The sequence below is a fragment of the Ascaphus truei genome, chromosome 3 (genome assembly GCF_040206685.1).
Source record: "Ascaphus truei isolate aAscTru1 chromosome 3, aAscTru1.hap1, whole genome shotgun sequence".
NCBI lineage: Eukaryota > Metazoa > Chordata > Amphibia > Anura > Ascaphidae > Ascaphus > Ascaphus truei.
Window position 1 is genome coordinate 323,275,423 of NC_134485.1, and position 144,179 is coordinate 323,419,601.

The following is a 144,179-nucleotide window of genomic DNA, read 5'->3' on the forward strand; positions in this document are numbered from 1 at the left end:
AATATGCATGTTATCCCCCGATTTACATGCACCATGCCATGCACTGGTGTTTACAGTGAAAACACTTTTGTCTTGAACTCTGCATATGGAACGCAGTGGACCTTCCCTTACTGAGAAGAGACCTCCGGTATATAAGTATATCTACTATTTTTTCATTGCTGGTGTGCAACATTTATTGTTGTTGTTAGGTTTACACTGAAAAGCCATGTTTTGTGTGCAGTGCCCCATCGCCTCAAAATATGTCATTGTATAATGATGGTGGACATCTCCATACACTATGTAATATGGTGAGAGACGGGGTAGCAAGCAGTTAACAAACTTACTGATGCACTAACTTCCATTTACTACTCGCCTTCTACTGAGTGGAAAACACATGGAAAAGCCGGTCTATTGTGAATCAATATTCACTGGTATTAAAATCGGGAAACAATAACTGGATTGAAATATTTTGATGACATGGAGTCAGGTTGGCAATGCTGTCTTCTTTAAACATTCTCTAAACAGGGTCACCAAACCTCCGGGCCAGCCCCTACTGAATACATAATAGCATTTAGAGCGGCCTGGCCATATGCGTTGTAGGGTTGCCAACTAAACCAAGGTCATTAGACAGGTTGTTGTAGCCAAGGTTCTGTTCTGAGTCTCTTTTTCTCCATAGAAAAAAAATAGGATAAACATCCCAGAATGCTTTGAGAAAAGGCAAAACAAAGAACTGAGTCAACCAGGTGAGACTTGTCCAAGGTGGCAACTCTAGATCTAATGCGGGCTCCTGGAATTAACTGGAGGCCATATTTTTATATCCCTGGTTTCCAGCTACTGTACTTCAGAGCTGTGCTACCAATAATAAGTATCATTTGTATTAAATAATACCACACAAGTCTATGCTTGGTCTCCTTAATCAATATACATGTAAATATAACTAGAGTAGACATAATTGCACATTAAATATGACATGAACCCACATCTCACTATTGTAACTGCCCATCCCTGCCCTCCGATCCACAATCCTACCCACTGCCAGGGTCCTTCCTTAATATCAGGGTTTTCTCTATTGCATGTTGACTGTCCATTTTGGCAACACATATTGGAGCTGCATTAATCAATCATGCAGCATCTTCTCTATCAGGCTTATCATGCTTATAGCCCATTTGTTGTCAGGGTCCCCCACCACGTTGCTGTGCAGCTTTCTCTTACCTGTGCACCCAGGTGGATACTGCAGGGGGACGGTGGGAAGTCACAGATATAACTATATAGTGTCTCCGCTATTTTCTTCTGTGGCATGAGCACAAAGTACTGTAAAGTGGTACTCAACAGTTTCCTATTGCACTGGATGAGAATTACAAAGGCAAAGATAAAGCTATTACACTAATCATACTAACGTTATTTTTAGAATGAAATTGCAATCAATAACTACCGCTGAGAAGGCAAATGTAGACAAAGGTATAATATAAGAATTTGTTTAGATACATTCACACACCTCTAATATGTTGGTGGTATGGGAAGTTCTGATTTTATTATGGCCGAACCGAATAAGGCCGCGGTGGTCCCCAGTGGCCGTGGCTGCGATGGTGTGTGTGGCGCACACAAGGCGTGGCCCTCTGTGGGGCCGGCCCCAGTAGCTGCCTGCGCGCCCACGGGCGATGTGCGACCGCCTTTGCCAAAAGACAAGATTTTAGTCTTTTGGCGTGGTGGCCGAGCACAGGTCACATCACAGTGGCGGTTTAACCAATGAGGGCAAACCAGCCACGTGATAGCATGGCCGCGCCCCCGCCTCACCGTCGCGAGTTCCCAGTAGGCCACCTGGTTGCGCTGATGCCGGGAACGAGCGCCGCCAGGCACCCCGTCGCATGCGCGGCACGCATACTGGGGCATTAGCCTAAGATTGATAATCGCTGCTTTACAGGGCTTGGAAATACTACATTTTAAATGCAATATTCCTGGATACTTCACTGGCCCTGGAACACTGAGTAAGTGGCAGGCCTGTGCCCTGGAACACTGAGTAAGTGGCAGGCCTGTGCCCTGGCACACTGAGTAAGTTGCAGGCCTGTGCCCTGGAACACTGAGTAAGTGGCAGGCCTGTGCACTGGCACACTGAGTAAGTTGCAGGCCTGTGCCCTGGCACACTGAGTAAGTTGCAGGCCTGTGCACTGGCACACTGAGTAAGTGGCAGGCCTGGCCCCTGGCACACTGAGTAAGTGGCAGGCTTGGCCCCTGGCACACTGAGTACGTTGCAGGCCTGTGCCCTGGCACACTGAGTAAGTGGCAGGCCTGTGCACTGGCACACTGAGTAAGTGGCAGGCCTGGCCCCTGGCACACTGAGTAAGTGGCAGGCCTGGCCCCTGGCACACTGAGTAAGTGGCAGGCTTGGCCCCTGGCACACTGAGTAAGTGGCAGGCCTGTGCCCTGGCACACTGAGTAAGTTGCAAGCCTGTGCCCTGGCACACTGAGTAAGTTGCAGGCCTGTGCCCTGGCACACTGAGTAAGTTGCAGGCCTGTGCACTGGCACACTGAGTAAGTGGCAGGCCTGGCCCCTGGCACACTGAGTAAGTGGCAGGCTTGGCCCCTGGCACACTGAGTACGTTGCAGGCCTGTGCCCTGGCACACTGAGTAAGTGGCAGGCCTGTGCACTGGCACACTGAGTAAGTGGCAGGCCTGGCCCCTGGCACACTGAGTAAGTGGCAGGCCTGGCCCCTGGCACACTGAGTAAGTGGCAGGCTTGGCCCCTGGCACACTGAGTAAGTGGCAGGCCTGTGCCCTGGCACACTGAGTAAGTTGCAGGCCTGTGCCCTTGCACAAGGAGTAAGTTGCAGGCCTGTGCCCTGGCACACTGAGTAAGTTGCAGGCCTGTGCCCTGGAACACTGAGTAAGTTGCAGGCCTGTGCCCTGGCACACTGAGTAAGTTGCAGGCCTGTGCCCTGGCACACTGAATAAGTTGCAGGCCTGTGCCCTGGCACACTGAGTAAGTTGCAGGCCTGTGCCCTGGCACACTGAGTAAGTTGCAGGCCTGTGCCCTGGCACACTGAGTAAGTGGCAGGCCTGTGCCCTGGAACACTGAGTAAGTTGCAGGCCTGTGCCCTGGCACACTGAGTAAGTTGCAGGCCTGTGCCCTGGCACACTGAGTACGTTGCAGGCCTGTGCCCTGGCACACTGAGTAAGTTGCAGGCCTGTGCCCTGGCACACTGAGTAAGTTGCAGGCCTGTGCCCTGGCACACTGAGTAAGTTGCAGGCCTGTGCCCTGGCACACTAAGTTGCAGGCCTGGCCCCTGGCACACTGAGTAAGTGGCAGGCCTGGCCCCTGGCACACTGAGTAAGTGGCAGGCCTGTGCCCTGGCACACTGTCTAAGTTGCAGGCCTGTGCCCTGGCACACTGAGTAAGTTGCAGGCCTATGCCTTGGCACACTGAGTAAGTTGCAGCCCTGGCCCCTGGCACACTGAGTAAGTTGCAGGCCTGTGCCCTGGCACACTGAGTAAGTTGCAGGCCTGTGCCCTGGCACACTGAGTAAGTTGCAGGCCTGTGCCCTGGCACACTGAGTAAGTTGCAGGCCTATGCCCTGGCAGACTGAGTAAGTTGCAGGCCTATGCCCTGGCACACTGAGTAAGTTGCAGGCCTGTGCCCTGGCATACTGAGTAAGTGGCAGGCCTGGCCCCTGGCACACTGAGTAAGTTGCAGGCCTGTGCCCTGGCACACTGAGTAAGTTGCAGGCCTGTGCCCTGGCACACTGAGTAAGTTGAGGCCTGTGCCCTGGCACACTGAGTAAGTTGCAGGCCTGTGCCCTGGCACACTGAGTAAGTGTCAGGCCTGGCCCCTGGCACACTGAGTAAGTGGCAGGCCTGGCCCCTGGCACACTGAGTAAGTTGCAGGCCTGTCCCCTGGCACACTGAGTAAGTACATTGCAAGTCTGCCTGGCCCCAGGCACACTGAGTAAGTACATTGCAAGTCTGCCTGGCCCCTGGAACACAGAGTAAGTACATTGCAAGTCTGCCTGGCCCCTGGCACACTGAGTAAGTACATTGCAAGTCTGCCTGGCCCCTGGCACACTGAGTAAGTACATTGCAAGTCTGCCTGGCCCCTGGCACACTGAGTAAGTACATTGCAAGTCTGCCTGGCCCCTGGCACACTGAGTAAGTACATTGCAAGTCTGCCTGGCCCCTGGAACACAGAGTAAGTACATTGCAAGTCTGCCTGGCCCCTGGCACACTGAGTAAGTACATTGCAAGTCTGCCTGGCCCCTGGCACACTGAGTAAGTACATTGCAAGTCTGCCTGGCCCCTGGCACACTGAGTAAGTACATTGCAAGTCTGCCTGGCCCCTGGCACACTGAGTAAGTACATTGCAAGTCTGTCTGGCCCCTGGCACACTGAGTAAGTACATTGCAAGTCTGCCTGGCAGACTAAAAAAAACAACCTCAAACTTCCACGAAAAAATTATTTCAGTAAAGCCACTAATAATTTGATAAGCAGAACCACGCTGCGCCAGGGGGCCCTAATATACAATAAATCTGGGGCGTTTTACAAGTCCCTGCAGTGGTCCAATCTCCTCCGTGCCCTCAGCTATTTCATAGTCTATTTACAATTAGCGCCTCCCTGCCTTACCTGGGCAGGTAACCGGAGAGACAAATAAAAGGACCAATCACTCCAGACGCAGCCCAGATCAAAGGTCACACCTGCATGTAATCCCCTGCCCTTGTCCCAGAGATTAAAACTCCTACTGCCAGCCAATGCTGGAGTGGTCTGGTGGTTAAAGGGCTGAAAGAGGAAGACACGGTTACACTCCAAGAGGGCTTATTTATCAAAGTCTCCCCGAGCCAAACTTACGCAACAGGCAGCACCACGTTCATCACAGAATCAAGTCACATCGTAGGAAATAGGACTGTGTATTGGGATAAATCTGATGCTGTTTTATTGTCCACAGTACAGATTGTGTTTTTTACTGGGGAGACTTTTAAATAGCCCTGTCACTCCCCCCCCCCTTTGTGTCAGTTCTCTATGACTCAGCCAATCAGTTTCAGCTCAGTTATTGATATATAAAGGCTCAAGTGGGCAACATCCTTAACAAAATCTATGGGGTCATTAGTGTTCGGATGAGGGAAGTTACATAGTTACATAGTTACATAGTTTCATAGTTACATAGTAGATGAGGTTGAAAGGAGACATGTCCATCGAGTTCAACCTATGCTAACTTTAGACAGATACTTATCCTATATTTGTACTTACAGTATATTGATCCAGGGGAAGGCAAACAGAAACATCATCCAATGATATCTCATAAGGGGAAAAATACATTCCTTCCTGATGCCAAATATTGGCAACCAGATTACTCCCCGGATCAGTTTACTTATTTGGTATATCCCTGCATACCTTTCCTTTCTAAACAGATGTCCAACCTTTTCTTAAAGCTATCTATTGTTTCTGCCATCACAGTCTCCAGGGCAGTGAGTGAGTCCCATATAAAACTGGGGCACAACTAATGCAAAAAAAAGAGCAGCAGATAACATTGATCAATGCTACTTTTTCCTTTTGATATATCCGCAGTGTTATGCACTAATTGTGCAACTGGGTGACTTGGCCAAACTACCTTTGTGCACGAGATGTGATAAACCTGCTTTACACTTAAACATAGTACACTGCTAAATGGGCCGCTTACTAACAAGTAGAGACGTGCAAACTGCGCGCGCTCTTACGTGAACTGTGCAAATTTCATTTATATTTCGATTCGGCGAAAATTGTTTCCTTCAATACAAACGTTTGACACAAGTTCGTTTAGGCGCTAAAAGCCAGCGTCTTGTTTTGTGAGATTAATTTCCATTACCTTCCCTTTCAAAACTCGCTCAGTCGTAAAAAGAAAAACCAATGTTAACAGCCGCGAGGAGCCAATTTTACCACCTTCAAAAATAGCGAGTTTTGAACACTTTGGGCCGTTTCGCTGGAACGTTTGTCTGCTGCTATAGCTCCTCCCTCACACCACCTAGATACTCCCTATAATAACTTACTCTTATTGCCCCGTGTAACCAGTCTCACTGATTCCCCTTGATGCTGTTTCTCAATCTTGTTTCAAGGATCCCCAAGTGATAGATGTCAGAGAATGGCGCCATGTCTCAGCATGGTTTATGCAATCTTTGTATTATTAACACAGAAAGGGAGAACGTTTCCCACATAATCTTTGTATCATCCCACTTCTACCACTGGATACTTTGTTATGGGGATACAGAACAAAATAAGATTGGTAACCACTGATTTGTTTACTTCAAATGTATAATTTCTCCAAAGCAAATGTCCTTAGTGCTTATGGTCTGAAATATATTAATATATATTGAAATACATTCAAATGACCCTTTAAAGAGATTAAATTGTGAGTTTTAAGTGTCCAGTATTTGCACCCTACTTTATTGTGGTCACAATCCTTACCACATGTAATTACGCTTTAGATAAGGGCCTACTTATCAGCGTCTCCCAGCCAACACTGGGGTAAAAGAACTGCACATAAACTCCATTAGAATTATAAAAGCAAAACAATGCAATTGATTGCACCAGTTTGGAGATTTTGATAAATAGACCCTTATTGGCTATGGGACATATTTCCGCACACGAAGCACACATTTTATATTATCAAATATTGTGCATCATTCCACATAAACTATAAATATACCTTCATACTTTTTTAAGCCAGTAAATGGTGAAAAAGGGACACACAGTGACACCGGATTTAATAAGCCCTGTTATATTATATACGTCACGTAACTCTTCCTATTGCCCACATCGCTGGCTGACCTTGATATCTTGATATATAATATTATATATATATATTCCTTTAAACGGCATCAGGTTTCTCAACGAATAATGTCCCATAGGATACAATGGGATTTTTTTTGCTTTGATAAATATGGTGTAGTTTTTTTAGCTTCATTTTTGACCCAGTTTTGCAGGTAGACTTTGATGCATGCCCCCATAATCTGACCTGAAAATTTATGGAAATCATAGTAAATCGCTCTCGGTAAAATGGCAGCACAGTTTCAAAAGATTTTCTAGCCGGACACATTTAAGTTATGGTATGTAAAAATAAAAATGGCGAATAAAAAACCCCACTGTGAAAAGTATGTCAAAGATAGAATACCTGCCAAATTCACCCCATTCCCACAGGATTCTGGGTAGTAACACAGAATTCTGCTGAACTCTTGTATTGGTGCCACTTAAGCGTATGTACATGATCCCCTGTGCTCTATTGTTCTCGCGTGTACACTGACAACAGCACTATTTAAAACAATATAGTATCATTAACTACCCTCTAATAATGTAGGAATCCTCCCTGCCCCCAACTACCTACAGAGTAGAATTCACCTGGGACTCTGCAGACAGCAGAGTGAGGCAGAGGAGATCAAGGTGTGTACACAGAACGAGAGAGAGAGGGCAGGCGGACGGGGGGGTGGACACTGTTTTCAGAAGGGGGTAGCGCTTTGTGAGTTCAAGGAGTGCTGTGGGGTCAGCGAGAGTTTATCACCCATAAAAAGAAGGGGGGGAAAAAAGAACACTTCAAAATCCTTGAAATAACTGTCATTCCAGCGCGCTGAGAACAATGCAACACGGGACCTTGAAAAAAGGAGGGACGTGAGCCAGAGGAGGAAGATGGGGAGAGGTTACGTGCGACGCCAGCGTCAGATGACCACATGGGACCATAGGGAACGTCCCTGTCAGGACGGACACATGGGGACATTCCGTATGAAGGGAAGGTCCCACGCAGGACCAAACTGAACTCATTTATTTATAAATGTTTTACCAGGAAGTAATACTTGGAGAGTTACCTCTCGTTTTCAAGCATGTCCTGGGCACCGAGTTATAACAATACATGGATACATTAAATGAACAGGGTTACCGGTATACAGTCAATTCACAGACATTTTATGGACAGATAGAGTTGGAAAATTGGGTACAGGGGATAAAAGGGCTGGTGCGATTCAAATTGAAATAGAGAAGCTTTAACATCACCAAACATCAGCGAACGGCAGCAAACGGCTCACACCCTTTAGCTGCCCTTCGGCAGAGATATGTTTAATGAGTTTCATTTTGAAGAGCAAATAAAAGGGGGGTGCAAAAATCTAAATGGGGGCGGGGGAGGGGGGAGGAGGCTACAACTAAGTACAACCAATGTAATAGTAACCGTTTTACAAAGAGAGTTTGCGTGTGACCCAGAATCTACCCAACAAACGTCTATGAAAGTCATCATACTGCTGGGCATCACGGTGAACGGGGTCCGTAAGCATCAGCCACCAAGATTAAACATCACTGTCTAGTTTTTTTCCCTCTGGACCCCACATGAAACTACGTCTTTAAAGGTAAAGTGCCACTTTGCAGCATATATTGGAGTCGCTAAAGCCAAGAGTTCTATGATCAACCACCTCCAGTTTATATTATTAAATGGGACTGAACCTTTAACCCCATTGGAGCCAATCGGCATGAAAAAAACGTCAAGACCACGCGATAACAAGAGAGAGGACGGGATGTTTTTGTCACACGTAGAAGCTTCAATGAGCAGTAGGTGGCACCCTTTTTTATATGATATACAGCAGAGCCCCGCTTCTCGGCGCTCTGCTTTTTGGCGCTCCACCAATACGGCGGTGCCGAGAAGGGGGCCGCCATGTCGCAGCTGTATATATGCTCTGTATTACAAAGCATAAACATTTAAAGCCCTCTTAAAGTCCTTTGCTTTCCCTTTTACCCTGTTGACACCAAATCCTGCCGCAGTTTTGCTGGGAGGATCACAGAAAACCTTTATCCTACTTGAACCAAGTGCGTGGAGGTGCAGTGAGAGGGGTTTTTGGGATCTGTATAGAGTGAATGGGCGCAATGAGAAGGAGCCTTCACAGGTTTAGGTGCTGCAGTGATATATTCTTTCCCACACGGAAACCCTGGGATCCTTCCTGACAAGGTTACTGATCTAAAACAAATGTTTTTGCTGGGTTATCAGACGCGCTATTAGAGAGGGTTGGGGTTCCTTACAATGCATCTGATCTCAGGCTCGCTATTAGAGAGGGTTGGGATTCCTTACAATGCATCAGATCTCAGACGCGCTATTAGAGAGGGTTGGGGTTCCTTACAATGCGTCTGATCTCAGACGCGCTAGTAGAGAGGGTTGGGATTCCTTACAATGCATCAGATCTCAGACACGCTATTAGAGAGGGTTGGGGTTCCTTACAATGCATCTGATCTCAGACATGCTATTAGAGAGGGTTGGGGTTCCTTACAATGCATCTGATCTCAGACGCGCTATTAGAGAGGGTTGGGGTTCCTTACAATGCATCTGATCTCAGACGCGCTATTAGAGAGGGTTGGGGTTCCTTACAATGCATCTGATCTCAGACATGCTATTAGAGAGGGTTGGGGTTCCTTACAATGCATCTGATCTCAGACGCGCTATTAGAGAGGGTTGGGGTTCCTTTACACTGCATTTGATCTCAGGCGCGCTATTAGAGAGGGTTGGGGGTTCCTTACACTGCATTTGATCTCAGGTGCGCTATTAGAGAAGGTTGGGGTTCCTTACAATGCATCTGATCTCACATGTGCTATTAGAGAGGGTTGGGGTTCCTTACAATGCATCTGATCACAGACATGCTATTAGAGAGGGTTGGGGTTCCTTACAATGCATCTGATCTCAGACGCGCTATTAAAAAGGGTTGGGGTTGCGCAGAATGTCACAATATAATGATAGGGTTCCTTAACCATAAAAAGGTTGAAAACCCCTGAATTAGACAGTGCATCATTGGCTCTATGTGTGCAGCAATGGGTCCGTATAGGAATCAGTGGGGCATAAAGAGGAGCAATTATGGAGCAAAATAATCGCACGATACATATGAAAGGAAAAAAATCCTGTTGATTTCAATGTGATATTTTTCTTTGATATATATATAGAGAGAGAGAGAGAACTGGTTTTCCCCAGAATTGCACACATTTTGCCTTGATACATACTGCATGCGCCCCAGTGTGTGTTAGTAAATTTGTACAGTGTGGTTAAGAGGATCAGGTGCTGGAATTACGGGTGAGCAGCTATAAATAGCAGATGTGTCTGACACTATGGGGCCTATGCAGAGAGCAGCGCTATTTCGAAATTCGCCATTTTTTGGAGAAAATCGCGCAGAAAGCAGCAGAAAATGGCGAGTTCCGAAAAACGCGCCAATTTTTCTTTTCTATTTGTAAAACTCGCCTCGCGGCTGGCGAGAACCTCAATCTCGCCAGTTTTAAAAATATCCGTATGCAGAGAGGCGCGAACGGCATCTAGCGGCTGTTCGCGCCAATAAAATGGCGCGATTGTCTCCGTTTTGCCTCGCCAGAAAAAACTGCCGCTCGCGGCCATTGCAAAGGGAAAAAAAAAGGCGCGAATTTGTTTTAACACATTTCTGAAGCGCGCATCTCGCCAATTTAAACTCGCCACACGCATCCATGTTAAACATAGCAGAATTCGCACTTCTCTGCATATGGAGATTAAAACTCTCCAAAAAAGCTACTTTTTAATAAATTCGCCAATTTTAAAATTCGCTGCTCTCTGCATAGGCCCCTATGTATAATTTCTACGCATTGCTCCGCTCAATTATTGTGGTCTTTGAATAAAATGCGTTTGTGTCTCAATCTGAAACACATCAAACTATCAAATATGTTAGAAAATATTTTACGACCTCGATTTCTTCCACCTTATTGCAGATCCTGTATATGTTTCTAAAGTGAAATAACTAGTGACTGTATAGTGGGAAAAATAAGATCTGTGTTTCTAAAAGTAAATGTAGCTGATGGAGATCCTGTGGGTCCTGGAGAAATGTAGATTTATTGTGGGTTGTGATCACTTTTATTGGATCAACACGACAGTTCTTCATATGTGGGATAATAGCTTTTTAAACCTCTCAAGTCTTCTCTTCATATGCATGACGGACACATCTGGGAGGTTCCCTAAGCTGGCATTCCCCCAAGCTGTCCTATATCCGTGTTACTGTCCCCCTGCGCATGCGTAACCTCTTACATCTCCCGAATGGTGCATCGGATAATAATAAATAAATAAAACAGCGTTGGGCCATGAGATTTCTTAAAGTAAGATGCAAATAAAAATGACAATGAGCCCTGCTGCTTTCAGCTGTTTTTTCCTCTATGGATATTGGCCAGGGTCATCGGCAGCTTTTTAGCCCAAAACTAGAGTCTCCACGGGGCCCCGGGTTGTTGAGCGGGAGGGAGGTGTCTGCTCCTCCCCCTGTTCGCGGTCCTGTTAGTCTCTCCCCTCTCTCTCCCTCCCCCCTCTCTCTCCCTCCCCCATCTCTCTCTTTCCCCCCTCTCTCTCCCTCTCCCTTCCATCTCACTCACACTCACTCTCCCTCTGCCCCCCTCTCTCTCTCTCTTTCTCTCTCCTCCCTTCTAATTCTTTCACCCTTCTCTCACTCTACACCATCTCTCTCGCACTCCTCCCTTTCTTACTCTCCCCACTCTCTCACGTCCCCCCCCCCACTCTTTCCTCTCATTCTCCCCCCTCCTCAATCTCTACCTTCCACATCACTCTTTCCCATCTGTCTCACTCTTCTCCTATTTTTCACTTTCCACCCCCTCTCCCCTCCTGTCTCAAACACTCCCCCTGACTCTTTCCTCTTAGTCTTTCCCCATCTCTCACCCTTCCCCATGTTACTCTTTCCCCCTCTCTCACTTTCCCCCTTTCTCCCTATTCCCCGCTCTATCACTCGTTCCCCCTCTTATCTCTTTCCAGCTCCTCTTTCTCTTTTCTCCCTCCTCTCTCACTATTTTTTCCATCTCTCACTCTTCCCGTTTCTCACTTTCCACCCCCTCTCCCCTCCTCCTCTCACACACTCCCCCCTTACTCTTCCCCCCTCTCATCCTTCCTCTTTCACTCTTCCCCCTCTCAATCTCCCCCCTCTCATTCATTCCCCCTCTCACTCTTCCCCTTCTCTCCCTGTTCCCCCCTCTATAACCCCCTCTATCACTGTTTCCCCCTCTCACCATTCTCTCTCTTTATCCCTCCTCTCTCACTGTTTCCCCCCTCACTTCTTCCTCCCCCCCTCTCTCTCGCTTCCCAGCAACTCAATCTCCTCCCTCTCTCACTCTTCCCCATCCTATTTTCCCCCTCACTCTTTCCCCCGCTCACTCTTACCTCCATCTCATTCTATCCCCCTCTCTCCCCCCACTATCTCCCTCCCTGCCCCCCCTCTCCCATCCCTCGAATTCTCTCTCGCTCTTACCTCCCCCTCTCACTCTTCCCTTTCTCTCCCCCTCCAATTCTCCACGTTCCACCTCTCTCACTCTTCCCACCCCTTCCCCTACTCTCCGTTTACCCCTAAGTGCCCTCCTCTCCCCCTCTACCTCTCTCACTCTTTCCACCCCTCCCACTTCTCTCCCTCTACCCCTAAGTGCCCTCCTCTCCTCTCCCCTTCTACCTTCTAACTCTTCCCACCCCTCCCTCTCTCTCACTTGTTCCCCTCTCTCACTCTTCCCCCCTCCTCTCTTTTCCGCTCTTCTCTCTCCCTTCCTCTCTCATTTCCCCCTCTCTCTAACTGGTTTCCCCTCCCTTCTTCCGCCCCCTCTCTCACTGTTTCCCCCCTCACTTCTTCCTCCCCCTCTCTCACTCACTTTCCTGCACCTCTTTCACTGTTTCCCCTCTCTCTCACTCTTTCCCCCAACCTCTCTTCCCCCTCACTCTTTCTCCCTTTCCCCTCTTATTGCCCCCTCTAATTCTACCCCCCCTCATTCTCACCCCTCTCTCACTCTTCCCATCCCCTCTACCTCTTGCCTCCCCCTCTCTTACTCTCCCCCCACTCTCGCTCCCCCCTCACGCTGTCCCCCTCGTCTCTCTATACCCGTCTCACTCTGCCCTCCTCCCTTTCTCTCTCTTTCCCCCCTCTTCACACTGTTCCCCCCTCCTCTCACTTCTTCTTACCCCTCTCTCACTCGCTCCCCCTCCTCTCTCACTCTTCCCCATCCCATCTCACTCTCCCTCCCCTCTCTCTCACTCTTCCCTCTCTCTCTGTTCTCACTCTTTCCCTCTCCTCCCTTTCTTTCCCCCCTCTTCACACTGTTCCCCCCTCTTCTCACTTCTTCTTCCCCCTCTCACTAGCTTCCCCGCCACTCTCACTCTCCCCCCCCTTTCTCACTCTTCTCCATCCCATCTCACTCTTTCCCCCCTCTCTCCCACTCCTCTCTCTCCCACTCTGTTCCCCTTCTCTCTCCCCCCTACCCCCCCCCCCCTCCGTCGGCAGGCCTGACATAGGTGGATGTGGGATAGCACTAGGGCAGTAGATCCTAATCTTTTTCCACTGGGCATCCACCAAAGCAGTTGTTTTGCCCTTGAAACCGAATTTCTCCAATATCTGACAGTCGTGCCCACCCCCCAAAAAGCATTCACTTGAAAGAATAAGGATTTTTAATTTACTGGAGTATATTAATTGAGTTATCAATGTCACTCTATCTTCTCTCTGCACCCTCCTTGTTCTTCACCCCTCTCTGTGCCTCCCAGTGTGTGTCCCTCCTGTCACTCTGAAGGCCCCTTGGACCATCCACCTGTACTAGGCTTACACAGTACCACTACTTTTCCTAGATTTCACACCCAGAGTACCGCATTGTTTATTTATTTACAAACTCACGGTTCTGCCTTCTTTTTACAGATAAAAGGGGTTATTTTAGGAAGTCTTCCTCTATTCCCTTTTCTAAATGTTTCTAAAATAAAGTCCATGCCTTAACATTGAATAAATGTATATATATTACATCTAATCAGGCACAGTACCACTAGTTTTTGTTCAATCCACTTTGAGCATGGTTTACGAAGAACTGTTCCTGGTCTGCATGTACCTTTAACCCCTTTGCTCCCAGAGCAGCCAGCCACACATTGCAGTGCAGTCCAATGGAAGAGCTTCTGCTAAGACAAAGGCATTAATTTTTCACATGGGTGCAGGTTACTGCCTTACACAAGGAGTGTAATACCCTAATACCTCATACCCTGAGCGGATTTCCTGGTCACGGTGAGGCTGGGGATTACACACGCAACCCAGCGCCACTCACTAGTGACGTGACTCACACATTCCCGAGAGGATCACGGAAAACCTTGATCCTATTTAAACCGGGTGCTCGGAGGTACAGTGAAAAAAAATAGGGGGGGGGGGGCACGAAGGGTGCAAAGGATGTGGAGGGTGGAGGGCAAAGTTATTTACAGAGAAGAGCGGGAGTGGCAATGCCTTCTGGTTCTGTTTTTGCTGTGCCCTGGTTTTTCCCCTAGACCTGTGTTTCTCAACATTGTTGCCTCTGACTTACCTGATGGGAAACACATTGTGATGTGTACTGTTGATCTACTACCTTTATGAACAGTGCCATTGTGCTAGCACCATTGTTTTACATGCTGCGTCCATAGGACTGCAGCCGTGCTGAGGCGCGCGGAGGCTGAGGGAAAGCGGGTGCTTTCCCTGGCCTTGGTCCGCGCGCCGTCCGGGGGGGGGGGGCTGGTTCGCCCTCATTGGGCGAACCGCTCACGTGACCGGCCCTGCGCTCCCTTGAGCGCTTGAATTTAAAATGTTGCTAAGACTTACACTTCCACACGCTTGCGGAAGCGTGCGCGAGCCCCTGCTAAAGCCGCTCTCATTGCGGCTGCAGGGGCTCACTGCCAAGCAGCAGCGCGCCTCAGCATGGGTCAGCGCATAAGCGCTGACCATGCCCGAGACCTAATGCAGTGTGCTGCATACTGGTCAACTCTCCCTCTTTCAAGAACCAGAGTCTTCCACAAACCGAGGTCAAAAACCATAACTTTCCACAGAGGTCAAGAACCATAGCCTTTCACAAACTGGGTTCTAGAACGATAGCCTTTCACAAACTGGGTTCTAGAACGATAGCCTTTCACAAACTGGGTTCTAGAACCATAGCCTTTCACAAACTGTGTTCTAGAACGATAGTCTTTCACAAACTGGGTTCTAGAACTATAGCCTTTCACAAACTGGGTTCTAGAACGATAGCATTTCACAAACTGGGTTCTAGAACCATAGCCTTTCACAAACTGGGTTCTAGAATGATAGCCTTTCACAAACTGGGTTCTAGAACCATAGCCTTTCACAAACTGGGTTCTAGAACCATAACCTTTCACAAACTGCGTTCAACAACCACAGCCTTCTACAAACCGGGGTCAAGAACCACAGCTTTCCAGAAACCAAGGTCTAGAACCACAGCCTTCCATAAACCAGCATCAAGAACCACAACCCTTCACAAACCATGGTCAAGAACCACAACTTTCCACAAACTTATAGTCCTGCCCAAAACAGTCTTTATTTTAATTATTTATATGTCATTGTTATAGTACTTTGTTGGAGCGCAGGAGGTACGCAACTCTGCTCATAGAATTGTAAAGTCACAATCAAATCTTGTCCAGGAATCTTAAATCTAATGTTTACCGAAGTCAATGTAAAATTGTAATGATGATGTATGTATTGTATGTCTACGTATTCATTTTGGCGGTACAAATGCTCAGAGGCACTTCCAATCTGGTGTTTCTGCAAGTCAATGCATCACCACACTTTACACCAATTTTCCCTAGTGTGTGTAAGCTTGTGATTTAGGGACTGTAAAAAAGAAGATGAGTTTGTGATGAGTTACAATAAATGACACACACATTATAATGGAATGTATCAAATTCTAGGTCTGTTTTTTTATTTTCCTTTGCGTCAAATCTCTGTCAAGTCGGAGGTGACATAAACCGCAATGGGTAAATATCTGCGTCATTTGTTAAAAATAAATAAAATAAAAATAAACGTAATTAACAGACCACATATATTTAGCACAACTACAAGCGATAATCAGTACAAGGAGTTTGAGTATCACAGACGCTCGGTTGCAGAATTGGTGCAAAAAAAACAAAAAAACAACAGGTCTAGTTTTATGGAAGAATAATAAAATCCCAAAGCTTTCTATAGGTTTTTTTTTCATTGCTAAACCTGTAACTGTTTTTGCATGACTTTTTGTAACAGGAAATAGCATAAACTATGCAAAAAACAAACAATAAAAGTTTGTAATGCAACTATAAAGTTTTCATTTCTTAATGTGACAAATAAAGAATAAAAACAATATGGGTAATATATAAATATATATATATAAAATATATATATATATATATATATATATATATATATATATATATATATATATATATATATATATATATAAAATATATATTATTTAATATATATATATATATATATATATATATATATATATATATATATATATATAATCAGTCTCCCAGCTGCAAAATTTGTGCAATAAAAATGTCAGGGGGGATTATTTTCTTTGCTAAAACCGGGCTTCAGTTAGGTTCACTTTTGCACATGGGAAATGTTTAAATAGCCCCCAAAATGTTCATGTGACACAAATATGTCAAATGCCATTTTATTGCAGCTTGTCGGCACAGTTCAGTGGTTATTTATGAATGTTACAAAGCAGTGCAAATGTCATACATCAGCCCATGTGCAGTGTGGGAGGGATACAAGGGAGTACAACTGCCTCAGTCAAAGGGGGTGAAGTGGTTCAGCTGTGTGTAAAAGGGACGTGACTGGAATAGTTGAAGGTGTGCGGTACGACAGTGTGAGGTACAGTACAGTGCTCCGTGGTGTGCTGGGCCCCTCACTGCATGCGTTGCAGTGGAGAGGCGGGCATTATAGGTATAGAAGAAGGTGCTGCAAGTAGGAACCAGGCGACTTGGCAGAGCTCACTGGGGCGTGCTGGGATGCTGTATGGATGTACTAAAATGTGTGTGTTGGGTCAGTACTGAAATATTAGGGCAGGGCTCTCCGACTCGTTCTCAATTCAGGCCGCATTCGAAAAAAATGTACGTGTAGGCAGGGCGAGAGTATTGTAATGTGGTTTTATAATGTAAATTGCAATATTTATATAAAAATACCCCTTGTGAGCACATTCACATGTTAGGTCTGCAATCCTGCCTTTCCCATTATCTATTAGCATACAGTGCTTCCACTGCATCCAGGGATTCTGGGTACTGACATGCAAATGAGCTCTCACAGTGTGTCGCTTTTTGCTTCTTATTAGAGACGGGTGAATTTTTGTTGGTGAATTTGGGTCCGCAGCGGATCGGTCGGTTCCGTCGGTCTGTGGATCAGTCAGAAAAGGCGATTCGCGGCTCGTGGATTTTTAATTATTATTACCAATGCCCTCCGTGGATTCTGCAAGCCGTGGGCGATTGGTAGAATCCAATCCGCGGTTTCAACAATCCGTTGGCGGACTGGATTACTGAATCCACGGATTCTACTAATCCGTCCACGGGTTGTATCCACTAGTGGATTTTGATGAATGCGTTTGCGGATTTAACACCACAAAATGGATTTTGGGGGTAACGTTATCGAAAATCCAGGAAACGGATGTGGGCAAATTAGCCCATCTCTACTTCTTATCCATTTTAACAGGGAGCCATATAAGCATATGCCTGCCGTATTACACAGCTTTGTCAGCACAGCATGGGTTAAAGAAGTGCAGAGCTAGTAACCCTGCTCACAGACAGCTATTCCGACCTTTTGAGTCTCATCAGTTAATGGTTACTGATCTTGCAATGTGAAGCTAGAAGTGGTAACAAACCAGGTACACAAACCACGTTATGATGAATAAATAAGTGACAAAACCCCATCCACCGTGCATCAATAAAAATACCACTTGTGAGATTTAAATACTATTATACTACATTAAATGTGGAAACTATGTGAGCATGTTCCAAACATTTGCATCGTACAGTTTCATTACTGCAGCTGAAAAGTGAACATCAGTATAAAAAAATAGCTGCATTTTACTGCTTGAGCAACTGTCTTGAAGTTAATGGTTCAAGGGCCACTCATAAAAGTCTTTGTGAGTCACACGTGGCCTAGGGGCCACACGGTTAAGAGTCCTGTATATAGGGTGTGCTTTGTAGCAGATATAAGGGGCTTTGGCAAAGCGTACCTGTGTGCAGGACGCAGAGCTCTTAGAGCAGGGGTGGCCAAGTTCAGTTCTCAAGGGCCACCAACAGGTCAGGTCTTAAGAATATCCCTGCTTCAGCACAGGTCTGTGACAGAGCCACTGAATGAGCCACCTGTGCTGAAACAAGGATATCCTTAAGACCTGACCTGTTGGTGGCCCTTGAGGACTGGAGTTGGCCACCCTGTCTTAGGCCTCGGCTAGGCTCCCCGCTGGCGTGCTGAGGCGTGCTGAGGCTCAGGGAAAGCGGGTGCTTTCCCTGGCCTTGCGGTTGCTTGCCCTGCGTGCCATCAGGGGGCGGGCCAGGGGCGGGCCAGTGGCGTCACGGAGCTGGTTCGCCCTCATTGGGCAAACCGCTCACGTGACCGGCCCTGCATGCCGGCAAGTGGGGAAATTTAAAAATTCCCTAAGACCTACGCTTCTGCGCGCTTGCGGAAGCGTAGGCGAGCCCCTACTAAAGCCGCTCTAATTGCGGCTGTAGGGGCTCAGTGCTGAGTGGCAGCGCGCCTCCGCCAGCAAGCAGTAAGCATGGCCGAGGCCTTAGAAGAATAGCAGAGGGTGTCATAAGGAAAGACTGAGGTGTCATGTCAGCGGATGCATTTGGAAAATCAATTCTAGAGAAGCAGAAGCTGCAGCAGAGCAGAGTTGTGGTGCAGTGCGTGAGTGTGTGTGCAGTGCGTGAGTGTGTGTGCAGTGCGTGAGTGTGTGTGCAGTTCGTTCTAGAATACCATGGAGCTACCGCAGAGAAGCAATTTATGAGGTTATCCCCTCACTAACAAAAATGCTGTATTATACAGTATACCCTGATCCTTCTTTCCCATGTGATGAAAACATATCCGGCTTGTTTTGATTTGCATTGATGAACTAAAATAAATGACTGGGGGTTGCAGGATCACAGATAATGTGGCGCTATCTGCAGCTTATAATTGATTAAACGTTAAACATGAATGATCCTTACACTTTGGTGGGCATTGGATCGCAAGACGGCTGAATGAGCGGCTCAGTGAGTGAAGACAGCATCTCTGTTAACAATGACGCTGAGTTTGAATCAGGGGAACCTGATCCCGGTATCAGTGCCTTGTGACCTTGGGCAAATTACTTTATCTCCCTGTGCCTCAGGCACCAAAAATATAGTTTGTAAATTCAGGGACAGTGTCTGTAACAATCCTATATACCAGGGGTGCGCAACTGGGGAGGGCGCGAGATTCTCTGCGAGGGGCGCGGCGGTTAGGGAGGCCCCGCACTCTTCTTGAAGGCATTTAAATTAAATGTCGGGGGAGCGGCGAAGAACTCTGTAACTTCACTTACCGTGGCTTTTGGCGACACTGCGGGGTCACATGACGCCACGTTGCCATGGAAAAACGCCGGAGCCAAGGTAAGGAGGGAGGGAGGTGGGAGGAGAGCCGACAGGGGGGCGCAGGGGAAAAATATTGCGCACTACTGCTATATACCATGCTGCGTACCTCGCACTATACAGTAATTGTGAAGTGTTTGGAGCCCTATGGGAGAAAAGCGCTATATGAAATAAAAGTTATTATTATCACGATCTGATAGCATGTACGCACATTATGCTTTCTTGATCCATATATAAGAATACATTCCTAAAGTTAGGCTGTTGCAGGATCCCACTATAACATAATGTATGCGCAGTTCTTGTATAGATTAATGCTGCCTAATGTCTGGAGGCGCTAGGATCACAGGTGAGCAGAAAGCATGTACAATGCATTATTGATCAGTACAGATTGTTCTCGTGCATCTCCAGCAGTGCAACGGTTAAAGCAACATTCCACATACGTGACCCACCCTTTCAAAACAAACACGCTGCCAATCCCCTCTTCCATCTGTCTGAAGTCCTCTCCACTGGGAAAAAGGAACCCCAGATATGATTATTGGAGCCCTCCGATAATCACAGCACAGCCTTACATTCCCTGCAAGTTACAGCACAGGCTTTAAGTGTGGCTGTTATCAGGGGTTAGCAACTCCAGTCCTCAAGGACAACCAACAGGTCAGGTTTTCAGGATACCCCAGCTTCAGCACAGGTGGCGCAGTCAGTGGCTGAGTCATCGACTGCGCCACCTGTGCTGAAGCAGGGATGTCCTGAAAACTTGACCTGCTGGTGGCCCTAGAGGACAGGAGTCGCTGCCACCCCTGGGTTAGAGGAAAGGCGAGGTGGGCAACATAACCAGGTAAGGTGCTGTGTATTTCAATGACTTATATTAGGTAGCATTTTTCTCACTAGCAATTGGAGCTGGAATACTACCTGTAACATTATACTGAGTATCTCTATCAAAGAGAACAAATTGCTGCTGTATACCGCGCAGAACAATGCGTTGCAGTTCCCCCTGGCATTAAAAGGGTTAACAGAAGAATTAAAGAATACAAATGTAGCGCGCACACACACACACACACACACACACACACACACACACACACACACACACACACACACACACACACACACACACACACACACACACACACACACACACACACACACACACAATTCAATCTCTTCAAAATATATTTTAAAAAGATGCAGCCAGTTTCCTGCGGTACCAGGAATCTGTGCCCGACTTTCTGTTATACTTTAAGGTAAAAAATAAACGCAGCGGCAATCAAACTTTTAAACCGGGCCCCCGGGGGATGATGCTATCTGGCATTTTTTCCACCGTGCATTAATATTATTTTTCTCTAGTAAATGCTGTAGAAAAGTTTGAGAGCTTTTGCTTTTTGTTTTTCTTCCACTCTGGCGCGCGCGGGTCACAGGTGCAGGTTAGTGAGTTTCAGCAATCATTATTTGGCTACTATTGCATTTTAGCATTAGTTTCTTACCCTCCGCCTGTACATATTTAACAGATACAATACATTACATGTTTTGGGTCCTGTATGACCAGCTGTACCTATACAAGAAAGATTTATGTGTATGGTAAACTGCATAGGTTATGGGACTGCCATAGGAATGGCTGGGCGGTACCTCCATCCAGCACCAGCAGAGGAATTACACTTGTACCTATTTTCATGAGCAAAATGTTGGAGGATCAGTAACTGTTGGGCCCTTTGGGGTTGGTTTGGGGTTGGACATACCTCACTCATGAGACGATCCGCTGACGTGTTCTCCTCATCCTTGAATATGATGTCCGGGTTATAGTTGGGCACCAGCTCCCGGAACCTCTCGGACCCCCGTCGGATCTTGCCCTCCGTCTTGCCGCTGGCTCCCAGAGTTTTCTCCGGCACGTTGGGCACAAACTGCTTGTAACGGAGCGGGACCAACTTGCGCAGGTACCGGCGCCGGCCCACCGGACCCCGACCCGGACCACAGCACCGGACTGGGACCAGCAGGAGCCAGCAGCAGGCAGCCGCCATCAGAACCCGGGCTGCTGGCATCTCCCCTCTGGTCACTGTATCCCGAGCATCTCGGAGACGGCGGTGCTCCCGAAGACCAGGACTGCAAGTGGCTCCTGCGGAGAAATGGCTTCAACCTGCAGGCGATTGCTATCCAGGAATAGTTAGATTGCACAAGCGCAGGTTACCGCCCTGGGATTGTAAAATGTATGCGTGCAAGTGATTGTGCAATGATAGTAATAGGTTACAAGCCTGGGTGAGCCTCTCCTCAGGGTGGCTGCAGATACCTGTGCCAGGTGAGCGTGGCAGGATAACGTGGGATCTGGTCCTGGTGGAGCTGTCCCAGGATAGTGCTGGACCTGTGCAGGGAATGTGGATCTGTACAGAGATCGTGTGGATCTGCTGAAGGCGAAAGTGGGTTTCAGAAAGGATCAGTCCACCGGTGGGTTAGTTAAGAGTTGGTCTCACATGCACAGTAGTGCTGGTTCTGCCCAGGTTGCAGGTGGATCTTGGAATAGCAATAGCAGCGAGTCTGTCCTGGGTATACAAGGAGGTGCCTGCGCACTGCATGCAGTTGGATATGTCCGAGCAGGGGCAGGTGTTGCATCTATCTGGTCCTGCAGCAGGTACAGTGAGGGGTCCCGGGGATTTGCAGGGACAGTATCAATGAAATCACACAGGGGTATTGCAGGGAGGCTTCACTCTCTCAGTCAGAGTATGTCACGGCACATATGGGTGTCAGACAGGCATTTCCTGGGGTCACACAGGGGTGACCCATGCACGGAAGGTGGGACACAGTCATGCCCCATATATATATATATATATATATATATATGACCATAGGAGAATCGCAGGTTGCTGTCCTCTTACTTTTTTTTTTTATTCTTAATTGAACAAGAAATGTCCAGAGACACCTGTCATATCCAGCAGGGACCCCCTCCCCTCCTGTGCACCCCTCCCCTCCTGTGCACCCTCTGAATCCCGCTGCACCCTCTCCCCGGGGTCTCTCTGCTCCCTGCCCCACTCCTCTGCCCTTCTGCAGCGTTTTATAGCATCTCGCGGAGTCTCTCCCAGCCCCGGCTATCTGCCGCTCCCCGGCCATGGCCAGTCCTGATATAGGGACAGTGCGCGTCCCCGAGCCGCCACCCCCGGGCACGCCCCTCCTCTCCATACCTCCCGGAGTTCCTGTCCCTGGCTGCAAGGGCAGAGCGCGTTCCCGGACAGCTCCTCCCAAGGCGCGTGCACGCGTCCCCCCATCCCACAGTGGACGCAGTGACCAGCAAGTGACAAGGGACAACCATTGCAGGGAAGAGTTTCATGATCAACCCATTCACCAACCTCCCCCCCCCCCCCCTCCCACCCTATAATCAGCCATGTCATATCTGTTCCAAGGCTTCAGATAACATATTATTGTGTCATATTATCCTGTTGTTTTTAATTATTTATTTGAATCAGTATTTGACAAGTAAAAAATAAATACATGTGGAGATGTTCTACAAATACTGCATGGGATCGGAAAACACACACTGCCATAAACACAATGAATAATTAGATTGTAAGCTTCGCGGGCAGAGGTTGCTGGGGACTGAGAGAGCCTGGGAAATGATTGCAGAAGATATGTCACACAGTCATGGTGCAGCTGTGTTGGTGCTACTAACACCATAGCTCTTGATAGATGTTATAGTGTGCATAGGGCTTCTTAAATATAGATGTTATAGTGTATATAGGGCTTTTTAAATATCGGTGTTATAGTGTATATAGGGCTTTTTAAATATAAATGTTATAGTGTGTATATGGCTTCTTAAATATAGATGTTATAGTGTATATAGGGCTTTTTAAATATAGATGTTAGTGTATATAGGGCTTTTTAAATATAGATGTTATAGTGTATATAGGGCTTTTTAAATATAGATGTTATAGTGTATATAGGGCTTTTTAAATATAGATGTTAGTGTATATAGGGCTTTTTAAATATAGATGTTATAGTGTATATAGGGCTTTTTAAATATAGATGTTATAGTGTATATAGGGCTTTTTAAATATTGATGTTATAGTGTATATAGGGCTTTTTAAATATAGATGTTATAGTGTATATAGTGCTTTTTAAATATAGATGTTATAGTGTATATAGTGCTTTTTAAATATAGGTGTTATAGTGTATATAGGGCTTGTTAAATATAAATGTTATAGTGTGTATAGGTTAAATAAAAAAATATATATATATGTTATAGTGTGCGTATAGGGTTTTTTAAATATAGATGTTATTGTGTGTGTATATGTTGCATTTTTGTTAAATATAGATATTATAGTGTGTGTATACAGCTTTTTAAATCCACAGAGGTCTCATCCTCTGAGAGCTATATCGTTTCTCAGGAGAGCTGGAACAATGTTTCCGGGTGGAGATGCTGTACATTTATATATATATATATATATATATATATATATATATATATATTTCCGGGTGGAGATGCTGTACATTCAAAAAATATATATATATATATATATATATATATATATATATATATATATATATATATATACACACAAATATAGCTGTATGCTCATCTGCATGTCTTAGGCAGGTCTGCAACCCCGCCTTTCCCCATTATCACCCAGCATACAGCACTTCCACTGCAGCAAGGGATTCTGGGAAATGACATGCAAATGTCATATATATATATATCTATATAGATATATATATATATATAGATAGATATAGAGACAGTGGTCGACAAATCACCAAAAAATCTACTCGCCGAACAAAAAAATCTACTCGCCACCTAGTATCACACGTGTGCTGCTTGGGCCAATAGGAGCTCGCCACGATGTTAAATCCACTCGCCCGGGGCGAGCAAATGTATAGGTTTGTCGAACACTGTATATATATATAGAGATATATATACACATCCCCATAATGTAAAACCCACCCCCACTCCTACTTCTAGCCCCTATGGTGATTGATTGAAAGTTGTCACTGTCTTATTGTTATGGATATCAATCTTAATATGTATGACATATTTATATCAAATAATTAACAAACCCCCCCTTCCCATCATACGCTGAGCAGAATAACACATATAGAGTTAAACAATAAAATTTTCTACAAACAATTTATCAACATAATCGAAATTGGCTTTCTTTAAAGCAAAATGTCCCACAAATGTTTTTTTGTGGAAACCAGCCAAGGATTCTATTTTCTTAAGAAAAAGTACTTAAACAATTTGCTTATATACACAACGATTCAATAGTCTTGTTACAAAATAAATTTGATAAAGATAGTGAAAACACTCCAAATCATTTGGTTACTATGGAAACATTAAAGCTGCAGTTCAGTCAATAACCTGCATGTGTGTTTTTTTTAATAAATCAGTTCTGTAGTAAGAAAAAATACTTTTAGCATTTTCTGTTTTAAAAAAAACAACTTTGAAAGACCAATTTTCTTGTATTCTATTTTAACAGCCATTTGCTAAGGCACTGCCCCTTCATGTCCTGTCACAAGCTCTGGCACACCCCTTTGTCAGCCCTGCCCTCCCTCTAGCACATGTCAGTGCAGGAATGCTCATGAATATTCATGAGCTTCCACTGACGGACTGAAGCAGAATATAAACAGATCCCTTCACTAATTATGTCACCAAATTTTGCCTATCAATACATGGAGAACGAATTGACCTGCAGCTATACAGTTCTTTAGGTAATTAGAGATTGCACACATGAAACTATTGAAGTAAAAAAATTTAAAAAAAAAAAAAAAAAGACTGAACTGCAGCTTTAAAGATTTAAAATTTATTTTTTAATACTTATATTTGTACTGATTGATTAACATGTATGCCAATTATGTACATTGAACCTATGGAGGGTAATACTGTATTACATTGTAGCAGGAAAATGTTGTATGTATGTATATGTATGTATATGTATGTATATATGTATGTATATATGTATGTATATATGTATGTATGTATTTTTTTTTTTTTTCCTCACGAGAGGGTACACCCTCTCGCTCATCGGATCCCAGTCCACTTCAGTGGATAGGGAGCTTGCCCTTGGACTGTCCAACCGAAGTCAGACCCGCCCTCAGTGCCCAGTTTCCCTGGAGGTTTCAGGCCGAAAGCCTAGGTCTCCAGGGACATTGATGCCTTCCTCCGTTAGGATTCAGGACATCCGTCTCTTCCTCCCTCTGGCCCGAGGCACATCATATCCCCTCTTTCGAGGGTTGTGCGGGTGCAATGTGTATATATATATATATATATATATATATATATATATATATATATATATATATATATATATATATATATATATATATATATATATATATATATATATATATATATATATATATATATATATATATATATATATATATATATATATATATATATATATATATATATATATATATATATATATATATATATATACACACCACGACTATTAAGGTTATGGTGGGTAAAAAAAGTGACTAAAACCCTCCACAGTAAAGCATAAAGCAACTGTAAATATTCCTGTATATTCATTTGCATGTCTTACACAGGTCTGCAACCCTGTCTTTCACCATTATCACCCAGCAAACAGCACTTCCACTGCAGCAAGGGATTCTGGGAAATGACATGCAAATGAGCACACAGTGCCACTTTTTATCTCATGCTCACATTACATGAGCAACCCTTAGTCAATGCATGCTGCTTTAAACACAGCTTTTAAGCAAGGACTTGGGAGATGCAAAGTCAGATGTATATATATATATATAGATGTATATATATATGGGAGATGTATATATATATATTGAAGTACAATTACAATACAGGGGATACAATAATACAGATAGGGTAAGTACATCAAGACACAAATGTAACATTGGGAGATCGGAATCCCTGCCCCAAAGAGCTTAACATCTAACTTTTTTTATATAAAAAAGTATCAGGTAAAGATTCAACCTTTTAATAGCAGCAAGTTTTCAAGGCCACCAAAATCCCTTCTTCAGGAAGGTGTTATAATAGAGCCTTTACATATACTGTAGAAGCATTTGCCTGCAGAATGTACTTTAGAGCAGGGGCGTTCAACTTCAGTTCTCAACCGCCCCCCCCCCCCCCCCCCCCCAACAGGTCATGTTTTCCGGATATCCCAGCTTCACCGCAGGTGTTCCAATCAGTCTCTGCTTCAGCACAGGTGGCTCAATCAGTCCCTGCTTCAGCACAGGTGGCTCAATCAGAGGCTCAGTCTTTGACTGAGCCATGTGTGTTGAAGCTGGGATATCCTGAAAACCTGACCTGTTGGGGGGGGGGGGGGGGGGAGTTTGAGGACTGGCGTTGTGTACCCCTGCTTTAAATGACCAGAAAAAGTCCTGTTCTCGTCATATCGGTTAGCCATTAAATGTGTTATCTTTGCCCTACATTGTTTTTTTTTACGAGAAATAGTTTTTATTTTAATTTAACCTGGGAAACATGCCACACTTGTCACATGACTTTGGGCCTAGGACGGACGTCACCACTACCATTTTCATTTAATTTGCCTCTTCATTCAGATCTTATATGGAAATGTGACATTCTTCAGTTGTTTTCTATGCCAGAGAGACGCTGACATACTGATATAACGCAATACTGTATGTGTGAGGGTCTGTGTTGTGTACAACTCCCTTAGAGCCCAGCACTGTTCAAACCCAACTTAGGGAACCTCTAACTGTTACAGGGGTGTGCAAACTTTTCAGCCTGTGCCCCCCGTGCCTGCTCTTCCCCTCCCCACCCCCCTCCTTACCTTGTCTCTGGCGTCACGTGACCCCGCGGTGTCATTTGATGCCGCGTTATGGAAGACAAGGTAAGGGAAGTTGCAGAGGCCTCACACAATACCTTTGGGGAGAGCACGGGGCCTCTGTAACCGCCGCGCCCCCCTGGAAAGTCTTCGCACCCAGTTTGCGCACCCCTGCTCTAACACACGCAGAGCCTCCACTCTGCAGTGTGTGAATGGGCCTCACACAAGCGTGACATTTGCGTGAGACTTTACGTCTGAGCGTTGGGTGTCTGCCGAAGGTGGGGTCCGTGAAATTGGTGGGGTGGGGGGGCGGGGGTGGGGGGGGGGAGGGAGGAGAGAGGAGGGGTGATATTGGGGTCATGTGATGTTCTGGCGGGTTTTGTAACATTGTGGGTGAGGTTATGACGCATGGTCGCCGGATTTAGGACTCGGACGCAGGTAGGGTTGCCAGGAGGCTTCTCCAAAAATACTGGACATAATGGTGAAAGGTGCGATGTACACACACACACATACACTTCTCTCCTCTCCATGCCGTTTCCTTCTCTCCTTGACCCCACCCCCAGGCTCCGGACACCTCCATCCTGATTGGCTGCATTTCCCAGCAGCAGCAGCCAATCAGGATGGAGGAAGCTGCCCAGCCCCCTAGCAACTGTCCTGCTCGGGGAAATCCCACAGAAATCCCATGCCCCCCCGAGCCGGTCAGGTGACAGTGTCCAGCGAGGTAATATCGGACACATACATGTCCAGTATTACCTCTCATTTTTTACTGGACAGTGTCCAAATACAGGACAGTCCGGTTCAATACTGGACACCTGACAACCCTAGACTTTTTTTTTGTGCCAAAGTGTGCCAGTTGTCGCATCCAAAGACGCGCGTTTCTTGAATTAGGGCTAAAATTTTGCTCACGTTTGACAATTTCTTCCAAAGTTCGACTGGAGCTTCCGAACAAAATTCAAAGTCCCGTGAACCTGCCATTCATAGTATATGATGTACTATCGGTGTCAAGACTTTTGTATCTTTAAAACTGTATTAAAGATGTTAGGAATTAACAAATAAACATTTGAAAGACGGAAAAATAATGATCACGTGCATCAATACATGCTGTTTAATGGGACTGCGCTTTCATGTCATTTAGAAGCCAAAATGCAGAGACCCTTTGTTTGGACGTGTGGAGAGTTTGCATAATGACCACTGACCTACTTAGATATTCAATATCCTGCAAAGCTGTCTTCTCATTGTCAGGGAAACTTGCAACCCCTTTTCTCTTTATAACTTAATCACTTACACATACTGTCAAATGCAGCAGCAGCTTTAAAGCACATATCTATATAAATAATGTTTGTGGGGCTGCTAAATTATGGCTAGAATTGTGCATTTCTAAGAAACTCCCTATAACGCATCCCAAATTACTGCAACTTCTGAATCAATGCAGCGCTATCACCATATATAGCGCCTAATAAGTCGTTTTGAAGTTGTTGTATTTTTTATTCTATTACATTTGTTATTGTTTTTTTTTTGTTAAAAGTTGAATCTGGGTCTCCTTCCCTTTCTTCGTATTTGTCTAATCTCGCTCACCTGGCTGCCATGCGGGGTCCTGCCATGCCATGCGGGGTCCTGCCATTATATGCAGGGTCCTTGCCATGGCATACGGGGTCCTGCCATTATATGCAGGGTCCCTGCCATGCCATACGGGGTCCTGCCATGCCATACGGGGTCCTGCCATGCCATGCGGGGTCCCTGCCATGCGGGTTCCTGCCATTATATGCAGGGTCCCTGCCATGCCATACGGGGTCCTGCCATTATATGCAGGGTCCCTGCCATTCCATACGGGGTCCTGCCATTATATGCGGGGTCCCTGCCATGCGGGTTCCTGCCATTATATGCGGGGGTCCAACCATTATATGTAGGGGTCATGCCATTATATATGTGTGTTCCGCCATGCCGAGGGTCCTGCCGTTATATGCGGGGGTCCTGCCATGCCATCTGTGGGTTCTGCCATTATGTGTTGGTGTAAGTGTTTATGCCCATTTTCAAGTACTAGCTGATATACCCGGCGTTGCCCGGGATGTAAATCCGTAATAGGTATTATTATTTATAAATAGTTGAAAAGAAACATGGAAGAAAATGTAATACGATATTGTTGTTTAAAAATGGTTTATTGTAAACACACCACAGTACAATGTATATTTTGGTGACATAAGTGATGTAAAAATGTGAGGTGGGTGTGAGGCATCGGGTGGGTGTTCAGTACGGGTGGCAGGTGGGTAGTGGAGTGCTGGCTGTGGGTGGGAGTCCTGCTAGGGTGTGAGCGGGTGTGAGGCGGCGGGTGTCTGGTGAGTGCGTGCGGCGGCTGGTCAGGGATGTCGGTGCGTAGGGGTGTGAGTGTGGCGGGTGAGAGTGAGGCGGGAGGCGGTGGGTGGTGAGTGGGTGCGGCGTCTAGTCAGTGATGTCGATGCGTAGGGGCGGGAGGCGGCGGGTGTGTGCCGAGTGTGGCAGGTGGGTGAGAGGCGGCAGGTGTCTGTTGAGTGAGGGCAGCGGCTGTGGGGCGCAGGGGTGTGAGGTGGCGGGTGGCTGAAAGGCAGAGGCGGGAGGCGGCGAGAGTGCGGGCGGCGGGTGGGTGAAAGGCGGGAGGGCGGCGGGCGGCGAGTGGGTGAAAGGCAGAGGCGGGAGGGCGGGTGAAAGACAGAGGCGGGAGGTGGCGGGAGTACGGGCGGCGGGTGGGTGAAGGGCGGGAGGAGGGTGAAAGGCAGGGGCGGGAGGGGGGTGAAAGGCAGGGGCGGGGGGGAAGGCAGCGTGGGGGGAAGGCAGGGGCAGGGGGGAGAATTCAGGGGCGGGGGGGAGGCAGGGGCGGGGGGGAGGCAGGAGGCAAGGGGGGCTGTCACTGTGTGTCTGTCCCTGTGTGTCATTGTTTCTGTCCCTGTGTGTGTCAGTGTGTCTGTCCCTGTGTGTGTCACTGTGTGTGTCAGTGTGTCTGTCACTGTGTGTGTCGGGGGGGGGGGGGAGGGGGGTCAAAAACGGAGCTGGGGGAGGGGTCAAAAACGGAGCTGGGGGAGGGGTCAAAAACGGAGCTGGAGGGGGTCAAAAACGGAGCTGGGGGGGGGGTCAAAAACGGAGCTGGGGGAGGGTCAAAAACGGAGCTGGGGGGGGGTCAAAAACGGAGCTGGGGTGGGTCAAACACCCCCCCCCCTCCAGCAGTAGCAATTCCTCACCTCAGGCAGCAGCAGCAGCGTGGCCAGGGGTTGGGGACCCCTGGGTTAGGAGCCGTGGGGGGGCGAGCAATCCGGAGGGGTGAGACATATGTGTGTGTATATACTGTTAGACCACACCGGCCAATGAGAGGTGTGCGGGGGCGGGTGGGCCAAGGGAGCAATCTCATTGGCCTGAGGCGGAGTGACGGGCCAAAGGTCCAATGTGATTGCCCCTAGACACAGGGACATACAATGTTTTCAAAAAGATAAGATACAGTATATAACAGGGGCTTTGAAACGAAATTTAGCCAACACTACCATAAAGCTTCGAGTGCTCCTGATAGGCGGAACTGCAAAACTACATTTTTGGGCAGATATTTCGAAAGCTAATGATTGTGTTGTAAGTTAGTAAACAAGGCAACAAAGGTTTTACAAATATTCAATATGTTGTTCCATACTTGAGTGCTTTCACTTTATTGCAGATCCAGTATATGCTCCTAAGTGAGGCAACCGCTTAGTTGCCTTCAGTTGTCACGACTGCACGCACGCCGGAGCGTCTATCGGCGCGTGCACCAGTTTCAGCCGTGACCTGTGGTCTGTGGCTGCGCTTGGAGAGCAGAGCAGGAGATTCGACAGGGGGGGGGGGGGGCGGCGAGGCGGAGGCGCGGAAATGACGTCACGTGGCTGGTTCGCCCTCATTGGCTGAGCCGCCGCCGTGACGTTTCCCTTGCTCGGCCTCCACGCCGACTGGGGGGCCTGCCCCATAGAGGGCGGTGTCTTGTGTGCGTGCCGCAGCGGCCACTGGGGACAAGGGACAGCCAGGGCACTGCATGGTCTATCAGTTATACCCACGACAGGCCTGCAAACCCTGCTCGAGTTCTATTAACTCTCACCGGCTGCTGCAATATCTTTTCTTATCAGCAAACAAAGACAGATCTCAACATTACAGGCCCAAGAAGACAAAGGTGATTAGGGGGGTTTAGAGAGGGCCAGGTGATAGAATGTAGGGGGAGAGTTTAAAAGAATCTGAAGTGAGCAAACACATTTCCATTCAGTCAGAGACAGAGAGGCCGGGCTGAGAGATAACAGTTTGAATCAAGAGGTGTTGTAAAGGGGACCTTTTCTGTGTCCTGCTCCATGTCTCAGCTAGTGACACAGGATCGTCATGCAAGCTCCTAGCTTTCCAGAACAATGCTGCCTAAGGTCACCGCCCGAGCATTATATTCCCAGGGTCGCAGCTCATTCCTGATATTCCTCCACATATCTCGCTACTACAAGAGCGCATTATTCAGTGGCAGTGTTAGATTTTGGGGTATTTGTACAGGGATATTATTAGGGGTCTCACATCTCATTTTATTTTCCCAAACATTCCCAGACAAACTAGATTGTCATATAAAATGTTTAAATTGTTGCATTATCTCATCTTTCTCAAATGATTGTCGAACACCAACCAACATGCCCTGATTGACATGTTATTTACTTACTTTGTTGATCTAATTTTGCCCTTTCTAATACCGTTTTTTTTTTCTAAATCTGATGCTCAGTTTAAAAGATATAAACGTTTTCAAATATTAAGCGTCCGGGAAGTAAAAATGAAGCTCTCCTGGAGCCCAGTGCAGTGTAAAGGTTACCATGATTCACCTCAGGAGTCAGCGATTAATCATTATGTTATGATATGTAATACTAAAACAAAAACAGGACACGCTCAGGGGGCAAGATACTAACATTATAGGAGTTAAACTCATATAGGCTTCTGGGGGAGGGATTGCTGCTTCAAGCTGCCATTTTGTTCTCCATTCAATATGTGCATTAATATAATCTGCACACTGACAAGTGATTAGCTAAATTGCTGATCGATCCGTTCTCCTGTGATCTATTGGCAAAGATTCGGCTTGGGGGGTTCTTTAAATCACTGTCAGTGCTGCAGAAGATTACCCAAGATGCAAAGTTCTGTGTGGAAGATCATGTGACCAAGCAGGCAATAGATACAATTGGTGCACTGCTAGAGAGGGGAAAAGGGGTGTGCCAGAGCCTGTCTCAGAACAGGAAGGGGATGTGACTTTGTAAATAGTTGCTAGAGAAATAAAAATGCTTGTTAAATTAGAATACATTAAAAATGTCTTCAATTTTTTTTAAATGCTACAAGTATTTTCTCATAGTACAGAACTGATTTTAAAAAAAAACACACATGTAGGATATTGCTTGAACTGCAGTGTCACATAGGACCAAGTTGCACTATTGCATGTCAGTGGAGTGTCGTAGCATTATACTAACGCTCATGTCTTCCAATAAAATCAGATCCTTAAAAGTAATTCTAAATAATTTATAATGTTTTTTCTTGTATAGCCCTGACTGTGTATGGAGCGCGATACACAAGTCCCATAGCGCTTACAATCTATGTTTTGGTGCCTGAGGCACAGGGAGATAAATTGACTTTAGCCCAAGATCACAAGGAGCTAACTCCGGGATTTGAACCATGCTCCTGTGATCATTGTGTCACTGGTCCCAGAGTCAGCGCCTTTCCTCACTGAGCCACTCCTTCAAACGTTCATTAGTTTTCATTTACAGGAGGGAAGGAAAAAAGAGAAGGGAGGGGGTGATTATCAGTCGTGTTTGCTTCACCCCAAAGATTTAATCATATCTTCTACCAGCCAAAAGACCAGTTAGGCATCAGAATGGATCAAAAGATAAGGCAGAGACAGCAAAACCTGCCTTTATACACTTTACCGTCAATACTTACAGAAAAACATAGATTTAATGTATTAAATTGTTATTAACGTAAACAAAGGGATATGCTGCACACCAAATTTGGAAAATGAAATACATACAGTTTACCGGTGCTGCTGGTTCAAGGAGTACCTGTCAAAAATATTCCAAGGCAATACTCAGGAAAAAGGGAATCCAACGCTCTACTGATTTTGTATCAAACTCATTTATTGCACCACACTACAGAGTGGCGCAATAAATGAGTTTGATACAAAATCAGTAGAGCGTTGGATTCCCTTTTTCCTGAGTTAAATTGTTATTAAGCATCCCTTTCATATAACTCAATCTATGTGCTCATGTAGCCCAACCATGGTTTTGTATTGTCATTTGATGATCTTTGGTATAACAATGGATCATTATCAGACTGTAGATCTGATGTCACATGGCAGGGTTATATTAGCGAGCTTGGGACTGCAATTTGCGTTTACTTCTGTGTTCTAGAATGAATAGACTGTCTCCAAGGCGAGGCGTGCTGGCGTGTATGGAGACGTTATTCCATTTTTGGGATGGAGAGGCAACAGTGGTCAGACAGGGGCTGCAATCTATAGCAGAATCATCAGGAAGTTTAACCATTGTGCTGCCAGCAGGACCTGAAATGCAAAGGGGTTAAATAAATTCAACTCCCCTGTAATATCCCAAAGCTGCCACCATGATGTTGCAAACCGTACACAGCTTAATGATTTACTGAAGAGTAACAGATTGTGACAATTTAAGAACGTGACTTAAAAGGATTCCCTGATATTATTAATGTATTCTTATTAAACACAGAGCTTTTTCTCAGGGGGAAACGCAGTCCCTGTACCATTTTCATGGACCACGTGGTCAGTTTTGATGGCATTATTGTGATCTTTAAAAAAAACAAATGTGTATCTGTTTTATAAAACAACTACAATATAATAATTTTTACAAAAATAATAACAGATATTTATTCACATTTCAAAATCATAACATGGGAATATAATTGCGCACGTGCAAGAATAATCCACCATCCCATCCTCACGTCAGAGTTCCCCAGGCTTTTTTTCTAGAACAAAAAGCACTGATTATACATATAGCCCCGGTATCCCTCAGGGGATTGTCACATGCTGCAGCTTAGCCAATAGGGCGGCTGCAATTAGATAGATAGGAGTATAGCAGCTTTAGAGGCTGCAGTTTACATGTTGCTAGGCAACCAGTGAAGCTGTGGGATGATGACAGTTAAGACAGTTTTTGAAGAGTGTCAGTTGGAGCTGGGAGCTGGGTGAGTTAGGGTGTGTGTGCAGGGAGCAGTAGCCCCTGGCACTAGGCCTAGTTAACCTGAGAGGCCCCAGATAACTATTACCATTGCCCCAGTTTGTGGTTGCTTCAGGGACAGGCCCTACGTGAGAAGTTCTGCCCCTTTAGCTGTTTGGGTTGAGTTAAGGAGATACTCAGTGGCGCGCAGCCTGATTACTGGGTCTGGGCTCAGACTCCCCAGAGTTATATAGAGACTATCTTCTCGGAGGCCACACCAAGCAGTGACTGCGGCCTGCCAGCTGCAGACGGATCCCCGTCAAGGTACAGACGGTGCGGAGCCGCGGTGATATTATCCACGCTGGAAGTCACCCCACGCGTAGGAGGACGTCTCGTCGGATCAGGCGGATCCACTTCAGTGTAGAGCGGCTCCCGCGGGCTGGAGCCCCGGGCAGGTATCTATAGTAGTGCACCATCACGTCAAAGGATAGCGCTATCTCCAACACACGTGGGTGGGGTTTGGACATAAGGTACTCTGGGGAATACCTATGTTGATGGGTACACCCGGTGCACGTCCATGTGTATGGCTATATGCATCATTCTGTGTGGTACAGGGTACCGAAGTTATTAGTGCGTGTTTTATTATTGTGGCTCCTGTAAGAGGACCATCCCACCCAGGTGGGAACCCTTACAGGTGGAGGCGCTGTGTTCGAATCATCAGGTAACCCCAGGCTCCCAGTGGCGGAGGTTCAGGCCTTCTGTGAGCCTATCAGGTAACGAACCACACCCGGTAACACAAGTGTAGATTTCCCCACATGGTCCCCATCTGCGATAGGGGGGGGGGGGGGGAGAAAGGTGTTACATACATATTGCTGTATATTAAAGATTGTCCAGCACAACACATTATTCCTGCTCCCCAACAGTGTCCCCCTGTTGTAAAGTGACCTGCCCAAAAGCACCAGTTTCCCCCCCACTTGAAGGGCAGAACATTTACAACCACATCCCGGCTTCTTTGCCAATACGCATAAAAACAGCATGGCGCCCAACTGTCCAGAATGTGACACCATTAGGCACATTTTACATGGACCATTTATCAAAAGCCACATGGTGCAAAATACATCTTCTACATGTCATCTTTTGCTGCGGTGATTTCGCCTGCTTCAGCGCCTGTGCCCCAGCCTAGTGGGATCTATCAGACCTTCATATAACTGGATATATCAACCTTTGCGTCATTCCACCATCACTTTTTATTTCTTTGCACCTAAAACCTCAGCCACATGTGATGTGACGGAAACTCCTATGACTAACGCCACTTGATTAATAAGTCATTATATTGGCGTGCGTGTAAGCGTGCTTTTAAGGGGCTTGATAAATTGGCCTATTAGTATGTCATTACTTGTGTAATTACAGATAGCGTCCACACGGATGCTTGACCTATTTTCACATGCCTACAGCCCTCTGCCAGCCGGGACTGACCAATGGAGATGCAGAGGTCTTCACATTTTCCTCTGGTGGGATTTTCCTTAACCCTTTGAGCGCCAGAAAACAGCAACACCCGCGTGCCACTATTGCACCGGCTCTCAGCCACGTGATGGTTTGATACAGCCCCCACCGGGCGCAGCGAATGCGATCTCCTTCTAGAAAACGATCGTTTCTGGTATTACGTACCGGCTATGTATATCTTTATGTCTATAGCGCCATCCATGCACACAGCGCCTCACAGCAGTAACACACGATATAACACATAATGGGAACAAGCGCTTCAGCAGTAAGTAAACATTGGGAAAAGGCATCCCTGTCCCAAAGAGCTTGCAATCCAAGTAGCGCCACCTTTGTGCCGGCCCTTAGGACATTGATATACTCTGAAATGGTTCGTTTCACATTTTTGGCGAATAAAGTTACCATTATCATTAAAAAACGACGGTGGATTTTGGAAGCTTGGGACTTGTTGCCATAATCTGCAAAACATGAACTGGCTTTGGCTGAGCATAGCAATTTCCCCTAAGAATTAGGGACCTTTCCTTCTCTTGTAGGGAGATCAGTACACAAAACATAAAGGGCGTTGGCTCCCTCAGAATATGCACCCACAGGCTACACGGCTCCCCGTTTGAGTTGGTCACATGTTGCCAGGTTGCTGCAGAAGTGCCTGTGAAGGATCGTTGTGGAACTGGGATGGAAAACGGATGCACAAGTACAAATACATTATAAATTAGTGCTGTCATGAAACAGAAAAAAAGTGTGTGCTGTGCACGCGCATAGTAAGTGAAACTTCTTTGACTTTTGTCACAGAAATTGTATTTGTGTTTGTGATGTTTTAATTAAAAATCAAAATACAATTGCATTGACAAAACACAAATACATTTGGACTTAGAGCGTGCGTGCTCGGCACACATCCCCTGTATTTGCTATTTGCACTAAGCGTGAATTCCTCGTGTGTGTGTGCGTGTGACGTATGCGCACCCCCCCCCTGCACCTCACATACCCCCCCCTGCACCTCACATATCCCCCTGCTGCCTGCACCTCACATGCTGCCTGCACCTCACATATCCCCCTGCTGCCTGCACCTCACATATCCCCCTGCTGCCTGCACCTCACATATCCCCCTGCTGCCTGCACCTCACATATCCCCCTGCTGCCTGCACCTCACATATCCCCCTGCTGCCTGCACCTCACATATCCCCCTGCTGCCTGCACTTCACATATCCCCCTGCTGCCTGCACCTCACATATCCCCCTGCTGCCTGCACCTCACATATCCCACTGCTGCCTGCACCTCACATATCCCCCTGCACCTCACATATCCCCCTGCTGCCTGCACCTCACATATCCCCCTGCTGCCTGCACCTCACATATCCCCCTGCACCTCACATATCCGCCTGCACCTCACATACCCCCCTGCTGCCTGCACATCACATATCCCCCTGCACCTCACATACCCCCCTGCACCTCACATATCCCCTTGCTGCCTGCACCTCACATATCCCCCTGCTGCCTGCACCTCACATATCCCCCTGCACCTCACATATCCCCCTGCTGCCTGCACCTCACATATCCCCCTGCACCTCACATATCTCCCTGCTGCCTGCACCTCACATATCCCCCTGCTGCCTGCACCTCACATACCCCCCTGCTGCCTGCACCTCACATACCCCCCTGCACCTCACATATCCCCCTGCTGCCTGCACCTCACATATCCCCCTGCTGCCTGCACCTCACATATCCCCCTGCACCTCACATACCCCCCTGCTGCCTGCACCTCACATACCCCCCTGCACCTCACATATCCCCCTGCTGCCTGCACCTCACATATCCCCCTGCTGCCTGCACCTCACATATCTCCCTGCTGCCTGCACCTCACATATCCCCCTGCACCTCACATATCCCCCTGCTGCCTGTACCTCACATATCCCCCTGCACCTCACATATCCCCCTGCACCTCACATATCCCCCTGCTGCCTGCACCTCACATATCCCCCTGCTGCCTGCACCTCACATACCCCCCTGCTGCCTGCACCTCACATACCCCCCTGCACCTCACATATCCCCCTGCTGCCTGCACCTCACATATCCCCCTGCTGCCTGCACCTCACATATCCCCCTGCACCTCACATACCCCCCTGCTGCCTGCACCTCACATACCCCCCTGCTGCCTGCACCTCACATATCCCCCTGCTGCCTGCACCTCACATATCCCCCTGCACCTCACATATCCCCCTGCTGCCTGTACCTCACATATCCCCCTGCACCTCACATATCCCCCTGCACCTCACATATCCCCCTGCTGCCTGCACCTCACATATCCCCCTGCTGCCTGCACCTCACATACCCCCCTGCTGCCTGCACATCACATATCCCCCTGCACCTCACATACCCCCCTGCTGCCTGCACCTCACATATCCCCCTGCACCTCACATCACCCCCTACACCTCCCCTCACCCCCTGCACCTCACCTCACCCCCTACACCTCACCTCACCCCCTGCACCTCACCTCACCCCCTGCACCTCACCTCACCTCCTACACCTCCCCTCACCCCACCCCACATCACCCCCCTGCACCTCACCTCACCCCCTACACCTCCCCTCACCCCCTACAACTCCCCTCACCCCACCCCCTACACCTCCCCTCACCCCCTGCACCTCCCTCACCCCCTACACCTCCCCTCACCCCCCTGCACCTCACCCCCTACACCTCCCCTCACCTCAGATCATGGCGGCAGAGCAGTGTGGTAGGAGGAGGAGGGATGGGCACAGGTTGTGTTGCCCCGCAGTGCCGGGGATCAGGTCAGGGAGGACGGCGAGGAGGAGTCGTCATGCGTCTATCTGGTGGAGCTTTAGAGGTCAGAGGGAGGTCCCAATCGGGTTAGGAAAGGGGCGGGGTCCCAGTCAGGTTACGGGGGTGGTGTCCTGGGTCGGGCGGTCTCTGCTGTCCTAGCCGCACCGGCAGCTGCCTGTCATGCCTGTGCAGGTGCCAGCGGGTCGCTGTTTGTGGGTGGCGGGGTGCAGTGCGGCATGGCAGCGTGCGTGTCGGGGGGAACGGCACCGCTGCCAGCCGCTTCTGCGCATGTGTGGCGTCTGTCAGCGGCGCCATCACAACTGCGCATGCGCGGCATGGCAGCAGTTTTGCTCCATCAGAACTAGGTGCCACTAAAGAAGTTTCACTTCAAAAATACATGCATTTTGGATCACCAATGTGGGCCTGTACTCGGTGCGTATTACGGCTCAGATGCTGGGACATACTGTATGACAAACTAGCCCCGGCAGTCATTCTAACAGTATGTAGCCATGCCACATTTGGCTACTAGTCTGCCCTTGTCCTGGCAGTAAGCCCTGGTAAAAGCAGGCCCGCCAGTAGTCAACATGGGATTTCCCCCCTTCTGGGTGCTGCACTTGAGTGACAGCGGGGGTGGGGGGGGACTTCCTGTCTGGGCATGACCAATCATGAGCCAGACCTGGTGCGCTCCTCCTGACTGTACTTAAGGGTAGTACCGCCCTAATTCCGAGCCAGGTGGAACCCCTGGGATTGCTCCGTGGAACCCCATGTGGGAAACGCTGAGTTAGCACAATGTATTATTTTCACAGTATGGCTTTTAGAAATGACTAATTATTAAGAAGAAAAAAAAAGGATATTCAGGTATTAATTTTAATGCATTGCGTTAAATTGAATTTCAAACCACAAACTAAATGCGTCATATGTAGAAAGCCTACAATGTACATTTCATTAAGATTTGTACCATTTTGTAGCACTACAATTGACAGTTTATATGATCTTAGTACATATACTCCTGTGTTTGCTTTAATCTTTCCAGTTTTAATCAACGGCCTTAAACAGAACCATTTGAACACGATGAGCTTAATCGCCAGTCCTTATCCTACACTATGTATCCTCTGCTTATTAGGTTGGAGCAGCAATTTGTAAAAATCATAGAAATTTGCAATGGAACTCGCAAACTTCTGACTTAATTTGTCGATACTCTTAATGATCAACATCGGAGACTGACCTGAGATTAGCAAACAATTGCCAACCTCCAAGATCTATTAAATAACAAGGAGTGGCTCAGTGAGTAAAGACACTGACTGGCACTGAGAGTTTGAAGCAGGGGAGCCTGGTTCAATTCCCGGTGTCGGCTCCTTGTGACCTTGGGCAAGTCACTTTATCTCCCTGTGCCTCAAGCACCAAAAACATAGATTGTAAGCTCCACGGGGCAGGGACCTGTGCCTGCAAAATGTCTCCGTAAAGCGCTGCGTAAAACTAGCAGCGCTATACAAGAATATGCTATTATTATTATCATCAAGATGGAAATGTCAACTCTTCTGTATTTGGGAGGGGAGTGGAAGCACCCCAAATTTCTGGAATTCCAACAGGCCAATATGTAAGATTAAGGAGGAATTGCTAAACTGTGGATGAATTCAAGAAACAAGCTGTTGCTTTAAAACACATATTCCTCCAGAGAGGTTACAGCATTAACGTTTAGAAAAAATAAAATAAAAAGCTTACACACAAGTTCCAATAGAGAGTTGCTTTTGGCTGGCCTGGCTCGACCAGAACAGTCAAACATAATTATATATATCCGCACATATGTCAATAGGAGGTTTGAAATCAAGCTAATTTTACAAAAACATTGGAATATATTACTTGGTGAGCAAGATCTCAAGGAAGTCTTAGGGGACCAAGCCCTGTGATCACAAGCAGACCATCACGGAATGGTAGGCTGAGGCCCTGGTGTCGGTGCTGCACTCGCGCCTGCCAGGCTGGCCGCGCGTCCAGCTGTGATCCCCGGTCTGCGGTGAGCTGCAGGGGGAAAGACGGGGGAAGGGAAGGCGTGGCGGGGGGCGCAGCCCTGACATCACCCGGGAGGTTCGCCCTCATTGGCTGAACCACCAGGGGCGTGGCCAGCGCTCTGTCACAAGTCGTGAACACAGTTTTCCTGTCTTCAGACAAATCTGCTCGTGCAACGCGACGGCCAAGGCAGGTAGCGGGGCCATCCCCATTGAGGGGCGGTTCTTGTCCCTGCAGCGCGCTCTGTAGCAGGCACCGGGGACCTAGCCTAAGGGACGTTCTAGTACATAGTTACCATCAACGCAAAAAGTCTTGCAGCAGGACAACTGCCCGGACAATTGGATCCTATAGATCAGGAGTTGGCAACTCCAGTCCTCAAAGACCACTAACAAGTCAGGGTTTCAGGATATCCCTGCTTCACACAGGTGGCTCAGTCTTCAACTGCAGCACCTGTGCTGAAGCAGGAATATCCTAAAAACCTGACTTGTTAGGGGCCCTTGAGGACAGGAGTTGGCCACGCCTGCTATAGATGAAACACATGTAAGAGCATGTTGCTTTGTGGAACCAAGCTAAACTTTTTTTGGACACTAAGGATGTGTCAAAACACAATAAAACATTTCATTGACTGCAAGACCACGGGCGTCATCTATTCTCTCTCATTAGATGCAACTATGGACTGGGGGTGATACGTTCAGACAACTATAGCCAAGAGATAGCCATGTCCATTCCATAAAAGCAGAACTGGACACCCCTGTAGCACATCATATTAACACACATCACAATGGGGTCACAAACTACCCTAGATTCATTGCGATTAACTATATTGTCGAGGATATTGGACAAGGAAATCTTAACAAAAATCTCCTGCAAAGGGAGGGAAGCAGTTACATTTTGTATTAGATTATTAGCATTTTGCCACAAAGTAGGTAGTGGTTTTCTCTACATTTGTCAAGTTGCACTGGTCTCATACACCAATTACATGGCATAGACAAGAGGAAGTACGTTTTCACAGAAGGGGCGTGGAATTAATAGGACAGCTTCCCAGCAGAGGTGGTAGAGCCTGACGAATACGCACTGAACACTGCTTAGGATAGAGAGAGGCCTATCCCGGGTATGAAAGAATTAATCTAATAGGGTTTGGGGTGTCACCAAAGATTGCAAAACGGGCATACTGATGGACTGAACGTTCCCAATAAAATCATTTTTTTCTGGGCCAGAAACTGTAAATCGTACTTCTTTACACCCTTAGACATTGACATCTGTATTTTCTATCAAACTAAATGCATCCATAAGCGGTATCTTCACAAAGTGCAGCTGTAAGTGTATGAATGTTTGAATAGTGTATATCTGAGTAACCGTTTCTGTCAAACACCAATAATCTGGTTAGGTGCCTCTGGCACAGAATGGGGTTACATAGCTGAAAAACAAAAACACAAAGTCACATGTCCATAGAGTTTAACCTGTTCAATTTAGAAGACAGATATTTAGCCTATATTTGCATTTACAATACATCGATCCAGAGGAAGCAAACAAAAAACCCCAGTGAAATATCCTCCATTGCAGTCTCATAAGAGGGAAAAGAAATTCCTTTCCGATACCAATCAGATTAATCCCTGCATCAACATCCTGCCCATGTTTACTTATTTGGTATATCCATGTATACTTTTTATTTTAGCTATCTATTGTATCTGCCATCACAGTCTCCATGGGTAATGAATTATTTGTTACCTGCCCTTACATTAAAGCAGCGTTTCCCAAATGGTGGGTCGCGACCCGGCACCGGGCCACGGCACCAAAATTGCCGGGTCGCAGCTAGGCTGGCCGCGCGGTGTCTCCCGTCCCCCGTCCCCAAAATTGCCGGGTCGCAGCGAGGCTGGCCGTGCGGTGTCTCGAAACGCGTTGCTCTCATCACTAAGCAATTTTGATCTACCACAGCCACCGTCAAGGAGTGGATCAGAGAGGAGGCAGCACTATACCCGGACGCGGAGCAAGTTAGCTGCGTGCCACGAGATCCACGAGTCACATCCTACCGACGGGCGGTTTTCTTTTTTTCTATTTTCTGCATTTTTATTGTTTTTTTATAAAAAAATGGCGGCGATCCCCCCCGCATGCGCAGGGCAAACAGGGCCCGCTCCCTTCCTCCCCCCCCGCTCCCAACGTGCGACGGAGGAGGAAGTACCAGGTCCTCTGCGGCCCGCACGTTATGTGGGACGGAGGGGGAAGTACATGCTCCTACTGCGGCCCGCTTCCCCCCGCGGCCAGCTTCCAGCGCTCACCTCCCGTGGCACCCCCTTCCGAGCCCATCTCCCGTGCCCCCAAGCCCACCTCCCGTCCCGGGCAGCAGGGGATATCGGGGGCAGCAGGGGATATCGGGGGCAGCAGGGGAAAGCGTCCGGCGGCAAGGTAAGTCACCCCACCCAGTCACTGTCACCCAGTGACTCTCCCACCCAGTCACTGTCACCCACCCAGTCACTGTCAACTGTCATCCACCCACTGTCACCCACCCACCCAGTCACTGTCACCCACCCAAGTGTCCCTGGCCCCCTCCTCCCACCCAGTCCCTGGCCCTCTCCTCCCACCCACCCACATCCGTCATTGCCTGTAATTCACTGTTTGTGTCTGTGTACGTATAGGGGAGAGCGAGTGTGTGTGTATCTGTATCTGTGTGTGTGTATCTGTATCTGTGTGTGTATCAGTGTGTGTGTATCAGTATCAGTGTGTGTGTATCAGTATCAGTGTGTGTATCAGTATCAATGTGTGTGTGTGTATCAGTATCTGTATGTGTGTGTAAATCAGTGGCTGTGTGTGTGTATCAGTGTCTGTGTATTAGTGTCTGTGTGTGTGTGTGTGTAGCAGTGTCTGTGTGTGTGTGTGTGTGTGTGTGTGTGTGTGTGTGTGGCAGTGTCTGTGTGTGTGTCTGTGTAGCAGTGTCTCTGTGTGGCTGCGTGTGTGTCAGTGGCTGCGTGTGTGTCAGTGGCTGCATGTGTGTATCATTGCGTGTGTGTCAGTGGCTGCATGTCTGTCAGTGGCTGCGTGTGTGTGTATCAGTGGCTGTGTGTGTGTGTATCAGTGGCTGTGTGTGTGTGTGTGTGTGTGTGTGTGTGTGTGTGTGTATCAGTGGCTGTGTGCGTGTCTGTGCAGTCCCTATAGGCCAGTATAGGCGATAACATTTTTAGTGGGTTACGAAGGAGAAGTTCAAAAATAATCGGGTCACGGAAAAAAAAGTTTGGGAAACCCTGCTGTAAAGAACTCTTTCCTTTGTTGCGGGTGAAATCTCCTTTCCTCCAACCTTCGAGGATGACCCCGTGTCATTTGTACTGCCCTTGGGATGAATAGTTATTTTGCAAGTTCCTTGTGTTGACCCTGATTATCTTTCTATATAGTTATCATATCCCCTATTAGACGCCTCTTTTCTAATGTAAACAAATCTAATTTAGCTAGCCTCTCCTAAGCCAGATTTTCCATTTGTTTTATTAATTTTGGTGGCTCTTCTCTGCACTTTCTAGGTCCATAATGTCTTTTATTGAGTGGTGCCCAAAACTATACTCCATATTCAAGGTGTGGTCTTACTAATGATTTATACAGTGGCAGAATTATGCTCCCAATCCATAAATTCCCAGTTTCATGCAAGATAAGATTTTATTTGCCTTTGCAGCTACTGCCCGACATTGGGCACTAATGCGATACAAGCATTTCTGGCAGCTAAAGGGTTAAAATTCAACAGCTCTCGTGCAAAAGAGCTGCAAGCAGCCTAGATCTGTTTTAACGTCTGCTGTATCGTAGACCCGATTCCATTCCAGGGATAAAGACATACATTTATTTGATGCTAAAAATAGGACCTTGAATTGTGTGAACCACACCGAGACACCCTATAGATAAAACCTATTTATGAAAGGGGTGTAAAGATATTTCTTGTTGAATAATATTTTCTGTACGCAGCTCTGTGCATTGAATTTATGTCACTGCCCTGTAGCGCTTACAATTTAACTTTGGTGCCTGAGGCACAGGGAGAAAAAGTGACTTGCTCAGGGTCACAAGGTGAGCAGACACCGTTTCAAGCAGGTGAAACCGCCTCGAATCCCAGTATTCTTACCCCAAAGCTGCTCAGTAATGAAACGTATGTATGAATGTGATTCATACATAGCGCGTGTAAACATTGAAAGCCTCTACGCCGTCACAGGGGCCAGCAACATCCGCCTGGCAGCGAAAGGGTTAATCACGTGACCAGGGGCTTGTGATCAAATGCGGGTCCCAAACTTCAACCAATAGGAGTGGGAGAAATGGAACCTCCGCGCCGCACAGTCTGGGTTTTAGGTTAAGAAAGAAGAGACCATACACATTAAAAATGAGACAATAAGCATATAGGACATGGGATTTGAAGGGTAGCACCATGTCAATCGTCTTATCTTCAGTGACCACAGCGTAACCAATTGTGACCCAACGCAAAGTGCGCAGAGAGAGTGTGGGCACTGCTGCCTGCGCAGGGCACGTTTCCCAGCCGCCCCACTGGTCTCCTCAGAGCAGCCTGGACTATCCAGCCGGGATCTCTGGGAAAGGAACAGGAAACGTGAACAAACGACGGAGCCAGTCAGAGAGGGGAATGCGGCCGGCGAGCAGGAGTCACAGGAGCGAGGAACAAACGAGGCAGCCCTGCCAGGATACTTCCTCCCCATGAAGGGAGCGCGTGAAAAAAAAAGAATAATGCGTCTGAGAGCGAGGACAGTGGTCGTTCCCATTACACGATGTGTGCATGCAGCCAAGGGTGGAAATCAGACGAATACAGCAGCTGTGTTTTCTCACACTGCAAACGCCTGACATTTTGCAACATTAAAACACCCCTGCATCATTTTACTAGGATTTAAAAAAAAAAAAAAAATACAAAATAATCATATAACTTTGTCAAAAAACAAAGCACAGCAAGGGCCTGGCGTTCTGTAGTAATTAAACTAGCCTAAGAAATCGGATCCTAATTTTTAGCCTTGTGTAGAAATCCCCATCAAATTGCAAAACATTAACTTATCAAATATATGGTTAAAAGCTAATTGGAGCAAGACTCTGCAAACTATTCTAATCTTCAGCCTGCCCTGTAATCAGGTATCCCCACTTACCTATTGCAATGAATAGTGTGTGTGTGTGTGTAATGGTGTTATCTTTCACATCCATTGTACTTATCCTGGAGAATAAATTGGTGACTTATAAATAAATGATAGCACTACAGGGATGTTACTTCTTTCTAAACCTAATCAAGGACCGAATTCTCCGGCAAACTTCCATAGCGAATGCCTTATAAAAAGAGCTGGCCGAGTAGGGTCAATTTCTTTTCTCTCTTTCTTTCTTTATATACCCCCCACAGTGTACTCGGCGCTTCAACAGTAATGTATATAGGTTTAAGCAGGAGCTCAAATGCTTGGTCCCATAAATTCATCCATGTAGAGGTAACCACATAAGGGGAATATATTCAATTAAAGTATAGTTCTCAATCTTCACATGTTTTGGCTCAATAATTCTCTGGGGGTGTAGGGTGAGAGTATCATAACTTCTCTTCCTCCTTGGGATGGCCCATAATAAATGAGAGTACTCACTGTGTTCCCCTGTATATCCCCAAGCGTGTAATCGTGTCCAGAGATATCCAAAGTAGTTGTGTGGCGCACAGCAACAAAAGAACAGGTCATGTGGCAAATGAAAAATATTTATTAAAGCTGCATTTAAAAAAACGGTGGAGGGTACAACACTCCTACGCGTTTCGTGCTGTGAGGCACTTTATCAAGGAGTTAGTAACTCCTTGATGAAGTGCCTCAGCACGAAACGCGTAGGAGTGTTGTACCCTCCACCGTTTTTTTTATTGCAGCTTGAAAAATATTTATTAATTTGCCACATGACCTGCTCTTTGTTGCTGTGCGCCACACAACTACTTTTGATACTCAGCGCTTCACAAAGATAATACACTACAGGAAATCATAATAAAATAAGCGCAGCAAAGTCAGACAATCGGAAAGGAAATCCCTGCCCCGGAGAGCTTACAATCTAAGTGGTATGTTGGGAGACTTACAGAGACAGCAGGTGAGGGGATAATTAAATGGCAGTGCTTGGCTATAATGGTTGGTATGAGTGAGTGAGTGGGTGAGGGATAGAAGCCATGAGTGCAGGCTATTGGGATGCTTCTTTTGCGATGTGAGCTTTAAGGTTGGTCGGTATTAAATTATATAGGTTAACACCATTAGCAGGGAACGAGGTGGCAGGGAGGCATGGGCAAGACCAGGTGTGTATATGGCTGGGTCCAGAATTAGGATATCCCCAGCAGCGAGGAGGGGGAGAGGGGGAGAGGGAGAGAGGGAAAAATAGGCGAAGAGGATTTGTGGGGGGTGCTTTTTATTTAGGGGCGTAGAAGTTGTTGGGAAAGGTGTTTAAATAGTGGTGCAGTGTCTGGGCACGTGCATAGGTGGAGGGAAGGAGCAATGAAGAAATGTGAATAGGAGGGGAGTGGGGACGTTGGTGAGAACAGAAACGTTTACAAAGGAGTGAGAAAACAGCAAATAGGGGGGCATAATGAGAGGTAGGAGGAAGAGAGTTCCCAGTTATTGGAGGATAATAGTAGTATTTGTTGTTGAAAGAGAAGGTGTATAAATCAGGCCTGGCAGGGCAGTGTAGCACTGAATATTCAGCAGCAGCTTAGAAATCGAGTCTATAGATGCGTACAAATTATCAGAGCATTTAGAAAGTCAAGTTCTCACAGATGCAGAGTTGTTGTTGTTGTTGAAGTGCAGAGTCCTGTTCTTCCTGTATTCTTCACCTACAATTCTAACTCCAATATTAACTCCACAGACACTTCATATGTGACACGTATGATGTTACACAGCCATATGGCACAGCCAAGATAGACTCACTTAAATACTCTACATACATTCGCTTCACTAATAATTAAGCATTAATGGACCTGCGATTATTGAACCAACATCATCGCAGAAACGGAAAACCACAGAGAAACTAGCGTGCAAAAACGGCTACGTTTTGCAAGAAAAACACAAGAGTAACTTGGGGGAGAAACGGTATCTCCATCATATTTACATTTGACATTTTTTGGAAAAGTTAGCTTTTTTGAAACGACTTTTTTTTTTGTGAAAGTCCAAAATCCTCCCGTTTTCAAAACGTGCGCAGGTTTCCGTTATAACCCCCGCACCCTCCCAATGAAGGAAAAAACAACAGAATGTAAAAACAGGAGGAGCATTTAATTGTTATAAAAACAATATAGTGACATTTCCCCTCCCCCCCCCCCCCCCACATCTCACATAAAACATACAATAATCACATCAGCAGCAGCAAAAACAACAGGGTCCCCTCAAACCCCATCCACAATAATGACAGATCACTGCAGGGATTGTCCTGTCCTTTCTCTGCCGTGAGACGGCCTGTGATACGACCCACTTGGCAGCAGTACGTGAAACATTGGCCCCTTTTGCTGCTTTAGTGACTTGTAACGTTGCTGGAAGGTATTAGCCCTCCGAAGCTCTGCACGGAGACAATAAACCAGGGTCATTGGCGGCATTTCCAGCCACACATTGCAAAACCATTAAAGCAGCTGGGACAGTTTGGGCCTCATTCATTAAGCGGCAATCTTGCGCATAGCAGAGGCTACGGGGAAACTGGCATTCAACTCAATGCCAATAGGCCAGTATCGCAGCTTGATGAATAATGCCCGTAGTGTCATGTTTTATCAAGGACCCTAGTGGGATTAAGGTGGTGTATGGAGGCAACATGCTAGATGCTCCCCCACCCCTTATTCCTTCCAAATATTCCCCCTTTCTTCAAAATAATAGAACACAATCTCTCCACATTTGGGAATGGGCAGTGAAGGTTAATAAATAAACAAAATATATGAGGCACCTATCCCGCTCAGGGTCCATCAGGATGATGCTTGGTGATGAAGATGCACATACAGCCCAACAAGCCTATTCCACCCGAGACGTAGGACACGGTGCACTAGGTGCTGTTGGATAAGGGGGGTCGGTCTTCACATACTACTGCCATGTAGAGAGGTCTCATGGATCCCAGTGCCACCCACAATCAGCACACTATGGGGGAAGGGTCACAGTATGTGCAGGGAAAATCTGGAGAGACAAGCCAGTGTCCCAAGGGGAAGACACAGAGGGGACTGGAAGATTGCAGAAGGATTAGACAGGGGAGGTTGGTTAAGGAGGGGTAAAAAAATAAAATTAAAATAAATCTCACAGGTCATCCTAATTTTGTACATGAAGTAAAAATGATAAAATCATACCTGAGTTTAAATAGAGGAATCAGCTTCTAGATCATGTAACTAGGAAAATTACAAGTATTGCTATTGACTTGGTCATACCCAAAATCATGTACCAAGTAACCCAAGGACAACGGTCCCCCGAATCACTAGGGCTACTTGGATGATAAAAAAGGGTAGGCGTATGTGCAAATGAACAACTTTACTGCCCAGAAGGGTCAGCCAGCTAGAGATACTGCTTATATGCATGGGAGCCAAGAAGGTCAGTGCAACAAGGCTACTGAGCCAGTATCCACACATTAGCCTTATTTAATATACTGAGAAGCCACTTCCCTGTTCTGGGAGGACTTCAATGGAGTTGCTCTCTTCTCCAGAATTGGGAAGCAGCTTATTGAGTATGCGCTGAAGTATTCCTCGTGGTGGAGAGGGTTTTAGTCTCATTCTTTTAAACAGAACAGAATTATCCTCCAGCATGGGGAATATGGCTTCATATCATATTGAATAGGGACTTTAGAGACGAGTACTGCTGCTTCCATCCCAGAGGAGGCTGCACACAATATAATACACAGTGATGGGGCAGTGACTTAGCTTCTGTATTGGAAGTGTTCTCAATAAGGAACAGTTTGAAGTAGCCGATCTCATTGCATTACACACCTCTGCGCTACAACCGTTCAAATAACACTCGCGCGTGCAGAGTGAAAACATAGTGTCCACACTAGCACGGCTATTCAAGCCCCAGCGTCGCGTTTCACGCTTTCTATATTTTAACACATTCAAAATGCCAGAGAACTCCCTCTGCAACAGAGGTTTAAGGAGAAACGTAAAATCAAAGTAATAACTTAGAGGCAATGAAAATTGCCCAGACCAAACGCGATAAAAAAAACGTTATGTCCAGTTTAGAGATAAGCAGATAAAAGCAGCGGGAGCGGGATCCTCCCAGCAGACGCAGACAAAACATTACAATCGTGGATCGACAATCAATCCTACCCCCGTGTTTGTGACACAGCCCCTCCGCGGTCAGACACGTGTGCAGTGACAGACACACATACAGGACAGAGGGAAACACACACACACAAACGCACACACAAACGCACACACAAACACACACACAAACACACTTAATAGATGTATAAAAAAAAAATACAAATTAAAAAATGACAACTGTTCAAATCCCGTGGTGCTGCGGCCCCCTCCGTGAGGAGCACCGGAGTTTCAGTTCATGGGCTGCGATATGGTGGCTTGTTATTATTTTTGGCTCCTGCAGGGATCCCAATGTGATGAGAACAAAGGCCCTAAGGTTGGAGTGAGAAGTTCACGTAAACAAGCAGAGACACAGCGGAGGGAGCTTTACCCCGTGGGGGTTTCGCCAGAAAACCCTCTTTTAGATGGTGGTCTTTGTTGTCCGAGAGGAACCTGCAGCAGGGTCCACTGAACACCTTATAAAATTCCCAGCGATGTCATTCCAGACTTATTGTGGAACAAGGGGGGTCCCCAGCACACTCATCATCCGTTCCAGTGCACAGATCCATAAAGAACCACTAGGTCTTTGGAGCTTTGGCTTACTGCAGTCTTCTCATTCCTATCCCTCTCCTGTTTAGCAGCAGAAATGTTATTCCAGCAATGAGTTGGGGAAACACATTCCCCAGCTGCTAGCATTGGCTCAGATGCTTTAAAAAGATGGGCCGTGGTTGCCACCGATTTTCACCCAGTTCCCGAGACTGAAAGAAAATTCTGACCATGTCAATGCTTTTAATCTCGACTTGGCAGAGATGAATAGACAGTGGATGAAGTTCTGCCCGGGGGGTCTCAGTCCAAAGAGGTCCAGACGTGGGACAGGTCTCCTCAACCACATCCTACGGACAATGCAAGACATCCTCTGTGCAGATTGCATCCCTGCATGGTTGGACAGAGAAACTGGAGATACCCTCCATCTCCCAGGCTCTCATGTTGCAAGATGACTCCTTGGAGGAGATGACTCAGACTTTCCCTGGATTGCATGTTCTTTTGACGGAGAGAGGTAATTTGTCTAGTCCTAAAGAAGAAGAGGTGAAAATCATCAGGCTGTGTCTGTGATAATATACACATACATATTGACCTTAACTGAAGACCACTTTTGCGTCATCTAGTCACATTTTTCCATTCTTACTGTAAAACCAGACAACGTGGAGCTGGTCTTTGACTTTACGTCCTCATACCCATCATAAAAGTTAATCAGTTTCGACTATTTCCTTGCAATACCGCCACCTACAGGCTGCTTCTTACGGAGCAGCCACGATTATTGTTAGGGTTCCAACGCCAGTTCATATCACATACATACACATACATACATACACACATACATACATATACACCATACGATACCGGTTGCAATACGACATCAAGGGACAGCACGCAGGTAAGTAAATCAAAAATGCTCTATATTTGATAGAAGACACAAAAAACGACGTTTCGGTCCCCCAGTGGCAGAACATTTTTGATTTACTTACCTGCGTGCTGTCCCTTGATGTCGTGTTGCAACCGGTATCGTATGGTCTGTTATTGCTTTATTGGGATAAGCACCAAAACTTATTTACTTGCATATGGTGTGCCAGCTGTGCATTGGATTATATATATATATATATTACATACATACCTTAATCTTATGTACTTAAAAATTACAAGTCTATGTAACTGCACCCTCTGTCCCAAGTACAGAGATGCATTCACAAGTACAGTGAAGTTAGCATAAAATGAGTAGGGGGGACACGATTGACATTTTGACATACCACAAGATTGACATCACTAAAATAAAGAAGGAAACAGAGGAATTTCACCAAACTACCCTGATACGCATTTAACACAGTCTTTGAAGGTAAATTGACCGCTCGTTTCACTGTGTCCAGAGCTTTGTGGACACGGGGCAATAACAGGAAGTGGGGCAATAACAGGAAGTGGGGCAATAACAGGAAGTGGGGCAATAACAGGAAGTGGGGCAATAACAGGAAGTGGGGCAATGTTTATTGTACACATGGGAAGCCCCTCGGGTGAAGGTGAGGAGTACAAGTCCAACCTCAAATGCCTGCAAAAACGACACACTCCCCACAGGAAACAAGTGTATATTATGTGGGACGTAACATTTTGGACGTGGCGTTAACCACACTCCTGCTTGGGCGGTTTCCCTATGAGCCACTGCACTTATGTAATAGTACAGTAATAAGAAATCATAACGCTATAGGCAGGAACGCAGAACGACGGGATGCTCTTACCAAACGCACGCATTAGCTCAGCTTGCACAGCCCAGGTAAACTTCTTGACGAGGCAAAGTGTGGTCAGGCCAGCAAACAGCATGTTATACAGGAAGATCAGGTAAAAGTTCCCCAGCCAGTTGAAGCGTCCAAAGTCCCCAAGAAGATCGAATCTGGTTATTCCTACATGCAAAGAGCAGGCAGCAATGAGTCTAACTGTACATGGCTTTAGTGAGGAGCAAGGGACTGTAGCACCGCCTTGTGGCAGAGCAGAGGTATGGCAAGTCCCATCAGCAAACCAACTGAAGGGCCTGTCACGTCTAACAAAACACTGCAAATTATTTTACGCAGAAGCATTTCTTGCAAACACTCAACATTTTTCGATTTACATCGTAAAGAAAAAAAACCTAAGTATGCTACGCTGCGATGATTTGCAGGTCACACGCGGCTGGGGGAAGGGGAGAGGTCAGATACTTTAGTCTAAATCTTGTTTCCTTTACCCTGCACATGATTAAACTCACCCAGCGTCCTTGAGAAGACTGGGAGAGCGGAGCTGAGGACGAGCAGAGAGACACAGTTCCCAATGATCTAACAGAGAGAGAAAGAGAGACTGGTGGAATCGTGCCGACAGGAGACTGCTCTAGAGAATTGGCTCTTCACAGAACCACCGAGCACATCACAACCACCATCTGAAATAAGGAGGAACCCCGGTGCCCTGGACACGGCTCTTACTTTGGTCATGGTTGTGTCATGTTTCTGGGGCAGGAGACTCATGAAGAAAGGAGAACTGTAAAATCCCACTACAGAGGCCGCCATCAGGTAGCTGGACCAGTGTCAAGGATCATTTATAATTCCTTACTGTTGTATAGATGCATGCAGATACCCAAACTGGCTGATGTTACACAGAGTCTTCTAATATGCCTTCCGACCATTCCTCCATACAAGTCTTCCATGCCGGCAGCATGTTTCTCCATCAACAATTCCCCACTCTTGGACAACTGCAGTGACCCATTAAGCCCTGGCAGAGCGCCGCCCCATTAAGCCATTGGGCACGCTGGCAGAGTGCCGCCCCATTAAGCCCTTGGGCACACTGGCAGAGTGCCGCCCATTAAGCCCTTGGGCACACTTGCAGAGTGCCGCCCCATTAAGCCCATGGGCCCAGTGGCAGAGTGCCTCCCATTAAGCCCTTGGGCACACTGGCAGAGTGCCGCCCATTAAGCCCTTGGGCACACTGGCAGAGTGCCGCCCCATTAAGCCCATGGGCCCAGTGGCAGAGTGCCTCCCATTAAGCCCTTGGGCACACTGGCAGAGTGCCGCCCCATTAAGCCCTTGAGCACACTGGCAGAGTGCCGCCCATTAAGCCCTTGGGCACACACCCGTATTACTCTTGTAAATACTGCGAGAACGTTACTCTGGGTAACTTTGAAGGATACAATATAAGGACGACCTGAACAGCTGCTCCAAACGAACCAAAGATGGAGAACGAAACCTTCCCGAGCCGAGAGTCCTGCACAACAAACAGCAACAAGTTACCCTTCTGTGCATCTGCAAAGAGGCTTCGTAGAAAGAGGCCCTGGTATTCTGGCTGTCTAGGACACATGCACCACATAGGCAGGTTACAACCGAAACATTTTACGTATACTTCTTTCTTGTTTAGGTATTCTTCTAGTATGCATTTCATTCAAAATTCTTTACGTTCCCCCCTTCCCCCTCCAATCAGGTGTGTAGTATTAGAGAATACTTGCTAAATATGCTAAATAGTGCTTCACAACCAACAGGCTTGGTTTTCGTATATCCTTTATAGTGGTAAAATTTTATAGGCGCCCACGGAACTATTCCCTGTCCATACTGTTTTCCTGACCAGGGGGTCAGGCTTTGTGTCCTAGGCAGCCCCTTATGTATAGTTTTAATTAATATATAAGGTAATAGTTACTACACCACACACATTGCGGTTAGCGCTACCTGTTTTGTTGTTTATTAGAGAATACTTACTGCATTTATTTCACATTTTTTCCATCCCTTATGCTCTTTTTTTAATGAGTTTGAATGTATTAAGCTTCCTTGGGTTGTTATAGCAACTATTTAGGAAGTCGCAACCCTTCCTCCTGTCAAATAGGCAGCCATATTGGGGTGCCCTGGGAAGCCGGATCTTTGCCGAGCGATCATGGGAGAAAGGGTCAATCGGCAGCTTAGATAATTGCACTGGCGTCAAGGTCGAAAGAACGGCTGCATTTATTCAAACAAAAACATTGAGAAAGAGGAGCCGCCCCTTTAAGGTAGAGCAGGGGGCGGCCATGATGTTGCCACTTTGGTGAGGTGATTTACGTTAGAGAAAGCGTCAGGCTTTATAGACTTCAATGTATGTTCACAAAACTAGCTTCCCGACACCTACATAGAGTTAAATGTGGCTAAAGTATCTGGCAGAATAGATCCTTCCAACACGCATACATCACTGCTAAAGAAACCTAGTCTTAAATAATACATTTATATTAAAAGCAGCAATTTCACCTCATTTGTATAATACAAATATAAATGTTAAAAAAAAATAATCATTGGAAACAGGGGGGGGGGGGGTCCTTCGAAGCTAAATCGCAATATTTTTAGCTCCGGTGACCGAGATACTTATCGATTCAGTTGCTGGTATTTCTGCATGGATTTCCAAAGCTAGTCATCCAATAGGAAGCTGCCACGCCATCTCCCGATGGCGGTGCGGCTTCCTCTGGGGCTTTAACTCCAAATTTGGGAAATCAAAATGGCTGCCAAACAGCGGCAACTAAACAAGGTATGTATCTTGGGAGCCAAGGCGTTCCCGGAGCTAAATATAGCCCAGTTTAGTTACCGAGGACCTCTCGGCACGAATTCTGTAACCAACAAAAGCCTATGGGAGGTGGGCGATACGAGATATGGGGGGGGGAGGGAAGTGTGGTTTTAAAAACACAACCTTTTACACACGCCCTCTTGCTGTAATCACAGGAACCGTTGCACAGCAGAGAGAACCATGAAGTCCATTACTTGGTATAATTTACCTTGATTATTTTATTCCTATATAAGCCTTCTTTGATATATTAAACACACAAACCTTGCATGAAAACATGCAGATCGCCATTTTCCGTAATGGAGCGTGTAGTCTGCCTTTAACCCGTTCCTCACTTAGGCCTCGGCTATAGTGTGAGCGGGCGTGCGCTCCTCGGCGCAGCGCACGCTCGCCTGCAGCAAGAGACATTTCCTGTCCTGCAGGCAGAGGCGACGGGGAGGCGTGTCGGGGAGGCGCGGCCGTGACGTCACGGAGCTGGTTCGCCCTCATTGAGCCAATCGCTCACGTGACCTGGCCGTCGCCAGACAGAACAGCAACACGTTGCTCTGGCCCGCATGGCAACGCAAGGGTTACAGTTTTCCGATTCAGAGTGGGACTCCTACCTGCATCCCCTTCGGCATGGCGGCTTCATCAATGAGAAGCTCGAGGACGTGGAAGCAGACGATCAGCACAGAGATCACCTTGGAGAGACAGGCAAACAGGAGGTTAGAGACCAGTCCACAAACCGTGCAGACGTGAGCCAGCCCCCGGCAATAAGGCACTTACCGTGAGGGCGAGAAGAAGCAGCATCGCCAGGGGGTACACCAGGTTCCTCTGCCAGGGTGACGCTCTTCTCCTCATCTCTTTAGGAGAGACAGACATATGAGAATCAGGAGCAGCTCACTCGCAACAAAAAAAGATACATAGGGCAGACAGTCACTGCGGAAATGAGGGCGCTGTAGTGGAAAGCCCAGTGTTTTTACAGACGAACACGTCTCAACGAAGAAAGAATCAGCGGGCACCGTTATGCAAAAATATAAGGCTGGACTGTGCTATAGTGAAAAAGTATATTTTATTGGGTCATGAAAAAAAAATGGATAAAAAAAAGGGGGATGTCCCCCTGTCACTCTAAGTGCTCGCTGATTCTTTCTTCGTTGAGAGGTGTTCGTCTGCTCGATTATACAGCCAGGAGCACCCTACCCGGACGGAGTTATGGAATGCAGTTAGTGACTATTCATTATCAGTACTGGAGCTGCCCCAGGTGAATCGGCTACATATATATGCGGGATTGTACATGCAGGGGTCCGGTGTTGGTTGAGAGACCGCCCCCGGTCATCCCTTCTCCTTCGCTAAGCCACTTCCCTCATTAGGACGTCAAGGTGTTCGTCACAAGCTTTGTTTGTTCACTCATCTATATCACTGCTTTTACTCCTTGATAGCCGGATATATTTGCAAAATACCATATATTATTGGAATATCAACTCTGTAGCGCTTGTCATTTTGGGGAGACCGTTCACCCCAGCTTCCTCACCAGTGTTTTTAAACAGGGGTTCCCCGGGCATCCCTGAAGGTTTCTCTGCAATGTTCAGGTCATTTGAAAACTGTAGCAAATATAGAAGAATTTACAATGCATCTGATCACAGACGCGCTATTAGAGAGGGTTGGGGTTCCTTACAATGCATCTGATCTCAGACGCGCTATTAGAGAGGGTTGGGGTTCCTTACAATGCATCTGATCTCAGACGCACTATTAGAGAGGGTTGGGGTTCCTTACAATGCATCTGATCTCAGACGCGCTATTAGAGTTGGGGTTCTGCAGAATTTAACAATATAATTATCGTGTTCCTAAACCAAAAAAGGTTGAAAACCACTGGTCTACTCTTCAACTTACTCTGCCTCAGGTAAACAATAAGATTGCAAGTTCTTTGGGGCAGAGGCTCCTTTACCTTGCATTGTTCTATGTTCAGCGCTGCATATACATTCCACAGTAGAATACATGGATACCAGACACCCACACCATCCACAGTTCCAGAGTTACCATTTCATATTGGCGCACAGATTTTTGTGCATACAAATACTGCAGTGCAGGTCCTTTTGGCAATGAAGAACGAACCTTTTTATGGCCATTCCTGCTTTTATCAAACATTGAGGGATGAAGGGCTGAACAGATTCGCAGCCGAGAGGTTTCAATTTCATATTCTTCTGAAACAAGCGGTAGAAAACCCCACTATGTCCCATCCCGCCCCTGCTCCTTCCCACTGGCAGCTCCTTACCTAGCGTTACTCTGTGGCTCTGTATGGCCAGCAGTCGTTTATGCAGGGCCGCCATGTTGAAGTTCAGCCAGCAGGATGCTTTAGCTAGAAATGAGGATCACAAAACAGCGGTGAGGGGAAAGTGCATCAGGGTGAACAGGGAGCAAGGACCAGCACCAGGAGAGTCACTCACTGGATATCTTGCGGGATACAGCAGCTTCCTCAAACGCGGTGCAGCTCAGCTGTTCCTCTAGGTTCTCCAGCAGCTGCAGAGACAGCGACAAGTGAGCCCCTGCACACCCCGCTCAGCCACACCCTCACCAACTTTACACAGGGATCACACCGGTTTCTGGGCCGAGTGACACTTACCCGAGGTTTGACCAGCAGCTTCCCAGTGACGGAGAACATTCGGGACAGGCCGAAGGGAGTGCACACTGCGGGGAAGTAACAATACACAGATATCAGCTACCGAGGAAAGATCATATGCAGAGAAGAGGGTGAAAAGGGGAGCGGGAGGTAAAGGTGTTAGACACAAAACATGGGGGGGAAAGGCTAAGGAGGAGATGTAGGTTAGGAAGTGATGAAAAGAAAAAAAAAAGACAAAAATAAATAAAGGAGAAGGGTGTATTTCACTCAAAAAATGAGATATGGTCACAAGGACATTCCACAAAATTATTTTTGTATTTTCTTTTTCATGGGAAACACAATGTTTCGGAGGTCGCAGCCCCTTCGTCCGGTGCAGTGAAATGTCCCTGTGACCAATTTCTTTCTTAGTACAAAGCAACGAAACTTTTTTTCTTAACTAAATTGGGATGGTGAAGAACTCCCATCTTGTTGGACCGCACCGCATGCTCAAGCAAGACTCCATTTTGTGTAAATAACACACTGTCAGCCAAACACACACACACAAATTCCAGTTCAGTTACATTATTATATTGTAATTAGGTGTGTAAAAACAAGATGCCACACATGATATTCTGATTTATAACGATTCTTTTCCCGTACAAATTATATTGCACACATGAAATTATTCTAGTGGTGAATTGGTATCTTCTGTAGTTCTCCTTACAAGTGAAGTATTTTATAATGGGATTACAGCGGTGTTAGGATTTTCTGAGCAAGGGGAGCCCTGCGGGTAACATATGAGTGGCCATTGACAACTAATGATACGCTGAGGTAATCAAAACAGATAATATAAATGTATTCTCTTGTATGGAGGATAGGCAGTTCCTTACAGATATGAGTTTTAAGGTGTAGGACATATGTATACCTTATTTGGTAATAGTATTAGTAGAAGGAAAGGCCGACTAGGGAATTTTGTCTGGATAAATATCCGGCAGTGTTTAGTTAGTTAGAAGAGAGGGATTACACCAAGAACGAGATAGATGGGTTAACATCCGGAAAGAAGAAGATATCACCAAAGTCAGTCAGACAGAGGGTTTACAACGAGGAACAGAATAATTATACAACCATCTTTGAAGATATTAGAACTTATTTCACCACCATTTCTGTATGCAAGTATTTATCTTCAGAATAAACATTTCTTGTTATGTGTTAAAACCAGAATGCAGAGTTCTGCTATGCTGGAGTGATTATAAAAGCGACACAAGGCTAGGCATAAGGATATACACACACACACACACCAAGAGAGAGAAAGAGTAGCCTGACCTGATGTGACGTGTGTTACACAAGTGTGGACATTTATATTTAACAGGCTTTCCGGTAATTGGCTGTGGGGGGATTCAGCTAAACACCAGTGACACCAGATTTAGCGTATTAGACATACGATCAAACAGCTGAAACAATTACACGAAGAGTCAGGTCGGGACTCATCTCCCCTCAGAGGGAACGGCCTGTGCAGATTGTGCTTCTAGTGCCCTTGTCTAGCAGGCGGCAGTAATGGGAGTAATGGGAGTAATGGGAGTAATGGGAGTAATGGGAGTTTTCCACATTAAACTTACACAAAAGCAGCACGACTCCAAAGAGGGAGATGCCAGAGTAGAGGTACGGTAGATAGTATTCCCACAGGTCTGCAGAGAAAAGAGCGACAGCATTTGATTAGGACTGTCCAGCAGGACACACAGGTGTACGGCCATCGCTCACTCCATCATGCCTCCTTCGTTATAGGACACCACAATGTCACATTACTTTCCTCATCATTGGATGCACAGCACTCGCCCCCTTTTGCGGTCTTGGGCGCACAGCTATCTCTCTGCATCACACAGCTACAGGACACTGTGTGCCTCCCATTTCATAGGTAGTATCTCTCGCTGTACCCCTCTTTAATTATAGAAGCATGGCTATTTTTCATTCTGCTCCTCCTTTGAAAAGGACAACCAACCATCTCTCCCCGTGCTGCACTCTCGTAAAAGGATGCACAGCTCTCTCTCACGGCCACTCTTCTCTTCCCCCTCGAACATATGGACACCTTACTCTCTCTCTGTCACTCTTCTCCTCTTCCACCTCACTCTCAGTCAGTTACTCAGCTCCTTTACCCCTTGGACACCTCACTCATGGTCACACTGCTCCTCTTCCCCTCTAACACACACCTCACTCTCTCGAAGGAGATCTGGATTTCATACCGTAAAGAGATTCACGGCTGGCAGCATCGTCATCTATTATTGCAGAGGCGACCCAGACAATGCCAAGGACAAGCAGGGTGAGAAGCAGCAGAACCACTGAGGTCTCGTAAACCCGGGACATGACTCCCTACAGAGAGGACAACAATATGAGCAAACTGACAATGGGCAAGGACCATGGGGCTTCTAAACCCCAAACACCCGTTTTATGTTAAAGGGCCAGACCATTAAATATGTCACTTTTTGGTTTCTGTGGAAATGTTTTTTTAGCCGTTTTATTGGCACAAGAAGGGAGTGCACCATTAAACTTGTCAAGCTTGCTTCCTGCACACAGGACACCTCACATTGGCAATCCTCTCCCGTACAGCACAGCTATTTGTACCTTTTTTGATCCAGCAAAGCCTTCTGCCTCAGTGAAGAGATATGCGAATGGCATCAAGAAAACCAGCGACAGGTTGGAGAAGAGGAAAACCAGGTTCCAAAGGCCTAGAGGAGAAATGAGACACAGTCATCCAGAGATGTGTGTGTGTGTGTGTGCGCGCATGTATAGATCTATATCCGTGTGTACGCGTATATATCTATATCTTTGTGTATTTGTGTGCGTGCGTATCTTTATCTGCATGTGTGTGAATGTATAGATCTAGATGTGTGTGCGTATATATACGCGTGTTTGACTGGCTTTGCTTCTAATCCCATGCTGTGCTTAAAAGCTGTGCGGACAGCAGAGCATTTGCTTATAAAGGTTCCATGTAAAAATGGATTTCAGGCAAAAGGTGACACATTGTGCGCTCATTTGCATGTCAAATACCAGAATTCCTTGCTGCAGTGGAGGCACTGTACGCTAGGTGATAATGGTGAAAGGCAGGGTTGCTTACCTGTCTGAGACATGTGAATGTGCTCACAAGTGATATTCTTTAATGGAGATAGAGATACATATATATTAAAAAAAGAATATTAAAGCTAGTCTAACACGGTACTGATACCTATACATACATACCGATATAGATATCTATCGATATCTATATCACCACCGTCAAGTTCTATGTACTAGTATGGGGTGAACAGGGAAGGTAGCACCAAGAGGTGTGTAAATAGCAATGGACATAGAGAGATAAAGACCAATATGACTACATGGCAAGGGGCAGGCACCAGAAGTCTAGGGCCCACATTTGAGTATTCAACAAAGGGCAAGCATGGGAAACACAGGGAAACTATATGGGGTAGTGCTAAAGAGACCCAGTGTGGTGTATTTGAGACCTTCAACAAGTCATTTTATATATGGTGCTTGAGAGAATACCTGAGCTCACAATCTACTGTTGCCATGCTAGAGGCACACCACAAAATAAATTACAAATAGATATATTAAATGGCAGCCTCCCTAACTGGTATATTCAGAAATATAACTAATAAGATTTAAAGATAGCATCAGTATATAAGCAGAGCCGCACACACTATTTTTTATGACACGAGCCTCGATGCCTTCTGATCTGAGGCCCGTGTGCATGATGTGACTTGCCCTCGGTCACACACAGCCGACACAGAAGTGAATGAACCCAAACCAAACGCACAAAATGCATCACTGTCCCCACTAGGCCGCCCCTACCGCTGGGATTCCAGCATGCTCCACAGCAGCAAGAAGCAGCACATGGGCTGGGGTAGTGTTTTACCAGAGAGAACGTACCGTGGATGAGGGAACCATTGAGCCACTGGATGTAGTAATTGTGAGGCATGGACAGCAGAACCTCGTTACTGATGATTGAGAAGGGGAGGAGCAGCACAGCCCCCACGGACACTGCCAGCGTGAAGGTGCACATCCAGAGCCTGCAGCACAGAATACATAGGTAGAAGGCTTCAGTAACGTTCACGCGACACCGCGGCCCTGCCTTAGTCCGCTTATGCACCCGTCCGCTGACAGAGGGGCCTGCCCACTGGCAATGAAAGTGTTAATTACACATTCGTATGCGGGATGTGATCCCGGTATTCAGGGCTCAGCTATCCTGGAAACATATATGTGGATATACACCAAATCACAGCAGTAGATAATCCAGACACACGAGCATAAATGAAAGCTATATGAGACTCACTATAATATTATGAAACAAGGAAGTGTACTAGTAATGCTGGAGGGATAACACAGATCTCCATATATACCATAAAGGTGCTGTATAACCCCCCAGTAAAACAATTGCTTCCATCGCTGTGCTCCGCCACCGGACCCCACGGGACCACACTTTCTCTTAATTACACATTCCTTTTTGTTTAGTTTCCTTGTTGCTGTGAAAAATGACCACGTGCCCCACGACAGGTCGCCCTGCCCCAGCAGAACTAGACGGGTTAGTTATGACTCAATGCCCTGTAGCAGCCCTGCTCCTTCCAGCGTCATGCATGACATCACATATCAAAAATGGTTGCCGGCTGAGATGGGCGTAGCCTGTTTTTAGGTCATACACGAGCTACCTTCTTGTTATTTACATACATTATTAGAGGTGAAAGGGTCAGATGTACCTGATTGACGCAGTTTGATAGCTTCTGTATATTATTGCTACTTGTACAAATAAAAGATGTAGGCTACACACGCCCTCTATGTACACAGCACTTCACAGCAGTAATACACGCGACAAGATAACTTTATTTATATAGCGCTTTCCTCCCAATGGGGCTCAAAGCACTTCACAGTTACAAGAAGGTAAAAAGAAGAAAACATTTAAGGTTATAAGAAACCAAACACAAGGAAAGATACAATACAGGATTGGACGGTACTGTAGTTATTAAATGCCGAACAGGTTGTGGTTCATTAATTAAATGCCTGGGTAAACAGGTAGGTTTGAGCCTGTTTTTATAAATTTCCAGCGGGGGCCAATTGAACTGTATGAGAGACTGTTCCAAAGAGTGATAGCAGCGTGGCTAAAAGCTCGGGCCCCAAAGCAAGTCCAGGAGATTCTGGGAACTGTTAGGAGTTCTTCATCTGCAGATTGAAGTGAGCGAGTGGGAGTGTAGGGAACTAGAAGCTCTGTCAGATATCTGGGAGCCTGGTCATGTAATGCTTTGAATGTCAGCAAGCCAATCTTGAAATGAATTTGCCATTTTACAAGCAGCCAGTGCAGAGTACGGAGAACAGGTGTCATGTGCCAATATAAATGAGAATAAGCGCTGCAGAAAAAAGTGGACATTAGGAAAAGAAGCCCTTGCCCGAAGAGCTTACAATCTAAGTAGGGAGAAACTGAGAAACAGTAAGTGTGTACTACTTTACTTACATTAGGATCTACAGCCATAAATACAAGTATATATAGTCATCACTTCCCCCAGCTGCCCCCATGAACTATGTATATGGAATTGCTAAAAATTCTATGGGATATTTAGCCTATGTCCAGTCAACGTTAAACAAAAAAAATACTTAATGTATGACCTAAAAACAGCTGCACACAGATTTTCCCAATACATGCAGTACCCATCATGACCACCGAGTGTCACCTGTGCAGAGCATGCAGAACAATATCATAAACAGGATGTCAGCCGGCTTTACCTGCACAGGAAATGACCCATATCCACCTGCACAGGAAATGACCCATATCCACCGTTCCATAGGAAGTCAGAAAATACCCCAAACAAAAAAAACACTATGTACACACACAAGAGGCAGATTGCATTATTTGGTGTATGTTATAAAAATAAATTAAAAAAAAACACACACCACCACCAACCTCCTCCTCTTCCTCTTTGGGGTTATACCCGTGTAGTGGAACAACAGCTGCACCGCGTGCAAGTGGCCTTATGCAAATCCTCCGAATTTCTCCAAGGCGGCCACACCAGTGACTTATGACAGACACTGAACATATCGGCACTTTCGCTAGTTCTCTCTCCCGGAGATGGGGGGTGAACACGATGTATTGTATTGTATGTCTTTATTTATATAGCGCCATAAATGTACATAGCGCTTCACAGTAGTAATACATGTTCTAATTATATAAATAACAAATCATATAAATAACAGATCATGGGAATAAGTGCTTCAGACATAAAAGTAACATTAAGGAAGAGGAGTCCCTGCCCCGAGGAGCTTACAATCTAATTGGTAGATAGGGGGACATAGAGACAGTAGGAGGGAGTTCTGGTAAGTGCGTCTGCAGGGGGCCAAGCTTTATGTATCATGTGTCCAGGATTATCCACAGTGCTATTCATATGCTGTGTGACAGAGAGAAGGACCCTCGTCTTATGTTAGTGGAATCACATGCTCGTAACCCTTCAAGTAGGGACGCTTACAGCATCGTAAAGGCCAAGAGGTTATAATGAATAAATATATATATTTTTTTTTTTATGACCTTTTTCAGTTATTTGTAGTGGGAGGAGGGAGTTCCTTTCTATAAAAGAATTTCTGTTACAAGGGGAGAAAGGCACACATCCAATATACTCATATGAGACCAGATTACATGGCTCTTCTAAGGACCTCTTGTGAACACCACTCTCCTGGGAATCCCTTTCTGTAGTCTCACCTTGGTTTCTTTATCAATGTAATGTTAGCAACAGCCTTGTCTCCCTACACTTCAGGCAGCTCCTCAAACTAATCCCCAGAAGCAGCATTAACTGGCTGAACCTGTCCTCCTCCTGTCTCCTCTCCCTGCAGAAATAGAATCATTCCTTGCATATGAAACCTGCCGTCTGTCTCACTTCTACCTCATGTTACTTTGCACTAGTGGCCAGATCACAAAGCATGGATAATATTATTGTAATGTATCTTTAAAGTGCTGACATTCAGCAGGACAGTACAATAGGGGCGAGAAGAAAAAAAACATAAAAATTACTACCATACACTAGCATTTTCAGAAGAGGTGAGTAGTTACACAAGGTGCGTGTGTAATTAATATATAATAGCCGTGTTAGCCCAGTTGCGATAGTGCAGAATAAATGTGTTCCTCAGTATTGGGTGATACCTTTTTTATTTGGACTAACAATTTATGTCATAGGACAAGCTATCAGGAGTTCTCCTCTCTTCCTCAGGTCAGCAATACTGATTTGCAAAGGAATCTATGGCTAAAACAGTGTAAGGAAGAGCAAAAAAACAAACAAAAAAAAAACACAGATGTACTGTAGATAAGGTGAGGTGAAAAAATGTTTGAAGCCATGGAAGGGTGACAAGGAACAGCATGGAGGGGGAGGTGTGGATAAGAAGAGAGACATGCAGGATAACTACAAACAATTCTGATAATGTGTGAGAAACCCCATATCCGCATTAAGTCCTTTTGTTTTGGTGTCAAAGAGTCTTATCATTCTGAGCTCAAATGTTTTCCGTTCTTGGGTGCGTTTAAACATTCCATTGAGGATTTTGATTTTTAAATCATTTATGGAATGACCTGGTAGTGAGAAATGATGTCCCACTGGTGAGCAGTATCTTCCTTCTTCGGGGTGGGGTATAGTGTCTGTGCATATTCATTCTGCCTTTAAGTTTTTGGCTGGTTTCCCCAATGTAGCATCCTTGGTCACATTTGTTGCAATGAATCATATAAACCACGTTCCTGGATGTGCAGCTGTATGATCCTTTAACATTGAGTGTTACATTGTTGTGACGGGCTGTGGGATCTTGGCATATATGTTTGCAGAGTTTACAACGTGTGTTGTTGCACTGTTTTGTGCCATTATCAGTGTTTAAGTTCGTTGTTAAGTTTTGTTAACTAATTTCTGTTGGAGGTTTTGTGGTTGCCGAAACGCAAGAATGGGAGGTTTGGGAAAGATTTATTTTAATGTCACATCCTCTGCCAGCATGGGTTTTAGATCTTTGATTATTTTTCGTATTCCCTCTAGGGTAGAGTTGTATGTGGCCACTAGTGGTATGCGTGTGGTAGGTTCTCTCTGTCTATTGTAGTAGACGTTCTTGTGGGGCTTTTAGTGCAGATGTAATAGTTCTGGCAATGGTCTTTGGTTTGTATCCCTTCTGTCTGAACGATTCGATAAGGGTTGAGAGATGCCTGTTTCTGTCTTCAGTGTCAGAGCATATGCGGTGGAATCTTATAGCCTGGCTGTGTATGATACAAAACAAGGTAGGAGTGGGATGGAAGCTGGAGTTGTGGAGGTAACTGCATCTGTCTGTTGGTTTCTTGTATACAGATGTGTAGTTTGCCATCTTTCAGTGTTACTGTTGTGTCTAGAAAGTTTACTAGGTTTGCAGAATAATCAATTTTGAGTTTAATTGATAGATGGAATGAGTTCAGGGACTCGTGGAATTGTTGTAGGTTTCCTTCACCCTCTGTCCATATTATAAACAGGTCATCAATGTATCTGTAGGGTTTGTGGGGGCATGCAGTTAGGAATCTTTGTTCAAGATTTGCCATGAAAAGATTGGCATATTGAGGTGCCATCTTGGTAGCCATTGCAGTACCCATTAGGTGTGGGTACATTTCCATGTTGAAGCTGAAGTAGTTGTGTGTGAGGATGTATTCTAACAGTTTGGTAATTACATCAGCGCTGTATTTTGGATCCAGGGGAGATGTTGTAAGGAATTGCAAGCATGCCCCAATACCATCCTTGTGGGGGATGTTGCTATAAAGAGATTCTACATCCATGGTAACTAGCAGTGTGTTGGATGGTAGTTGGTTGATGTTACCAAGGTTATTGACAAAATATGTGGTATCTTGTATGAAGCTGTTGGTGCTTCTGACTAAAGGTTTGAGGATATTCTCCACCAAGCTTGATATTTTTTCAGTGAGTGTATCCATACCTGTTATAATAGGTCTGCCAGGGTTTCCTGGTTTGTGGATTTTGGGAAGCATGTAGAAGATACCAACTCCTGGGTTGTCAGGTATTAGTTGCTTCAATTATGGTTGCAGATGGTTAGGGAATGACTTGATGAGATTCATGAGTTGCTTTGTATATTCCTTGGTTGTATCATGCGTGAGTTTCTTGTAGTAGGTGTTGTCCGAGTTGCCTATTGCCTTGTTCTATGTATTTATTTGTGTTCATAAGAACCACTGCGCCTCCTTTATCTGCTGGTTTGATGTGTTGCGTTCCGGCAACCACAAAACCTCCAACAGAAATTAGTCATCAGAAAACTTCACAACGAACTTAAAGCACTGTTAATGGCACAAAACCGTGCAGCAACAACACACGTTGCAAACTCTGCAAACATATATGCCAAGATCCCACAGCCAGTCACAACCACGGAACCCTCAATGTTAAAGGATCACACTGCTGCACATCCAGGAATGTGGTTTATATGATTCAATGCAACAGATGTGACCAAGGATGCTACATTGGGGAAACCAGCCAAAAACTTGGAAGGCAGAATGAATATGCATAGACACTATACAATACCACGAAGAAGTAGGTATCCCAGTGGGACATCATTTCTCACAACCAGATCATTCCATAAATGATTTAAAAATCAAAATCCTCAATGGAATGTTCAAACGCACCCAAGAACGGAAAACATTTGAGCTCAGAATGATAAGAACAAGTAGAAAAAAAGGCAGTGCACTGCCTAGAAAAACAGGAGGAGGCTCACGGAAGCAAAAAAGCATTTATTTCAATAAAAAGATCAGACAAAAATTCCCGGTTCGCCCAGCACGAACCAATTTCGAACAGCTGTATTGTATTGTATGTCTTTATTTATATAGCGCCATTAATGTACATAGCACTTCACAGCAGTAATACATGTGGTAATCCAATAAATAACAGATAATATAAATAACAGATCATGGGAATAAGTGCTTTAGACATTAAGGAAGAGGAGTCCCTGCTCCGAGGAGCTTACAGTCGAATTGGTAGGTAGGGAGAACGTACAGAGACAGTAGGAGGGAATTCCAGAGAGACAGACACAAGTGGACTAACTTCTCGGATGTATAGGGAGGTGATCTGTCTGAAGACTTCCGACGCCCCCCGACTGAAATACATGCGACAGTGGGAGACAGATTTAGGGGAGACGCTAGAGGACGAGGAATGGGATCAAATATTACAGGCAGCTACCAAAAGCTCAATCTGTGCCACGTTAAAGGAGAACGCATATAAAGTCCTAATGCGGTGGTACCATACCCCATTGAAATTATCTAAATTTATCGAGGGCTACTCCCCGCTCTGCCCAAAACAGTGCGGGGAAACTGCTGATTTAAAACATATGCTGTGGTCTTGCCCGAACGTGGTCCCGATTTGGGAATCTATTAGGGAATGGCTAGAAAGGATCCTCAACTTGGAGGTCCCCCTGGACCCGTGGCTGTTCCTCGTGGGCAGACGGCCTCAGGACGTGTCCAACGCGACACTCAAATTGGTTGCACATTTCGCAACCGCCACGAGGTGTGAGATCGCAGCAGTATGGAGACAACAGGAATTACCCACTATATCCAAAATCAGGAACAGAATTTGGCATGTCTGCCAGATGGAACAGTTGACGAGTTGGATCAACGATTCTGGCCCCAAATTTCTAAACTTATGGGCCCCATGGCTGGCCCAGACAGACATCCCGGGGGTGGACGCCGCCACAATTTTGCACTAATATATATAAATGCGTTCTCCTTGGACAGAGCAGACCCGACGGGACGTTGACATAGCGACGGAGAACGTAGAACTATTGAGACATCCACAATACACCCTAGCGTACACATAGAGCAAAAAGCAGTTCCTCCGCTCCGATGCAGCAGCTCCAGGTGTCCCCTTTCCCCCCACCATACTGTGTCCCACCCCAGTCTTGTTTGTCCTGTCCGTCTTAGTGATGTGGTTTACGTGTGGTTCGTTACATCTGTCTCATGTCCTCTCTACGTGTCACTGTTTTGATGATAAAATTGTGTAACGTATGCCAATAGGTGGTGATATTATGAACGCACTGTAATACCAAATAAAAATGAGAGTTATAAAAAAAAAAAAAAAAAAGATCAGACAAAAGCCCCCCATGGCTACAGCAGGTGTCCACCTACGCTTTTCGGGCTCTCTGCCCTTTCTCAAGGTGTACCCTACTTCGTAGAAAGCCGGTATTTAAACATATGCGCCACCGAGTGACGTCACAATCTATTAACCAATCGGCTAGCGTCTCCTACTATGCGTATTCCTACTGGCTAAAGGAATCGCGTCATCTTCAACAAACTTTAATGAGACCAACAAGTCCCTATGCCTTACCAAGAGTGTATAAGCTCTAAGGAGGAGCCCTACGATTGGCCAATGATCCTATCAATGTGTACAACTTTATTGAGAACTGACACAACATACAATAACTGTGACGTCAGTCTTTCGGCTTTCCACCCAGTGCAAGCAAAACATTTAAAAAGAGTAGACAATATAAGAAAAAATAATATTAATCTAATGTTTAAAAAATGAATAAATCCTAAACAAGAAAAAGTTTCTTTTAAAAGAAGCAATATTTGCACAACGAAAACACACACATTAAAAAGGCAGAAAAAAGGATTTCTTTTACATAGCTCCAGATCCCATATGTACATCAGTAATATAATAGAACAACAACTTTATTAATGTACTCAGATACCAATAACCCAATATGTGCTGATGTAAACATTAGAACCCAGGGGTATGCAAAAAAGGCAAGTCATACTGCATCAGATGAAAAAAACAATATTACATCATTTGCATCAAATGTGATTTGATTTAAACACATTCATGCACAAATAAAGTAGTCCTGTTGCAGAAGCTTAAATGTTTAAAGGACTCGTTTATTCTGATGCACTGGCGTTCTTCACATCAGAATGATAAGACTCTTTGACACCAAAACAGGTGGACTGAATGCAGACATGGGGTTTCTCACACCCTATCATAATTTGTTGTAATGGTCCTCCCTGCCATTGTGCCATCCTATACCTTCCCCCTCACCCCACCCCCCCAACATCCTCTTCCCCCTTTGTGTTGCTGTGGATGTACAGCTCCCCATCCTTAATCATCACCTTCCTTATCTCTGTTTTAACACCCTTCCAGTGCCTTCCCCACCCCACTTCATATACATCTCTCTGTTCTACATTCTTCCTTTTTCCAATTCCTGTCTAAGTCGTAGAAACCTTTGTATATCAGTATTGCTGACCTGAGGAAGAGAGGAAAACTCTCGAAAGCTTGTCCTATGACATAAATTGTTAGTCCAAATAAAAAATGTATCACCGAATACTGAAGAACTCATTTATTGTATTGTATTGTATGTCTTTATTTATATAGCGCCATTAATGTACATGGCCCTTCACAGTAGTAATACACGTGGTAATCAAATAAATAACAGATAATATAAATAACAGATCATGGGAATAAGTGCTTCAGACATAAAAGTAACATTAAGGAAGAGGAGTCCCTGCTCCGAGGAGCTTACAGTCTAATTGGTAGGTAGGGGGAACGTATAGAGACAGTAGGAGGGAGTTCTGGTAAGTGCGTCTGCAGGGGGCCAAGCTTTATGTATCATGTGTTCAGAATATCCACAGTACTATTCATATGCTTCTTTAAGCAAGTGTGTCTTAAGTTGGGTCTTAAAGGTGGATAGAGAGGGTGCTAGTCGGGTACTGAGGGGAAGGGCATTCCAGAGGTGTGGGGCAGTCAGTGAAAAAGGTTTAAGGCGGGAGAGGGCTTTAGATACAAAGGGGGTAGAAAGAAGACATCCTTGAGAAGAACGCAAGAGTCTGGATGGTGCATAACGAGAAATTAGGGTTGAGATGTAAGGAGGGGCAGAAGAGTGTAAAGCTTTAAAAGTGAGGAGAAGAATGGAGTGTGAGATGCAGGATTTGATCGGAAGCCAGGAGAGGGATTTCATGAGGGGAGATGCTGAGACAGATCTAGGAAAGAGTAGAGTGATTCTGGCAGCAGCGTTTAGGATAGATTGTAGTGGAGACAGGTGAGAGGCAGGAAGGCTGGACAGCAGGAGGTTACAGTAATCAAGACGGGAGAGAATGAGGGCCTGAGTCAGAGTTTTAGCAGTCGAGCAACAGAGGAAAGGGCGTATATTTGTTATATTGCGGAGGAAAATTTGTTATATTGCGGAGGAAAAAGCGACAGGTTTTAGAAATGTTTTGAATGTGAGAGAGGAGTCGAGTGTGACCCCTAGGCAGCGTGCTTGGGCTACTGGGTGAATGATCGTAGTTCCAACAGTAATGTGGAAGGAGGTCCAGGTTTGGGAGGAAGTATGAGGAGCTCTGTTTTAGCCATGTTGAGTTTAAGGCGGCGGAGGGCCATCCAGGATGATATAGCAGAGAGACATTCAGAAACTTTGGTTTGTACAGCAGGTGTAAGGTCAGGTGTTGAAAAGTATATGTGTGTCGTCAGCATAGAGGTGATAATTAAACCCAAAAGATGTTATTAGGTCACCTAGAGAGAGTGTATACAGAGAAAAGAGAAGAGGTCCCAGGACAGAACCCTGGGGTACCCCCACAGAAAGATCAATAGAGGAGGAGGAGGTGTTAGCAGAAGAGACACTGAAAGTACGATGGGAGAGGTAGGATGAGATCCAGGATAGAGCTTTGTTCCGAATACCAAGAATATGGGGAATGTGAAGGAGAAGAGGGTGGTCCATGGTGTCAAATGCTGCAGAGAGGTCGAGTAATATGAGCAGAGTGTAATGACCTCTGTCTTTGGCAGCATGGAGGTCGTCAGTTATTTTAGTGAGGGCTGTTTCCGTGGAGTGAGCAGTGCGGAAGCCAGATTGTAGAGGGTCTAGGAGAGAATAGGTGTTGAGAAAATGGAGCAAGCGAGAGAATACAAGACGTTCAAGGAGTTTAGAGGCAAAAGGCAGGAGGGAGACAGGACGATAGTTAGAAAGACAGGTAGGGTCAAGCTTGCTGTTTTTGAGTAATGGTATGACTGTTGCATGTTTGAAGGAGGATGGAAAGGTTCCAGAGCAGAGGGAGGAATTAAAAATGTGTGTGAGCATAGGGATTATAGTAGGAGCAAGAGGTTTTAGGAGATGGGAGGGAATGGGGTCAAGAGGGCAAGTGGTAGAGGGAGAAGAGGCGATCAACAGCAACACATCCTCCTCTGAGACAGTGGAAAAAGAGTCAAGGAAGGCAGGAGGAGAGTTAGGAAGAGGTGTAGGATGGGATTAAGAAACAGAGGGGATGTTCTGACGTATGGATTCCACCTTTTCCTTAAAATAGTCAGCAAAGTCCTGAGCGGAGATGGAGGAAGGAGAGGCAGCTGAGGATGGTTTGAGTAGAGTATCAAAGACAGAGAACAGTCGGCGTGGGTTAGACTTGTGCATGTTGATTAGTGAAGAAAAGTAGGCTTGTTTAGCTTGCGAGAGGGCAGAGTTGAAACAGGATAACATAAATTTGTAGTGAAGGAAGTCTGCGAGAGTATGAGATTACCTCCAGAGGCGTTCAGCGGAACGAGTGGAGGAACGCAGCATGCGCGTGTGGGAATTTAGCCAGGGTCTAGGAATAGAAGGGCGAGGGCGGCAGAGAGAAAGCGGGGCATGTAGATCAAGAGAGGAGGACAAGGCAGAGTTGTAGTTCCTGACCAGGTTGTCAGGGTCTGTAGCAGAGCTGAGAGAGGAGAGGGAGGAGCGTAAAGTGGACTCAAAGTCAGGTAAGTGAATAGAGCGCAGGTTTCTGCAGAATCAGGGGGTAGATGGAGGTGGAGAAGGGGAGAAGCGAGATAGAGAGAATGAGATGAGGTGATGGTCAGAGAGAGGAAAAGGGGAAATTGAGAAATCGGAGAGGGAGGTTTTTAGTGAAAACCAGGTCTAAGTAGTGGCCATCCTTGTGGGTGCTGGCTGCAGTCCACTGTTGAAGGCCAAAAGAAGAGGTTAGAGACAGAAAGCGGGAAGCCCAAGGGAGAGAGGGGTCATCAATGTGGCAATTGAAGTCCCCAAGGAGAAGGACAGGCGAGTCTGAGGAGAGGAAGAAAAAGAGTCAGGATTCAAAGTGAGAGAGAAAGGCAGAAGGGGGATGAGTAGAGGTAGGTGGGCGATAGATGACCGCCACATGGACAGGGAGAGGAGCGAACATCTGGACAGTGTGAGCCTCAAAAGGAGGGAAAAGCAAGAGATGGAGGAATAGGAAGGGTTCGGTAACGGCAAATAGAGGAGAGCAGGAACCCCACGCCTCCACCCCTGCCATCAGTGCGCGCAGTGTGGGAGAAGGAAAGGCCACCATAAGAGAGGGCAGCTTCCAGAGCAGAGTCAGACTGAGTGAGCCAGGTCTCAGTTATGGCAAATAGGAGCAGAGAGTGAGAGAGAGAAAAGTCTGCACTATCGCAACTGGACGAACACGGCTATTTCCGTACACACACTGTTTTGCCTTCTTATTGCCACTGTTTTATCAAATTCTACCCTGTGCCCACAGAGGCCCTGGGGTGAATTTCCAGATGTGTGTATAAAGCATGATCATTGAGCATTGAGGAGACACAGGTGTTGCCGTGAGAACATGGGTGTTATGCATATGATTCATAAGAGGTGAAAGGGTTGTGATATTTTGTTTAGAACAACATCTATGGAAAAAACATCTGTTCCAAAAATACTAATTTTCTAAGAAGAAGATCCAGCAACAATAGGGCTCGAGTGGAATGAATGTGTATGAAATAGACAATCCTGACTGAGCCTCAGCACTGCCAGCAGCCGCAATGGGACTACAGACCAACGCTCTCCTCCACAAAATACATTGTATGTGCCCCTATATTTTACTTTAACCATGATGTTATAAAGCAGCAATCCTCTCCAAAATGTCACTAGGATGTGGCCTTGTTTCCAACCCTCTTTCTTAGTTTTTCAAACGTTTCTTAAGATGAAAGATATTGGTGGGGTTTTGGGGGTCTGGCTTTTGTGGTTTGCAGAGCAGCCAATGTATTCTATCCCTCAAATGCAGGTTTCAACGGCTCAATAAACAGAAGGCATCTCTTCTGAGTGAGCTGCTAGTTCTTGGGGATTTCAACTACAACTGGCTCGACCCAAAAAACAAGAAAATCCAGATACAACTCAAGTCACTTAACCTATCGCAACTCATTTCCCAACCCACACGGACAAATCTGAAATCGCACAGCCATTCCTTGCTAGACTGGATTACCTCCTCTTGTCCCAGCAGAATCCAATCCTCTGGCTTCCTTCCTGACATTATCAGTGACCATGCAATAGTGTACTGTGTAAGGAAAAGCAACCCCTCCCCCCCCCCCCAATCAAGCAATAAAGTTCTCCTCACTAGAACATTTAGAAACTTTAACCCACAACAGTTTCTGGCTGACCTTACCAACTACCCTTGGTCCAAAATCGACTTAATTCCCGAGCCCGCACTCTACTATTTCCAATCCGAGTCCTTAAAAAAAAAAAAAAAAAAACTCTGTGATACCCATGCTCCACTACGCAGAATTAAAGTAGGGGGGCCCCACCTTCCGTGGGTAACAACCAACCTTATATCGCTCTACCATCTCAGGGATGTCTTGTGGAAAAGCTACAACGTAACTGGCACTACCCAAGGATCCTAATAACTACTGATGCCTGCGGAATATGTGCACCAGGCAAACAAGGCACAATATTACTCTGACGATCTTCACCGGAATACATCAAATCCAGCTAACTTCTGGAAGGTTATCAACAATATATTCCAGACTTCTAGCCATCAACCAAGTAATATCATTAAGGAGGATATTACTCTGGCAAATCCCACTGACATTGCAAGTGCATTCAATGAATACTTTGTGGAGTGTGCTACTAACTTATTACGGAAAGGTAACCCAAACTACATACATGAACCTCATTTTGAGAGTACCCCTATAGTCCCACCCCCTCCCAACACTGCCCACAATGTTCACTTTGTCCCAGTATCTGAAGGAGATTACACAAGCGCTCCTCAAACTAAAACTAAGCAGCCAATGTGGACCTGACTTACTGCAATCTAAGTTCCTACGACTTGGTGCCCCAGCCATTGCCAAACCGCTTAATTCCCATATCAATTCTATCCTGTCTGCAGGCCATATCCCTAAGACCTGAAAAACTGGCAGTGCTGTCCCAATCTCCAAAACTGGGGACAAAAAAAATGTCTCAAACTACAGGCCAATCTCTTCTCCCAATTCTATCCAAAGTCATGGAAAAATGTGTTCACTCTCAATTAAGTGATTACTATACCAAGACAAATTTCCCTAGCCAATTCCAATCTGGCTTTCACCCCAAACACTCCACGGTAACTACCCTGCTAAACGTTTGTAATGAAACAACTCGCTGGTGCAATATTCCTAGATTTTGCAAAGGCTTCTGATACTGTTGATCATGTTATCTTGCTAAACAAACACCAGTGCTTTGGAATAGGGAAGCATGCTTTAAACTGGTTTCATTCCTACATATCAGGTAGATCCCAACATGTGTCCATCTCAGGCTCTAACTCCAATTCCCTGGATATCACCTGTGGTGTCCCGCAAGGCTCTGTTCTGGGGCCCCTACTCTTCTCAGTGTTCATTAATGATCTTCCTACAGCTTGTACGGGAGCTTCAACACATGTATGTGGATGCCAATCTTATAGGCACACAGCACTAACCTTTCCAACCTAGGACACATACTTCAATCTGACTTTTTGAGACTTGAAAATTGGATTTCCCAAAACAAACTATTTTTAAACACTGACAAGACTGTAACAATGGTATTTGGGACCAAGGCTACATTTCTAAAGCTTCCAACGAATGAGCTCCAGATCAGAACCAACCAATACCATTCTAGCCTGTGTTACTAGTTTCAAATATTTGGGCATATGGTTTGACTCCCATTTAATATTTGGGTTGCACATTGATACCCTGATATCCAAAACCTATTCCAAACTAGGTGTACTTTATAGGAACAAATCCTCCAAAAGTCTGCTTGTCAGAAAGAGCATCGCACAGCAGATGCCAATTATCGACTATGGGGACATAGTATACGGCACGGCACCCAAACTCGCCTTGGCAAACTTGACACCCTCTACAATTCAATATGCCGTTTTGTCCTCCAATGCAACTACATCACTGTGAAATGCTCAAATAGCTAGATTGGTCATCACTTGAGTCTAGGCGCAAAGTTTATCTCTCCTGTCTTGCCTTCAAATACTTTCTGGGCAAGCTACCCGCCTATCAGAACAAGCTCCTCACCCCTACCACATGCAGCACTTATCTGAGATCTGACTCCAAAAGACTGTTCATGGTCCCACGGTTTAGCAAAGTATCCGGCCGCTCCTCCTTCTCTTACCGTGCACCACAAAACTGGAACAACATACCGGCGACTCTCACTCCCGCCACCAGTCTAAGTTCTTGCAAAACTAAAGCTGTCTCACAGTGTAATCTGGTCTGTAACTGTTACATACGCCTATAATATATATTATCTCTAACTGTGCATGCAATGTCTTGTAAAAAATGTATAACCCTGCTCACTTAATGTAACCATGTATTATTTGTCATTATAACTATGCCCAGGACATACTTGAAAACGAGAGGTATCTCTCAATGTGTTACTTCCTGGTAAAACATTTGATAAGTAAATAAAATATAGGGTTTAAAATCAATTGAGTGTCAGAGATGCTGCTTATGTGTTGCTAACCACCCAGGCACTCGAGGGGTTAAGCAAGCAAGATCAAGGATAAAAACAAACATCCATTTGATATAAACCGCACAAATGAATGCGCCACTATACAGCATTTAGCACCCTTACGATGCAATAAAAGCTCCTTGGTGAAGGAGACTTGCATACTGTGCTGTGTCTCACAAATACGTAAAAATACACAACTCTAAACCTATGCGTAAAAAGCAGGACATTTACATTCAAGTATTTAGTGTAAATAAACAAAAAGAATTAAGAACAATTCCCGTCACTATGGAAAGATATAGCATAAAAGTAGCAAAGTGGTTTCTTCTGTCATTTATTCATTAAATAGAAGTAGCCGTGTTAGTCCAGTTGCGAAAGTGCAGAGTAAATGCGTACTTCAGTATTAGGCGAGACCTTTTATATTTGGACCAACAGTAGATATTATAAGACAAGCTTTCGAGAGTTCCCCTCTCTTCCTCAGGTCGCAATACTGATTCACAGAGGATTGCATGAGTTTAACAACCACAGATAATCCAAGGCAGATGATGCAGAGAAGGAATAAACAGACAGGGCAATGGATGAAAGGGGCAGTGTGACACAGGACCATACAGTACATCCATCAGCAGTGCGCAGGGGGGAGAAGGGGGTTGATCATAGATATACAGCAGATTTCTGTTATTTGCAGCTCCGCTGTGGGTGCTGTCGTACAAAAAGGTGGGGAGCTCCAGTGTTACAGTATTGGCAGCCTGTGCAAGAGGTCACAGGGAGGCTGCAATCGTTGGAAGTGTAAAGTCTAAGACAGGAGGAGAGAACTCTTCCACGCTGCCCCAGGACAAAAAAACAGGGGCAAAGGGCAAGGCAGAGGCTTGGAAGCTATGACACAGCAAGGCATAATCAGCCAGCCTGGAAACAGCAGAGGGATACATGGGGACACGTACATGGCTCGCACAGGACAATGGTCTGTGCCCCTATAACACAGCTAGAACATCTTCCTAGTCCAAGAAACAATTAGTGGTTTGCACTGTGGATATAAGATGTGTGTGACGGACTGAACATGCCAAACATTCTCATGAAAGAAGCACAGATAACTTGTTTAGGGCTCAGGGGACTCCACCCTTTGATGCTGCACGCTCAATTTAATGCATCAACAAACAAGCGCTACAATACAAACACATTGAAACCAGCATAGAGCGTCTCATCTACAAGCCTATGGACTCCAGAGTGCATTTTGTGAAGGTCATTTCAGCAGCGCAGAGATTCAACAACGATACAAACTTACATTGAGCGATAGGAATTAGTGGCAAAAACCCAAGCAATGCAGTTACCCGCATTTATAGGGGTGACCCCATCTGAACTGAAAGAAACCGCAGCGAATGTGATTTCCCAAATACAACCTGCAAATATTCACCTTGGCCACGCATTACAAAGCACAATCGTAAGCAACAGCTGCTAAAATACCGTGTTATGAGCAGTAATGACGAGAGCATACATTTAGCACATTCGCTACACTGTAATATGTTAGGCCGTGCCTATAGTGCCGTCGATGGCGACGGCGTCACGGCGGGTGACGTCGCCCGTCGCCACCGGCGAACGTTATGTTGCGCCGGGCGGCAGGGTCACGGGATTCCGTCAATTTGATTCGTTCAAGGGCCGTCATGTGACGCGACAGCCCTTGAAAAATCTAATTTTGCCGGCTTCCAGTTTCCGCGACGGCGCTCCGCCGCGCGCACTATAAGCGCACGAGGCGACACTATATTTGTTTTCGGGCGACGTCGCATCGCCGTCACTATAAGCGCGGCCTTACAGGCTGATCCTGCACGTCGGGGGGTTAAAAAGTTAACAGAGCAAGACGTACACATCACACAGCACTCCGCGGTTTGATGACAGATTGGACGGTAAAGCCCAGATACTTATTAAACCAGTCTAAGCAGTAAAGTCAATGTTTGAACCCAAGTGTTACACATCAGTTGCTGCTTTTACAAAAGACGCAGGTGGCAACTCTTTGTTAAAATATTGATTTTACAGCATGACAAATCCTCAGCCCTTCCATGTCTACGATCAATGCTGTGGCAATAATGAGACGGACGGATAAAGGGGAAAAAAAAACCATTAGAAGTAATGTTAGAACTTACGCAATTCTGTTAACTGCGGCATCTTCAACGTCAACTGCGAGGGAGACAAAAGGAGAGAACGCGATGATGAGGTTTACAAGCCTAAATACATGGTAATGCCAACACGGACAATATCTGGGGCAAGAGGAGGCAGCTTGTGTTTCAATACATTATCCCCTTTGCATTAACGGGCTCCATCTACTTCTATTATTTGAGGTGATGGAGTTGGAAGAGGAGATAAATGGTATAATTAAGCAGTGCAGCATGTGAACCTTCAGGGGGATAGGCTGGGAGGTGGATATGAACACGTCTCAAACACAAAAACGCTGGTGTGATATCCGTCACTGCGTGCGAGGGAGTTCGTGGGGGTTAACTGCTAGCTGTGGGATATTCCGCCTGCGCGGTGGTCACAAGTCGTGGTGAACATTAGTACCGTTGGTATTTACCATACGTTGAATTACTATTAGTTTTTTTTTTAATTATATGGTCTCCAAAAAAAGGACAATTCTTAAGGGGATCGATCCTTTGTTAAACAAAATAATGTGCAGGTGTAGAATTGTAATAAAATAAAGTTATTCATAACCCTTCCCACAAACAGATGGATCACTAGGCAAGAGCCACTGGAAGTAGCACTGTAGAAGAGACATTGTTTGACTATTTAGCAGCAAAAGGGTCAATAATATTTACAGTCAATGACATTTCGCATCATTTATCTCCATGGATTTCCTTTTTGGCATGATGATAGGATGATAGGTGCAACACCAATATATTGATAAGTACATTCATTGTCGCTTACCCCAGACATTTTGCAGGTTGGGAAACACTTTATGCCGACCCTTTTATACAGTTCTTCAGTTTTCACAAGTTTATGCTGCCTTTAAATTGCATCTAAATAGCATGTGAACTTTAATAGTGCACACACACACACACACACACACACACACACACACACACACACACACACACACACACACCACTTTTACCCATGGCACAGAGAGAGTGACAGATCCCGGACTCACATTCACCTATATATAAATCTGCTGAGCTCGTGTAAGCACAGAGTATGCAAAAACATTGCGCCCGGTCAAGCTTTGGAACAGAGTACAGCTAGGGAGGGGAAAAAACCCAGACTCAGATGCTTTAGTCCGCCTTTATTTCCCCTCCACCTAGTCCCTATCCAATTTTAATGGGTTAGAAGCTATGAGTACACGTCAGAAAGGGTGTGTGTGTGTGCGTGCGTGCGTAAGCAGCATTATGTAGGTGTATAAACCTTGAATCAGCACCATAACGCGTTTATAAAAAAGGAGTGCAAACCTCCGTGGCTCGAGGCGTGAAGCTTAACATGGCGTCAAGTGTATCTTTTTGCTGCACAGAATTGTAATGCAATGTACCAGAGAGCAGCAAGAGAGAACAGAGCAATGAAACATATAGCATTGGCAAGCCGGGCCCCGTAATGCCAGTACACAGGGGCGTGCTATAGTCAGGAACGAAAATAATGCAAATGAGAAGCCTGACCAGCAAATGAACATGCAAACATGACACGCAAGTGCACACGGAGGAAAAGAATCAGGGGGAGGGGGGGGGGTGTAAAAGCAGAGAAGCTGCAGACTGCAGATTAGATTCGGAAGTACAGGAGATCCAAGCAGGGTACAACCTATGTAGAAGAGTAAGGCCTCGGCCAGGGTGCCGCTGAGCGGGAGGGCGCGCTCAAGCTTGCAATGATGAAACACATTGATGCAATGTGTGTGGCCAGCGTGAGCGAGCGCCTGCGCATGCATGGTGCTTAGCGAGACAACTAAATTTGATTTGGCTGCTCGCTGATGCGTCACATGAGCGGTTCGCCCAATGAGGGCGAACCAGCTCCATGACGTAACGGCCGTGCCCCCTAACACCCCCCTCCCCCTCAAGCACGCAACTGGCTGGCCTGACGTCACTATGCTCGAGCGCCAGTGAGTGCTCTCCCACCCTGGCCACAGCCTTAGCCGGAGCTTCCGTGGATAATACAGTCAATGGGGAATAGAAGATTCCGTGGATAAAGCAGAGGATACAGCAGAGAATGGGGAATAGAAGCTTCAACGGATAATGCAGAGAATGGGGAAGGAGACTCACCTGTTGTAAAGTCAGCATGCTTCTTGAACTTGGTGATGACCATATACGAGAGGAGGTAGAGCGAGGCGAAGAGCAGGGTACAGATCTGCCAAGGGAACACAGCCAAAGTTATACACAAACAGAACATCACACCACCAACACTAGTGACCCATAAGCCTCGCTCGGCTTCATTAGAAGATTTATCCTCCAATAACCCGTTCATACACAGCAGCGACAGTATACGCGGCGCGCTAGATGTAGAAGAATTTACAGATTAGATCTTCAAGGAGCAGGGACTCCGTTTACCATGCAAGATTTGGTGCCTGAGGCACAGGGTGATAAAAGGTTCAAGATCTTTTTACTAAATAGAAAATTGAAATAGGATATTCTCTCACACCACAGTGTAAGATAAGATCTCCCTTTCTAGTACAAGCATGCAGGTATATTGCATTACTCGAGGTCATTCTGACTGAGCCACCTGTGCTGAAGCAGGGATATCCCCAATACCTGGCCAATTGGTGGCCATTGAGGCCCGGAGTTGGCTACCCCTGCTCTAGATCAGCGTTTCCCAAATGGTGGGTCGCGACCCGGCACCGGGCCACGGCACCAAAATTGCCGGGTCGTAGCGAGGCTGGCCGCCCGGTGTCTCCCCCCCCCCCCCCCCCAAGTTAAAAAAAATGGCGGCGATTCCCCCCGCGGTCCCGTGCGCATGCGCAGGGCAAGCAGGGCCCACTCCCTTCCTCCCCCCCACTCCCAACGTGGGACGGAGGAGGAAGTACCAGCTCCTCTGCGGCCCGCACGTTATGTGGGACGGAGGGGGAAGTACAAGCTCCTACTGCAGCCCGCTTCCCCCCGCGGCCAGCTTCCCGAACTCACCTCCCGTGGCACCCCCTCCCGAGCCCACCTCCCGTGCCCCCAAGCCCACCTCCCAACCCGGGCAGCAGGGGATATCGGGGGCAGCAGGGGAAAGCGTCCGGCGGCAAGGTAAGTCACCCCACCCAGTCACTGTCACCCAGTGACTCTCTCCCACCCAGTCACTGTCACCCAGTCATTGTCTCCCACCCACCCAGTCACTGTCACCCAGTAACTGTCTCCCACCCAGTCACTGCCACCCACCCAATTGTCCCAGTCCCCCCCTCCCTCCCACCCAGACCCAGTTCCCCCCTCCCTCCTACCCACCCAGTCCCCCCCTCCCACCCACCCAGTCCCAGTTCCCCCCTCCCTCCCACCCACCCAGTCCCAGTTCCCCCCTCCCTCCCACCCGAGTCCCAGTTCCCCCCTCCCTCCCACCCACCCAGTCCCAGTTCCCCCCTCCCTCCCACCCACCCACCCAGTCCCAGTTCCCCCCTCCCTCCCACCCACCCAGTCCCAGTTCCCCCCTCCCTCCCACCCACCCAGTCCCAGTTCCCCCCTCCCTCCCACCCGAGTCCCAGTTCCCCCCTCCCTCCCACCCACCCAGTCCCAGTTCCCCCCTCCCTCCCACCCACCCACCCAGTCCCAGTTCCCCCCTCCCTCCGACCCACCCAGTCCCAGTTCCCCCCTATCCCTCCGACCCACCCAGTCCCAGTTCCCCCCTCCCACCCACCCAGTCCCAGTTCCCCCCTCCCTCCCACCCAGTCCCAGTTCCCCCCTCCCTCCCACCCAGTCCCAGTTCCCCCCTCCCTCCCACCCACCCAGTCCCAGTTCCCCCCTCCCTCCCACCCACCCAGTCCCAGTTCCCCCCTCCCTTCCACCCAAACACCCAGTCCCAGTTCCCCCCTCCCTAAGATCCAACCCACCCAGTCCCAGTTCCCCCCTTCCACCCACCCAGTCCCCGGCCCCCCCTCCAGTCACTCACATCCGTCATTGCCTGTAATTCACTGTTTGTGTCTGTGTGCGTATAGGGGAGAGCGAGTGTGTGTGTGTGTGTGTGTGTGTATCAGTGGCTGTGTGTGTGTGTGTATCAGTGTGTGTGTGTGTGTGTGTGTGTGTGTGTGTGTGTGTGTATCTGTATCAGTGTCGGTGTGTGTGTGTGTGTGTGTGTGTGTGTGTGTGTATCAGAGTGTGTGTGTATCAGTGGCTGTGTGTTTGTGTGTATCTGTATCAGTGTGTGTGTGTGTGTGTGTGTGTGTGTATCAGTATCAGTGTGTGTGTATCAGTGTGTGTATCAGTGTGTGTGTGTGTGTGTGTGTGTATGTGTATCAGTGTATGTGCGTGTGTAGCAGTGTCTCTGTGTGTGTATCAGTGTGTGTGTGTGTAGCAGTGTCTCTGTGGCTGCGTGTGTGTCAGTGGCTGCGTGTTTGTCAGTGGCTGCGTGTTTGTCAGTGGCTGTGTGTGTGTGTGTCAGTGGCTGCGTGTGTGTATCAGTTGCTGTGTGTGTGTATCAGTGTGTGTGTCAGTGGCTGCGTGTCTGTCAGTGGATGTGTGTGTGTGTGTGTGTGTGTGTGTGTGTATCAGTGGATGTGTGTGTGTATCAGTGGCTGTGTGTGTATCAGTGGCTGTGTGTGTGTCTGTGTGTGTATTAGTGGCTGTGTGTGTGTGTATCAGTGGCTGTGTGTGTCTGTGCAGGCCCTATAGGCCAGTATAGGTGATAAAAATTTTAGTGGGTCACGAAGGAGAAGTTCAAAAATAACCGGGTCACGGAAAAAAAAGTTTGGGAAACCCTGCTCTAGATCACTGGTGGGCAACGGGCGCCCAGGGGCCGCATGTATCCCTCATGGGGCTTTGCCTGTAGCCCCCAATCACTGGCTGTCCAACCATGCTGCTTCTCCGTCTCCACAGTGCAGAGGGGAGACGTTGCTGCGGTGGATGGTAGCTACCGCTGGTCCTTCACCTGCTACAGTAAAGGACAGTGCGCTGATTAACACTGCCCGCTCCTCTCCTGTGCAAATCACTAGTTCCCGGTGGTGTAAGTAGAGAAGCGGGACAGGATTCACCAGCCCGGTGGCATTAGGCAGCTGACCGGAGGGTCTGGGGAGGAGCTCCTACCAATGGCTACACCGTCCCTTCTGCACGTGTGCCGTGTCCACGTAATGTGCGGCCCTTCTGCCTACTGCCGCTCTAGGTGCTATATATGTACAGCACATAGTAAAATGCACACCGAGATCTTCATTTAAAGGATCGCTGCTGCACAACAGACAAAGCACCAGAAGCATCAATGAATTCTAACACATCTTGGTTACATCCGGCACTGTGCTAGGAAATTATTTGCGACAGGAAGCCGCTGTGCAGTAGAGAAGCAGCAAATGTAACCTGCTCGAGGTCACGAGGACCTGGCACTTTAAACTATGATGTGTCACATCAAAGATCTGCGTTTCAACCGTGCGTCTGCACACATCATCAGCTTGGATTATAGGGAGCAACGTCGCGCTTCGCTTGGTCTGAAAGGTACGATGTTTACAGGATTAGCCTTTAAAAGCAGCAAAAGCTAGGAGTGCGGAGTAAATCACTTTCAGGCCTTTGGCTACAAAGTGAGCTACAAAGCCAATTAAAATGAAAATAAGTTCACCTTCACAGAGCGGTTATGATCTCAGGGAGGTGCGTGTATCATGTAGAATTATAGCGCCGGGATGCAGAACCGGCTTTTGACTATTCATTGACCTTTGGGCTCAGTTGGTAGTAACCACAACACACAGGACTTCATATAGGGAGTGGGTGGCCTTGTGGTTAAGGCACACGTTTCCAAAATAGAAGATACCGTTTGGCACTCGGACTGGTATCTCGGTGTTAAATCTACAACTTATGAAGCAAGAGGTAGCCGAGCACACCAATACAGGATGCAATAGAATTAGTGCAAATAGATCATTTTAATGACTGACCAGTCACAGGACATCCCAGGTTGCATACATCCCGATTCTTTTTGTGTTTAGCTTACTTTAAATCTACAACTCTCATCCTTTGTAGCACTTCTACAGCCACTTTTTGTGAAAATAAAAAGTTTATGCTAGGCTGGTTTTCATGAGATAACCAGGGGTTCTCCACTCCGGTCCTCAAGACCCCCCTCAACAGGTCAGGTGTTCAGGATATCACAGCTTCAGCACAGGTGGTGGACTGAGCCACTGAGAGACACCTGGGCTGATCAGGGATATCCTGAACACCTAACCTTGGGGTGGGTGTGTGTGTATAGAAGACTGGAATTGAGAACTCCTGTGCTACGGTGTACCAGTGGGATAACCCTTTTCTGCAGACACCTGTGCTGAAGCAGGGATATCCTGAACACCTAACCTTGGGGGTGTGTGTGTGTATAGAAGACTGGAATTGAGAACCTGTTACGGTGTACCAGTGGGATAACCCTTTTCTGCAGACACCTGTGCTGAAGCAGGGATATCCTGAACACCTAACCTTGGGGTGGGTGTGTGTGTGTATATAAGACTGGAATTGAGAGCCCCTGTGTTATGGTGTACCAGCGGGATAACCCTTTTCTGCACCTGACCCTTAGCTTTATATCCTTTCGAAGCACCACAAGATCCTGGAGTTTTTTTTTTAGAGTTTGTCACTGCGCCAATGAACGGTTTCTAAAGACTTACCGGTATTTATTTTGTGTAGTTAGCAATAGCAGTTGACAATAACGCACAGCAGGAGTGACCATACCCAACTAATGCTCACTTCTTCGGGTGTCATTTGGTTCTTAGGAGGTAAGAGTTTGCAGTGGCCAAAAGACTAAAAATGCACAGAGCTGCCGTCAGAGAAGGAAAACAAACTGAGATTCACAACTCAGCACAACCAACATTAGGATATACACATATCAGGGGATTAAGGCATCAGACAGAAAGGTACCAGGAATGTTGTGACCTCTAAACCATGTGCATGCAGGACACAGCAATGCAGCAGTACACAGACCAATCCCCCGCCTGTGTTCCAAACCATTAACTCCCTTCTCCTCATGTAAACCCACCCCCCTGCAGTACCATTGATGCTGCACACGTTTTCAGATCGGACGCACTCATCGTTAATAAAACAAATGAATCATCCATAAAAGGTAAAACTGAACCACTAAAATAACTATTAAATGAAAAGCAAAAGGGTCAGGAGCATTAGCCGTATTTCCATGGAAACCTCCAATGGAGAGTTCAATACACGAAGAGCAAACGTCCATCAAATATACAGCGGTCAATCTCTGAGACATATGTAAAAAGAAAGGCATGGGGGGGGGGGGGAGAAATTAGTGGGATTAAGGAAATGAAACTTAATAGGTTTCAGAAAACAGAGTAAGTTTAGGAGGGTCTTCAAAACATTACCCGTAATGCAAAAAGTATGCAGAGAATGTGGCAATTCAGCATGTATTTTATGTACCCTGCAAGACACAAACAGGCCCGCACCCTCCAGCTGGAAAAAACATCTCTATCTAAAACTGCCGGATGAAGCATGGGAAGAGCATATGGAACACGTTAACCCTTTGCTGCCAGAACAGACTGCAATGCATGGTCAAGGATTTTCTATGTCATTTTTTTTACATCTGCGACTTTAACTACTGAATGTGAGCCTTTAACCTATACACATGTACTGTATATCGGTTGGCTTTTGGGACAATACGTTAATTGCCATTATAAAAATGAAACAATAAATACAAATTCTGTAACATTTGGAGGGCTCATCCAATAAGTAGTGCAAGGTGGGGGAGCACATAACGTCTTGTGGAAACCTTACTGCAGGGGATATTTCCAAGCTTATAATAATTGTAGGACACGGTTACGGTAACTTATGACAAGGTTATAATATGCACACCAAAAATATCTCTGGGTTGAATTGAACACGACAGATATGATAAACTATAATTTATTCCTTAAATAAGGTGAACACACAAGATATACAAATAACAGGCAAAATATGCACACTTACTTAGGGTTGGAATGGGGATGATGAAGTAATCAGGAACCAGGATTAGCAATTCATCAGCAATCACGAAAATACACAAAGAACACGAGGAACACTGAGAATAGGCTGGACACTGGTTTATATGCAATCTCCAGTCTATACCTTATTATTGAGTGCAGGCTATTGGAGAACAATTACCTGCACCCAATCTCTCCTTGCCACCTCACCTGAGGGGCATCTTAACACCCGCCCACTGGGTGGGTAATATTCTAATCAGGGGCTTAATTTCTCAGTCCCCCTCCCACAAGCCTGGCGTCTCCAACTCTTTCTTGGCCAGGATATCCTTTGTCCAAGGTGTGAAGTACAACACTTAATCTCAAGCACCCATGTCCTGCATTCAGTTGTGCTTGCATACACAAGCAGGGTGGGGGGTCTTTGATCAGGAGTTTTATGATCGACCATTTGTCTGCCATCCTGACCTATTAACATAGCAGATGGGCTCTGAGTTCTCATACCAGACCCAAAATACAATTCATAGTTTAATATCTTCACATATCAAAATAATCGGTTCTGTTGGGCCCAGTGGGCTGATACATGCCAATCCCTCATGCCGGAGGGGGTTCTACATAGTGGCCAAATTGAAGCTCCCTGCGACCCCCAGAACCTGAGATACACCAATGCAGGTTAAAACACTTTTACAATACAGGATTCTTCCCTTTACAAATGAATCTCTGCTTTTCACTCTTTCCCCATTGAAATCAACGGGCTCCGCCGCCATAGGCGTTCAATGGAGCAACTCCGCCGTTGAAGTCAATGGGTTCCGCCGCCATAGACTTTCAATGGGGCAACTCCGCCATTGACGTCTATGGGACTTCTCCGCCATAGCCTTTCAATGGGGAAACGCCGCCATTGACGGCTATGGGGAAACTCACCAATCTTTCCCTTTGCCCACACTCTGTCTGGTTGTTCGGAGAGGGCTGGGAATGGTCATGCATTAATGCCGGAACCTTGGCTACATGTGACCCAAATCCCAGCCCTCTGGTCCTCCCAGAACCAGAGATATGGACTTACACTTTTTACTGTTTCGGACTTAGCCGTTTTCATGCCACGCGTTTTTCTCCCATTGGAATCAATGTCCGGCGCCGCCATAGGAAATGCATGGGCGAGCGCCGCCATTAGATTCAATGGGACCTCCGCTCCGCCATTGAAGTCAATGGCGCGACCCTCTTGTTGAGCTCGACCCTTTACGGGGGTCCTGGATTCTCGGACCCGGTGGTTGTCGAGTGTGGGGAGGCCTAGGAGCTAGGGGCAAAAAGAATTTTATTTCTAGGTGCCCTAGAACCTAAGGTTCCCACGCCAATTGTCGGTGAACTTGAACTCAGTGATAAAGCTCTCTTCAAAGACAAGGTATCCGCTTTTGCGCTCTGCGGTTTGGATGGCTGCCAACCTGTTCCTGGAGGTCGGCGTCGAGGAATCCCCATTGAAGTCAATGGCCCCATTGACTTACAATGGGAAACCGCCGCTCCTCCTCTCGGACACCCCTGCTGGTCTCTGCTGGAAACAGGTCCAAAACCGCCAGATCTGCCATTGGAATCAATGGAGCTGCAATGGCGACCTATGGTAGGCTGCAAAATGGAGCCTGAAAAGGCGGGAAAAGGGAACAAAGGGCTATAATCACTGAATTAACATTAACCCCTTCCCTCTCGCATCAACCCCAGTTTATGTGTTGGTGCAAACACTGGGATAAGAACAATACATTTATTTCAGATGAATATACAGTTGGATGCTGAAGCAAGGTAAAAACACATTACTGGACCACAGTCCAGTTAACCCCTTGCTTCCCAAGTGAGAGCAGGGGGTGGCCAAATGGGGTGTAACCCCTTTAATGCCGGGCCAAACCCCCTCTCCCATGACAGATACACATCTACAGAGACTGCAAAAATGTGGCAGTGTCTTCTCTGTGCCTTTGCCTTTCTAATTCTGCTTCCAAATACCACTTAAATATTCTCTCCATTATAATTAATTCCTCCATGGGACATGTAATCCATTATGTACGTGGGAATGTGATATCAGAAGCTCCAAAACTGGGCCCAACAGAAACAAAAGCCAGCTAAATATTTTTTATATTTGACAGGCTTTTAATTTCTTGGCGATTTTCTCCAATATTTGTGTGTCTTATGTCTTAATTTCTTGGCCAAATTAGACAAAAAAAAAAAAAACAACACCCAAAAATGATGGATCTGAAAAATATGAAGTAGTTCACGAAAGTAACAAATTTCTAAGATTACGCAGAACTGCAGGCTTTTAGTATTGCTTTTTCTAGCACTTTTGCCCCTTATAGGCAACTCCCCAAAAATACTCCCACGGAAAGGACGGTCTTTAAAATGACTACGTATATCATGGGCGAGATCGCCAAACTATGGATGCTTACCATTCATGTGAAAGACCTGGTTAAAATGTTGATGTTCTTATGCGTCTGCAAACCGTCACAGCGCAATCCGCTACGAACGTGACCGCTCCGCTCAGAAAACAAACAACAAAGTGTGTCCTGTGTCACGTGGTCACACACATTAAGAGATCATGCACAACATAAAAGTCCAATGCGATTTTGTCAACCCTTCAGGACACTGGCCCGGTCCCAAAATTGGTGGCGCTAGCACTGAAGCCAATAACCATTTGCCTGTGGCATCTAGGTTCACGTTACAAGTCTGTATGGGGCCGGGGAACAAATGCACTCTCCGTTTACGTAGTCTGGAGATCAGATACCACATGAACTCCAAGGCCGGGTGCCAGCAGACTCCCACCCCCTCGGCAACACTGATCTTGATTTAATAAAAGGCTTCTGCATACCATTTCATGAAAAGCAATACCATTATTAATACATTCTCAGAGGATGGGCTATAAAAATAAAGAGGGTTGGACTTTTGGACCCAAAGGTCAGAACATTGTGGGAGCAAAATGCTGAATTGATCAATATATTTATTTTTATTGATGATACAGAGCTCAGTAGTTATTTGTCGATCCCACACTCCAACCGTGTGGCGCTGACAGGGTAAGTGCTTGGAAAACAGCATATTTTCTAGTTCTTTTACCGTTGAGGGGACCCACAAAGCAACAGAGGTAATGGAATTTATAACGTGTGTGCAATTAGAATTACATACAATATCGCATCTTCAGCCTTTGTCGATCCACTGCTGGACGAAGGCGCCCCCCCCCCCCCAACCACCACCTAAGGTGTCGAAATGTCAACATGTAAAACAGGCCTCGCCATCACTTCTGCAAAACTCTGTCAGTGCTGACGTGTGTGTGTGTGTGTGTGTGTGTATGTGTACGCACTATAGTCTCATCGATACATTTACAGTGAATATGACCCTCAGTGTTACCGAGAGATATATGCACTAAGCTCTCTCTAAGGCTCGAAGTGTTAAAATGTGAGAATGGAGAAGTGTTTCTTGATTCTCGGTAATCCCGTACATAATGAGCCCTCTTGATGCAAAAGACATGGGCACTACGAAACTAGTCTTTCTGGGCTGAAGAGAATGGAACAATATGACCAGTCCGTGTCAGGTTAAACGTCAATTATACTTAGCAGAAAAATCAGCCAGCAGAGTCAGCGCCCTGAAGACAGATTACATTGAGCTGACACTGGAGGAACTCCTCAGAGGGGAAAGGTTCATTAAGAGCAGTAAACACACCCCAAGCCGATGAAAGGTGGACATTGCAGATAAGTCGGGTCATCCCCAAAATGTACATCGTTCACAGGGCACCAGTGACAGCAACATGCAGAATCTTACACAACACTATTTTATACGACAAAATTACTACATCATGTCAGAGGAGCCTTGAAAGCCCGAAGCTTCATCCATTTACTGTCAAAAGTTGGTAGCCCACAATCGAGAAGAAAAAAGCAGAATTGGAACTGGGGAGGGGAGAGGGGGATGCTATTTTCAGCTCTGGGGCCCGCCTGTTCCCCAGATAATTAACAGTGACGTTACCAATATTAGTTCCTGGGGATATTAAAGTTTCCAGAAGTATAATAAAATAACCTCCGACTTTTCTCTATTGTATAAAGCCCAAGGATATTCAAGATTGAGACAGTTGTTTATAATATAAGCAACTCTGCCGAGGTGGGGTATCAACAAGTCAATGTTGAGTTATAACATACTAATGTATTATCACCAGGTTGTAAGATACTAATGTACATGTGCAAGCTACGGTTTTCCCCAGAGCTCCCCCTCACTGGGATAAACACTATATAAATAACACTTTGCTCCCTCCGAGCTCGCCGCTATGAGGTATACATACTGTAAGAAGAGTTTGTTTTCCATGCACACACACACACAGACACACACAGTTGCGGCCCCTTTTATTCTCCTACACCCCCAAATTTTTTTGGGGATGTTTTCCCTATGTCACGCACTTTGCCGCATTCATGGCTAGACAGCGCTAAACAATAAAACCGCCCACGGCGCCTAAAACGGCCGGAACATGCCGCATCTGCCCGCGGTTTTAAAAATCGCGTTGAAACGGCCGCACGAGGCTGAAGGCAGCCACCACTGTACACACACACACACACACACACACACACACAATCCATGGCAGAATAGTGGAAACTAGAATATTACGTATAAGAGCATCTACTGTAAAACTAAAATACCGACTGAAATGTGTTTTCCAGGTCACCAACTTCAGTGTGCCTTTGCTCACTTGTGTCTCTCTCTGTGCTCTGAACTACAGTACGTTAGCAAAGAATATGGTCTTCCAGATCAAATTAAATACAATGTACGATCCAACCCTGAGCGTGTAATAACAAGTTCATACTTTATGCAAAACAGCTTGCTGTATACAGAGCCCACGCACTCTGAACACGTTGCCATGTTGTAATGTACGCAAGAGGATCTAGCTGTCACACACACAGGTCTCACACCTACCAGGACCATTGTGCTGTGCATTCCTCATCAAGGCAGGATACCAATCGTAAGGGAATTACAATGGTATGTAAAGTACGGTCATCAAGTGAAAGGAAATGAGTATGTGACAGGCGTCACAAGCACTGCCCAGGCAGGGTGCTCGGTCAGGTCAGAAGTGACAAAAACAACATCCTATCTAAGATACCAAGTATTAAGAGGCTGCCCGGCACGTTCACATGGCTGGGAACTGCAGAGCAATAGGCAGAAATAGTGACTCTTGTGCGCACGTGTCACAGACATTAAGAGGAGCAGTCTTAACATAGCAACATATTTGGTGAGTGACAAAGAGAAAGCAGCCAAATATTTATCCCCTAACTACAACCTAAACCACTATGGGGTGAATGCTATATAGAATGGTAAAATAAAAGGGTTATGGGATCCCTAGAATTTCACTTTGGGTTCCTTAACCAGACAAAAGGTTGGAAACCACTGCCTTAAACCCTCAAAAGTGCCACACACACACACACACACACACTTCAACAAAGAAATGTACCTACAACTAATGGGGACTGCAATGGGTACCAAGATGGCACCGCAATATGCCAATCTTTTCATGGCAAATCTTGAACAAAGATTCCTAACTACATGCCCCCAGAAATACTACAGATACATTGATGACCTGTTTATAATGTGGACAGAGGGTGAAGGAAACCTGCAACAATTCCACGAGTCCCTGAACTCATTAATTGATGAATGTAAATTCAAAATTGATTATTCGGCAAACCAAGTAAACGTTCTAGATACAACAATAACACTGAAAGATGGCAAACTACACACATCTGTATACAAGAAACCAACAGACAGATGCAGTTACCTCCACAACTCCAGCTTCCATCCCACTCATACAAAACAATGCATCATAGGGCTGTTCTATAGTGCGCGCGCTTGCTGCGCCGTATGCGCGCGCGCAGCATTTATAGTTGGCTGAGGTTAGTCAGCCATTCTATAATAGGACCGCGCGCGCACGCTAGTGTGCATGGAACCGGCCGACAGGGGGGAAGATGAGGAAAATAATGAATTTGCGCCGCTACCATTTATGTGTATGTATGTCTGTCAATAAGAGCACAAATAAAAATATTTACCAAACATGTTTTTTTTTCTTTTAAAAATCTTATTTAAGTAATTATTCACTCACACAATCATATATATATATATATATCACACACACACACACACACACACACACACACACACACACACACACTACCTTCCCAGCATGTCGCTCCCGGCAGCACGGACCCTATACACACAAAAAGTGTGCGGCACGTGCACGCGCGCATTAACGCACACAGTATATTACGAGCCATACACAGCCAGGCTATAAGATGCTCTGACACTGAAGACAGAAACAGGCATCTCTCAACCCTGACCAAATCGTTCAGACAGAAGGGATACAAACCAAAGACCATTGTCAGATCTATTACATCTGCACTAAAAGCCCCACAAGAACGCCTACTACAATACAGACAGAGAGAACCTACCACACGCATACCACTAGTGGCCACATGCAACCCTACCCTAGAGGGAATACGAAAAATAATCAAAGATCTGCAACCCATGCTGGCAGAGGATGCGACATTAAAAGAAATCTTTCCCAAACCTCCCATTCTTGCTTTTCGGCAACCACCAAACCTCAAACAGAAATTAGTCAGCAGAAAACTTCACAACGAACTTAAAAAGACACTGATAATGGCACTAAACCGTGCAACAACACACGTTGCAAACTCTGCAAACATATATGCCAAGATCCCACAGCCAGTCACAACCATGGAACACTCAATGTTAAAGGATCATACTGTCGCACATCCAGGAATGTGGCTTATATGATTCAATGTAACAAATGTGTCCAAGGATGCTACACTGGGGAAACTAGCCAAAAACTTAAAGGCAGAATGAAATGCACAAACACTATACTCCACCCCGAAGAAGGAAGATACTGCTCACCTGCTGGACATAATTTCTCACAACCAGATCAATCCATAAACGATTTAATAATCAAAATCCTCAATGGAATGTTCGAACGCACCCAAGAACGGAAAACATTTGCGCTCAGAATGATAAGACTCTTACACCAAAACAAGAGGACTTAATGCAGATATGGGCTCTTACACACTATCATAATTTGTTGTAATGGCCCTCCTTGTCAATGTGCCATCCTAAACCACTCCCCCCCCCTCCACTGTGGTGGATGTACAGCCCCTCACCCCCATCCCTTATTCTCACCCTTCCATTGTCTCCAAACATTCCTCCCTCACCCCACCTCATCTACATCTGTTCTTTTTCGTCCCCTTTTTTTTCCTTTTCAAATCTCTGTCTAAGTCATAGAAACCTGTGTATATCAGTATTGCTGACCTGAGGAAGAGAGGAAAACTCTCGAAAGCTTGTCCTATGACAAATTGTTAGTCCAAATAAAAAAAGGTATCACCTAATACTGAATAACACACACATATAAATACATGCATGCATGAATGTGAGCTGTGGATAGAAGCTTCTTCCCACTCCAGTCAGCTTCCTATGCTGGCACAGGAGAGTGAGTGTCCCCGTATTTAAACAGCACACACGGTCATTAAGCAGCTGAGGGAGCAAGAAGAAGCTGTGATCGATGCCGGCAGCATCTCCACTCCCACTAGACTAGGGAGAAGCGGTCAGAGGTTGGGGGCCACAGGTGAAGTCGCCTGTTGCCATCCAAATCTAGCAACACCAGAAAATCCCTCTTATGACAGACACCATTAGAGGAATAATCTTCTGCTCATTTGTTTAACATAGAAACGCAGCGGCACCCTCGGGTCGTGTGCACATAGAAACGCAGCGGCACCCTCTGGTCGTGTGCACATAGAAACGCAGCGGCACCCTCGGGTCGTGTGCACATAGAAACGCAGTGGCACCCTCGGGTCCTGTACACATAGAAACGCAGCGGCACCCTCGGGTCGTGTGCACATAGAAACGCATCGGCACCCTCGGGTCGTGTGCACATAGAAACGCAGCGGCACCCTCGGGTCGTGTGCACATAGAAACGCAGCGGCACCCTCGGGTCGTGTGCACATAGAAACGCAGCGGCACCCTCAGGTCGTGTGCACATAGAAACGCAGCGGCACCCTCGGGTCCCCCAGTACCCTCACGCTTTTACCTATGAATACGCCAATGAAAATCTTGGCAAACTTTGCAGCAAGACAAAATTAAAAAGGTAAATAAAGATTAATGCAATATAATAGGATTGGTCCCGGCACTCAGGGTGCAAGGAACGTTAAAGTGATGTGTGCTAGTACCCTGGGAGCAGGTACCTTCTTAATGCTACCACAATGTGTGTGTCTTTCCTAAATGTTTTATTGTTAAGGTCTTTAAAGTCTTTAATGTACAAGTTGATGCCCTATAGAGATTTGCTGGAGCCGGACCTCATAGGTCTCTTCATGTGTGCAGTCTTGAACAAGCACTTGTGTCAAGAGGGAAATAGACACCTGGCTACAAGACCTCCATCCCAAGAAAGTTACCATGAGAATGGGGAAATGTTGGATAACGAACCCTCCCCCACACACATCAAAGCCGAGTAGAGAGAAACAGCGAAGAGCAGGACAGTGAAGGGTCACCAGCTCTACAGAACTATCTAACCAACACAGGCCCACACACCACTGAGGGGGGAGGGAAATCCTCACACTGATAAACCCCAAACTAAGGAACACTAATACCCATGTCTACAACCCTTTAGTGTTTAAGTAACGTTTAGCCTAACGCCGACTTACTGTAACCAATGGCAGTTAATGCTTTAATATACCAATTACTGCCCTAGGCACCAACAGTGCGGCAGCGAATGGGTTATTACCTCTCCCCGCCCCTCTCCACCCCCCCCCCCCCCTCCCGGTCAGCAGCACTCACGATGCATTCCCGGACCCACTCGTGGAAGAGCTGCTCTCTAACCGACACATCTAGATCTGCTTCCATCCTCCGGCAGCATGGCGCCTCCGAGCTGTCTCACATCAGGGGGAGAATTATTTTCGGTCTCTCCCTGCAGAGTCCTCAGGGTGTTTGTCTCCCGGCAATCTCCTGTTGTAATGAGGCCGCTGCCCCCCTGTGTTGCCTCTGCAGAGTCCTCTGGGTGTACAGTATATATCTCCTGCAAGGCCCCTGCTGTAATGAGGTCACGCTGCCTCTGCAGTCCTCAGGGTGTTTGTCGCCTGTGACACCTCCTGTTGTAATGACGCCGCGCTCCCCTCTGCTGCCTCCACCGCTCTCCCCTCTGCTGCCTCCACCGCTCTCCCCTCTGCTGCCTCCACCGCTCTCCCCTCTGCTGCCTCCACCGGTCTCTGTGATCTGATTCTATCTCCGAACTAATCTCTTGTTACATTGTATCACCTCCGCGTTCCATCCTTAAAGGGACAGACCCGCCCCCATTCTCTCAACCTCAAATCGAACCGCATGCCGTACCGGATTGGTCAGGGGAGACGGAGAGCGTGAGCCTGATTGGTGAATTGCTGCAGGAGGGAGAAAACGTTGTGCCTGAGGGTTGGTGGATGAAGCAGATATTGATTATTTCTTCATACAACATTATTTTATATTTACATTGGCAAAAGTTTGTTAAAATATATATAAGAAAATTATTTGTTATATTTCCTGTTATTTATCTCTGTTATATTTTCTTATATATTTTCAGTTATTCTAATTGAGGGCTCACTAGCTCTACCTTCGTCCCACAAGACTAGAGCAATGTAATGACACTCGCTAGGAATGCAACCGTTTTATTTCCTATGTTAATAATAACTTTATTTTATATACTGTAGCACTTTGCTCACAATGGGACTCGAAGCTCACAACAGTGCACAGTCCCTGCACAGATAACAATTTTACAATCTATGCTGTTGGTGCCTGAGGCACAGGAAGACTTGCTAGGTCACAAGGGGCTGACAACAGGATTTGAACCAGGTTCCCCTGCCTCAAACTCAGTGTCATTGTTCTCAGTCAGTGCCTTTACTCACTGAGGCCCGTAATATAGTGCGCGCACGTTGTAGTTGGCTGCGGTTAGCCAGCCATTGTATGCTAGGGCTGCGCGCACGGCAGTGAGCGTAGAGCCGGGCGATAGCGGGGAAGACTCAAAAAGTAAGTATTCGGGCAGCTACCGCCGCTGTAATGTGTGTGTGTGTGTGTGTGTGTGTGTGTGTGTGTGTGTGTGTGTGTGTACAATGTTAATAAATATTTTATTCTTATTACCGTGTCTTTTTTTTTTTTTTTTAATATATAATAAATTACACATATACATACTGTATATACACATATACAAACTCACAGACCACTGCAAACCTGTCGCTCCCGGCAGCACGGACTACCATACACACAAAAAGTGTGCGTCACGTGCAAGCGCGTTCGCACAGGCGCGCACGCACCTACTATAGAACAAGCCTGAGCCACTGCTCCAGCTTCTCAGGTCTCTTTCTGTCAGGGGTTCTTAAATCCAGTCCTCAAGACGACCCCCCGCCCCACTCCCCCGACCAGGTTTTAAGGATATCCCTGCTTCAATTGAGCCACATGTGCTGAAGCTGGGATATGCTTAAAACCTGACCTGTTGGGGGGCATTGAGGACTGGGGTTGAGAACCCCATGTCTATGTAATGGAATGCCACTGTGTTTTTAGAATTAAACTATAGAATTCATTTGTTTTGTGTTTAGCTCTAAGTAACATACATATACATATACATCCCTGAAGAAACGGCAGGCATATGTGTGCATTTTGGACCCAATAAACCACTTTTATATGATTATCTCTTGTGCTGTGCCGGTGTATTGGATCTCTAGGGATCCTAACAGACATATATAATTGCATGCTGTAAAAATAGACCCTGTACTCCTTGGGAGTGGTCACAGCGGGAGATTGCAGGTTCACATGTTTTTGTCAAAAGATTGAACTTAATGACCCATACTTATGGGAAGAAAAAACATAGAGAAATTATTTAAACAATGTGTCAAATTGGATGTGGTTTGGGATTTCTGGTCACAGCGAGAGAACACACAGTCTGGAAATAAGCTGCTTTAGTGACACACCACATCGTATTCTTTGTGGTGGGGATACGTTGATGTCCCGGGAGCACCTAAAGATGCTTTCTTTCTTTACACTCTTATGTGATTTCCTGATGAAACTTTGTCTAGAGTCCAAAACGTTGGCTTATTAGAGTTAAAAAAGAAATACTTTGGACAAATATAGTAAAAATATTGTAAAAATATTTAAAATAAAAATTAGATTAAAAAAAATATATATATATATTATTATTTTTTTAATCTATATAGTAATATATAGACCATACGATAGCGGTTGCAACACGACATCAAGGGACAGCACACAGTAAGTAAATCATAAATTTTCTATATTTGATAGAAGACACAAAAACCGACGTTTCGGTCCCACTGGGTGCTGTCCCTTGATGTCGTGTTGCAACCGGTATCGTATGGTCTGTTATTGCTTGATGGGATAAGCACCAAAACTTATTTACTGGCAAATGGTGTGCCGGCTGTGCATTGTATTATATATATATATATTTATATATATATATATATATAAAATATATACACATATATATACACACACAACGGCTACCCATTGTCCCCCTATGCTATTCACCTTGGCCATAGAGCCACGAGCCTACTAGATATGAGCGATTCTGAATATCCCTGGCATCACCGTCAAAAAGGAAATATTTAAGATAGCTCTTTTCGCAGATGATGAACTGCTGACGCTCTAAAAAAACTCTCACCTCACTCCCAAACCTTTTCACAATTCAGCTCCTTTTCTGGATACAAAATGAATAACACCAAATCTCTGTCCCTTAGCATAAATCTTCCCAAAGAAGTAGTAAAACGTCTTCAAATTAACTTTGATTTTGAATGGAACCCGAACTCCATAAAATATCTAGGCCTTCAAATAACCAAAGATGATTCTACACTGTATATAACAAATTTTAGGCCCTTTGTCAATCACATAATAAAAGATCTGACTACCTGCAACCCACATACAATCAGGGCCGCTGACAGGGCGGGAGAGCCGGGACACGTGTCCCGGGCCCGGTGGCTGCGGGGGGGCCTGGCCGGCTGGTGCTGCAAGTTGGGGCCAACCTGTGGCCGGGCCAGGTTTCCGGTCCTCTTTCCGCCAGGCCCCGGCACTCCCACAGCTTATACCCAGGGGTATTTTTATATGGATTTGCAGGGTATTTTATATGTATTGCAGGGGGGGGTGTATTTTTTATATGTATTGAGGGGGGTTGTGGTATTTTTATATGTATTGGGGGAACGGGGTATTTTTATATGTATTGGGGGGTGGGGGTATTTTTATATGTATGGGGCGTCAGGTATTTTTATATGTATTGGGGTGTGGGGGTATTTGTATATGTATCGGGAGGTATTTTTATATGATTTGCAATTGAGTAGGGGTTAATATTAACTCACTGGTTCCTTGCAGAGGAGAAAGGGGGGTTGCTAGAGTAGCCATGTGTATTAAGCCTGGTTGCATATCTATGTCACGTGCTCACTTGTGTGTTGTTTGTGACGGTGGTATATTGGGACGGCTTGAGGAGAGATACAACTCATTTGAGGGACCCCTGCGGAGGTGAAGGGTGGGTCAGCTTGCGGGTTGTGTATTGATCCTGGATCCTGTAGAGGAGATATTGTCCATTTCATGGACCTTTGTGGAGGTGAAAAATGGGAGCACTTGCGGACGTGAGTATTAACCCTTGTCCCGTATGCAGGTCGCGGGCTAGCTGGGTGCCGTACGTGACAGCTTCTATTACTGATAATAAATTTGGAGCATGCTCCAAAACCTACATTTTTGACAAATGAAAAAAACCTCCCAACCAATTGGTCTTAATGGGGAAGCCTTTAGGAATACCAGGTGCCAGTTTTTGTTTTAGATTTGAAGCCTTCGTATAAATGACTTTCGGTTTTTCAGTGATATAATCTCTACGGTAAGGGTTTCCTCTCAATACGTTCCTGTGTTTTTTTTTTAAACAATGTTCTCAATTTTCGTTGCAGCTTCATTATATTGAGTAATGAGAGGAATTAACTGTTTGTCCCATTGTTTACTCATTTATCTGTTTGACTAACGATGGCATTTACTTTACAAACAAACAACAATTCATCTTGAGAACCGACAGACTCCTCACCAAAAAGCATTAAGTAAAGCATTTTTCAGTAAAATCTCCCCAAAGTATTTATTTTCATTTTGTACATTTGTAACTTTCGAAAACTCCCCTAATTTTGTTGTAAATTTTCTTATGTACAAACTCACTAAAAAAAACGACCCACAGGTTTTACGCCACATGCTAAGAATAACAAAAAATAAATAAACACTATACAGAATGTATTTCATCACACATAGGAGGAAATCCATGTATATTTCCATAGGGCAAAATCATCAACATAAACAAACACAATTATATTATGGCTACTTCACAATTCAGGTCACCTGTAGAACGTGTAGGCTGTTTGGACTGGAACATGGGAGTGACTAATTTAATTAAATGGCAACTATGATAATTACACAAAGCATGACTGTCATAAGGAATATTCTTCTGGTATGTTTTAATTTATTAATTGGTTGCTCAGATGCGGGCATATTTTAGTAGGTATCTTCATGCACGGGTTTATAGCAAACTGTGAGCCTAAGGGGTAACTTCTATATACTCCGAAGCGTTCATTCGGGCTGTTTTCAGCCCCAAATCTCAGATGAGATTAATGGATATTTTTTTTTTTTACCGAAAATGACCCACCCAGCTGCTTGGAAAGGTATACAATTTACCTCCAATGCTTGCAAAGTGTGGTGCATTGTAATGTGAGAATAAACATAATAACTTATATGGGAAACTGCAGTGACTCTGGGCGAGCACAATAATAACACCGTGTCAGATGGGGGCAGTTTGTCCCTTCTTGAATATCCGGTGAGGCTGCTTCCCAGCGCTGGAGAAGATTTTAGTGCCCTTCATCTGAAAAGAGCTGATCTCTTCTCAAGAACTGGGAAGTAGCCCCATAGCATTGTGTGTAGGGGCTTTTATATCCACTATGTTGGACTGGTTTCTTCATTTGTAAACATAGATCTTCTAACACATCTTAAGTTGTATTCCCCTCTCTCTCTGTATATAATACAGTGTACAGTATATGATGAACAAAACAGACCTCTTTGGCACTTAGGACTAAATAAACCACAGTTTGTGTCAGTTGTAGTCTCTGGAGAAAACCTTGAATCCTGGGAATAATGAGCACCTCAAGAGATGGGAGACAAAAACATAATACGCACTACCATAGTGCATGACCCAGGGACAAAATTGTGAGGATTCGGGGGTCACGGCGGTCCCAGCGTGACCTCCCCTCACCTCTCGTTGCTCACGCTGCTGCGGGACGTCTCCCTCGCCGGTCCCGCCCGTTCCCCGTGGTTGGGGGACTTCCCCGTCGTCCCAGGCGGGCGGTCGCTGCTCCGCGGGCGGGTGGGACTCAGGCGGCTGCTATTGCTCCGTGGCGCGCGGTCCCCCTCGTTACGGTGCGTGCGCCGGACCAAGTTAATTTATTCACTGCTTCTGCAGTGAAGCCACGCCCCCAGCTCACGCGCAGGCTGCAATCCTACCCCAAAGCTGCTCACCTGTATACTTCTCAAGGCAGCCTATCCAGGACAGCTCCACGCGCTCCTCCAGGTCTGCCCCCTCTTCCTATTCGCCAGCCGCACTATATAATGCCTGTCTTGCCATTCCCACATCGCTCGACATAGTTTCCACTTGTGGATGTCTACTTGGGCTTTCGTCTTCTATTTGCTACGCAGATTACGACGCGGCTTGGCTGACTATTCTCTTTGGTTCTTGATCCCGGCTCCCTCCTGACTACGCGGCTTCTCACGTCTCTCGATCTCAGCTTGGACCCCGACCCTCCGGATCTCTCCTCTCCCTGACCTTGGCTAACGGCAACTACTACGTCTCTTCTTTACCCGGTACCGGCAAGTATTGCTATAGCTATATCCACCTGGCCTGGCAACACCAAAACACCAAACTCCGGACACGCTCCTTCTGCTGCGGGTGCGTGCACATATACGTCCCCACCTCACTACAAGGGACGGGTCTGGTCTGCGGGCAGCACCGGCGTAACACAAAATACCGATATAAACCAGGTACACTGGCAAAGGTAAAAAAATGAATACTCCATATGGAACAACATGTAGATATATCTCTACTAAAAATTGTATATATTACATACAAATATGTGCACCCAATGGTAACACAAATGTAGCCAGGTCCCCTCCGGTCCCCCTCTCCTGGGGGCTGTTGCGGGTGGCGACAAGCTTGCCGGCAGCTCCCTCTGTACGGCGCCGCCATTGTTGTATACGCGCGCAAGGGTTCGCGCATGCGCAGATGTGGTGTTGCGTTAGTATAGGGCCTTCCCGGTTCGCGCATGTGCAAATGCAAGTGCGGCAGCCATTATAGTGTCGCGAATGCGCAGTACGCCATGCGCACGCGGTCCCAATGATAAGTAGGCTGCAGACAGACTACAACTCCCATGCTTCATAGGGAGATGCTGCCGCGTGACTCACCACAACAAATGGGATGGCTGGATTGCTCCTGGAAGGGAGGAAAGAGTATTGCTGCTTGGAAAGGTATACAATTTACCTCCAATGCTTGCAAAGTGTGGTGCATTGTAATGTGAGAATAAACATAATAACTTATATGGGAAACTGCAGTGACTCTGGGCGAGCACAATAATAACACCGTGTCAGATGGGGGCAGTTTGTCCCTTCTTGAATATCCGGTGAGGCTGCTTCCCAGCGCTGGAGAAGATTTTAGTGCCCTTCATCTGAAAAGAGCTGATCTCTTCTCAAGAACTGGGAAGTAGCCCCATAGCATTGTGTGTAGGGGCTTTTATATCCACTATGTTGGACTGGTTTCTTCATTTGTAAACATAGATCTTCTAACACATCTTAAGTTGTATTCCCCTCTCTCTCTGTATATAATACAGTGTACAGTATATGATGAACAAAACAGACCTCTTTGGCACTTAGGACTAAATAAACCACAGTTTGTCTCAGTTGTAGTCTCTGGAGAAAACCTTGAATCCTGGGAATAATGAGCACCTCAAGAGATGGGAGACAAAAACATAATACGCACTACCATAGTGCATGACCCAGGGACAAAATTGTGAGGATTCGGGGGTCACGGCGGTCCCAGCGTGACCTCCCCTCACCTCTCGTTGCTCACGCTGCTGCGGGACGTCTCCCTCGCCGGTCCCGCCCGTTCCCCGTGGTTGGGGGACTTCCCCGTCGTCCCAGGCGGGCGGTCGCTGCTCCGCGGGCGGGTGGGACTCAGGCGGCTGCTATTGCTCCGTGGCGCGCGGTCCCCCTCGTTACGGTGCGTGCGCCGGACCAAGTTAATTTATTCACTGCTTCTGCAGTGAAGCCACGCCCCCAGCTCACGCGCAGGCTGCAATCCTACACCAAAGCTGCTCACCTGTATACTTCTCAAGGCAGCCTATCCAGGACAGCTCCACGCGCTCCTCCAGGTCTGCCCCCTCTTCCTATTCGCCAGCCGCACTATATAATGCCTGTCTTGCCATTCCCACATCGCTCGACATAGTTTCCACTTGTGGATGTCTACTTGGGCTTTCGTCTTCTATTTGCTACGCAGATTACGACGCGGCTTGGCTGACTATTCTCTTTGGTTCTTGATCCCGGCTCCCTCCTGACTACGCGGCTTCTCACGTCTCTCGATCTCAGCTTGGACCCCGACCCTCCGGATCTCTCCTCTCCCTGACCTTGGCTAACGGCAACTACTACGTCTCTTCTTTACCCGGTACCGGCAAGTATTGCTATAGCTATATCCACCTGGCCTGGCAACACCAAAACACCAAACTCCGGACACGCTCCTTCTGCTGCGGGTGCGTGCACATATACGTCCCCACCTCACTACAAGGGACGGGTCTGGTCTGCGGGCAGCACCGGCGTAACACAAAATACCGATATAAACCAGGTACACTGGCAAAGGTAAAAAAATGAATACTCCATATGGAACAACATGTAGATATATCTCTACTAAAAATTGTATATATTACATACAAATATGTGCACCCAATGGTAACACAAATGTAGCCAGGTCCCCTCCGGTCCCCCTCTCCTGGGGGCTGTTGCGGGTGGCGACAAGCTTGCCGGCAGCTCCCTCTGTACGGCGCCGCCATTGTTGTATGCGCGCGCAAGGGTTCGCGCATGCGCAGATGTGGTGTTGCGTTAGTATAGGGCCTTCCCGGTTCGCGCATGTGCAAATGCAAGTGCGGCAGCCATTATAGTGTCGCGAATGCGCAGTACGCCATGCGCACGCGGTCCCAATGATAAGTAGGCTGCAGACAGACTACAACTCCCATGCTTCATAGGGAGATGCTGCCGCGTGACTCACCACAACAAATGGGATGGCTGGATTGCTCCTGGAAGGGAGGAAAGAGTATTGCATGCTGGGACAGGAAACTGTCAGTCAAAAACGGGGCCTGAATGGTACAGGTAGTGTCCATGGAGCTGTGCTCCGGGGACTAGGTCAGAAGTTACCCCCAAGGGACCAGTTAGTCCCCTGAGACACAGTAGAGACACTTATTGTAATTGCTGTAGGGAAAGCCTTAAGATAGGGACCTTTCCACAGTTAGCATTAGTGTGAGAGGTGCTGCAGGACATTGCCTGAAGGACAGTGCAGCTTGTTATCTGAGAGCAGATCAGGACTCCATATTAGAGACTGCTTACAAGGGATCATCCGGCTGGAGGCCCCTTCAGAGAAGTCAGTCTGCGGAGCCATTCAAGTGAGGAGCAACATACCGCGCTGCGGGACCACGTCGTGGAGTGACAGATTGCTGCTGGTTATCCTGCTCTGGACCTCGACCAGGAAGGTATTAATAAGTGCACCACCGGGCCCCAACGCAGGGAAACGCGCTATCCCCTCACACACTTTGAGAGAGAGACACTCAGTGGTTAAGTGCTATTAGACATTCAGTGTTTGGGGACATTCACATGGACTGTGTATTATTGAGTAATATGCTGGGGTTCTGTTACTGTGTCATGATATGGTACATGCATTATATGAGAGTTAGTAAATACTGTTCTTATACAAACGTGTGTAATTACTGAGTATGTTGGTTCCGGTGAGGGAATACTCCCACCACGCTGGGATACCTTACCGGTGGAGGCGCTGTCCGTATAATAAGTGTATCCCAGGCTCCCAGTGGCGGAGGCTCAGGCCTCCTGTTAGCCACACAGGTAAAAGCAGCACGAGTAGATTCAGTACCCAGGGGGTACAAGGGCTACACAACTTAAAAACAATTGGCTGCAGTTGGCTCCGTCAGCCGCTCCTCCGCCGTGGGTAAAAATTGAAAACCTACTCACATCAAGTGGCTAGGTCATGTGCCTTAGTGTGGAAAGTGTCACGAGCTTCTCGGATCTCCGTTCCTCTGTGGGTGCTTGACTCCGGTCACACTGCTCTGCCTCGCCGCGCTGACTCCTTCGAATCACCACCGCTCAGCTTTTCCTGGTGACGTCATCAAGCTAGTACTCCACTACGGTGTCCGCGCTGTGCCACACTTCCTACGCGTTTCGAGATGCAAAGTAACTGGTCTTTTCTTCGGGGGTAAGAAGAAGGTCTGACGGAGCCAACTGCAGTCAATTGTTTGTATGTTTTGTTACCATTGGGTGCACGTATTTGTATGTAATATATACAATTTTTAGTAGAGATATATCTACCTGTTGTTCCATATGGAGTATTATTTTTTTGACCTTTGCCAGTGTACCTGGTTTATATCGGTATTTTGTCCCTGGGTAATGCACTATGGTAGTGCGTATTATGTTTTTGTCTCCCATCGCTTGAGGTGCTCATTATTCCCAGGATTCAAGATTTTCTCCAGAGACTACAACTGAGACCAACTGTGGTTTATTTAGTGCTAAGCGCCAGAGAGGTCTGTTTTGTTCATCAATTCTATACTGGTTGCGAGACACCCAGTGGGACTTTTTAGGCTGCTAATTGGACAATTATCAATGGACAGTGTCACAGGGTATTAAGTTGTTGATTATTGTTGCTCACTAAAGTCACTTATCATTTTATATTGATATCACATGGTTGATTTATGTTGATTCACTTTTATTTATATTGGTATTAGCGCTTTTTGTTTGCACTAATCTATCACTTAGTGTACTTTGTATATATATATATATATATATATATATATATATATATATGTGTGTGTGTGTGTGTGTGTGTGTGTGTAGCAAAGATAATATATGTAGCAGACGTTCTTGCACCTGCTGATGCCTTTTCGCAAGTTGTATGTCTTGCATACATCTCAAAATGCATCACTCATCTTCAGCTCAACCAGTAGAGGAATCCATGTATCAACTAAGGGCAGCGGCTTCACTACGCCGTAAGGGGCCCCAAACTATTTTGCAGCATCATGACAATGCAGCGCCATGATGATGCAGCGTCGATGGATGAGGGCTGCTCTGTGGCTCCGATGTGCCCGAGAATCCCCGGCGGTAGTTACGGCACTGACTAAGGGTAGGGTTGCCAGACATTTAGTATATATGGGATTGTTCCTTATTTCATTGCGTTAACCCCGAAAGGTCTGAAGGGACTCATAATTGTCCCGTATTTTAGTGCCTTGACACAGGGCCACCGACAAGAGGGAAGAGCTGGGACAACTGTCTATGGAGGGCCTCCCCACCCACCAATCGGCGCCAGAAGTTGTACCCAACGTCCGCATCCGGTGCAGTATCGGAGGCCTCCCCCCCAAAAGGTAAATGTGTGTGTGTGTTGTGTTGTTGTGGGGTCGTGTGTATTGTGGGAGGGAGGGCGTCCCGTAAAAACTTAAATGTGGCAACCCTAACTAAGGGACTTATTATAGATTGTCTGAAGCAGCTGTTTGCAGACGAAAATCCCAATTGAAGTCAAGGATCATGAACAACTCCAAGCCACTATTAACGAGAGTTGCTGCATTGTACACCATTATTTTGTTATTTTTAAACTTTATTGAAAGCATTTAAAGGGAATAGGGATGGGAACAGAAAATAGAAAGGGGTGGGGGGGGGGGGAACAAACATCTCAGTTGGTTAAAATGAGGGATTCCGGTTTTCAGTGTTTATTTTTATTTTTTCATTCGTTTTTTATTTAATTTTTTTATATTTTTCTATATGAAAAAAATAATAATATATAACAATAAAAAATAGCAAAACAGCAGTATTATTCTGTGTTTAGCTTTTTTTTCTTCTTCATTATTTGGGATCTTTGTTCCGGGGCAAGATCTGTGTGCCAGGGGCAGGAGGATCTGTGTGCTGGGGATCTGTGTGCTGGGGACCTGTGTGCAGGGTCAGGAGGATCTGTGTGCTGGGGATATGTGTCCCCGGGGCCGGGATATGTGTGCACAGGGGCAGGGGGGAGGGGTGGATCTGTGTGTAGGGGGATCTGTATGCCGGGGGCAGGGGGATCTGTGTGCAGGGGGATGTGTGTGCTAAGGGCAGGGAAGGGAGGGGATCTGTGTGCCAGGAGCAGGGGATCTGTGTGCTGGAGGCAGGGGTTGCTGTACCTGTGATGTCACGTGACCCCAAAGCGTCATTTGACGCCGCCTTGTCATGGCGACGTGACCAGAAGCTGGCTGAATCCCTCTAAGTTGAGGTTGCAGAGGCCTTGCGCTGCCCCCTGGTATTTAATTTAAATGCCTCTGCAACCGCCCACGCCCCCCCAGAAAAATCCCGTGCCCCCCACAGGGGGGCATCCCCCCAGTTTGCGCACCTCTGTGTTAGGGGTTAACACTGTAGCACTGCCTGCTATTACCAGGAGTTGCAATGCTAGGCCATAGGAATATAGCAGGGACACCGTTTGAGTGTGTATATATACACATATCTTCACTGTGCACAATTCAAATTAAGGTCCAAAACTTTTTAATTTATTACACCAATCACTTTATTGACTTAAAACCCTGATTATACAGTGTACATTATAAATAGAACATAAACATTTATATTCACATAGATATAAATTAGAGCGGAGTTTTTCTTCTCTTTTTACCTACTAAATATGTTCAGTTTGAGGGTAGGCAATTTACTATGTGGTTTTATCACGTGACGTCACCAGCTCTCCAAGCATGAGCGCCGGGTGTCCTGTCTAATTTGCAAGCGGGCACTGGGGGCATGTTGAGCGCGCTTCAAACTCTTTTTTTTTTTTGTCTCCCCAAGCGCCAAACTTGGGAGAACGTGTGCCCACGCGCAACAATTTAAATTGCAGGAACTAAACTCGGCAAGTGCCGCGCGTTCAGTGCTAACGTGAACGCAGCCTTAAAAGCAGCTTCACAAATGCCAATCGGCGGCTTCACAAGTTACTCTAGGATTTTTAGACCATTAGATAAGACTTTTCCCTTTTTTCCCTTTCATGCAGCGTTTTATATTTACCAGTCACCGCTACAAGAGATACTTTATTCTGTACTGTTAGTGTTTTTTTCTCGCTAGTGAAACAGTCTAACGTTATTGGCAGATATTTGCATTTGACCTAATTGTGTGTCACTAAAGAGGCGATGTGTTGTCGACAGTGCAGCTGGAAATAAAATGTGATGTGACATAAGGAAGTAAAAAAACACAAATGAAAATCTTATACACCAGAAAAACTGAACCAATGTAACTGCTCACACAGTGCACATGCATCCAGTAAGTCTTGCTAAAGAAAGCCATCATATATTTTGCATGGAATACTTGATCAGCCCGGTATGCACATATTTTGCTAAAATTCCCGTGCTGCTCTGCTGGTTTTGTTTTGTGTTATGATCCGTAACGTCATCTGTATAATAAAAAAACATGGTGCCTGCTAAAGATCACCCAGGGGGAGAAACTTGCGACAAGGTTGCCATCTAATGGCCAAATGCATATTAACATGCTGAATTAATAGGATCAGTGTTTCCCTATCACTGGCCAGACATAGAAATTGCTTCACTGTGCCTCAGTTAACAAACAACACACAGAATCCCAGCAAGCTCTTTTTGGGAACCCCTGAGCAACCACAAAATATATATGTATATAAGTGTCAAGAAGGAGAGCTACTGAGCGTGGCAAATGTATACAGCAAGCGACAGCCCAATGCTACATCCAATATGACAAAAATACACGCCATGGCAACGTGGCGTAAAAAATGACGCCGCTGAGTCGAGACGTCACGTTGGCATGGCAGCGTGACCCCGCCGACATCATTTGATGCCGGAAGCCGGAGAGGAGGTAAGGGAGGGTGGGGGGCGCGAGCAGGGAGGGATGCAGGAGGGGGGGGGGGGGCCCGAGCAGGAAAGATTGCACAGCGCTGCTATATGCAGGCAGCAGGGGGCGTGGCAGAGGCATGGCCCGTGACATCACGTAAGCGGTTCGCCCTCATTGGCTGAACCGCTTCACGTGACGTTGACGTCACACGGCCATCGCATGGAGGGACAAATTCATGTCTCTCCAGGATTCTGCCTCACCGTTGCGCCTCCGCGCGGTCGTGCGCACGATGTGCCCCTTCACGGAATGCAGGTAATTGCTTTGGTGGTTTGAATGGGACTGCAGGGACCGGGACCCCCACCCCCCCACCCCCCCACCGTGTTAATCCTATAGGCCAGGGTTTCCCAAACTTTTTTTTCCGTGACCCGGTTATTTTTGAACTTCTCCTTCGTGACCCACTAAAAATTTTATCGCCTATACTGGCCTATAGGGCCTGCACAGACACACACACAGCCACTGATACACACACAGACACACACACGCACACAGCCACTGATACACACACAGCCACTGATACACACACAGCCACTGATACACACGCAGCCACTGACACACGCAGCCACTGACACACACACACTGATACACACACAGCCACTGATAAACACACACACGCAGCCACTGACACACAGAGACACTGCTACACACAGAGACACTGCTACACACACACACACTGCTACACACACAGAGACACTGCTACACACACACACACAGACACTGCTACACACACACAGACACTGATACACACACACACACAGACACTGATACACACACACACTGATACACACACACTGATACACACAGACACTGATACACAGACACTGATACACAGACACTGATACATACACACACACACACTGATACTGATACACACACACAAACACACACACTGATATATACACACACACACACAGCCACTGATACACACACACACACACACACAGACACTGATACACACAGACACTGATACACACACACTGATACACACAGACACTGATACACAGACACTGATACACAGATACTGATACACACACACACACACTGATACTGATACTGATACACACACACAAACACACACACTGATATATACACACACACACACAGCCACTGATACACACACACTCTGATACACACACACAGACACTGATACAGATACACACGCACACAGCCCCTGATACACACACACACACACACACACACTCGCTCTCCCCTATACATACACAGACACAAACAGTGAATTACAGGCAATGACGGATGTGAGTGACTGGAGGAGGAGGGGGGAACTGGGTGGGTGGGAGGAGGGGGTGGACTGGGTGGGTGGGTGGGAGGAGGGGGTGGACTGGGTGGGTGGGTGGGAGGAGGGGGTGGACTGGGTGGGTGGGTGGGAGGAGGGGGTGGACTTAGAAGGGGGTGGACTGGGTGGGTGGGTGGGAGAAGGGGGTGGACTGGGTGGGTGGGTGGGAGAAGGGGGTGGACTGGGTGGGTGGGTGGGAGAAGGGGGTGGACTGGGTGGGTGGGTGGGAGAAGGGGGTGGACTGGGTGGGTGGGTGGGAGAAGGGGGTGGACTGGGTGGGTGGGAGGAGGGGGTGGACTTAGGAGGGGGTGGACTGGGTGGGTGGGTGGGAGGAGGGGGTGGACTGGGTGGGTGGGTGGGAGGAGGGGGTGGACTGGGTGGGTGGGTGGGTGGGAGAAGGGGGTGGACTGGGTGGGTGGGTGGGAGAAGGGGGTGGACTGGGTGGGTGGGAGGAGGGGGTGGACTGGGTGGGTGGGTGGGAGGAGGGGGTGGACTTGGAGGGGGTGGACTGGGTGGGTGGGTGGGAGGAGGGGGTGGACTGGGTGGGTGGGTGGGTGGGAGGAGGGGGTGGACTGGGTGGGTGGGTGGGAGGAGGGGGTGGGTGGGTGGGAGGAGGGGGTGGACTGGGTGGGTGGGTGGGAGGAGGGGGTGGACTGGGTGGGTGGGTGGGAGGAGGGGGTGGACTGGGTGGGTGGGTGGGAGGAGGGGGTGGGGTGGGTGGGTGGGTGGGAGGGGGGACTGGGACTGGGTGGGTGAGGGGGGTACTGGGTGGGAGGGGGGACTGGGATGGTGGGAGGGGGGGACTGGGTGGGTGGGAGAGGGGACTGGGTGGGTGGGTGGGAGAGGGGACTGGGTGGGTGGGTGGGTGGGAGAGGGGACTGGGTGGGTGGGAGGGGGGGACTGGGTGGGTGGGAGGGGGGGACTGGGTGGATGGGAGGGAGGGGGGGACTGGGTGGATGGGAGGGGGGACTGGGACTGGGTGGGTGGGAGGGGGGGACTGGGACTGGGTGGGTGGGGGGACTGGGTGGGAGGGGGGACTGGGTGGGTGGGAGGGGGGGACTGGGACTGGGTGGGTGGGAGGGGGGGGACTGGGACTGGGTGGGTGGGGGGACTGGGTGGGAGGGGGGACTGGGACTGGGTGGGTGGGAGGGGGGACTGGGTGGGAGGGGGGACTGGACTGGGTGGGTGGGAGGGGGGACTGGGACTGGGTGGGTGGGAGGGGGGACTGGGTGGAAGGGAGGGGGGACTGGGACTGGGTGGGACTGGGGACTGGGTGGGGGAGACTAGCACTGGGTGGGTGGGAGGGGGGACTGGGACTGGGTGGGTGGGAGGGGGGACTGGGACTGGGTGGGTGGGAGGGGGGACTGGGAGGGTGGGAGGGGGGACTGGGACTGGGTGGGTGGGAGGGGGGACTGGGACTCGGTGGGTGGGAGGGGGGACTGGGTGGGAGGGGGGACTGGGTGGGAGGGGGGACTGGGACACTTGGGTGGGAGGCAGTGACTGGGTGGGTGTGTGGGAGACGGTGGGTGGGTGGGAGACGGTGGGTGGGTGACAGTGACTGGGTGGGTGACAGTGACAGTTACTGGGTGGGTGACAGTGACTTTGACAGTGACTGGGTGGGTGACAGTGACTGGGTGGGTGGGTGACAGTGACTGGGTGGGTGACAGTGACTGGGTGGGTGGGTGACAGTGGGTGGGTGGGTGACAGTGACTGGGTGGGTGACAGTGACTGGGTGGGTGACAGTGACTGGGTGGGTGACAGTGACTGGGTGGGTGGGTGACAGTGACTGGGTGGGTGACAGTGACTTGACAGTGACTGGGTGGGTGGGTGACAGTGACTGTGTGGGTGGGTGACAGTGACTGGGTGGGTGGGTGACAGTGGGTGGGTGGGTGACAGTTGACAGTGACTGGGTGGGTGACAGTGACTGGGTGGGTGACAGTGACTGGGTGGGTGGGTGACAGTGACTGGGTGGGTGACAGTGACTTGACAGTGACTGGGTGGGTGGGTGACAGTGGGTGGGTGGGTGACAGTGACTGGGTGGGTGACAGTGACTGGGTGGGTGACAGTGACTGGGTGGGTGGGTGACAGTGACTGGGTGGGTGACAGTGACTTGACAGTGACTGGGTGGGTGGGTGACAGTGACTGTGTGGGTGGGTGACAGTGACTGGGTGGGTGGGTGACAGTGGGTGGGTGGGTGACAGTTGACAGTGACTGGGTGGGTGACAGTGACTGGGTGGGTGACAGTGACTGGGTGGGTGGGTGACAGTGACTGGGTGGGTGGGTGGGTGACAGTGACTGGGTGGGTGGGTGACAGTGACTGGGTGGGTGGGTGGGTGGGTGACAGTGACTGGGTGGCAGTGACTGGGTGGGTGACAGTGGGTGGGTGACAGTGACTGGGTGGGTGACAGTGACTGGGTGGGTGGGTGACAGTGTGGGTGGGTGACAGTGACTGGGTGGGTGACACTGACTGGGTGGGTGACACTGACTGGGTGACAGTGACTGGGTGGGTGACAGTGACTGGGTGGGTGGGTGACAGTGACTGGGTGGGTGACAGTGACTGGGTGGGTGACAGTGACTGGGTGGGTGACAGTGACTGGGGTGGGTGACACTGACTGGGTGGGTGACAGTGACTGGGTGGGTGGGTGACAGTGACTGGGTGGGTGACAGTGACTGGGTGGAGTTACTTACCTTGAGGCCGGACGCTTTCCCCTGCTGCCCCCGATATCCCCTGCTGCCCGGGACGGGAGGTGGGCTTGGGGGCACGGGAGGTGGGCTCGGGAGGGGGTGGCACGGGAGGTGGGCTCGGGAGGGGGTGCCACGGGAGGTGAGCTCTGGAAGCGGGCCGCGGGAGGAAGCGGGCCGCAGAGGAGATAGTACTTCCGCCTCCGTCCCACATTGGGAGCGGGGGGGGAGGAAGGGAGCTGTCACTGCTTGCCCTGCGCATGCGCGCGGGACCGCAGGGGGAATCGCTGCTATTTTTTTTTTAACTCGAGCGGCGGGAGGGGGGGGCTGGGAGAAGACACCGCGCGGCCAGCCTCGCTGCGACCCGGCAATTTTGGTGCCGTGGCCCGGTGCCGGGTCGCGACCCACCATTTGGGAAACGCTGCTATAGGCCATTAAGAATCTTACGGAAATGTTGAGGCAATATTGAGGCATTTACTGTGAGACTGCCCCAGAATTTCCCAAGTACAAGTGTTCTAATACTCGTGGCTGCATCTGTAATCACGGCCTCAAGTAGAAGTTGGTGCTGGTCTTTCTACACAAATATTATATCGTTTGTAGTTTGATGCAGGCAATTATTTTGTAAACATGAATGGGAACTGTGTGTGTACTAGTCTAAAAATTGGCAGATATTTGCAAACCAAAATGTATTGTGCCATGTAATCGGTTTTATAGACCGCAGATAAATCAAATGTAAAGCACGCCTCCTGGTCATGAAGGTACGTAATGATACAATTTTATTTTTTATGTATGTAACACTTCCCCCCCCCCCATCGCAGATGGAGACCCTGTGGGGAAATCTACACTTGTGTTACCGGGTGTGGTGCGTTACCTGATAGGCTCACAGAAGGCCTGAACCTCCGCCACCCATTGATTGGACCCTCGGGCAGAGTTAGGAATTGGGGACCGTCTTCCTCGCTTATGGCATGGCCTACCTTTATTATCATGGCACTCCATTGACGGAGGGAATCATACTTTCGCCCTATGACCCATGCTTGCGCCAGTCCAGGGAGTTTGCGAACATGCTCCTGGATGTCTAACGCGAATGTGTGAGCAGGAACTCCGCCCACATCGACCAGGCCGTTCGGGGTCGGGCTAAGCTTTGTGGCCCATGCGTAGACCTCCTGCCTTAAGGGCACCCACATAGTGGAAAATTAACTTGGACAATTTTGACTGAAAAATAGGACAGGGCACCCCAGGTCTGAGATCTCAGCAGCGCCTCCAAATGTAACACCTTCCCCCCCCCCCTATCGCAGATGGGGATCCTGTGGGGAAATCTACACTTGTGTTACCGGGTGTGGTGCGTTACCTGATAGGCTCACAGAAGGCCTGAACCTCCGCCACTGGGAGCCTGGGGTTACCTGATCTTTCGAACACAGCGCCACAGCGCCTCCACCTGTAAGGGTTCCCACCTGAGTGGGATGGTCCTCTTACAGGAACCACAATAATAAAACACGCACACAGTGTATGCTAACAACTGTTTTACTATTACTACTTATAACTCGGTACCCTGTACCACACAGCAAGATGCATATAAACACACCATGGACGTGCACCAGGTGCACACATCAGCATAGGTATTCCCCAAAGTACCTTATGTCCAAACCCCACCCCACCAAGGTAGCGGCGGCCATTACAGATCGCGCACGCGTCCCCATAGGAAAGAGGGCCATGGAGGACTACAGCCCCAGAATGCTTAGAGACAGACAGGCCACCTGACACCAGGGAGCCAATAAGGCTTACAGCTTTCCCTGAGAGGAAAGATACATTGTTGTGTGCTGCAGTGAGGAAGCAGAAGAAGCTGGGACACAGACAGGGGAGGGGGGGTAAGTGTAGAGAGCAAGTGGCTCATACACTAGGCCAGACATTCCCCCCTTAGGCCCCAGCTAGGCCCCAATCACCTCAGCTTGTGGTTACTACAGGGACTCCCCTTAGACAGGGACAGGATCCTGTAGAACCCAGACAAGTGAGGGTACAACCAGGAAGCGTGGATCTCCTGGCATGCTGTGAATGTGAATCACTCTCTGCGGCTGCAGAGATAAGAGACTTTCTAAAGGTGGATCACTCCATGCGGGAGCCACCCACCGCCAGGCAGAGTTACAGGACATCGCTGAGGAGATCGCAGAGCGGCGGATCCTTTGTGAAGAGTCTGCAGCCCCAGGTGCTGGAGCACTGGGGTAGGTATCGTATTTTAAGTGCACCAACCTACCGGTACATCAGGCGCTGATCCGCCTATAGGTTTTGGGTTTCTTAGAGGACTCGTGGGACTCTGGGTACACGGTGTTGGGGAGGAGTAAGGTGTAAGGGTATAGCCCAGTTAGGGTCAAGGTTATTGCTGCCAGCTAGTGGCAGAGGGTGACACGGCTGTGTTGCTATTATGTGATGTATGTGTTAAGTTACAGTCTGCATATAGTAAAGACCGTTGCTATTTTACATCCAGTGTATGTGTTCATTTGAATGTGTCCTGCGAGGAACAACTCGCGCTCTGCTGGGAGCCATCGCAGGTGGAGGCGCTGCACCATATAGTATTGTTCCACAGGATACACTCCAGGCTCTCACTGGCGGAGGCTTAGGCCTCCTGTGAGCCTAACAGGTAAAGCACCACACCGGGTAATACATATAGATCCCCTCACATGCACCCTATCTGCGATTGGGAGGGGGAATATGGGTTACACTTATAAAGCTCTTCAGTGTGTAGCATTTTTCAGGCACATATACTGAGCCAAAAAAAAGAGCTCTGTTTACATTTTGGAGCAGTGAAAGAACCAGGATCACAAGACTCTCAACACTGGAAGGGACGTGACCCTGCTTCAAAGGAAGCAATTATCAGGAATCCTTATTTGATGAATCTGAGGATATATTCAATTCTGCCATCTCTGCCTGACCTTCATCCTTCTGGATAGCCATTGTGTCTCTCTCACCTCCCCCCAGTGTCTCTCTCACCTCCCCCCAGTGTCTCTCTCACCTTCCCCCCAGTGTCTCTCTCCCCTTCCCCCCAGTGTCTCTCTCACCTTCCCCCCAGTGTCTCTCTCACCTTCCCCCCAGTGTCTCTCTCACCTTCTCCCCAGTGTCTCTCTCTCCTTCTCCCCAGTGTCTCTCTCACCTACCCCCCAGTGTCTTTCTCTCGCTCCACCCCCCCAGTGCCTTTCTCTCACCTTCCCCCAGTGTCTCTCCCCCTCCCCCACTATGTCTCCCACCTCTCCATGTCTCTTTCTCTCCCCCTCCCCCCAATGTCTCCCACCTCTCCAGTCTCTCTCCCCCTCCCCCCAATATGTCTCCCCTCTCCATGTCTTTCTCTCCCCCTCCCCCAATGTCTCCCACCTCTCCATGTCTTTCTCTCCCTCCCCCCAATATGTCTCTGACCTCTCCATGTCTCTTTCTCTCCCCCTCCCCCCAATGTCTCCCACCTCTCCATGTCTTTCTATCCCCCCTCCCCCCAATTTCTCCCACCTCTCAATGTCTTTCTCTCCCCCGTCTTCCACCTCTCCATGTCTCTATCCCCCCCCCCAATATGTCTCCCACCTCTCCTTCTCTCCCCCCTCTCGATGTCTCTCTCCCCCTCCCCCCAATGTCTCCCACCTCTCCATGTCTCCCCCCCCCCCCCCAATGTCTCTCGTCTCACACACACTTCATCACGTGGCATTCAGCAAGTCAAAGCCTGTGCAGCATGAGCTATGCAGCACAGCGCCACCTAATGGCTGCAGGAGAAATTGCAGCTACATACGGCTTTTCTCTCTGCAAAATCGCCCCCGCTGCCTGCGTCCCCCCTAAACAATCTTGCGCGACCCACAGTTTGCGCACCTCTGAACTATAGAATGGTTTAAGATGTTCTTCTACCTTATCCCATATGAACAGAATTGACTGCGAAGCATTAAAGATTTGATGTAAAGGTAGATTTAGAAATGTAGATTTCAAATGGCTCACAAATAAGTTATGTTGTGCTTTTAGTACTGATCACACTGTATTTAATGTTACACTTAAACTGCTTCAGTATCACAGGCAAATGCTACATGTCTAGTCTTTATTTTGTATTAACAAGTTAGCACATTTTCAATCAAGTGCTGATGGTCCCATTTTTACTAGGCAGTGCTATGCCACAAGATAGTCAGTTTCTTGTGATATGGCACTGCTTAATAAATATGGCCCTACATGTGTTTGGATTGTCCTAAAATGTTCAATGGTTCAGCAACGCCTCTTTCATTGGCAGTCACTCACTCTCCCTCCTACCCACAAATTAATTTATTTTCCTTACTTAGTAAATTATAATCCCAGCATTATTCAAATAAGTAAAAAAATTATGTTAATTTGTATAGGTTTGTGACTAAGAGTTGATCTCCTATTTACAATGTTTATCTACCAAAACAGTTGCACAGAAAACAAAAAAAATTGAAAGACTCAAAGATTTTGAAGTTTTTATTACAGACCTGATTGTAACTTACACAGATGGAACAATGACATGATCATATATTGTTGCAGTTAACCAAAAACACAGATGGTCATAATTTGTTTTCATACCAATTTGGTTTCTGTTAATACTCCATTTTAAAAAGCTTAGGTGTTCAGCCAAAAGTTGATGGACAAACATGCCTGTGTTGTAGCAGCATATGGCTTAATATTCTTCTCCTTCCTCTTCGCCCTCTCCTTCTACAGAATCTACACCAACCTCCTCATAATCCTTCTCCAGGGCAGCCATATCCTCACGAGCCTCAGAGAACTCTCCCTCCTCCATACCCTCACCCACATACCAGTGCACAAAGGCACGCTTAGCGTACATAAGGTCAAACTTGTGGTCCAGGCGAGCCCAGGCCTCAGCAATTGCGGTGGTGTTGCTCAGCATACACACCGCACGCTGCACCTTGGCCAGGTCCCCACCTGGAACCACAGTTGGAGGCTGATAGTTAATACCGACCTTGAAGCCAGTTGGGCACCAGTCCACAAACTGGATGCTACGCTTGGTCTTGATGGTGGCAATAGCTGCATTAACATCTTTGGGCACCACATCACCTCGGTACAGCAGGCAGCAAGCCATGTATTTACCGTGGCGTGGATCACATTTCACCATCTGGTTAGCTGGCTCAAAGCAAGCATTTGTGATCTCAGCCACAGAGAGCTGCTCATGGTAAGCTTTCTCTGCCGAGATAACTGGGGCATAGGTTGCGAGAGGGAAGTGAATACGGGGATAGGGCACCAAGTTTGTCTGGAACTCTGTGAGATCTACATTCAGGGCCCCATCAAATCGGAGAGAGGCTGTGATGGAGGACACTATCTGACTGATAAGGCGATTCAGGTTGGTGTAGGTTGGGCGCTCAATGTCTAGGTTTCTGCGACAAATGTCATAGATGGCTTCATTGTCCACCATAAAGGCGCAGTCTGAGTGCTCCAAGGTGGTGTGTGTTGTGAGGATGGAGTTGTAGGGTTCAACCACAGCTGTGGAGACCTGAGGAGCTGGATAGATTGAGAACTCCAGCTTGGACTTCTTGCCATAATCGACAGAGAGACGCTCCATCAGCAGGGAGGTGAAACCAGAACCAGTGCCACCACCAAAGCTGTGAAAGACCAGGAAACCCTGCAGACCTGTACACTGGTCAGCCTATGAGAAGGGAAACAATTACCAACAGGTGAGTAGCTGCACTAGCTCAGTGTTTTGCTAAAGTTGCCCTTTAGGGGTGTTTGAATGCTGAGTGCAACACAATGGGGCATTATGCAAATCAGTGTTTGAAACATTAGGCGGTTTGTGTTGAGCAGTGCTTCACATTCACAAGACACAACTGTAACTGTTACATACGTCTCTAATATATTATCTCTGACTGTGCATGCTATGTCTTGTATATAATGTATACCCTGTTCAGTTATGTAACTATGTATTATTTGTCATCTTAACTCTGTGTCCAGGACATACCTGAAAACGAGAGGTAACTCTCAATGTATTACTTCCAGTTTTATTTATAAAATATTTTACCAGGAACACTCTGCAAGCTGTATGACCAATTAGTATAGAGCAGCACCAATGACATTGGATGTTCAAAATAGATACTTTAGGACTACGGCAGCAGTCCAATTAACCAAACATTGTTGTCTCGGTTTTCAGCCTTCAATACAATGTGAACCAAATTTGTCAACAATAAAGTTCAATTGTGTGTTTTAATAACTTGGTTGGAGAACTAACAACGCAAACCTAATAAATTACTCACCAGTTTGCGGATCCTGTCCAACACCAGGTCAATGATTTCCTTGCCGATGGTGTAGTGCCCACGGGCATAGTTATTGGCAGCATCTTCCTTGCCAGTGATGAGTTGTTCTGGGTGGAATAATTGACGGTATGTGCCAGTGCGTACTTCATCTGCGGAAACAAAATTAAATTCAGCACACAAATCACATACATTACTTAACACAGGGGCGCGAAAACTTTTTTTGCAGCGCCACCCTGCCTTCCCTCCTCCGTTGGCCGCCGCCCCCTCCTTACCTCACGCGGCACCGTGTGACATCACGTGACCAGCGGTGTCATTTTACGTCACATTACCAGGGCAACCGTGATGTCACATGACCCCGCTGTGTCATTTGACACCGTGTTGCCATGGTCATGCGTCCTGAAGCCAGCCTTGCCCGGTCCCCTGGCATTTAATTTAAATGCCTTGGGGAAGAGTGCGAGGCCTCTGCAACAGCACGGGACCTCTGCAACAACCCACGCCCCCCCCCCCCCCAAAAAAATCTCACGCCCCGCCCCCCAGTTTGCACACCGCTGACTTAACACCTGCCCACATTAGGTCTACTTATCAGTAACTAGTAATCACTCCAAACAATGAAAGATCAATGAAGATTTCATTTGTGAGCTCACCAATAACAGTTGGCTCCAGGTCTACAAACACAGCCCTGGGGACGTGCTTGCCGGCTCCCGTTTCACTGAAGAAGGTGTTGAAAGAGTCGTCCCCTCCTCCAATGGCCTTGTCACTGGGCATTTGCCCATCGGGCTGGATGCCATGTTCCAGGCAGTACAGCTCCCAGCAGGCGTTACCGATCTGCACACCAGCCTGACCAACGTGTATAGAAATGCACTCACGCTGCAGAAAAAAATATATATTTTGTGATGAGATATTAAAGCACAAGAAACATATGAAATGATTTGGTTTTGCCTTGTGAAACTCCTTTATCGCTACATTCATTTTACCAAGGTTGAAAATGTAACAAGCTCCCTTTTCAGTCTACACAAAATCCACCAACCCTGAGAACCAGTTGAGCCCTGACAGCAGACATGACATTGACACTCTTGACAGAAGATACCCTGGAGCTGCAAAACAGGTGGTAAGCAGCACAATGTCTTTCAAAGGGAACAAAAAACACACACACCAATAGGACAATGCCTCCTCCAATAAAAGAGGACGGCTTTTTTGGTGTCGTTTTGGGAGCGATACATTGTGGTCTTTTTCCTTTTAAATAACCCTCCAACACCTTTTAACTGGAAATAAAGGAATAATTGAAAGAGTATTAACAATTGAATGAACACGTGACACAGTCACAAGAACGTGTTCATTCAATTGTTAATACGATTAACTTCTGTACATTGGTAGCACTCATTTGTGTTATTAATAGACACTTGAAAATAATATTCTTTGAAATTGTTCAATATCTATGAGTGAGCGGTGTGATATGTCTTGTGTTGTGAATAATTGAAAGAGGAATCATTGTTTAATCAAAGGACACAACCTTTTTGGAAACTGGCAAGCAGCCACATCATACAGTGACTTCATTTTATGAAATGTGTAAGACAGCTATCATTATTTTCCACTATGATCTTTGTGGCAGAAATGTAGTATGCTGAACTTGGTGACTGCTAGTATATGTGCCAGAAAGGGTTAACGAGCACCTTTTGTCATAGCTTTTATTCTGAATGCCACGCCTGACTGGTCCTAGGGATCACACCCACAGCCGGCAGCTGACATTACTTCCACGTTTGCAGACAAGAGTCTGCATGCTCTTACCACTCACACCCTTCACCCTGACCATTAAAGGGGAAACAACAACATCTGCATGTGGCTTTCCAGTGAAGCAAAATCATCTCTGAAGATAGATCAAGTGGGATGTTCTATTTCTTCACCAGCAATCCAGTTACATTCCCATCTCGGTTTGCTTCACCCAGCAGCTGCTGCATCGGATGTGCCATGCCCACCCGAAATACCCAGCAACAGATGTCTCTGGGCACCCCATGTGTGTGCTTGTATGTGAAGTAGTGTGACAGGTGAACAATATGCTTTCCAGCATCATGTCTGTATATGGTGTCAGGTTGCCACTACCAATGTACATCGCTGGCCGAACCCTCCCATCTCTACAGAATGATGCACTGCGGTTGCATATGTTATTATGTGCAACACAGCACAGAATCCCAACGCTCTGTGAACACTGGCCGCCACTTATAGCGCAATGACAACGAGAGCATCCATAGGTGTCACCGAGTTGCCATGCACTCCCTTACCTGGCTATATACAGATCATGCGCAAATACCTCACTGGCAAATCAAATGTGTTGGCCTCTTATACGAAATGAATGGTCCTAGCGCGGGGTTAAAGTCAGCACAATCCTTTCCTTTCACGGACGTTGATTCAGACCCCTGCACCGCACAGCTCGGGCTGGAGACTGGGGGGTGAAGGGGGCGCGCTGCACACCCCAGCCAGACTCTTGCACTCGCGCGGCGTTAGTGCGACGCAGATTTATGTGAAGATAATAACTGAAGCAGTCAGTATCCCTCCGCAGCCCCGTTGGGCAGGGGGGGACTATTTAATGATGCTGAGTGCGCGGGGTCGACTCACAAGTTTATTATGCAGCTCTACTGTAGGTGGATAAGACAAGACATCTACTCACCATGATTGGAGGATCGGAGTCAACGAAGAGTGAAGAAAAATATGAATAAAAAAAATAATAAAACGTTACTTTATCCGACAGCTAAGAGTGGATGTAAGTAACAGAATGATAAGAACACAATTCGAGGCGGCCTTTTATACTGTACGGGCCGTGACGTTGTGCATTCATTATGCTAATGAGACGTGGCGGCCTCCTGATTGGAGGAGAGCCGGGAGCTCATTCCCCCTCACCAGCTCCCTAAAAAGATGGCGACTCTGTCCTCCTGCGCAGCCATTAGTGCAATCCGAAAAAGGCTGCACATACTGGCTGTCCCCTTCTATAACAAAAACCCCACCATTATAACGTGAAAGATGAGTTCTTGCCCCCCCCCTCCCCAAAGTAAAATAACGTCAGCTCACATTTCAAATGACCGTTACAGAGTAACCCCCCCCCCCTTGATTAAATCAGGTGGAAAATGTTTTTGCGGTGTACAGGTAAAAAATGGTTAATGTATTTAAACATTAGATACCTTACGTGATGATAATTGCTGATAGGTAAAATGCTCCCATGCTCATGCGTGGAGTTATTCGCCTTTATCCGCTAGCTACTATTACGAATGAATGAATGAATAAATAGGAGGGACGAGATCGGTGCATGGTGTATATAAACGATCAGATTAGTATGATGAAGATGAATTGGTGCTTTGCAGTTAATGGATATATAAAATAAATCTCCCCCCCCCCCCCAGATCAGGTTATGGCTGGCTTCCCTTTATAATCGCAGCTGCAGTGCGGCGTCAAGAATCCTTGCGGATCTGCTATTATTTATTATTATGATTACCCGGGAGTTTAAAAAAAATATAGGCCAATCACCTATTTAGTGCAGGGGGACGTACGTGATACAAACGCACCCCCACATTAGTAAATCTGATGACGGTAACATAGCTGCTGTATATGTGAGAGGGTGGGTGCATCCTGCAGATGAATACTGCGGCATACTTTATTTTTATACACTGGCACGGCCCCAACCATTCCCATATTATAATACTGGCGCGTAGGGACTAAAGGGTGCACAGCTTTCACATCCCAAGGTGCTGCTGCCAATCAAACAGCGCCCACCTCCACACCCCTCGCTGCAGAGATGGGAAAAGGGGCTTTCCATCATTCGGGACGGGCCAGTGGTATCCAACAGCACAGACACAGGTCTGCAGCGTGAAACACGCACGGGGAGCCGGCTCTTTCCGGGCAGGGAGGCAGTAGCCATGTATTTAACCCTTCGGCTGCCGGTGGGCGTTGACGCACTGTTTTGCACTGCTCTGGTGGAGCGAGCACCTGCTCATCTCCCACCTGTGAGATAGAGCTCGTTGAGGCGCCCGTAATTTTAAAGAGATTCCGACTCGCTGTGGGGTTTTGTCTTGTAATAAGAGGGTGTGTTGGCTTCCCCTTGCTGGCCAGCATCCCCATTTGATCTCAACACATACGTGCAAGTGTTTGCCCCCCCCCCCCTGCTCTCGCAGTGGATTGCAACGCATTGCATGCACCACTGGCAGTGAATGGGGTTAATGATTTCGCGCTGATCCTGTGTTGGCCGAGGCTCTGGGCTAACCCTTGTGTTACTACGCGGGCACGTTTCGTTTGTCTCGGTCCCAGGGGGCTGTGTCCTGGCTCGCGCGCTCTGCACCATCGTTCCATTCTGCGGTGACGTCACGACCGTTTCCCCCGCTGGCGCGAGTGAGGAGAGAGGCGGGTTGGTGTGTGGCGCTCCAGTCTTCTCTGCTGTGTGCGCGCTCTCTGGTTGGCGAGCTCGTTGTTGCCTGGCAACAGAGAGAAGACTCGGAGGGCTCCTCTCGCCTTCAGTTTCCCCTAGCGGTGGCATGATATATGTGTGTGTCCTTTGTCCAATCGAAAGTAATGCCAGTGGGGCTTACAATACAGGCATACCCCGCATTAACGTACGCAATGGGACCGGAGCATGTATGTAAAGCGAAAATGTACTTAAAGTGAAGCACTACCGTTTCCCACTTATCGATGCATGTACTGTACTGCAATCGTCATATTTACATGCATAACTGATGTAAATAACGCATTTGTAACAGGCTCTATAGTCTCCCCGCTTGCGCACAGCTTCAGTACAGCTAGGGAGCCGGTATTGCTGTTCAGGACGTGCTGACTGGCGCATGCGTGAGCTGCCGTTTGCCTATTGGGCGATATGTACTGACTCGCGAGTGTACTTAAAGTGAGTGTCCTTAAACCGGGGTATACCTGTACACTGCGCAGTATGCACTGGCATAAATACCAGGGGCCAAAGACCCTTAAAAGAAGTAGTGGAACTGTGCCTGTTTTTATACACATGTGGGAAACGCTCTCTGGGGACCCTGGTTTTTAGGCCGCGCTTATTGTGCCGGCGACGCAACATCGCCCGAAAACAAATACATTGCCGCCGCCGCCGCCGCGTGCGCTTACAGTGCGCTCCGTCGCGGAAACTGGAAGCTGGCAAAATTTGATTTTTCAAGGGCTGTCGCGTCACATGACGGCCCTTGAACAAATCAAATTGCCGGAATCCCGCGACCCCGCCGCCCGGCGAAACATAACTTTCGCCGGTGGCGACGGGTGACGTTACCCGCCGTGACGCCGTCGCCAACGACGGCACTATAGCACGGCCTTAGAAAGGTCTAGAATATTTAAGCTGTGAAACAAGGCTCTTCATCCACTTCCCCAAAGGGCCCAGACCGGCACATTTTAGAGAAGGGCTTCATGCTTATTGTAGTAACAAAAGACAAAAATACCCAATGCTACATCCGATATGACAAAATACATAGTTAAATACTACAGTGTTACAGCGCGCTTATAGTGCCGGCGATGCGATGTCGCCCGAAAACAAATGCATTTCCGCCGCCGCGTGTGCTTATAGTAAGCGCGACAGCGACGGAGCGACAGAGTCGTCGCGAAAACTGGTAGCCGGCAAAATTTGATTTTTCAAAGGCTGTCGCCTCATGTGACACCCCTTGAACCAATCAAATTCCAGGAAACCCGCGATGCCGCCGCCCAGCAAAATACAACTTTCGTCTGTGGCAACAGGTGACGTCACCCGTCGTGTCGCCATCGACGGCACTAGAAGCGCGGCCTTAGTATTCTTATCAGTAATGCCGAGTTCAGGGTGCATGCCGCGGCTGCGTGCTCCCGTGCGAGCGTCCACCGCACGCTCCTGCAGCCCAGCGATCTGTGTTCAGGCTGCAGGAGTCCGGTTGCGGCGTTTGGGAGCGTGACAGGTGGCGTGGCCAACGTATCACGGAGCTGGTTCGCTGAACCAGCTCACGTGACGCGACTGCCGCCCCAAAAAATCAATTTCGGTTGTAGTGGCAAAATGTAGCAGCGACAACGCTGTACTTTGCCGCCACAAGAAATTGCAACCTGACGTGGTTAATTGAAAACCATGTCAATGTTCCGATCGTGCACGTCGTGTAGTAAGCACCCTGAACTCGGCCTTAGGCCCAGGACATAGTGAACTCGGCGTCGCTGAGACGGGCTGAGCCGCGCTGAACAGATGCACAAAGCCCCTGCATCTGTAATCAGCGTGGCTATAGTTTCTCCCTCCGCATGCTTGCTGATGCGTGCGGAGGCTGAGATACTTCCCCGAGACAGGCAAGTTTGAAATTTGCCGCTCTGGGAAGCAGAGGAGCGGTCACGTGACCTCTCCCATCCAATGGGGCTGCAGCCGGTTCGGCATTGTAACTACAGAGCCAGCAGATCAGACAGAGGTGTGTGTATGTATATGTGTGGTGTGTGATGTATGTGTGGATGTGTGTGTGATGTATGTGTGTGAATATATTTATCAAAGTTGCACAATGTTAATAAATAATTTATTCTCACGACGTCTTTTTTTTAAAAATTTTAAAATATTATATAATATACATACACACACACACACACACACACACACACACACACACACACACACACACACACACACACACACACACACACGTTCCCCAGTGACACACAGACCACTTCAAAGTGACACACACACACTGACAGCTACCAAGTGACACACACACACAGTGATACCCGCCTCCCAAGCACGCTTGCTGTCTCCTCTGCCAGGACAGCAAAAAGCTCCTGGTAGAGCGAGCGGCAGCAAGCAACAGCGAGCAGCAGCACCAAAGTGTTCACTATGTCCCAGGCCTTAGGGTGATTTAGGTAAACCCTTTGGCCAAAGCGTTATTACCCTGCAGCCACTTCACGGCATGACCAGTATGCAGGTCCTAACACTACCTGTGAAAATTCTCATTTACCCCTGCAGTGGAGGGAGAATGGTCTTAGTGGACCTGTCCTGCACATGGGTTTAAGTTCACCCCACCCAATAGTAATATAGGTATGTTACTGATTTTTCATTTACACCAGCAAAACATGTGAAATCTTATGGTTTTTTAAAAATATATCAGTTCTGTAGTGTTAGATCACGGGTGCGCAAACTTTTGCTCCTGTGCTCCATTGTGCTCCATCTTGACCCCCGGTGCTCACGCCCCCCACCCCATCCCTTCGCTCAGTGCGGTGTTAAATGACGCGCGGGGTCATGTGACGTCACGTGACCCGCGGCATAATTTGACGCCGCTTCGCTATGGCAACATGCATATGACATCACGCCGCATAACCCTGCGGTGACATTTGAGGCTGCGTTGCCATGGAGACGCTTCCAGACACCGGCTGAAGCAAGGTAAGTTGAGGTTCCAGAAGCCTCATGCGATCCCCCGGCATTTAATTTTAGTGCCTTGGGAAACAGCGCAAGGCCTCTGCAACAGCCCGCGCCCCCCCAGAAAAGTCTCGCACCCACCCTAGGGGGCGCGCACCCCTGTATTAGATAATACTGTTTTTTGTTTTTTTTATTCAACTCGTATTGCCATTTTAATGGAGTGTTCAAGCATCCTTTGATTTCTGTAGCAGGCTTTAGCGCACCTTCCCAGCAGTGCAAGATATTTGCAACACTTTCCTGTTTGTAATAATTTGTTGCCCATTTTCCCAGCAGTTTGAGCTGCAAAATGTAAAAATAGATAACATTATCTTAGTAATATCTGGATACATTGTAGCTGATTAGTTACAATGACTGAAGCAGCCATTATGTTAGGCACGCAATCACTATTTTTACAGATGTATAACAGGAGCACTAAACGATTGCCAGTTTAGGTAAGAATGTAGAATGATATACTGCCACGTGCTTTACTTATACAAAGAAAAATAAAAAAGTTGAAAAGTAGTATTCCTGTTTAAAGCATCCCCCAGCCGCAAAAATAACTCCTACTCTCCTGGATACATTATAAACTTGAAAAGTACAACATCTCAACATTTTGTAAGCATGTATACCATCTGTACCATATATATTTACATTATCACCTTTACTTACAAGCGAGTTTTAGTGGGATAAAATACACTGGTCTCTTGCTCATTTCATACTGGTTGCTTGGGCAGCTGAAAGTCCGGGGGTCCCCTCAAGGCCCTTCGCCGGCTGCATTGGTCCTGCGGGTCAGCAGTTGAAGAACCCTGTTCTACAAGTATTAACGGGTACAGCCTTTTAAATGAATCTGTTCAGCTAATTATAACTCTGTTAAAGTGTTGCTGTAAAAAAAAAAAACGTCATGTGTCATGTTAAATGATTTGAGTGATTTTTGACAAGTATCTCATGCAGCCTCCAGTTATTCCTGACTTATTTGTACTTTTTTACAGACCTGTACCAATTGGACATTTGGGAGCTTTATGTAAAGTTTGTTAATAAAATAAAACATGTAGTGGTGTCTTTTTTCCTCCATCTTCTTCTCCTCCTCTCAAAGATGCTATACTCCTTATTTAATCCCCCTCATGTTTATTCCTTATTTTCTCTTTCATTGCCATCCTTCCAGAATCTTCTTCACCCTGACATCTTTTTCTCTTCCCTTCCCCCTTTCTCCTCATGTCTCTCTCTTTTCTCCCATGTGTGTCTTTATTTTCCCTCTTATGTATTTCTCTCTTGTACTTTATTTTCTGCTGTTCTTTCTATGTCTTCTTCCCTTCCGTGGCCGTATTTCCCCCTTGTGATTGAGCTCTCCCCTTCCTTCTCACCTTTATCAGCCAGTCTGGTAGGCTGCAGTCACAGCCCCGCTTACCTCGAGGCCTTGCCACTGACCTAGGCCCCACCCACCTACAGAGACTCTGCAGAGGAAGGGATTACCCCTCTGCGAGCTTCTTGCACCTCAGGGCCCACGGCAGAGAATTGATGTGTGCAGGGGGCCGACCCCCTAAATCCACTGGGTTTGAGACAGCAGTCCTGGCTTTCCCCCCTGTCAGTGGCATCACTGAATAAGGAAACTGAGGAGTCCTCTTTCATTTCCCTGTGAACTGGGTCGTGTGCAGTGGAGGACGTGAACGCCCCTGGGAAAACAAGCACAAAAATGGCATGACGGGGGCCCCTGGCGTGCATCATAACGTTGTGGCTATGTCAAGGCACCTAAAGGGTTAAGCCACTGAGTAGAGACGAACGATGGAGCACTCCTTGTAATATGAGTATATAATAATAGTTGTTTTTTTCTTGTATAGCGCCGACAATGTACGCAGCGCTGTACAGAGAATTTTTGGAGGCACGAGTCCCTACATAGAACTTATAGTCTATTATTTTCTGGTGCCTGGGGCACAGGGAGATAAAGTGACTTTCCCAAGGTCACAAAAGCTGATATCATGATTTGAACCAGGCTCCCCTGCTTCACAGTCCATCTCTGTGTTGTCAGAGTCAGTGCCTTTTACTCACTGAGATACGCCTACTTATAGCTACCGGTGCTTCCAGACTCCTGGGAGAGTCGTCTGCTGCTGCTGCTGCTGCTGCTGCTGCTGCTGCTGCTGCTGCTGCTGCTGCTGCTGCTGCTGCTGCTGCTGCTGCTGCTGCTGCTGCTGCTGCTGCTGCTGCCCAAAATTATGAGTAATGAGTTTAAAATAAACCCCCAAGTGCCCGCTTCTCTACCTTAATTTACACCAATGACTACCAGCTCTCCCCAGCTTTGGCATTGGGTTGGGAGTGTAAATGCTCACACTGCTATTGATAATTTTCTAACTCCAGAGAAACCAATGGGCATATTGACATCATGCTGAAAAGTTCCTACGTTTCAGTGCCAGGTACTGCCCCTACCAGCTTTTAATATCAGAAAATGACACTATGAGACAAATCCCTGCATATGGTAACAATCGTTTAAGAGCGTCATGGTAAAAACATGCCTATCCTTTACTTGAACAATTTTTTTCTATGGCTTTTGTACCCATGAAAAAGATTGAACTATATTGAATATTAGGGTAAAGGCTGGAGCCAAGATGGTTTGTTCTGTTTCCTATGAAACAGGCCCTTCAGTAGGGTGAATCCACAAGATTCTAGACTCTCCCATGACTTCAAACGTAAAGCTGCAGTCATAGGAATATCCTACATGTGTGTTTACAAAAAAAAAAAAAAAAATCAGTTCTGTACTATGAGAAAATATTTGTAGCATTTTTTTTAAACAACGCTGAATAATATTTTTAATGTATTACAATGTAACAAGCATTTTTTGTTTCTATAGCAACCATTTATAAAGTCACATCCCATTTATCTTCTGAAACAGGCTCTGGCACACCCCATTGTGAGCCCTGCCCTCTCTCTAGCAGTGCACCAATTGTATCTAGTGACTGCCTGGTCACATGATCTTCCCCACAGAACTTTGTCATATTAATATGCAAATGCATTCCACTGACCACTGACTGCAGAATGCTCCTCTTCAGCCATTTAGTGAACCCCCAAGCCGAATCTTCGCCAATCGATCACAGGAGAACGGTTCGATCGGCAACTTAGTTAATTACTTATCATTGTGTGGATGTGAGGATCGTCGTTAGGTCCCGCCCCCGCGACAGGTCCTGTGACGACACGGGTGATGCGCCGCAGACCATGGAAGCTACCCACAGGCGCCGCACCGTCAGACAGGGGGATACCTCCAAGTTCAGGCTTAGGCCCCGCCCCCGCTTCACGTCCCATGACGGAACGGGTGACGCATCACACCTGCAGGAAACCACGCACCGGAGCAGCGTCACGAGCCCACGAGGGCTTAATCCTTAACGCCACACTAACCCAGGATCATCTGCACTTGTGGCTCACTCTGGCTCCGTTCCACCATTGAGCGCTTGCTACCGAGTGGGCGGTTCATGCTAATGTGTGTCAGCTGCTTGCTGGCTGCTCATTGGTCACCTGCCCTTTATATGCTCAGCCAGCCCTCTGGCAATTTGGCTGAGCATAATTCTTTGTTCCTGAACGTAGTGCTTACCTCAAGCTCTTGCTGCCTTGTCCTGTTGTCTTGTGCATTTTTGATACTGCCTTGTCTCTTAGGCCCGGGCCATAGAGGGGGGGAGCCGTGCTGCACCGCGCTGACGCTGAGGCTCGCCTGCAGAAGCTGTGCGATTCCATGCACATACAGGCGAGCCAGCGTCCGCGATCGGAGGTGGGGGGAGACTGAGGGAGGCGGGGCAGTGACGTCGCTGGGCCAATCGCCCGCGACGCACTGACGTCGACGTCACGGCGCCGACGTCACGGCGCCGTGACGTTGACGTAGCCCCGCTCTCATTGGAGGTTTTCAGCCGACAGCGTGCTGAAAAACAGCTTGGCGCTCGGCTGAAAACTCCAAAGCCTGAGCACGCCTGCGGACGCTCGCGTGAGCCCCCTCTCAAGGCATCCTCATTGAGGATGCAGGGGCTCAGCGCCGAGCATCCGCACGCCTCAGCACGGCCTGTCCTTCTATGGACTCGGCCTTAGTGTTTTGACCTCGGCTTGTACCTGGACCTCTACCTTCTCCGCCCCTGGACCCCGGCTACCCTCTATGACCATCTGACTTCTGCAACCCCTGACCATGGCGAGTATTACGACTATCCTCCCTTCTCCAACCCTTACCCGGCTATACGACTCTCACTCTGCACTCCGGACACGCTCACGCGGCTGGAGGTCGGTGTACACTAACATCCCCACCTCGGCCTCGCAGTCCCGTCTTGTTTGTGGTGAGTAACTGTTACAGAGGATTATTTTGATGCACATATTAAAGGGGTGGGGGGGGGGATAAATAAAACCGGCAGCTTAGACTGCTGCTTTAACTCCAGAGGACCACCATCATTGATTCTACATGGGACTGACTCATATGGGCTAATCCTATTTTGTCTAAAGTGCCCGTTTGGGCCCTTTTTGTCCAAAAATTCCATTAAAGTCAAGAAGGAATTTTGGCTGAACACAGAACGACCACTTCGGACAGAATATAATTACCCCTTTAAACTCATTAAATAGGCAAGGAGATTTGTTAAAATCTGAGTTTGAGGGGGGAGGGCGTAGATGTCTTGGGTGTGGTTGGTGCTCATCAAGATAAATATAGTCAGCCGTAGAGAGAGGAAATGGGCCCCAAGTTGGAGCCAGACATGATTATGGTTCAATACAGTTTCAGGTAAAATCACAACATTATCTCACCGAGGCCTCAATTTAACATGCATTAAAATGCAATTTCCACAATCAAAACGCGTCGGAAAAGGGCGTTTCAGAACAGGGAAAAGGAAACATGTACCACTTTGCTAAATGTCTGGGAGTGCCCCATATGAGAAATACAAATTCTAAGCACAGAAGTCTAACTTTGTTACATATTCCAATGCCATATAATTTATTTACATTACACTACTACAGATTTTTTTTTGCTAACTTTTGGATCATTTAATTGAATTATTTTGTGTAAAAATCAAATATATCAATAAAGTTATGATGACTGGAGAAGTACATTACGTCACTGAATAGTTTCTTGGTAGAAGTCCTGATGACCTGTGGATCACACTGTTCACAAGCAGGTTAAAGCAGCAGAACATGTAGCACTGCACGGTTTTTTTATTGCACGTTTGAAGCAGAGGACCTCAAGAGCTGAAATGTGTTAATTTCAGCTCTGGGGATCCCTTGCTCCCAGATAATTACTTACCTTCATAGGGGTGCAGGTATCTCTGCAGCCAGAGAACTTGTGTGCCTAACAAAATGGCAGCGTTTAAATATCCCACATCACGTGGGCCAATAGGAAACCGTGACATCATGCTGTGCAGCTTCCTATTGGCCACGTGACCGGGCCATTTAAACTCCACAGTGATACCAGCACCCCCTACAGAGGTAAGTATCTCTGGAAGCAGGGGATCCCCGGAGCTGAATTTAACACAGTTCAGCTACAGTGACCCCCTAATTTAATCCTGAAATAAATAAATATTGCAGTGCTACATGTTTTGCTGCTTTAAAGCTCACTGATTTAGGAAAGCAGAAAGTCATCACTTGTAGTTTCTGTTACGGAGTGAGGGTAAATGGCTGAGTTTAACCCCTTGTTGCCCCCATTACATAGCCACCACGTAACGGGGTCTGGAATTCCACGCAGTGGCTACGCCATGGGCTTTTAGCTCAACTGGGATGAGATTGCGTTCTGCCCTCCTGTAATCAGTGACGCTCTGGTACTGCACCCCCCACCCGGCACTCAAAGGGTTAATACAAGTTACCTATAAAATAATAATGTCAAAATGTGTGTCCCCAGAGTACCACAGTAACATTCATATGACAGTATTTTTTTTAATTTATTTTTTTAAATCATGGATGAATCATAAATAAAGCTACCAAATGTCGGGAAGGCTCAACCAGGATCGCCGAGATCTATTATGTTTTCTCAGAAGGTACAAGTGTGGGGCACGAGCCTCGGAAAAATGAATACAGAATTGTAAATAGAAGCTGTTTGGATCCATGGAATTGAAAGCAGATACGTCTTCTGCTGGTTACTTATTCAGCTTTAAATAAAAATGCTCCAGGAAGACTTGCTCCGGGTAATTGAACTATACAAGCTACTTAAAGGGGCAGTTCCTCCTAGGACCAAAGTGTTCTCATGACCTTGACATATTTAATGAATTAAAAGTGGGTGATTGATATCTTATTATCAACATCCAACACCTGGAAGTACTTAGAAATATTTTTTTTCAGGGTAGTTTGTAAACAGGATGAGCTGAGACATGGGAGGGGGTTGATTTCCTCTGGCGACTCCCTTTTGTGTGACGTCATTCTGAGTTAAACAAAAGTTAGGAGAGGCAAAACCTTTACATGAAAAAAGAGATAAAGGAGCGCTAACATAAAATCCAATATGAAGGAACAATATTTTTATCCTGTGTGCTGCAAAAATAGCTGTCAAGACCGTATGCGTATAAGTCACGAGTTATTTAGTACCATACATGCAGGTGATGAATACAGAAGTCCCAATCTTTGTATGCAGACAAAGGTTCCAAAGAAATAACTCAGTCCCGCTGCCGGAGTTGATAGAGGTGGTTTTTCTAGATCCCCTCAGAGTAGAGATGCAAGAAAAGAGATCCCAGTGTGTTGATTGACGGAGGAAAAAAAGAAAGAGGGGTGTAGACGGATGTTCACAGAGGTACACAATTGGAGACTTTATAAGGTGAAATTATAATAGGCTTTATTGTGCCTTTTCCTTTTCATCAGGAAATCATCCAAACACAGGGGGGGGGAGGGGGGAACAAAGCTTCTATTCACTTGGGAGTATTTCTAGTGAAATCCTATGCAATTAATTCACATCTCCCTTAGTAAAGCATGTCTCGCAGCCCCAAAACATATAGCATGAAATAAGCAGATATAAGCAGTCTCTTAATAATGAAAGTCTTATCTGTTAGCTGCTGTAGAGTAAGCTTCTCTGCTCTCCTGGAACCGCACCCGTGCGTGCACAGAAAATCAGCATCCAGGTATAGAAGTCTTATTTGGTGTCTTGCAATCAGCTATGCTAGGCAGAGCTCAAGACCGGTCAGCTCCAGAGATGTGTGTTCTCTTGGTCAGTCTCTCCTGGGAGACTCAAGAACACTGCTCTGTCTCCAAAGTTCAGCTCTCAGTCAGAGCTAAGGAGTCACTTCCTGTCTCAACAGAAAGGCTTTTGTAAGCAATCTAAATCAGGCAGGTGGTGTTTATTAATTGACTACTAGCAGTTAACCACCACACTGCTAGATTAAAGGCACATTACTTGAACAGGGATTACTCCCCTGTTACAAGGGGAAAAAAGAAAAACAATTGTTTAGACTAGAGCTTTAACTCCACAAGTAAAAATGTATGTAATGCCCTCACAAACGGCTTTGGACTAGGGCAGGGGTCCCCAAACTCAGTCCTCAAGGCCACTAATTGAGCCACCTGTGCTGAAACATGGATATCCATAAAAGCCGACCTGTGTGCGGCTCTTGAGGACTGAGTTTGGAGACCCCTGGACTAGGGGATCGGCCCTAGTACAAAGCCCTGCAAAGATCTGGGCATCAGAGACGACCAAGAGACAGGATACGCGAGACTCATAATCTGCTGGAAAGCATTGTATTCATGCTGCACAGAGCCCAAGATAGGCGTGTGTGAGGGATTCTCCTGGTTTTACACTTATATCTTTTAAATAAAACTATTATGCTACTGTATGTCATTTTTTTTATTGTTTGAAAGGCTCTCAATACGTAAAAAAAGAACTCACCAAAGCGGAATGAGAGAGGTGAACAACACTTAATGATATCTCTAACTCAGAAAACACCGTTATTAGGAATCGCATGCGCGCGCATTACGTACATTTGTTCTTGTGGAGTTAAAGCTCTAAACAATATCAAACCATTGTTTTTCTTTTCTTTTTTTCTCTTCCTTTTTTTCTCCCTCAATCCACGCGCCAGATTATCTCGTTTCTTGCATTTGAACCCTTTACCTCCCCTTTCATTACAGTTATTGGTGCTCTGATATAGACAGAGTGAGAAGAGCCTACAGGAAAGTCTTCATTGAGGAATAGCCTCCCATTCAGAGACCCCAAGGGAAACCATGCCGGATTTCCAAAGATACAAAACCAGCCATATATTTGCTTTAAGCACGGTTACATTTTTTTAAGGAAGACAATTAGGGGTCAGCTGACAAAGCATCGATGCGGGTATCGCCTTGATGGCGTAAACTGCCATTCAAATCAATGGCAGTTAACTTGCAATACCCCGCATTAGCGCTTAGTGAAGCCTGGCATTAGATTGTTATATTCTGTGTAATACGGCAGGCATATGTTTATAGGGGTCCATGTTAAAATGGAGATGAAGTAAAAGGTGCTCATTTGCATGTCATTTCCCAGAATCCCTGGCTGCAGTGGAAGCACTGTATGCTAAGAGAGAAGGGGGGGGAGGGGAGGTGGTTGCAGACCTGTCTGAGATGTGAATGTGCTCACAGTATTTTTATTTGCTATGCAAAATGTTGCTTTTAGGTGGGCTGGCACCTTTAGCTCTTGATTAAACAGTGGAAGGCAAAAGGGTTAGGGTAAGGGTAAGGGTAAGGCAGTCCTCAGTGTCACGGAAACAGCTAGAGCCGTGATCCACACCTTCTTTTCCCCCAAGAGCCACAATAAGGGGTCAGTTCAACATACAGGGTAAAATAGGTTTTGGTAAAACACTTTAGTGTTATTGGCTTCCTTAGAAACATTCAATCGCCCTTAACCCTTTGAGTGCTGGAGGATCCACAGCACCTGAGTACCACGGCCCCTCCTGTACTCGCCAGCATTTGACTGCTGTGACCGCACTGTCACTGGTGACGGAAGGGGAGGAGTCCTCCTCCTTACATTCCAATTAGCGATAGAGCAGAATCATTATGATGTAGCTACTACATCATGGGACCCCTACAGTGCCAGACCCAATAATGTAGTCGCTACGTCTAAAGGGCACCCAAAGGGTGAAAGTCTTATTTTTCTGTAAAGTGAAGAATGAATATGCTCTCCACCTGGAACCCTGGATTCAGTCATATCAGCTACTTGTGTTTGTCCTTTTGACTAATAATAGTGTAACCCTTGTTCCCCCCCCCCCCCCCCACCCCCCAGACACAAGTGCTATATCTAGGGTGTAAGAGGGCTGGCTACACATGTTTGAGTGGTGCATACCTGCCGGTAACAGGAGGGCCTGAGCTTCCCGCGATGATGTTGGGGACACAGGACCAGGCTTCTGTGGTAGTTGCCTCATTCTTTTAGTGGTGGTGCAGCGCCTCCATCCTCTATACCTTCCCAGGGTATGGGGTAGGACCCGTATAGAAGAGATTGACCCTGGTCCCAGGGTGGATGCTCCAGAATCACACAACAGTCTTTAGTAAGATCAGCAATGTCTCTCTTTATAGTCTCTAGATCGCACACAGCAGCCTTGCAGCATACAGCCGCAACAACAACAGCAATAGCAGCAGCACACACAGAGATCCCAAGGTGTACAGCCTTTCTCCTCTCCTTTCCTCCAAGAGGTACCCCGACAGGATGGTCTGTGAGGGGCCGCAATACCCCAGTGCCCACCTCAGAGGGTCCCCTTTGGGCGGGGGTAGATCCTCCCCATCACCCCCTCATCAGGGTGAGAGGCATCGGTCCCACCGGAGCTCTGCTCACTTGCCGACTATCATAGGCCAGAGTTCTCTTAGTACCTCTCCTGCTCCCAGGAGAGAGCTCGACCTACTCCTCTCCTTCAACTCCCAGGACCGACTTCCTAAAGTAGACTCGGAAGAGAACCAACTGTCACTCACAGGAGCTGGCTGCTAAATAGAGTCAACCCCACCCCTCATGATGTCAGCAGGACCTCCCCTCTGTCTCACGCCTGCAGCAGAGTCAGGGGCCTGCATCTATCACTCAGGGCAGGGCGTGAAGGGGGAAAACCCATGATTACTACTGGCGCCTGCCCTTAACAGGACTTACCACAGTAGGAGAAAGATGTGTATAGCCTGTGCTGTTTACAGGGGGCTACAATAGTTTCCTATTTACCTTTGCAAACAAAGGACATAGCGAAGCTTTGTGGTCTGAGAAACAGTGTTATCACCAAGACACTGCTAACGATTGTAAAAACTTGCCACATAAATGATGAACGTTTAAATAACATGAAATAATATTTATTTTTAAGTTATGTAATAACTTCTGGAAATCTGGATTGTAATGAGTGCCCGCATATCGCGTTTAAAAAAAAAATAATAATAACCTGTAAATAATGTGGTGCAACCTGCACTTGCATTTAATCATTTTATAGGTCGGAAAAGCTGTCTGTGAGCAGGGTTACTGGCTCTGCACTTCTTTAACCCAAGCTGTGCTAATAAGTTGTGTAAGGCTCTGGCCCCAGTGCGCGTGCCGCATGCGCAACGGATCACCTCCCGGCGCTCTCCTCCTCCAGCCGAGCGAGCTGATGGAGTTAAGATCACTGGTGAATGGCGGGTGTGGCAGGGGGCGCGAATTTGGATTACATCAGGCAGAGGGTGGGGGTGGGAGGGGCGCTACTAATTGCGTGGAGGAAAAGCAGGGCGTGACATAAAGCGTTTGCGCACCTGTGGAGTAGGTAACTTGTTTGTGCCTCGACAAAAAGCGTTTTGATGTTGAGTGTTTACGATCTCCCTTTTCTAAAGACTGTTGGGAATGAATATTGCCAATGCTTTCACATGACTAGAATAAAAGAGTATGCTGCACACCACAATGAAAAATTATAAATACATACAGTTTACCGGTGCTGCTGGTTCAAGGAGTACCTGTCAGAGTAATTCCAGGTCAATACTCAGGAAAAGAAGGATCCTACGCTCTACGATTTTGATTATAATGCTAATTTATTTGTGCCACACAATGTTTCGAGAGAGTGTGGGTCATGTTATGGCGGCGGTTCAGTCAATGAGGATGAACCAGCTGCGTGACGTCATTGCCGCGCCCCTGCCATGTCCTCCCCCATCACGATCTTGTCTTTCCCCTCACAGACCACAGATCGCGGCTTCACGAGGTGCAGCGCCGCCAGGCACTGCGACCCAAGCGCGCGCGGAGTGACTGGGGGCGTAGTCTCATAGTTACGGCGCCGCCAATGCAAATACTTATTTTAGATTGAAGATGCGCACAGTGCTGTGACCGCGTCGTGCGACCAAGCTACCTGGCGGCAGAATCCAGGAGACAAATGAAATTGTCTCTCCAAGTGATGGCCGCGTCACGTGAAGCGTGACATCACGTGCCACACCCCCACCACGCCAACCTCTCTCCTGAAAATCGCCTGCAGCAGAGAGCACAGTTTACTGATCGCGCTGCGTCAGGCGTGCGCCACGTGCAAGCGCTTCATCGCGTGAGGTAACTATAAACGTGGCCTTAGGCAGCAACTGGACTTCATTTGCATTATTTGTGCACGTTAATTTGCATATGAGTGATTGTTCACACCTATTACTTGCATGAAGAGTAAGTCGCTGAACTGATTAACTTCAACAGATTTTCTAAAAAAGCCTGTGCTGCAGTGGCCGAGCATTGATAGAAACACGTTGAAAGTCAATAAGGATGGATTGTTGGCTGCTTGACCAGCAGATCTGGAATTTTCTTTTCTTAAAAATGTCAGTTACTGAAAATGTTCCAAGCACAGGGAGTAGCTAATAAATCATAAACATTTGGGAAAATAGAGTTACAGTAATGTAACATTTGGATAGTGCTAAGGGCTTGGTCCACGCTGCGTCCGGTGGTGCGTGCGTCCGCGTGCGCCACCAGCCCCTTACCTGCAATCCCCGCTGCCTCCTCCCTCCGTGGCTCACTACTTGCTGTGACGCATCAGCTGGACAGCGCCACCAGAAGAAGGTGTTCTGGAGCGTTGCCGGCTCAAGTTTCATTCAGGAGGAGGGTGCCTGGCCTCCGGGCTCCTGCACACCGGAGGAGGGGAGGGGGGTACGAATGGACGGACCCTCCGTTCAAACCACGCCCCCCCCACTCAAACCACATCCCCTCCGCTCCGGCTCCCTACAGACAGCAGATAGCGGTCTGTGCCTCTCAGCGCGCTGCCTGCATGCAGTGCGGGCGCGCTGACTGAGGGAGCGGGGCCTTAGCCTAAGGCCTCGGGCATTAGTAGCAGCTCGCCTATTCTTCCGCAAATGCGCGGAAGCGTAGGTCTTAGCAGAATTTTTAATTTCAGCGCTCGCCGGAGCGCAGGGCCGGTCACGTGAGCGGTTCGCCCAATGAGGGCGAACCAGCTCCGTGACGTCACTGGCCCGCCCGCCGACACGCCCCCGGACGGCGCGCTGTCTAAGGCTAGGGAAAGCACCCGCTTTCCCTGAGCCTCAGCGCGCCTCCGCACGCCAGCAGGAACCCTGGCCGAGGCCTAAGTCACAAAGCTAAGGAAAGCAGCATGCATTATATGTTCTGTGGTATTTGGGCAGAGATGTGCAAAAGTATCGAAATGTATATTCAATTATGAAAGAAATGTCAAACATGGTAACAAATTTGCTAGATGGCATTTAAAAAGCCAAAACAAGAACCACAGTCCTCAAAAGTGTAAGCATGTGTATGTGAGAGGTTATATGAGGAGCACAAATATATGGTAATGTAGCACTTTCAAATTGCACATTGCAAGGTCTACCCACCCCACAAAGCCAAAGAGGGCAGAGCACCTGTTCAAAATAGAAGAAATATTTGAGGTTTCCACTACATTCTTTTCTACTAAAGAACAAGCAGGGCTAATATGGATGAACTGACACTCCTGTGTAATTGATTACCAAGAGTGGATAAGCCGTTTGAAATGTGTAACCTTGCATTTTTAACTTCCCAGGTTTAAAGCCCGGCCCTCCCCACTTCCCAAGTGAGTAGGTCCTTTCATTCTACTGGATACAGATCCAATGGCCAAAGGGTTAAACTAAATGATCCTTTTTCAAGAGAATATATAAGTATTTTAAGTATTTTACATTCTCTCAATGTATTACTTCCTGGTAAAATATTTTATAAATAAATAAATAAATACTGTATATTTTTGTCATGTTGGATGTAGCATTGGGCTTCTCTGTCGTTTGCTGTATACATATGCCACGCTCAATAGCTCTCCTTTTTGACACTTATATATAAATATATATATTTTGTGGGGGCTCAGGGATTCCCAAAAAAAGCTTGCTGGGGTTTTGTGTGTGTTTTTTTTTTTTTCAATCTGAGACTCACCAGCTCTTTTATCCCCTGCACCCAATTTTTCAACTCTATCTGTCCATAAAATGTCTGTGAATTGACTGTAAAACCTCCTATTCTTTTCATGTAACCATGTATTGTTATAACTCTGTGCCCAGGACATACCTGAAGACGAGAGGTAACTCTCAATGTATTACTTCCTGGTAAACATTTTTTATAAATAAAAATACATCCATTATCCCTGGACCTTTTCCTGACCACATTTGCGTTTCTTCCACGTCAGGGAACTAGTAAAGACTGCATACTCGGTCCTGGTATGATCTCTAATCCCTTCCACCCTTCGTGCAAACAACTACAGATGAGGGATTTGATGGTATTATGATTGACACAACAATGGGCTACGTATCAGTTTCTTAGGTGAAATAAACTGCAATGTGTATCAAAGAAAATAAATCACTTTGTACTTCATTTCATAGGGCTCTGTGTATCAAGGCAAACGTGGAGCAATCCTATGGCATATAAAAATGCAACAAGATGTAGGAAAGAAACAAATTCCATATATTTCAATGGGACTTTTTTCTTTGATACATACGGTGCAGTTATTTTGTCCCAGAACTTTTGCCTTGATACATATGCCCCAAAGAAAAACGTAAACATGTCAAGAGGAGAAGGAATGCAAAAAATCAGGACCAGTACTTTCAATACAATTGTTTTCTTCTTATTTTTTTCCTGTCTTTAATTTCTGCCGCCAATAAACTTTGATTATACACCTCCTTAGTGCTGGCAGGAGGTTACTTAAAATATGTAACAAATTACATCTGTAACAAAAAAAACATTGGCCAAAAAACATTGGTAGTTGACACAGTTGTGTGAAGGAAATGTAACGAAGTATTCCTAATGTTAGAGATAAGATTGAATACATGCTAATTAATAAAGCGGACACAAGAAAAACAATCTATAAGACAGGGAATGTTTTTATTGACAAACCCATCACAGAAATGTACTGTCTGGATCTGTCACAAGAGTTTGAAGTGTTGTTTTGGACTAGACCAATTACCATGCAGCAAAATTACACCAAAGTATAAGATTGCCACATATAAATGAACTGATCGCACTTTCACACTTTCTCAGATGGTACGATATTCCCTGTGAAAGCAGCACCGTGTTGATATTTATAAAATTTAGTATTCTTCTCCTTCCTCTTCGCCATCTCCTTCTACAGAATCTACACCAACCTCTTCATAATCCTTCTCCAGGGCAGCCATATCCTCACGAGCCTCAGAGAACTCTCCCTCCTCCATACCCTCACCCACATACCAGTGCACAAAGGCACGCTTAGCGTACATAAGGTCAAACTTGTGGTCCAGGCGAGCCCAGGCCTCAGCAATTGCGGTGGTGTTGCTCAGCATACACACCGCACGTTGCACCTTGGCCAGGTCCCCACCTGGAACCACAGTTGGAGGCTGATAGTTAATACCGACTTTGAAGCCAGTTGGGCACCAGTCCACAAACTGGATGCTACGCTTGGTCTTGATGGTGGCAATAGCTGCATTAACATCTTTGGGCACCACATCACCTCGGTACAGCAGGCAGCAAGCCATGTATTTACCGTGGCGTGGGTCACATTTCACCATCTGGTTTGCTGGCTCAAAGCAAGCATTTGTGATCTCAGCCACAGAGAGCTGCTCATGGTAAGCTTTCTCTGCGGAGATAACTGGGGCATAGGTTGCGAGAGGGAAGTGAATACGGGGATAGGGCACCAAGTTTGTCTGGAACTCTGTGAGATCTACATTCAGGGCCCCATCAAATCGGAGAGAGGCTGTGATGGAGGACACTATCTGACCTATTAGTCTGTTGAGGTTGGTGTAGGTTGGACGCTCAATGTCTAGGTTCCTGCGACAAATGTCATAGATGGCCTCATTGTCCACCATAAAGGCGCAGTCTGAGTGCTCCAAGGTGGTGTGGGTTGTGAGGATGGAGTTGTAGGGCTCCACCACAGCTGTCGAGACCTGAGGAGCTGGATAGATTGAGAACTCCAGCTTGGACTTCTTGCCATAATCGACAGAGAGACGCTCCATCAACAGGGAGGTGAAACCAGAACCAGTGCCACCACCAAAGCTGTGAAAGACCAGGAAACCCTGCAGACCTGTACACTGGTCAGCCTGTGAGAGAAATCAAAACACAAGCAAATATGTCTATTAATCCCACTTGTTTTTCTCCTGACAATATATTATTTTCCCTTTCTTCCAACGTTATTGTGCTGAACTTCTTGTGAATTATGTAAACAAAGCAAAAAGGTCAGATCTGTAAACACTATACTCACCAGTTTGCGGATCCTGTCCAGCACCAGGTCAATGATTTCCTTGCCGATGGTGTAGTGCCCACGGGCATAGTTGTTGGCGGCATCTTCTTTTCCTGTGATGAGTTGTTCTGGATGAAAAAGCTGGCGGTATGTTCCTGAGCGTACCTCATCTGGGAGAGAGAGAATTAAAATATCAGTACATCGCAAACAAAGGGGACTTTCTCAAGAAAATATTGATTGGAAGATGTAAATGATGAGAAACCAGTATCAACCAGAGTGGAAAAGCCAGATCTGCAAATGAGCCCAGTCACAGTATGGCCAGTATTTCATGGCACAAGTTTGGTAATTATTGAATAAAACCTCATTCCAATAGGGAGAAAGGAGTCCAAAATTGGTAAGACATATATCAGCAACAGGTCATACACATGAACAGGTTTTACGTCTTGAGTCGGTAAAATGAGCCAATGAATCAGTGACAAGAACATATATTTCTACCCATATGAAAATCCCATCCCCTTCATGAAAAGAGTTTATCGGAATCTTGTTTATACTGTCTCAGTTGCCACTTGCCTATCAACCTTAAAATCCATTTTATGAGCAGGGTGTATTTTTCCCAAACCAGTCTTTAATAAGGCAGTAATTGTGTCCACAGAGTGAAATGAATTGGCATTCTAGGCTTAACACCCCCCAACTTTTCCGCTGGTCAAGAAATGGGCAGCTAGGTGGGGTTGTGCTCTCACCAATGACAGTTGGCTCCAGGTCTACAAACACAGCCCTGGGGACGTGCTTGCCAGCTCCCGTCTCACTGAAGAAGGTGTTGAAAGAGTCGTCCCCTCCTCCAATGGCCTTGTCACTGGGCATCTGCCCATCAGGCTGGATGCCATGTTCCAGGCAGTACAGCTCCCAGCAGGCGTTACCGATCTGCACACCAGCCTGGCCAACGTGTATGGAGATGCACTCACGCTGCACAGGGAGAGAAAGAAAGAACAGATGTATGTTTAGTTTCAAACCAGTGTTTATTCTGTTTAATAGCTCATAAAGCTGCCGTCATAAACTTGAAGATTACACTCCACTTCACTTTTTATGATGTGAAAAGCAAAACAACCATTATTCCAAAATCAAATTTAAAATGCAGCAATAGAAACGCAACAATATTCTAACTGGAGGGGGTGTCATTTTTTTATTAAACTGAATTAGATAATTGCATTTCATAGGCAAATAAATGAATGGTTTTAAAATGTTGTAAAGTACACTACTTCTTATAGAACATAAAAGGGACCACTCTTATGTTGAATATTTGCATTTTACATTGTTGGTTCAATAACCCCTTTGACCCCAGAAAGGAAACTCAGCACTGCAACAGGAGATAGTTGATGCTTTGCAAATGCCACACCCATTGCAGCACAATCAAATTCCCCCTTAGGAATGGCAGGTGACTGGTGTACACATCTATAAAACAAATAAACTTAAAATCCTTCCACTCCCTCTTACCTAGCTTCTGAACTGTAACAAGCCAATCTACTAAACTACTCTGCAGTCATTATTATAGTGCACCCAGACTGCCCAACGCCCTCTGCCAGAAGATGACAGCTTCCCAAACAAAATGCTAATCTCTTTCTGACATATTTCCAGCAAAGTTTATTGGGAGACACTGTGGGTGTTAACGTGCTTTTCCAGCCTCTATCCCTCCCTCTCAGGATCTTTTCATCCCTCGTGGAGGGTGATCTCATTATCTGCTTTTGTGCCAATTTACCCTGACCTGGGATGAGCACATGGGTGGACAGGCCCGACTAGTACAAAAGACAAAACCTCTACTTATAAGAAGCTATGTGTTGAAGGTACCCACTGCCAAGAATATCATGCCGCATATAGTTACTACATTGCATAAGAACAACGTGTAGAATGTATTTCTTGATTACACCAATACTGTGTGGTACATTTCCACAAGCATCAAAATCAAGACATATATATATTTAGCCTTTCCTGTGCTGCAATAATATATATATATATTATATTATATTATATAATATATATATATATTATATTATATATATATATATATATATATTATTGCAGCACAGGAAAGGCGCGATCTACTATATTTATCCCATACAAGTATATATGCAATGGGTGATATGCGTGACAAAGGGAGTGGTAAAATGCTAAACCTGTAATATAACAGGGCACAGCTAATCGCACCTCAATTTAGAAAGGTTTACATGCAATGTATTCTCTATAAAAAGAGACAGGGCCTCTTAAAAGGCATGTCTTCTGCTTATGTAACTGTACATTTGCAAATGAAAAAAATAGTGATAATTAGCTGCACCTAGTAACAATATATAGGCGGGTTTGAGCTGGGTACTCTTGTAGTGATACATATACAGTATACCGAGTAAGCCAGATGTCATATTTCTAATTTTGTTTCGATTACAGGGGCACCACCCCCCCACTCCATATTTACATGTTTTTATTAAGGCGATACAAATGTGACTCTCTAGGGGTGTGTGTAATATATATATATATATATATATATATATATATATATACACACACACACACACACACACACACACACACACACACACACACACACACACACACACACACACACAACTTTCAGAGTCAGATTTGTAATACATATACTGTATGTTAGAAGACCTGACACAAAGCAGACCTGACAATGGGTTAGTGTGCTCTCTAGTGTTGATACATCCTTGCCAGGACACGGAGTGCAGTGGTACAGGAATGAATGGCAGGCAGCCGCTGCTGTCACTTGGCTAGATAGATGAATCTAGTCTCTGTGTGTGGGTAGGGTGTGCTATAGAGACGCTTAAAAACATGCACTTATACCAAATAGCA

At 46.9% G+C, this 144,179-nt stretch overlaps 3 protein-coding genes and 1 long non-coding RNA gene across 10 annotated transcripts in view; 1 reads left to right on the plus strand and 3 right to left on the minus strand.

Moving 5' to 3' along the window:
- Positions 1-47,766: 47,766 nt before the first annotated feature.
- LMBR1L (limb development membrane protein 1 like) lies at positions 47,767-95,311 on the minus strand. 2 transcript variants are annotated; one of them, XM_075591249.1, is made up of 17 exons: positions 94,854-95,311; positions 80,242-80,326; positions 78,154-78,187; positions 61,274-61,413; positions 59,975-60,078; positions 59,596-59,722; positions 58,975-59,043; positions 57,383-57,447; positions 57,207-57,279; positions 57,035-57,118; positions 55,549-55,625; positions 55,386-55,463; positions 53,402-53,475; positions 52,701-52,791; positions 52,490-52,556; positions 51,990-52,151; positions 47,767-50,776 (listed from the first exon to the last, which is right to left on the minus strand). In XM_075591249.1, the coding sequence occupies exons 1-17, from the start codon at positions 94,917-94,919 to the stop codon at positions 50,721-50,723; spliced, it is 1,452 nt and encodes a 483-aa protein (XP_075447364.1). In that variant the 5' UTR covers positions 94,920-95,311; the 3' UTR covers positions 47,767-50,720. The 2 variants fall into 2 exon arrangements, with proteins under 2 accessions (XP_075447364.1, XP_075447365.1); XM_075591250.1 differs by lacking the exon at positions 94,854-95,311 and adding an exon at positions 90,945-91,100.
- Positions 95,312-103,466: 8,155 nt separating this feature from the next.
- Positions 103,467-106,005, plus strand: LOC142491098 (uncharacterized). Its single transcript, XR_012800280.1, has 3 exons — positions 103,467-103,852; positions 105,607-105,745; positions 105,854-106,005. It is a non-coding gene; the product is annotated as an uncharacterized LOC142491098 (long non-coding RNA).
- A 10,647-nt stretch (positions 106,006-116,652) lies between these two features.
- Positions 116,653-144,179, minus strand: part of LOC142489816 (tubulin alpha-1B chain) — a 28,538-nt gene continuing 1,011 nt past the window's right edge. The window contains exons 1-4 of one of the 3 annotated variants that reach the window (XM_075591256.1): positions 121,108-121,265; positions 119,090-119,312; positions 118,446-118,594; positions 116,653-117,844 (exon numbers count right to left, since the gene is read on the minus strand). In XM_075591256.1, coding sequence (XP_075447371.1) covers positions 116,864-117,844; positions 118,446-118,594; positions 119,090-119,312; positions 121,108-121,110 — 1,356 coding nt within the window. In that variant the 5' untranslated portion in view covers positions 121,111-121,265 and the 3' untranslated portion in view covers positions 116,653-116,863. Of the gene's footprint in view, positions 117,845-118,445; positions 118,595-119,089; positions 119,313-120,721; positions 120,885-121,107; positions 121,266-144,179 lie in introns of those variants that run through there. The other 2 variants (XM_075591258.1, XM_075591257.1) reach the window with 2 other exon arrangements.
- Positions 139,975-144,179, minus strand: part of LOC142489815 (tubulin alpha-1A chain-like) — a 29,369-nt gene continuing 25,164 nt past the window's right edge. For all 4 annotated transcript variants that reach the window (XM_075591251.1, XM_075591254.1, XM_075591253.1 and 1 more), the window contains 3 exons: positions 142,061-142,283; positions 141,342-141,490; positions 139,975-141,180 (listed from right to left, as the gene is read on the minus strand). In XM_075591251.1, the coding sequence (XP_075447366.1) occupies positions 140,200-141,180; positions 141,342-141,490; positions 142,061-142,283 (1,353 nt within the window). In that variant the 3' untranslated portion in view covers positions 139,975-140,199. The remainder of the gene's footprint in view (positions 141,181-141,341; positions 141,491-142,060; positions 142,284-144,179) is intronic.

Bases quoted from the DNA above. Each gene is read 5' to 3' on its own strand.
- LMBR1L (XM_075591249.1), bottom strand. From the start codon at position 94,919: ATGGAAGCAGATCTAGATGTGTCGGTTAGAGAGCAGCTCTTCCACGAG. The intron at 55,626-57,034 runs GTAAGGAGCTGC...TCTCTCCTAAAG, and splicing joins GAGCCACAGAGTAACGCTAG to AGATGAGGAGAAGAGCGTCA. The intron at 55,464-55,548 runs GTAAGTGCCTTA...TGTCTCTCCAAG, and splicing joins TGCTTCTTCTCGCCCTCACG to GTGATCTCTGTGCTGATCGT.